This window comes from Leptodactylus fuscus, chromosome 5 (genome assembly GCF_031893055.1).
Source record: "Leptodactylus fuscus isolate aLepFus1 chromosome 5, aLepFus1.hap2, whole genome shotgun sequence".
Lineage (NCBI taxonomy): Eukaryota > Metazoa > Chordata > Amphibia > Anura > Leptodactylidae > Leptodactylus > Leptodactylus fuscus.
In genome coordinates this window covers 51,018,798-51,147,604 of record NC_134269.1, presented here as the reverse complement: position 1 = coordinate 51,147,604, position 128,807 = coordinate 51,018,798, and the positions used below count along the sequence as shown (strand labels likewise).

The following is a 128,807-nucleotide window of genomic DNA, read 5'->3' as shown; positions in this document are numbered from 1 at the left end:
AGATATATTTTGTCCCCTTGGGGTCTTTTATATAGTTTTGTTGATCTGATGCGTCTGCAAGAGTGAAAAAAAATTACTGGGCTTGTCTTACTTTTTTTTTTTTTACCAATCCATGGCGGCGCGTTTATTAACCCCTGCCCGCTTGTGGCATTTTTTTTTTTTTTCTGTGCCAAAAGCCATGTTTGGGTTTATTATTTGTTGAACAAATTATTCTTCATAACATGGTATACGCATTACACACACAGTATATACATTACACACGGTATATATATATATTACACACACAGTATATTCATTACACACACGGTATATACATTACACACACAGTATACACATTACACAGATGGTATATACATTACACACACAGTATACACATTACACAGACAGTATATACATTACACACACAGTATACGCATTACACACACAGTATATACATTACACACGGTATATACATTACACACACAGTATACACATTACACAGACGGTATAAGGAAAAATATCTTTGTACCGTGTTAGCCAGTGGATATGAAATATAAAAACATTTTTTTTGAGGAGTCTTCAGTAGTTGATACCTTTTTTAATAGCTAAAACACAATATCTTAAGACATGCACATTTATTCAGGTGTATTAGATGCATTTATTGAGTGTTAGATGCACAACTGATGGAAAGCAGAACATGCAAATAAACAGTAAAAAAAAACAAAAACGTATATATCAGTTCACAGGAAAGTTCTCTGGGTTTATGGTTCCTTTGATCAGTCACGCGGTGTCTAGTTGTTGTAAAACGACATGAAACCCTGTGACTGGTTTAACCCCCTTTGGAGTGTGCCAAAGGTCATAATAAGTTTATATTCCCATATCCTTCTATGTTTTCTGCTTTTGAAATTTCCTCTTAGAACCAGGATCTTCATGTCATTGATGATATTATGATTTTGATTGCAGAAGTGTTTTGGCACAGGGAGGTCAATTCTCTGCTCTGTAATCGTGTGACAGTGCGAATTCATCCTCATCCTAAGTGACTGTCCTGTCTCTCCCACATACAGGCCCCCAGGACACTTGGTACATATTATTAAATACACCACATTAGGTGTGCTGCAGGTGAAGGTACCTGGGATCGTGTAGTCCTGATCTGAGTTGGTGATTTTTGTTTTATCTGTGGTCAGTATGTGTGGGCAGGTTTTGCACTTTTTCTGTCCGCACGGAAATGTTCCTGTGTTAGTTGGAGGTGACAGTGAGCTGCTAATAACCATATTCCTGAGGTTTGGTGGCTGTCTATAGCACAGGAGAGGATCTGGAAACATGGTTTTTAGACGTTGGTCTTTTTGCAGTAGTGGATGTTATTGCGTGTGATTCCTCTCATCATCTCCAAGTGTGGGTTATATGTGACAACCAGGGGCACCCAATTGTTTTCCTGTTTGATATTGTATTTTAATAAATCCAATCTTGGTGTTCTCGTGGCCCTGTTAATTTGGTTATCAACTGTTCTTGGACGGTAACCCTGCCTCAAGAATGTATTCTGGAGGTCACCCAGGTGTTTGTCCAAATCTACAGGGTTTGAACATATGCGATGGTATCTGATGGCCTGGCTGTAGACAATGGAGTTCTTTATGTGTTTGGGATGAAAGCTATCGCATCTCAGGTAAGTTGGGCGGTCAATTGGTTTCTGATACAGCGATGTCTCAATTTTGTTGTTCTGTATCTTGATATGGGAATATAAACTCATGATGACCTTTGGCACACTCCAGAGGGGGTTAAACCAGTCATTTTACAACAACTAGACTGATCAAAGAAACCATAAACTCAGTGAACTTTCCTGTGAACTGATATATATGTTTTTTTAAACTATTTGCATGGACTGCTTTCCATTAGTTGTGCATCTAACACTCTAGTCCTGTATAAATGTGTTTGCCTTCAGATATTGTGTTATACCAGCCTGATGAAGGGACCTTTTTAGTAGTCCTGAAAGCTCGCAATATGTCATCATTTTTAGTTAGCTATTAAAAAAGGTATCAACTACACGGTACATATTACACAGACGTGACTGCAGCCAAAAGCTGATGTCACCCAGTCCTGGTGTTTCACATACTACAGACAGCCCCGACCCGGAACGCAACTAACGGACATCATGTGACTGAGGCCGAAACCTGATGTCACTCAGTCCTGGCGTTTTACATACCACAGACAGCCCCGACCGCAACTAACAGACATCACGTGGCTGCGGCCGGACATTCTATATCTTACACACTTCATCGTCATGGCCCAGTGTGAACAAGCTCTAGGACACAGCTGCGGGTCAGATGAATCCCTCCCAGGGTGCAGTTTCCAGAATGGGGTCACATTTCTGGATTTATACTGCACTGCCCGATAACCATTAGCTGATTGCCGCTCCTTCCCTTCTGCGCCTGCCGTGTATCCGTACATCACATTACACCCACAAATGGGGCAGTCAGTGTGAAGGATCCCCTAACTTGTGTGGTGTGGATCTGCGTTGCAAGTAGAAGATGTGAAATTTTGAAAATTGCTAATTTTGTGAAACTTTATTCAATTTGACTTTCAAAAAAAAAAAATTTAACAAAGGAAATTTACCCCCAACATAAAGCACAATGAAGGGGGGGGGGGGGGGGGGAATTTATTCAGCCTGGATTCTGTAAAGGCCCCAACTGGTGCGGGGTGCACCAGAATAGGCATCACCTCCGGCCTGAACCAGCCTAGATTTCCTGTATAACTCGGGGCAGTTTTCTGCTGTGATTTATAGTATTTTTGGGGGGCAGAGTTGCTACCCCCACCCTCGTCTTTGTCTCCGCCAACTTAATAAAAATTAGAAATGGAGCACAGAAGAGTGATGTAGAGGATCTTTGGTGTAACAACGAGCTGTAAGTTAGAGATTATGCCACAACTATTTCTATCTACACCACATAACTGTCATAGACGGAATAGTAAATCCCCGCAATGTGACAAGATCTGGATGGGTCATTGCATATAAACATATCACTGCATCAAGCAACCTGGTAAATGAAGGGGTTAAATGGTCGCCCTGAGCTGACAAAATGGCTACTCTTGTGAAATTGGAGCTTGTGCTGAGATCAGCACCTTTTCTTCATTAAAAGTTTATTGAAATTTTTACAATTTTTACAAAACAAGGGAGGGGGGGAGGGAGAGAGACCATAAAGGCATATGGAAATATCAATTGAAAGCACAGCGTGGAGAGAAAAAAGAGGGGTAGAGGGGGGGATATATGGGGAGTGGACAAGAAACAAGTAAATGCTCTGAAGCAGCAGAGCTGGCAAACAAAACATCTCAAAAACCTGGGACATTAGAGTGTCAACTGTCAAGTAAAATTAAAGACAAAGTTTACAAACAAAACACATAGGGGGACATCACACAGGGGACACAAAAGAAAAGAGGGTACGGAAGTCAGCGGAGTAGTAGAAGTGATTCCAAAGGAGCCACGTCTGTCGGTGCTTGTCATCAGTCTGGTGGAGCTCCGCTACCAGCGTTTCCATAGTACGTAAGGCAAGAATCAAGAAACGAGCGAGGGGGGGGGGGGGGGTTGTAGACTTCCACAGCCTGGTAATGACCCCGCGCGCCGCCACTAACAGAAACCCGAGGAGTCTACGGGTGGGTTTATGAAACTTCCCGGGGAAATATAGAAAGAAGCAGCAGAGCAGGATCATCTTCCAAATCGATCCCTGTCACTTGTAGAATAACCTGTCTGACCCCAGTCCAGAAGGGACACAAGAGGGGGAAATCCCACCAGATGTGAGCCATCATACCTCGGCCCGAGAGGCATCTCCAGCATCTGTCAGAAGTGGAGGGATAGATGTCATGTAGGAGGGCAGGGACTCTATATCATCTGGAGAGTATTTTGTAACTGGTCTCCTGCTCTCTACACGAAATGGAGAATTTATGGCACGAACCGAAGGCCGATGACCACACCTCCGGAGGGAAGGAGACCCCCAATTCCCTTTCCCAACCAGCTGTGAATGATGGAGGCGAATCCTCAGCCCTGTTCATCAGAAGACCATACAAAAGAGAGACCGTGTGGGAGGGAGGGGAGGTGGAAATACAGAGACAGTTCGAATGGCAGCAAGGGTCTATGAAGGTCTCGAGAAGACCTCAAAGAAGCGTAAAAGTGGGAGAGTTGGGAATATTGCCAGTGATAGGGGAGTGTATCAGGGCAGGATGTTTGGCCCAGAAGCTCAGGGCGGGAGAGGAGCGAGGAGGCCGATGTGACTTGTCTGAAGTGAAAAGTAGGAGAACCCACCTGGTGACACAAAAAGGAGGAGCGCAACGCCGCAGGAAAGTCCGGGTTACCTGAGATAGGAGTCATAAGGCCATCGTTTGTAAAGAGCAGGCGCATGGCACTATACCTGTGAAATACTCCCATAGTCTGACGCCCTACATAAGGGAGCGGGAATCGTTTGTCATCAGTCCAGAACCTCTCATGGAGCCAGGGAAGGGCGGTGAGAGGAACGGGGATCATTGAGTCCTCAAGGGCAACCCAGAGTTTAATCCGAACCGAATGGTGCCAGTCCAGAATTTCGCATAGCCACCGCCACAAGAAAATATCTCGAGCAGTCCAGGACCGCCAGGCCTCCTTCTCGTTTAGACCGGACCATAGTGGTACAAACAATGCGAGGGGGTTTCGAAGCCCAAACAAATTTTTTGAAAGCTTTATTAACTACTGAGAAGAAACACGAGGGCAGAACCACAACAACAGTCTGAAAGAGATATAATAATCTGGGAAGAATATTCATTTTCAATAGATTGATGCGTCCCAGCCACGAAAGGACCTTGGTGTCCCATCGCTCGAGATCAGACCTCAAAGTGCGTAGGATCGGGAGGAAATTCAGAGCATACGTACCTACGAGGTTTCGAGGAAGTTGCACCCCTAAGTACTTAATGGATTTCGGGGACCATGTAAATGGGAAAGAAGAGCGCAGGGCACCAAGGGTCGACGGCGGCAGCGAGACATCCAGGGCAGTGCTCTTCATCAGGTTAATCTTATAGATACTAATAAAGCTATAGGCATTTATCTCCTTGAGTATAGACGCGAGCGAAGTGAGTGGGCTAATAACAAAGAGGAGAACGTCATTTGCGAAAGTAGACACTTTCAATTGTCGGTCACGGATCAGCAAGCCCCGGATATCCAGATTGTTTCTAATAGCAACTAGGAGGTGCTCCATCACTAGAGCATATAGAAGGGGGGAAAGTGGGCAACCCTGTCTAGTGAGATCAGCACCTTTTACATGGGGGTTCTGTAGTGTATAAAAATTCCTGCCGCAGAGGAGCGCCCCCAGCTGGGCAGTCTATAGGGGAACTTGTGGATGATAAAGGAGGTCAAATATCGCCTATCACTAACCGCAGCGAGAGAAAAGTGAATGTTACAATACAATACCAATCAACTTATTGACAGTGAGATCTTTGGTCGCAGGAGTCGCAATCACATTTGCTGTATCCACCGCCCCTCTACAAAGACCCCTTTCCCTTTAATAATGCCGCCCTATAGCTGTGAACATACTGTGTTTGGCCGTGCAACAGGCTTTTCATGTTGAGGAAATCGCCATATACCTTTATAGACTCTGCCTCCTGTGACCCCTGTACAGATATGACGGTCACTAACAGTACGGCTGTCGCAATTAACCCTCTATTACATTACTTTTACAATGGCGCACTATATAAATATCATAAATCGCCATAGCGCCTATGGGCTGCACTATTTGCCGCCGCTACCTCTGTACCTCCCAGCACGTGATCGGCATAACCGCGATATGATGGAGACGATAGAGAAAACCTTTAATAATGTATAAAAGGAAACGTACAAGATTGTAAAAAAGAAAATTGTGTAGACTTTTATTGCAGTTTTATTTTTTTTTGTGTCGCACGGTTTTGGCACTCACGACCACCTCTGTCTCCGTCTCCTGGTGACGCGGCGGACACGGCACATCGGACAGTGCGGGTTGCTCCGGATCCAGGTAGTGATGCAGGGCCGGTAGTACGTGTGCGAATACGGCAGCAGGGTCAGTGTCTCTCCAGTGACATAGTCCTCCATGTAAATCACACAGGACTGCACATCCTCAGCACCAGTGAAGATTTGCGTTGGCAAAAGGTCAGGATGTCTCACTGTCCGGCCTCACTCACGTCTTGAGGCTGGGGTAGCTGGCACTGGGTCGAGAACCGGATGGCTGGGACCAGGCATTGCTTCCTCCGGCCTCTCAGACATGTGAGTAGAAGGGCTTGACGGCTGCTGGGCAGGAAGCGGCTCGGTGGGATCTAGTGTAGGAGGTTCTGGCAGGGTCTCTGGCTGCTGGGCAGGAAGCGGCTCAGTGGGACCTGGTGTGGGGGGTCCTGGCACGGTCTTTGGACGCTCTGAGGAATGGCGCAATGGCAACCTGCTCCTATCTGCTCTTGACTGCGGCGGGGTGGATCACATCATCTCCAGTGGGAGACGTCATCATGGTCAGCAGCATCAAGGGCCCATGTTCTATTAGACCTCCGTCCAGCAGAGTCTAGAAATAAAACAGAGAGGATTAGTGAGATGTAACCGCCATAGATAGAGCGCCCCCCATCCCACAGAAGACTGATCTCTTACCAGACGGGGTCATCCACGAGCTCTGATCCATCATGAGTCTCAGTAGTTCACGATGGCTCATGGTAAGGGTAGGGGGAACGGGAATAAAAACAATAAAATGGGTGAGCGAGGGGCATTGAACCAAGGAGAGGGGGGGAAGGACTCCTACAGGAACCACAAAAAGTTTTGGCAAAAGCCTCCACTCAAAATGGCCCTAAGGTCCCCAGGAAAGGTGGAGGCCAAAGTCCCCACCCGAGAAATACCAAACACACTAGTTCACCCTTAAGCAAGAGCTTCCACCTAAAGTAGCAAGGAAACCAACACAAGCTTCAGCACAAGCTTCCACCTGTAATGGGAACCAGAAATGGCACCAATTGGAGCACAACGCGGCATTATATAGGGCACTGGGAGGTCATAATTACATGACTTCACCACAAACTGGCAAGGCCATGTCACAATCGGTACGGGGAGACATATAATAGGTGGCCCCCCTCCGGCTACTTGCATAACTGCAGAGAACATAGTTGTTATATATGGTGATGGTCATGAGACGCATCGAGCATGTGCTATGTCGTCCTTACTTGTTGTAAAGCTCACATTGAACGCCAGCGTGGTACTGTAATAAAATGATACAGTTGTAACAAGTCAGTACCTGAAATTTCTTTTCTCCTAAATATTCCATGATCAACTGACAGCAGTATTGTTTAGAAACCACAGCAACTTGGCCATGAAATGACTGACTATGTACAACGTAAAGATCAGGCTGACCAAGTACCCAGGTACATAGTGCATAGAAGTTCACAACCCTCTGCTGACTCGACTACAGAGCTCCAAACCTCTGGCATTAACATTTGCACAAAAAACTGTCATTTTATGGGCTACCATGGCCGAGCATCTGCATGCAAAACTTACATGACCTAGCACAATGCCTCTGGACTCTGGAAATATGTTCTATGGAGTGACACATCACACTTTTCTATGTGGCAGTCTGATGGCAGCACCGCACCTCCCATGAGGCGACCTGAAGTGACCGCTTCAGGCAGCGCTATGTCAGGGCCCCAGTGAGGGCGGCATTTTTGCTGACCTAAGTCAGTCCAGAACAAGCTGTCCTGGACTGGCTTAGGGTCACCGTCACTGAGCAGTGGATTGGGGAGGCTGCTGGAGAAGCACTGCTCCAGCGGCCGCCCCTCACGCTCAGGCAGAGAGCAGGTCCTCTCGCTGCCTGCTCTCTACCTGCTAAAGACGCTTGCTCCGCTCGTCCCCGCCCCCTCCGCTCGTCCCCGCCCCCTCCGCTCATCCCCGCCCCTTCCGCTCATCCCCGCCCCCTCCGCTCCGCCCCCTATTCCAGGGGGGGGCGGCTTTCTGACGTCCGCCTCAGGCTGTAGAAACCCATGGTTCACCCCTGTCTGATGGACAAATCTGCAGTTAGTGACTGACGAGAACATCATTGCCTGACTGCTTTGTGCCAACGCTAAAGTTTAGAGGAGGGGGATAATACCTTCCCAGAAGAATGGAAGCTGTGTGATCTGTAAAGGGGAACTTACTCCATGTTATGGCTAAAGCTCGTATAGGTGCCTATACTTCTTTCCATATAGTGTAGGTTGTTATATGTGAAATAAAAGCTACGTTTTATGATACATGGATGGCAGATCGTTCGTGCTGGACCTTGCTACTTTTCATTCATTTGTTCCTGTCTCTGCCGGGAGAGATCTCCGAGCACCGATCGCATTGCATCCATTAACCCACGTTATACCAGCAACGGGATCAAGGGAGTGGATTTGTACTTAACCTTTTGTAACCTTTTTACTACAAATTTTGGCTGTTGCATTTATTTTTTGTTAGGGACATATAGTGTAGATTGTAAACTCTTGCGAATAAGACTCTCACTCCTGTTTTTTTGTTTTTAGTCAATGATTGATGTATTCCTCTGTAAAGTCTAATATTGTCTGTACATTTACCCTCTGCTTTGTACAGTACAATATATTAGTCATTATTATGGATAATTCCCCCTGTGATGATGAGAGACCCCCAGATAGGTATTAGGTTTCTGTTCAGGGGTCCCCGATGGAAATCCATGTGCAAATGTGAACCGGCCTGATTTATTAAGAGGCTGTAGTCAGGGCCTTTATTAGGATTGGTTTAGCACAGCCAGACTTAAAGGGATTCTACCATTAAAACTTTTTTTTGTGGATAAGATGTGGGAACAGCCTTTAGAAAGGTTATTCGTCTCTTACCTTTAAACGTGGTCTCCGCCGCGCCATTCCTCAGAAAAAACGTTTTTTACCGGTATGCAAATCAGTTATCTCGCAGCAATGGGGGCGGGCCCCAGCACTCAAACAGCAATGAGGGCGTCCCCACCGCTGCCAGAGAAGTGTCTCCAAGCGCCGCCTCATGTCCAAGGTCTTCTTCCGACGCAGGCTCGTAACTTAGCAGAGCAGAGCAGACTGCGCAGGCGCACAGGCCACGGGAAAATGGCCACTAACAATACTGTGCAAACGGACATTTTCCCGTGTCGTGTGCGCCTGCGCAGTCTGCTCTGCTAGAAGTTATGAGCCTGCGCCGGAAGACATTGAAGATGACGCAGCGGACGAAGAAGGAGGACACTTCTCTGGCAGCGGTGGGGACGCCCCCATCGCTGCGGGAGAACTCATTTTCATTCAAGAGACGAATAGCCTTTCTAAAGGCTATTCTGACGTCTTATCCACAAAAAAAAAAAAAAGTTTTAATGGTAGAATCCCTTTAATAAATCCCACTCATCTATTACGTATATGGTCGGTTTATGGTGACTAATGTTAGACCTCCTTTAAAAACTCATCAGCCATTAAAAATAATTCTGAGAAGGAACCGCAGGCGTTCATATGAAACTATCGCTTCCCCATTCTACTTTTCTGCATGAATCCCAAGCAATGACGGAAGGTGCTGCGCTTCCCTCTTTGAGCAGCAGGGGTCGCTTGTGCCCTCCACTGTACACTGACATGACGTGTTTCCGTGGTCAATCTGTCTGTCTGCGGGCTCCTCCCATTGGCTGCTGCTGCTGCTGCTGATAGCAGGGACTGGAGGTAACCCAGGCAGTACATACACCCCCTGAATGCAGAAGGGGAGCGAGTGACAGCCGCTCTATACAACTGCTGGGAGCACTCTGTGAAGACAAGGCAAAACATGCCCAAAAGGAAGCCCGGACCCATCCAGCTCAACCCCACCCCCGATGGGACCACAGTGAACGGGACCCCGTCAGCAGAGTAAGTGACGCCTGTGGCTATCATGGGGAACCTTCCCAGTGGCTAGAGATGAGGCAGCACACACTGGCCACGCATTGTCCTGTTGCATTTCCAGTGCTGAGACTTTTGCTGTGGTGCAGACACTTGATGCACAGAGCTCAGTCCCCATGTCACCCGGCTCTATCTGCAGGGCAGTGCCCCACTGGCACCTGGTGCTGTGCTATATACTTCCTTATTTGTGGCACTATATGGTTATCTATACATCTGTATACACCAAAGCTCTGGGCACTGGAGTGTATTCTGCTAATACATATATAGCATACACCTGCTGATAATGTGTATATATAAATATAAGGGGCTCCAAAGATGTCATTGGAGGAATAATAATGGAAAAGCAATACTTTTTTCATGCAATGACGAAGAACATAGTTGAGATAGAAGTGCATCATCAGTAATGCCCCTTCTGTACATGCTGTGCCCACTACTACAAAAACATGTTCCCATGTATCGGTTGTGTCCGCTGGCTGATTTAAGCCTGAGCTGGACACAACTGATGACATTCTTGAGTGATGGTCTGGCACCCAAAGTCGGACAGAAAAACCACGCTTGTTTTTCAGTCCTGTGCAAGAAGACATCTGTCATCACAGCTTGACGCCCTGGATATCAATGTGATCAGTTCTGGGATCCGTTTCCCTTGGACATGTCAGTGCTATCAGAATAATAAAGGATGACTGGATGTATGGGAACGAGACCATATTGAGGGGAGTAGTGCCAAAAAAATTTTTTCAACTGGCTGGTATTTTGTTGCAGTTTACTTTAATAAGAATTTTAAAGAGACCTCTTTTTCAAGGAGTCTTGAGATTTTATGTGCATTGCAACATGGAACTTCTCCCATTCCATGCATGGGTGCAGTGTTGTACTTCTGGATTTCGTCAGCTATAACCAGAAAAAGAACAAAATCCGAAACTCATTAGGGAAATAAATGCAGCCCTAAGGTCATGTAAAGTTTGTGCCGTGCCCGTGGTGCCTGGTATAACGGGTGCTCCCTTCTGTCTGGGTGTGTCTGGCTGGGAAGGTGTGGAGTGAGCAAGCCCCAGGACATGACAAGAATGTGCAGATTTCTCCTCCTCTTGCAGTGAGTCTCAGCTACAGGTTTGTAAGTGTCCAGACATGCTGGGCCGGGACCCTCCATCATTGCAGTCAGGTCTGTAAAGATGATGAGGTCAATTCTTTCTCTATAGGAGCCAGCAGGCAGTGCGTTTTGCTTGTCATACTAGCACAAATCTTGAGTCTGAAATGAATCTGTGAGGGGGTTGAGGGTTGGTATCCTGCCCAGTTACAGCAAGAATCCTTGCAATGTGGCATTCCAGTAGAGTGATCAGGTCAGGTTACGCCTGTCCACCTTGCCGGCAATTCTTGCACTTACAGTACAATAGGTAAGCACTTTGGGGCTATGTGCTGGAAATGACATATATGCTGGTACCAGATGCAGAAAGTTTCTGAGCCATTAGGAGACTCCTACATAAGCTCAGTAGTTTCTTCATATTATGAAGATGTGCCTACATTAATGTTCTGTACTTTCCCCTTGTGCCACCAAAACAGCTCTGACCTGTCCAGCCCTCTGAAGGTTTCCTGTGATATCTGACATTAGCTGTAGATGCAAAACTTGCTGATATATATCAGTATCTGATGTGTCCCTACCCTCAAAACAGACCAGAATAGTGCATGCTTTAGATCGGAGTTACGGTAAATAATGGAAGTGTCATTACTTGACAATGTGTCCCTGTTTATTTCCATCAGCCTGTAAACAGACGTCAGATACCATCATATGAGCAAGTCCTTACATTTAGTCAGGCAGCCCCCACACATATAGTGGTAATAACTTACTGATGCAGGTAAAGTTTTCCTTTGCCAGGTACAGAATTGAAGTGGACCTTCCAGCACCCCGACCAAAGAGGGTAGTTGGAGATGGTGGCGCCCTGGAGAATCAATGTATATTGGTAAACTATGTATCTTGCTATTTTAGCTGTGTTTGAATGGGTTGGCCCAAGTTCTAATATTATCTAACCACGGGATAGTGGGGTCCAAGCAGTGGGACAACCACGGATCATGAGAACAAGTGTCCTCTATTTCCCTGTCTGACTGGGGTGGCCAGCTGTGTAAGTGCAGTGTTGCTGCATTCATTTACTATGGAATTACTAGAGATGGGCACGCACAGTCCCTGGCTATCTCTGACAGTCCCATAGACAGTGAAAGAAGCAGCAGTGCACATGCTTGGCCTGCCACTCCTTTCGAATGGGGGACTGGGATTCCTATCTTTGTGATCTGTTGGACCCCAACTATCCAGTGTATGAGAGATACCATTACAACTTGACTTGTCTCTTACCAGTCAGTTGCTATTCAGCCTGATATACAAGAAACTGCAATATACTATGTGTTAAAGGAGTTTTCCAGGATTTAGATATTAATGACTTATCCTTGGGATCAGGTGATATCACCAACCTTGGTGCCAGATGTAGTTCACCTCCAATTGAAGTAAAAGAGACTATTTGGTGTGTAGAACACTACCCTGTCCCTATATTAACTTTAGTACGATTTATGCGGCAGCTTATAGTTCTGGCAGTCCCTTCTTTCAACTTACTGCCCCAGGCAGAACATTTTTGCAAGTATGCATACCCTTCAAAGATTTAGCAACAAGTTCTATTGAGTTGACCCCCTACTACTTCCACGTCTCATTAGACCCTATGTATAAAAAATGCATAGAGGGAAATATGTTGTTGCCCATGGAAATCAATCTGCCGGAACAATGAAACATGGATTCCGTATGGTTGCAGTGCAATACCTCTTAGGCCTTCTTTATACTTGTGGCCTAGCCACTGTAGCTACTCAGTAGGGGTCCTGCACTTTCCATACAGATCAGATGATCCTGGCGCCACAAGATAGCGTGATTGACTGAGGTGGAAATGGCTCCACTCCTATTTAAGTAATAGAAGCAGAGCCGCAGTACCCCAGCACCACCAATATACAGAATCTGTAGCTCTGGCCCTAATGCTTGACTAGGAACAGAGCTGCTTATGTCTCCATGCATCACCGTAGACCCGGTGCAGGTTAGGGTTGATGGACTCCCCACCAGACCGTTACTGATGGTCTATTCTACTCAGTGGTAAAGGTATTGGTGGTGATACCTTACCAGTTACACAACGATCACCCTAGGTATATGTCATCAATCTTTAAAGTATACCTCCAATTATGAAATAATGTTCCATAACCAAATAGAACATAATAATCTAAATAACTGTGTAATATATATTAGGGAAGTTTTATGTCCTTCTTCACCTATAGGGCTGCTATCCTCTTCCTTATCTTCACTCAGTCTTTTTGCTTACATAGAGTCCCTACCCATATTGAGCTCACACACACAATTCTGTAGAGAATGGAGGATAATTGATTTGTTGCCTCAGCCCCGGTTCACATCAGTGTTCAGGTTTCCGTTCGGGGAGTCTATCTGGGGGCCCCGTGAGCAGAAATCTATACGCATAGAAAAGTGGTTACCTAAGAAACCACACGAACCCCATAGACTATAATGAGGTCCGTATGGTTTACTGCTGCTTGCAGTACTTTTCTCTCCACATGTTTCGGGCAGGAATCGAACGGTGACCACACGGACCCCATTAGTCTATGGGGTCCGTGTGTTTTCCCAGGTAACTGCTTTTCTATGCGTATAGGTTTCCGTTCAGGGGGTCCTCAAACGGAAAACCGAATGCAGATGTGAACCAGGCCTCATTCTATGCAGTGCTAGTCACCTTGAAGACATAGCAGTGTCAGAAGCAGAGTGTAGCAGCTACAACTCTTAGGGTACATTCACACGGGGGAATCCACGGCAGACTCTATCCAGAACTGACCTCACATTGTTGAAAGCAGAAATCGCAGCAGGACACTGAAAAAAATAATGGTCATGCTTGATCTTGCCACAGATTTTGTGGGCTCGTGACTCTATTCTGATTAGGCCCATTCATGTGGCTCTGGGCTGTGAATTGGCATCCCATCATGGCTAGCCCGTGACTCAATTTGGGGGCCCAAAATGAATTCCTCTTCTTTTTCCACCGTGTGAACTTGCCCAGAGTGTGCCTTTTCCAGCAGCCTCCCCTATCTATAGACTAATGTTTTTTTGTTTTTTTTTTAAAAAGGCTTGATAAATGGAGAAGGAAATCTATGTCTTAATGCGAGTCCATTGTCTCCCCAATGCATATTTAACTGTCCCCACCGTATTACAGAGCATATTATTACATATATTAAAGTGATAAACAACATACCTCTGTTATGTATGTCACGTTTGAAGATTTTGAAAAAACTACTTTGAAGTCTTGCCACTATGACCCCTACCATCTTTTGTCTGTATCAACCATTGCAGTGGGACTTAATCCACCCTAACACCCATCAGCAGGAGCAGCGCTCCCAGGGCTGAAGCTCCACCCCCAGTGCACCAACCACCTCCTTTGCATAATACTTCAAAGTTCTTATTCTCAAAATGACATACATAACAAAGGTCTGATGTTTCTTACTGTAATGTGCCCTGTCATGTGGTGGTGACAATTGAATATACTTGCGGTAAGTCGTAGATAAATAAGATATATTGCAAAGTTTCTTATATTTACCTGTACTATTCATTTATGAAAAGTTGTTTTGGAACAGCAGGTATGCATTAAAGGAATTGTCTGGTTTGTCATTTTTTTAAGACATGTCACGGTATAGGTAAATAACAAACAATCTGTTCAATAAAAGATTGAAGATATGTTACAATATTTTTATAGGACAGCGCCTCCCTAAGGCATGTGATGGAACATTACAGTTTTCTTACTCATGGGTTAAAATTAGGGGTGCACACTGATACAGTGTGAGTCCATAGCAGCCTTTGGCAATCCATATGACCATGGGCATCAGCCATTAAGCAAAGTATTTAAGTAGTTACTCCATTTTAATGTAGCGTTTTACTGGAATGTTATAAGTTGTTGGCCAAAAGCAATTTGCTAAAAAAGAGTAACCCTGCTGAGACGTCCTTCCATCATGTGCATACATGTCATTCACTGAGGACCGGTTTGTATCTCTTTCTTCCATACCCGGCACCTGCGTCTTCATCTTGCCCTCCTCTTTGTGGGTCCCCCTGGATGCTGCAGCTGAGACATTTAATTATTGTTATGAAGATATCTCTGTCTATTCCTCCGAGCCCCTGGGCTAATGTTTGTACAGCAGATTTAGCTACAAAAAAATCTGAAGTTGCTTACTTAAAGGGATTCTACCATTAAAAAACTTTTTTTTTCTAGGTAACACGTCGGAATAGCTTTCAGAAAGGCTATTCATCTCCTACCTTTGGAAGTGATCTCCGCCGCACCGTTCGTTCGAAATACCGGTTTGTACCGGTATGCTAATTAGTTCTCTCACAGCGATGGGGGCGTCCCGCAGCGCAGGAGATGCGATGGGGGCGTCCCCATTGCTGCTCGAAAACCGACTCCAGCGCCGCCTCTATCTTCTTCTTCCTCCCCTTCCTTCTTCGGCTTGACATCGGATGCCTGCGCAGTACGCTCTGTTCAGCGAACTTCGCCGAACGTACTGCGCATGCCCGCGGCCATAGTGCCGACACCGCAAGTTCCCCGAACAGAGCGTACTGCGCAGGCAACCGACGTCAAGCCGAAGAAGGAAGGGGAGGATGCAGAAGAAGACAGAGGCGACGCTGGAGTCGGCTTTTGAGCAGCAATGGGGACGCCCCCATCGCATCTCCTGCACTGGGGGACGCCACCATCGCTGCGAGAGAACTAATTAGCATACCGGTACAAACCGGTATTTCGAACGAACGGCGCGGCGGAGATCACTTCCAAAGGTAGGAGACGAATAGCCTTTCTAAAGGCTATTCCGACGTGTTACCTAGAAAAAAGTTTTTTAATGGTAGAATCCTTTTAAACGACATGTCCGTGTATATAACCATGACCAAAATCTACATCCACCTCCCGATGTGACTAAAATCAAAGCCGAAGCAACGTTGCTTCCTAAATAAATATTCCTAAATAATTAATAATAATGATGATGATAATAAAAAAAAATGGTCATGTGATACGGTTTATGGTCATGTATTGGACATACAGGTGCACAGTTTGTTACAAGTCAGATGTCTGATTATTGTAATGTGGCCAAAACCCATAACCGTTATTGCATTGTATAGCAATGTAAAGGTTCAAAGCTCCTGCAGATCCATGGCATTTCTGGCAACCACCAAAACCCACCTGCTGCATGTATGTGAATCACAGCTGTGTGCTGTCCGTATACTCCATGGACAGAACACAGTCCCATTTGTTTCATTAGGTATTCAGGTATTCTGCTTTTTATCAATCGACCTGCACTACTGATACTACAAATAAGTAGCTGCAGCAGTTGCGTGTCTTTGATCTGACGTCTCGTCCCGCCAGGTAAACACAGCCCAGCCAGTGGAACGGGAGCAGCAACAACAGATGAGTAAGTCTTATGGACACGGCCGTACCATTTTTCATGTCTCTTCGTCTGTGAAAAACGGTCATGTCTGTCCATTCAAGTGCATGGTTGCCACTTATTCACATGACGGTGAGTAAGGCTACATTCACACAACCATGGTGCAAAACGGCCTTGAAAAATGTAAATGTAAAGTGGCTGTTTTCACGGATCACTCATACGTGTGCGAAGGGATCTAGAATAATGAACCATCAAAATATCAGTGATGTGAATAGCTTCCATTCACAGACATTGAGATGTCTGTCACATGGCCGATTACAGTGTGTGTGAATATAAGGTAATGTCACATGGCCATTATAAAACCCATGAATTTCGATGGGTTCACTCACATGGCACATGACATTTTGACAGACAAAAATAGAACATGTCAGTTTCTTTTTCTTGTAATGGTCAAGAAAAATGAACCGGTAACCAAAGAGACATGAGAATAGACACATTAGATTCAATAAAATGGATTTTGCAAAAGCAACCATCACATGACCGTTCTTCATTGCTCTGTGAAGAAGAGGACAAGCTTTGCTATACAGGGGCCACACGGTGGCTCAGTGGTTAGCACTGGAGTCCTGGTGTTCAAATCCCGCCAAGGGCAAAAACCATCTGCAAGGAGTTTGTATGTTCTCCCCGTGTTTGCTTGGATTTCCATCCCATATTCCAAAGACATAATGATAGGGGTAAAAAATGTACATTATGAGCTCTCTATGGGGCTCACAATCTACATTAAAGAAAAAAAAAAGCTTTGCTATACTTAACATACAGCTTTTGGCCTGGGCCACACATGGCATAACCTGCTGCATTTTACAGTCCATGCAAAGTGGATGGGATTCTAGTGAATCCCATCCACGTATTGCAGAAAAATATGTGCTGCAGAAAACCTGCGATTTTTTTCCAAACCGGTGCATTTTTGGAAATTGCAGCATGTCCATCATGCCTACAAAAACGCTGGTAGTTTTCCAATAGGTATAATGGAAGCAGAAGGTCCATGGAGGAAATCTGTGACGATAACTGCGGGAAAGACTGCAATGCATTTGCGCCATGTTTTTTCTGCAGCATTTTTTCTCTGCAGACCACTACGTGGGGCCTTAGCCTTTATGTTTAGTTCTTAAGGACTTATTCACATGGGGCAAGAGGGGGCCGTTTTTGGCGCTGAATCCACGTCAGAATCCGCCCCCTCCGGATAGAGGTCTATGTAGCCGCTATGTTGCCGCTCACGGAAAAAAGAAGCGACCTGCCCTTTCTTCAGGTGGATTCCGCGGCTGATTCAGCCCCGGCGTCCGCCTTGTGGCAGCACCCTCCGGTCTGGGCCCATTCATTTGGGCCTATTCCGGAGCGGGAAGTCGCGACAGTCGTGGCAGGTGCATTTTGGCCCTATTCTGACGCGGCTTCCCCTGTCAAAATCAGGACCAAAATACGCTTAACCGTGCCCCATGTGAACTAGTCCTAAAGTTTCCCAGATGAAGGTAGTTGGGGAAAAGGGAAAACTACAGAATTTGCTTCTCCAAAAGAAAAATGTTGCAATTTTTTCATTTAAACCTACGTTATCTTCAATCTATTAACCCGGCACATGTCACAAACCCGTGGTGCAATAGTCTGGTAGAGAGCAAGGCTTTCATTGCTGTACATATCTGGACAATCTGACAGGTAAATTATACATAAAAGCAATTGAATGTATGTTTCGATCCATGCAAGTAGAAAGTGGGGGAGGTGTGTTTGACTTAGGGGGGGGCCGTAGTGTAAGGATGTACTTGTTATTTATGTTGCTTAGCAACAGAGACATTGGAAACAAGCCGAATCCTTATAAATACTACTCTTCAAATGTCTCTCCACCTACAGAAACTATTAACACTCCCATGTCTATAGACAAGAGCAAGGATCTCTTCAATTGTGTTTACAAGCAGAAATCCTGCAATATTTTATTTAAGTGCAAACAATGGCTTCATGTCACCCCATCGCACAATGAAAACTGGGAACACAATAAGATTTTGCTTCTTATTTCTTCAAGGTGAATGCACAGCAAGAGTTAATAGGTGTGTATACAGATTGACAAGATGAAACTACCCACGCTGTGCCCACATCACCCACACAAGCTAATGTAATGGGAACGTGAGCAAAAAAGGAAACGTGGCAAAACATTGAACTGTAGTTTAGGATTAGATTGAGTGAAAGGGTTAACCCAGTAGAGATGCTCTGCAAATAACTGGGTACAGCCAGGGAAACTCTGTACAAGATCATGGCATCTGGTAATCCCCTGGACATTCCTTTGACGGATTGTCAGCGGCACATGGGGACAGAAGCAATGCACAGTCCATATTATCGGGACACATACACACTAGGGGCAGTAAATTAGTAGTCACTAGGGGGCTACTCGTCTGTCTTTTTCCCTGTTTTTACCTCCATGAAACACTGATTTTACTGGAGACTTCAGGAGTAAGGATGTGTCCACACAGATCTATGATGCAGATTTTCCACAGTGGATTTGTGTGCAGAAAATATTCTGCAAAGTGGATGAGAATTTAATAAATCTCACGCAAGTGCGGTGCGAAATATCTGCAGTAAATTGACCTGTGATGAAGATCTGCAGCATGTCAATTAATGCTGCGGATTTTGACGCTGTGAAATGCTATAAATTCTGCAGATTATGTGCAGCATTTGTAGTGTGAAAAATCTTTTAGTCTCATGTGATTTAACATTAAGAGTAAATCCACAAAGGATGAGAAAAATCCACAATTAATCTACGACAAAACCTTCGTAAGTCACGTGGATTTGTCATGGATTTTACTGTGATTTGTTGCAGCTTGCAAAGTGAATAGTGCAAGTGGTGAAATCTGCTGTGAAACGCTGCAGTTTAAAGTGAATATTGAGATTACCTGGTATTTTACTTTCCTTGAGTCTGAAGACAGCACAGGCGGGATATGTGCTGTCGTAGGACAAAACGGACCTGACATGCCACAGATTTAGAATGCACTTAAAGTCCATTTTTGTCCCAATTCTGCAAAAAAATTCTTTTTAGTAATATTTGGATAAGATTTTGCAAAATCTCACTCTGCTGCTAATGTAAATATTGCAGATTTTTCCACCAACAGTTTTAGGCCGAGGCCCCAGGGGACGGAAACGACGTTGTACAGTAAATGCAAAGTGGGTGAGATTCATGCAAATCCTATGCCCACGTTGCATAAACGCAGCATTTTTTTTTTTCAGCTAAAGCCAGGAACGGATTGAGCAGAAGGGAGAAGAATAAGAACTTCCTATATATTTCACTTATTTCTTTAGTAGCCATTCTTGGCTTTGACCAAAAACTACTGCCAAATCTGCCATAAAAAACACAACATCCAGCCTTAGCTTTCAAATGTTTATAATGAGTAGTAGATTAAATTTAACCGGTGAATTATTCTGTATGGTAAAAACTGTTTTGTAGCCCCCCCCCCCCCTCCCCTCCCCATAATAAAGTCAATGCATTAATAAAAATAATGCACTTACGGTAATATGTACTGCATTGATTTTTCAGTTGCAGCAATTTCTTGCACAAATCTTGCTCATGTGAATGTACCCTTGCTGTGCAGTGGATACAAGTCAGCCAATAGCTGGATACCATCCAGTTCTTCTTGTAAAGTGCTGACTCTATTCCAGCAACATAAGGGCTCATTAGTTTGGTCAGGAGACGACACCGGCCTGGGATGTCATTTTCTGCGTGTAGTTAACATGTCTGATAAGGATCCAGTCATTAATTACGGGGCTATTTATGGTCTTGCAGGCTGTTGTGGAATAGCTTTATATTATGCCATTATCTTTATTACTATTGGTTATTCATTACTTTATTCTGACTGTCCTCTTTGTAAGATGCTGCTGCAATAATCACATTTTTTCTGTTAAAGGGGTTCTCCAAATCCCTGTTAGATAGAAGGGTCCCTTGACAATATACAGATCACAAAGAATCGCCTTGATAGGACTAGCTGTTACCTGTGGGGAATCCTGGTAGTAATTGTTCAGTTTTCCTGCAACACCACCACAGGGGAAAGGAAGCATTACACAGTGCTCATTCCTAGGATGTCTGTGTTATGCAGGATTGGATAGGTCCTCCAGAGTCAATGACACTCTTTCTCCAATCTTGCCAAGGGGTAAGGATCCTGAACCCTGTATGTTTACCTAGAATTCATTAATATGGTATATGAAACTGGGTCTTCTAGTTGCTTGAAGGATCCTTTTGATACTTGAAACCTGGTAGCACCCAACAGTGTTCACATGGACTGCATCAAAACAATGACCATTTAATTTCAGAGTCATATACTGTTCTTCTGTAATGTACCCAATACCACCATTACGAACACTGCACACAATCTGACAGGCCTGCCAGCACTTAAATTGTTGTTGTCAAGTCAATACTGCACAATGGCCATCCATTTACATAGACTTCAATGTAAAAAAAAAAAAAAGTCCAAATAAATGTTAGTCTATTTGGAAGCATACAAGTCTGGTATATTACCGTGATGGCGAACCTATGGCATGCGTGCCAGAGGTGGCACTCAGAGCCCTCACTGTAGGTACCCATCCGTGGAACAGATTATACTGTGTGGGGCCAGTTTGCAGCAGATTACACTGTGTGTGGGCCACTGTGGAGCAAATGTATACTGTGTATCGACCACTGTGGAGCAGATTATACTGTGTGGGGTCCTCTTTGCTAATTTTATTACATAGTATCTGTTTTATAACAGACAAGTGATATTATTACAGACCGTCCGTAACCGTATACAATTGTGGATCCGCACATTATTAAAGAGGACCTTTCACCACTTTTGGGCACAGGCAGTGTTATATACTGCTGGAAAGCTGACAGTGCGCTGAATTCAGCGCACTGTCGGCTTTCCCGATCTGTGCCCGGTGTAAAGAGCTTACGGTGCCGGTACCGTAGTGCTCTATGGTCAGAAGGGCGTTTCTGACCATTAGCCAGGAACGTCCTTCTGCCTCGCGGCGCCAATCGCGCTGTACTGTGGAGCGGGGAGGAACGCCCCCTCCCTCTGCTCACAGCGCTCGTCCATAGACGAGCATTATCAGGAGCGGGAGGGGGGAGTTCCTCCCCGCTCCACAGCACAGCGCGATTGGCGCCGCGAGGCAGAAGGACGTTCCTGGCTAATGGTCAGAAACGCCCTTCTGACCATAGAGCACTACGGTACCGGCACCGTAAGCTCTTTACACCGGGCACAGATCGGGAAAGCCGACAGTGCGCTGAATTCAGCGCACTGTCAGCTTTCCAGCAGTATATAACACTGCATGTGCCCAAAAGTGTTGAAACGTCCTCTTTAAGGTTAAATTGCCGTGTTGGCACTTTGTGAGAAATTAGTGGGTTTTAGGTTGCAATTTGGGCACTTGGTCTCTAAAAGGTTCGCCATCACTGGTATATTATGTTTTTGTGTCCCTTAAGAAAAAAAATAAAAATTGAAAATATTTATTTATTTTTTCACATTGATGTAAACATTTGCATCTGTTTTGCATCTATTTTTTGCATCTGTCAAAAGGATGTGCTAATGATTATAAGAACTTGATGTGAATAGAGGCTTATACTGTTAGGCCGGTTATAAGACCCTTGTTGCTTCCATGTCAGCTGTACAGGGAAAGATAAAGCACTGTCCCCCAATATGATAACCCTGCAGCGGAGTACCCAGACCTCAGCTTCTTGTTGTTTCTAACAGCAACTAATCTAGGTTATAGGGGGTGCAGAGGTAGCAATTGCCACTGAGCCCTGGAGCCTTAGGGGGCCCAAAGACCTCTACAGCATAAGAACACAACAGTATTATAGATAGCACATGGTGAGTGGGGGCCCATTGTATAGTTTGTATTGGGGTCTAGGAGTTTCAAGTTATGCAAAGTCTGTGCCTGAATATAGATCTGGACAACACAACTCTTGACGTTGAGAGATATTAATAAAAAAAATTGCAGATAGAATATAACTGCTGACAACCTCTCCGGAGTGATGGATATGGACATATTTGTGCGGTGGTAATAAATTACAATTTACCTTGTGACGCCCATTTTGTCTGTATTTTCTTTACCCTTGCATGTATTGTACTCCTAATGTGCACTCCAGTCTATTTCTAGAATGATATATGCCTTCACTCCTTATAGGTGTACTGTTCTATCAGTATTACACCCTGGTTAGTGTTTATAAGGAATGGCTTTTCCCCTCTGTAGTAGTACAGTATGTGATTTATGTGCTTTAAAGAGTCCCATATATCTACATTTTATCGATGCTCATCTCTAAACTAAAGTGATTTTCTAAAAAATTTTGCTTACCCCATACATAGCTAGTCTGCATCTAAATTTAAAAGTTACTATTTCCGGTTTTCTGTAGTGACTTGACTGCATAATACTATATTACTTGTATAATAATTATATTAGCTCTTCTAAGCTCCCCCTGCTGGTGCCTGCATGCATTGAAAATATTACCTATAATATGTATGTGCAGGGGGGGTAAAAATACCTGTATCAGAAAAATAGAATTCAGACCACTGTAAAGATATATATATATATATATATATATATATATATATATATATATATATATTGTGTATATCTCATTGAAATGAATCCGTAAAGACTTTTTGACCAATTTAGGCCTTATTTGGTTAGGCCGGATTATATGGACCATATTATAGCGGCAAATCTACTAACCCAAACTAGCAGCGCCATAAATCCCTTATGATATTACTACTGAGGTTATGAGACTTGGAGGAATTTGTGTCCATAGTACTATCTGTATAATATGGCCACATTTTGGCTAACTAGCCCTTAAAGAGGACCTTTCACCACTTTTGGGCACATGCAGTGTTATATACTGCCAGAAAGCCGACAGTGCGCTGATTTAAGCGCACTGTCGGCTTTCCCGATCTGTGCCCAGTGTAAAGAGCTTACGGTGCCGGTACCGTAGTGCTCTATGGTCAGAAGGGCGTTTTTGACCATTAGCCAGAGACGTCCTTCTGCCTCGCGGCGCCAATTGCGCTGTGCTGTGGAGCAGGGAGGAACTCCCCCCCTCCCGCTCCTGATAATACTCGTCTATGGACGAGCTGTGTGAGCAGAGGGAGGGGGTGTTCCTCCCCGCTCCACAGCACAGCGCGATTGGCGCCGCGAGACAGATGGCCGTCTCTGGCTAATGGTCAGAAATGCCCTTCTGACCATAGAGCACTACGGTACCGGCACCGTAAGCTCTTTACACTGGGCACAGATCGGGAAAGCCGACAGTGCGCTGAAATCAGCGCACTGTCGGCTTTCTGGCAGTATATAACACTGCATGTGCCCAAAAGTGGTGAAAGGTCCTCTTTAAATTAAAATGAATGCATTAAATGCTGGATGTTAAAGGGATTTCCATTACATAATGTGATAGCATATGCTAGCAATATGAGTTTGAATACCCCTTTAACTAAAAAGCTGTTGTGTAGTTTGGACATCCACTTCTCTTAGGAGCCTGATAACAGCTGATTGAGGTAGGTCTTGCTGTTGCGGCCATTTGTGCTTTGAGGTAGATTTTTCTTTTTTTTCCTTTAGTTAGAACAAGTGTGTCAACCATGTAGGCCCTCTCCTCGGTACTAAAGCTTCATGATTTTGTAGGCCATAGGCCTGTAGGAGGCTTAAGTGTGGATACTTATCCACTCCCCAGCATCTTCCACTTTCTTTACCTGCTTTGGGAGCTTTGCTGTGATGTATGTGGGCCTGGAGTAGAGAAAGAACGCACCTGGGAGCAAGGAGGTAAGTACTGGCTGGGGGTACATTTAAAGAGGACCTTTCACCTCCCGGGGCACATGCGGTTTTATATACGGCTTTCACGTTCTGCGCCCCTGGTGAAAAGCTATCGGTGCCAGTACTGTAGCTCTTCACTGTCAGAAGGGCGTTTCTGACAGTCAGTCAGGAACACCCTTCACAGTAGCGTCTATTGCGCTGTACTGAGAGAGCGGTGAGGAACGCCCCCCTCCCCTCCTGATAGTACTTGTCATCGCTGGGCGGTAAGCAACACCCCCTCTCAGAGTACTGTACTGTGAGGAATGGTGTTCCTGATTGACTGTCAGAAACTCCCTTCTGACAGTGAAGAGCTGCGGTACTGGCACCGATAGCTCTTCACGGGGGGCATAGAATGGGAACGCCGATAGTGCGCTGAATTCAGATTTCTAGCAGTGTATTACACTGCATGTGCCCCAGGAGGTGAAAGGTCCTCTTTAAGCTATATGGGGTCACTGGTGGGGGACATTAAACTGTATTGGGCCAATGCTAGGGTTATTTAACAACTAATTGGTATATAATTTTCAAGGCCTTTCAACTGCAATTTTTTTCTTAGCTTGGCGCATTTGCCCAGCAAGTTTGAGACCCCTGGGTTAGAGAATACATACGAATACATACAGTTAGGGCCAGAAATATTTGGACAGTGACACAATTTTCGCGAGTTGGGCTCTGCATGCCACCACATTGGTTTTGAAATGAAACCTCTACAACAGAATTCAAGTGCAGATTGTAACGTTTAATTTGAAGGGTTGAACAAAAATATCTGATAGAAAATGTAGGAATTGTACACATTTCTTTATAAACACTCCACATTTTAGGAGCTCAAAAGTAATTGGACAAATAAACATAACCCAAACAAAATTTTTTTTTTTTCAATATTTTGTTGCGAATCCTTTGGAGGCAATCACTGCCTTAAGTCTGGAACCCATGGACATCACCAAACGCTGGGTTTCCTCCTTCTTAATGCTTTGCCAGGCCTTTACAGCCGCAGCCTTCAGGTCTTGCTTGTTTGTGGGTCTTTCCGCCTTAAGTCTGGATTTGAGCAAGTGAAATGCATGCTCAATTGGGTTAAGATCTGGTGATTGACTTGGCCATTGCAGAATGTTCCACTTTTTTGCACTCATGAACTCCTGGGTAGCTTTGGCTGTATGCTTGGGGTCATTGTCCATCTGTACTATGAAGCGCCGTCCGATCAACTTGGCAGCATTTGGCTGAATCTGGGCTGAAAGTATACCCCGGTACACTTCAGAATTCATCCAGCTACTCTTGTCTGCTGTTATGTCATCAATAAACACAAGTGACCCAGTGCCATTGAAAGCCATGCATGCCCATGCCATCACGTTGCCTCCACCATGTTTTACAGAGGATGTGGTGTGCCTTGGATCATGTGCCGTTCCCTTTCTTCTCCAAACTTTTTTCTTCCCATCATTCTGGTACAGGTTGATCTTTGTCTCATCTGTCCATAGAATACTTTTCCAGAACTGAGCTGGCTTCTTGAGGTGTTTTTCAGCAAATTTAACTCTGGCCTGTCTATTTTTGGAATTGATGAATGGTTTGCATCTAGATGTGAACCCTTTGTATTTACTTTCATGGAGTCTTCTCTTTACTGTTGACTTAGAGACAGATACACCTACTTCACTGAGAGTGTTCTGGACTTCAGTTGATGTTGTGAACGGGTTCTTCTTGATCAAAGAAAGTATGCGGCGATCATCCACCACTGTTGTCATCCGTGGACGCCCAGGCCTTTTTGAGTTCCCAAGCTCACCAGTCAATTCCTTTTTTCTTAGAATGTACCCGACTGTTGACTTTGCTACTCCAAGCATGTCTGCTATCTCTCTGATGGATTTTTTTCTTTTTTTTCAGCCTCAGGATGTTCTGCTTCACCTCAATTGAGAGTTCCTTTGAGCGCATGTTGTCTGGTCACAGCAACAGCTTCCAAATGCAAAACCACACACCTGGAATCAACCCCAGACCTTTTAACTACTTCATTGATTACAGGTTTACGAGGGAGACGCCTTCAGAGTTAATTGTAGCCCTTAGAGTCCATTGTCCAATTACTTTTGGTCCCTTGAAAAAGAGGAGGCTATGCATTACAGAGCTATGATTCCTAAACCCTTTCTCCGATTTGGATGTGGAAACTCTCATATTGCAGCTGGGAGTGTGCACTTTCAGCCCATATTATATATATAATTGTATTTCTGAACATGTTTTAGTAAACAGCTAAAATAACAAAACTTGTGTCACTGTCCAAATATTTCTGGCCCTAACTGTACACAGTATAGAAGTATAGAACATCATTATATAATTTTGAGTGATTAGATATTGTAGTACTGATAGGGTTTCCATACTGTAGCTTCTATGGATGGTCCACTGTTGATACATCTCAGCTTCCTGCATGTAGACCATAGTCACGCACTTCCAGAATTTTTCAAGACTCTGTAAAGATCACTTCCACTTTTTGCTGTTACCAATAGGTACATACAGTTCATTTCTCAATGTTTGGTTTGTTTGTTTTTCTTTGTTTTTTCTTAGGACAAACCTCGAGGCCCTTCAAAAGAAGTTAGAGGAGCTAGAACTGGATGAACAGCAGAGGAAGCGCCTGGAAGCTTTCCTCACCCAGAAGCAAAAAGTCGGAGAACTGAAGGATGATGACTTTGAAAAAGTTTCCGAGCTTGGGGCTGGAAATGGTGGTGTGGTCTTTAAAGTTTCACACAAACCATCCAGTCTGATCATGGCTAGAAAGGTGAGCCATTCCATTGTCATTCTCTTGAAGAGTCAGCAAATGTAATATACATACCGGTACGTAATAAAAAAATCTTAGAAATGTAAGCTGTTATGAATCCAAGTATGAATGGTTCCATTTCAGTTTGGGGTGATCTCAACAGATATGTTTGACAGATGCTATGCCATAAATGCAATCTGGTAACCATAAAAGGATTCCTTCAGGGTTATTTAGGGGAAGACACAATGTTCATTTGGCTACACCAATGTAAAACATTGGTTTTCTCAAATCAGGTTATTTCTTCTTACAGTTGATCCATCTGGAGATTAAGCCAGCAATCCGAAACCAGATTATACGAGAGCTACAAGTCCTGCATGAGTGTAACTCGCCATACATTGTGGGCTTCTATGGGGCATTCTACAGTGATGGAGAGATCAGCATCTGCATGGAGCATATGGTGAGTTCATGGATGACATACAAGAACACAGGCGTAAAATAATTGCAAAATAGTTAACCTAGTTATGAGTAAAAAAAATGTTTAAAAAAAAAAAAAAATTCTAGTTGATATTAAGTTAACATTGACAAATTGCTGATAACCTGAAAGCGGGCAGACCTACTGCAGTAAACATGTACAGCCACATGCTCAGCCTTCAGTGACTGCATGAATTTAAAGGCAATACTTCAATGTCATTGGCAAATTCGTACTGTCATTGGCCCCTGTGGGCAGCCAGGTCTTTGACTGCATGCGGTTTCCGGAGTATGTAATGTTAGCCTAAGATCTGATTTATTTATACCTCTATTAAACCAATGTCTGTTTAGACAAGAGCTGCTATCTAAGTCCACCAAGCAAAAGGGAAACCAGGCTTGTGAGAGATAAATAAGTACTAACATTAGGTTGACTGCCACAGACCCACCAGGGGCAACCCATGGGGGATGAGATTTTTACAAACGTCACCCACATACTGTATCTAAAGTCTGTAACACAAAGTGTCCTACGCTGTAGGTTTTAAACCTGAAGCATGTCAATGTAGGTTTGGCCTTCAGCTTTCATCTTATGATGGGGAGCACACTGCTGAATATATACGATGGACTTTCAACAGCGTGTCTGTCCCATGTGGTCTAAGTTTATTGGGTACAATGGGGTATAAGTTACTGTTCTACCTACACCAAAAAAACTAGCGTAGAAGTGGTGCATTTTTGGTGCATGACCCATATTTGTGACAAAGACGTGCAACTTACTTTCTCGCTTTTCTGCCCCGCTCACCACATTTTAAAGGGGCTCTATAATTGGGAAAGTCATTTTAACTAATCACATCCTTGCATAGCCTTTAGAAATGCTATTTCGCACCTACCTTTAGTATGTAAATTGCCTCAGTGGTTTTCGATCCGTTTTTATTCATATGCTAATGAGCTTCAAGCCAGTTGTGACTTCTGGCTACCTTCATAGCTGTCGTTGTTTTAGAATTCTGCAACAAATTAGATTTTTCTTTTTCCTGGCATGTTTAAAAGTAGCAAACTACCAATTTGGATTAAAGGTGTTTTCCAATCCAGTGTGTCAGCATGTTGACTGGAGCAGATCAGATAATATGGAAATGCCTGTACACAATCCACTGATGGTTAGCCGTGTGTTTACAGAGAGAGTGACCGTCCTTCTTTGGCAAATGCTTCAGCTCTGCATGTTTATAATATAACTATGTACGGATTTTCCTTAGTAACAGCTCAGTTAGAGGGTTACTATGGAGAATGTTACAGCCTGTTTTATAATAAAAAAAAGCTATTAGGGTAATAAGGTATATTACAAAAAACGGTCACAAAACACCCCCCCCTCTCCCGACACAATAGGAGTTACATGTTAAATAGCACATCAGGCACCAAAACTAACTGCACTTGTTTGGGAATGGTGGGGGCTAGAGAAAAAATTCCAACTGTGTTGGATTCATTAGAGTGCAACCTATTCATGGATGCTAAGAACTAGAATTGGTGGAGGTGGTGAAAGGTCCTCTTTAAGACATTGGGTTACCTCTGCCTGCCAGATTTACTATTGTTCATGACAGAAAACTGGCAAGAGTTACTACTGAAATCTACACCAGCCCTCGGCTAGCATAGACTTTAATTTTGGCGCATATGACTTTTTAAGATATGCCAGAATTACTAGAGCCTCTTAATAACTCTGGCACTTCTTCCACCAGCGGGGGTGTTGATTTAGATTATTGTAGAAATCTTAACAAATTCTTCCCAATATATTTATCAGGGCGTGGTTCTGATGAGTAATAGTCGCATTGAAATGCCATTTATTGAAGTGCTGTGCTTTTTTCTCTTCCCTCCACCAGGACGGTGGGTCACTGGATCAAGTGCTGAAGAAAGCCGGAAAAATTCCAGAGAAAATCTTGGGAAAAGTCAGCATTGCAGTGAGTATCAATAACCAATCTATGTCTATATGTACATTACACTTTGAATAGATTTGTTGTTCACCTATCTTTGCAGGCCAGTTTTGCTCTGTCTTAAAGGTAACTTCACTAAAAATGTTAACAACCTATTTTTAAAGAGTAAGATTGTTCACATCAATGTTATTTTAGTGCACTTATTTTAGCATATCAGATTGCGTTTTCTGCATCTGTTCTGTAGCTCAATGCACATTTGGTTTAAAATGAAGTGAATGTAAAACATATGGCGGCTTATACAACTCAGTCTGCTAACATACCATGCCATGATGTACCACTGATGGAGGCTGAGCCTAACACTCTTAATATTGATATTGCTATTTTGGTATGAGGTTTAACTGGAATATCTGATCTAAGTCTGTATTCATGTGCTGGAAGCCAGTATGCCGACTACAGTAAGATATTGATCATGATTCAGGATGCTGTACACGTAGTTTGCACTGTTTCCATTATTATATGGGTTGCTAGGGTGGTTTGTTTTAGATGATATTTTGGGGTTATTGTATTGATAGTATTTGGTCCGCACTTTCATCAGAGGGCTCCTTTGGTGAACTATATCCTGTGTCCATGTGATAACACTCCCTCACATAAAACAATTACATGTCTTATAGTCCATGTAGACATATAGACATGTCAGGTTTTTCTGTCCGCTTGAAAAGTCGGACATCTTTACAAGCGGACAGTGAAGGATGGGCACGGAGTGCAATAGAACGCACCCGATCGCCATTTAAATAAATGACAGGTGTCACAGACACAGCTAGTGTCTGCTCCTAATGTCCGTGAGAGATTTTGAGCGGATACTAGGAGCAGACACTACCTGTCGGACACAGACGGTAGTGTGAACGCTCCCTTAGACAGGGTAGAGGGGATATCGTCACTCCATAGGGAGAGAACCACCATTTAGGTGTGTGGAGTCTTATTAAGCCATGAGCGCTTCACTGTGCAAAGGATTGGATTATTTGACTGAGACTCTGTCTTCCTAATTACATCATGGAAGATAGACTTGTACATTCTCAGTCAGCTCCCTCTATTGGCGTGCATACTTGAGGCACTGGCATCCTAATTACATCATAGAAGTCAGATTTGCATATTCTTCCCATGTTCCTTTGCACAGTGGAGCGCTAATGACTTTATAAGACTCTACACACCTAAATGGTGGTCTCTCCCTATGGAGTGACGATATCCTCTCAACCCTGTCAGTATAGTAAGACAGAACTACTGTAGTGTAAGGCAATAAGTATTATGATATCTATCTATCTATCTATCTATCTGTATAGATTTAGTGACATTTTAATGTAGGTCTTAAGGCACTTCTCATAATTGGTTAAATACACTTGAAACTAGACGGAGAAGACCATAGAGACTTTAGGATTAATGCTATATACCATGATATTGTGTTACCAATCTCACGCTGCCATGTGTTTTTTTTAATAGGTGATAAAAGGATTAACTTACCTGAGAGAGAAGCATAAAATCATGCATCGGGGTAAGGAAGAAACGCACACATTGATGTAACTATACTATACCTTGATAGGGAGGGCAGACTGTGGGGAAAGGTATTACCATGGTCAGCACTCCTGACATGTCTGCCATACATACCTGCATTTCACATAACCATTTTGGAGTGTCTGGTAATATACCTGACAACTGGATGTATCGCTACGTGTTCTGAATGTGGCGAGTCAGGGGTGCACAACCTGTGGCACATGATTCTGTTCTGTGAAGTTTCCATCCACAGAAAAAAAAACATGGCTGTCAAAATATCCAGCAAAGCTGTTCCTGTATAGGTCCACTGGCCTTCCATGATACACTGGGGTAGGCTAACACTCAGTTGTCCGCTTATTCTTTCATTTCCAAGAGGCATAACAGAAAAATAACACAATGAAAAGTGCTGCAGAATTATTGTTTCATGGGGAATGGAAGTATTTACAGAAAGGTATATGCATAGAGACCTTACATGTCCTCTTATCTGGGTTGTCTGGGTCTAGGTATATCAGCACCACATCTGTCCATGGCTTGTGTCTAGTATTGCAGCCTAGCTCCATAGAATTGAATAGGACTGAGCTCCAATAGCACACACAACGTGTGTCATCTCCTTCAAGGGATTATATCATTAGAATACCCTTTTTAACTAAATACATGTAGGAATAGCCTTAAGAAAGCCTTTTCTTCTCTTACCTTTATTATTCTGATCCGTGCCACTGTTCCTGAGAAATATCTTCTTTCTTCCATATGTAAATGAGTTTTCTCGCAGCACTGGGGGCGTTCCCTTTGCATCTTGAAAACTCTCCAGCGACGCCTCTGCCCTTCTTCTCCAAACAGCCTCTTCTCTCGCGCTCCCATCGCATCTTCGTCCAAAAGCGCCGACTGCACATATCCACCGGCCATTTTATGGTTGTGGTCGAACGGGAGAGGTCACAGGAAAATGGCCGACAGACATGCGCAGTCGGCGCTTTTGGACGAAGACACGATGGGAGCGCGAGAGAAGAGGCCGTTTGGAGAAGAAGAGAGATGCGTCGCTGGAGAGTTTTCAAGCTGCACAGGGGACGCCCCCAAACTCATTAAAATATGGAAGAAAGAAGATATTTCTCAGGAATGGCGGACCAGAATAATAAAGGTATGGGAAGAATAGCCTTTCTTAAGTCTATTCCTATGTGTATTTAGTTTAAAAATATGGTATTCTAATGATAGAATTCCATTAAAATAGCAATATTTCCCCTATGGTACTACAGATTTTATACAAATTCTGAGTGTTGCTATTTTTCTGTTTTGTCCCATCTTAAGATTTTTGCTGTCATTTCCAACCAGATCTGAAAGAGACTGTAGATGCTGGAGTAAAGCTCTTTCGTACATATTGTTAGTTCATAGATGGTTTAGCTCCATGCACGTGTAGCAGTCATGATGTGACTTGATGTTTTATTGCAATATAACGTAATTTACCTTATGTCGATTTGAGTACGCACCTCATCTGCTATGGAAAAAAAGAGCAATACTCATGTTGCATCATACAGATTTGTTTCAGAAGAAAATAAAATCAGGATTTTATCCATCAGTAGAAGACAGGCAGCGTTCAGGCGTATCCGTACAGTCATACATCCAGGTTATGAAATGACAGTAGATCAGATTGATCACTGTATACAGCACCTTGAGTGTTTCGCCAAGGACAGCGGGAGGCTGTCAGTAGGAAGTCTGAATCTCCATGTAGCAGTAGAGTTAATCCACAAGTGCTTTAATTGCCCTCCTGGGAGAAGCGTTTAGAGCATCTGTCTCCTAGTAACTGAAACGTATTGTTAGGGGGAAGAATAGTCTGAATACTGGGTTTACATAGAGATTTTGCTGGAGCTGGCAGCCCCCTTACAGCTGTCTGCTCCCTGCCTCCCGACATTAGGTATATTACTGTTCCTCTGCACTTCCTAATTCTTGTCCCGCTCTCTTGTAGACGTGAAGCCATCTAATATTCTCGTGAACTCCAGAGGAGAAATAAAACTCTGTGACTTTGGAGTCAGCGGGCAGCTCATTGACTCCATGGCAAATTCTTTTGTGGGGACAAGATCGTACATGTCTGTGAGTGTCTCAGCACCGAAGGGCTTTCCAATACAGATCTGTCCCATTATGTATGGATTGTGCAGGACGGTTGTACAGCATAGTGTGCATGCCTTGTGTTGGATGTATGTGTTATATCATTTTCTGACTGCCGTGTGGCGTACAAGATGTGTTATCCTTGTATACTGGATCCCATTTGTTCACATTGTGTGTCACACAGCAGATGGAGTATTAGAAATGTCCTCCCACACTGCGATTGTGTGTATGTGTGTGTGTGTAATAACAGCTCTCCGATACACTTGGAGGTGGGGGTGGGTGTATTCCATTTGCATTAGGTCTCTCAGAGACATTTTGATGTATTGCAGAAAACAGATTAACGCTTTGCTGCAAAAGTTCTCCTGTGAGATTTGGCATGGATTGCTTGGAGTATATGTCATATACATCGGGACACATTTAGCAACATTACAAATATTCAGAATATGCTGCTAAATTCCCAATGGGAAAATTCAATAGTGTGTTCTCAAAAGCTGCCATAGCCAAAACCATGCAAAATTGGGTAGTTTTTGCTGTAGTGCACCTGCACTCTTTGCTTTCAACCTTTGCCTTTAGTGGAACTTGCAGCAATAATTGATACCCTGTGGGTGTAAAATGTGCAGCGTAAGTCACTTTGCAATGTAGGTTTTGGAAATTTTGTCAACTATCCTACTTTAGTATGACGACTGTGTCCCGAACCTTCGGCTGCTTTCACACTGTGCAATATCTATGCGCTGGGATACATCAATTGTGCACATAGTCCACCATTCACCTGGCAGAGGCCAAAGTGGTGTCATTGTAACCTGGTAAGTTTCCCAGAACACAACAGCTTCAAGTCTTGTTATCACCACTGTAGGGATCAAATGTTTATTTAAGCCTGCCCAAAAATACTTGGTGTGGGAACATGAAAAGAAGTCATTAATAGTGACCAGATTATAGACGATAAAATTCTGTAGGAGTAGGGTTCTCTGGGGGGGGATTTTTCTTCAAAGGTTCTACCAATCGTAATAATATTGCAAATCAATAACATAGGGCAATAGCTCAGATATCATTAAAGATGACCTTTCATATCCTTGGAGATGGGCGGTATTATATACCGCTAGAAAGCTGACAGTGTGCTGAACTCTGCCTATCAGCTTTGCCAGTTTGTGTCCAGGTGTCAGAGCAATTGGTGCTGTTAGTTTTAGCACCAATAACCCTCCACTGTCAGAGGGCCAGGCCTTATAACCGAGCATCATTGCTGAGCTATGAGGAAAGTGCCCCATGACAGTACAAGGATATGGAAGAGTAGGGTCAGGAGGGGAAGGTGGGCTGTTCTTCAGAGTCTAGCGGAAAAGGTCCCTCAAGGTCGGAAACCAATCTGGTGGGAGGAATGGGGTGAAGCGCGCACAACAAACCAACGGCCAGATCAGTAATCTTCAAAAACTTTAATGGTAATCAAGCACTACGCGTTTTGGGCAGGTAGCCGTTCCTCAGGTGCATAAACAACTGGCTAGTAGCCTCCTAATAGTATGTCCGATACGTTTAAGCCTTACTGATCTGGCCGTTGGTTTGTTGTGTGCGCTTCACCCCATTCCTCCCACCCGATTGGTTTCCGACCTTGAGGGACCTTTTCCATTGTCGTTTGCGCACTTTGGTGACGCAAGGGGAATTAGCTGCTGCCGCCACGGTCACTTAATATGCGCTTTTGATGTTGTGACTTATCACAACTCGGTAAGGTAAGAGGCCATAATTGGTCCTAACCATCACTACTGTGTTTGGATTGCTACACCATATTGGCGCTCGGTGTGTCTATTTATTCTTCAGAGTCTAGCATCATCGCCCTTCTGACAGTAAAGGGATATTGGTGCCAAAACTAAAATCACAGATATCTCTGGCACCTAGCTCTGGACTGAATTCAGCGTTCTGTCCGCTTTCTGGCGGTATATAATACCGCGATTTCCAAGGACATGAAAGGTCAAAACCCGCCTGCCACGACTGTCGCGGTCGCGGCTTCCCCCTTCAGAGTAGGCTCAAATGAATGGGCCGACTCCGGAGGTTGCTGCCGCCAGGCGGACGCTGCGGCTCAACAAGGCGTGGAATCCGCCTGAAGAAAGGTCAAAAAGAACGCTAGCGGTCCCCATAGACCACCATTGTGAGGGGGCAGATTATGAAGTGGATTACTTGCCATAATCCGCCCCCTCTGTGCCCGTGTGAACGGGCCCAAAAACTGATGGCCGTACATTTACATAGTTGTTTACATAGTTGTTTATTGCGAAAAAAAATTGATCCACTTCTGTTCAATTTTTGTATAAGGCCGCAAAAAAGTAGTATACCATATGTTACTGTCTCTGCAATTTGTGTTCTATATGGTAAAAAGTGTCTTCTCTTATTCTAGCCGGAGCGACTACAAGGCACACACTACTCTGTGCAGTCTGACATCTGGAGCATGGGGCTCTCGCTGGTGGAAATGGCTATTGGGCGGTATCCAATTCCACCTCCTGATGCTAAGGAGTTGGAGCTGATTTTTGGCTGTTCTGTTGAAGGAGACTCTGCGTCATCTGAACTGTCTCCCCGTCCTAGACCTCCAGGACGCCCCATTAGCTGTGAGTATTGCTTTTACTTGTCTGGTTCCTCTTGGTTACGCTCATCTGCACAGAACAGATTTTATCTAAATCATTTAATGGATTTGCAATCTTAATTTGCTTCTTCCATTCATTAAGAATATTGGATCTATATATACTGTCTAGTTTTCTTCTGTACTTGTCCCTCCTGCACTGATGTGTATAATAGGAGACCTACTAAGCGGTTATGTACTTTATATAGGTAGCCAGAGACCTATCCTGCATGCAATCTTTCTCTGCACTTCATCCCCAGCACAGACATTAAGCAGTACTTGCCACTGTATCTGATACCTTACAGAAACGACAAGTACGTCACATTCTGGCAGCATTATGTAAGATGTGCACAATGATATTTTTAGTATAGCTGGAAGTTCTCGCTAACAAATCAGCAAGTGTACCATTAAAAAACATGGAGACCTAGTAGAGATATATTTCTTAAACTGCTACCCCCTAAGGAAGGAAAGGGGAGATATTGGATACCTCACGAGATGGTGTGTTACCTATGATGAAAAAAATGCAAGAGATTTTTTATTTTAGAATATGTCCGTATACTTTTTTTGTGCTGCATATGTGTGTCAGCATGTAAATTGGGTTAGGGTTCATGCAAACAACATTCCCATTTTGCATAGACCTGTATGGTGGTATCAGGGCCGCTTGTACAGTCATTCTATGGTTTCATTGGGCCAGTTGCATAACAACATAGTAACAGTGTAATGTTGAATGCTGTAGTGTTGATCCAGAGTTAGGCTTTGCTTTCCAAATACATAAAAAATAACACATTTTTTTGCACTCAAAATGGACTCCTGCTCAGTAGTGTAGCTATAGGAGATGCAGCAGTTGGACCCCTAAACGGCCTTCTGCCACATAAAATATGCCCCTATCTACCTTGTGTCATATTGTAAATACATGTTCTGCTTTAGGCCAAGGACCATCAAGTTATACCTCTGCTTGTGCTACTATATACAATGAGATTATCCTGTATCATGAGTTATAAAGCTATATATTTTGCTTTCCTGCAGCCTATGGTCCAGACAGTCGACCTCCCATGGCCATTTTTGAGTTACTGGATTATATAGTCAATGAGGTAAATGTTCTTTTCTAAATCATTGTATGTGTTGTCTATTATGTATATTATATGCCTCAAAATCTTTCCACAGTTCCAATTATATGGGATTAACCCTGGGTCCAAATGTTTATTTATGTCATAAAAAAAAATCATGGTGGGACAGTTGTCACATTGCACTTACAGACCACACATATTTGCTGTTTATTTATGTTGCACTGTCAACAAATTTTATAACGTTCCTTTGAAGGAATGTAAATCCTCCATGAAGTAGATGAAGGCATACAATATGATAAAGAAAGGTCCTGAGATCAAAGTTAAAAGGGGTGTTCATCTCCTAAACATATTTCCCAAATACCCCCTATCACAATATACTGTACAGCTGCTCATACTGTAACTACTTTTTTTTTTTTTTTTGCCTTATTTCTCTGTATAATGCTATGCCTCATTTTCTTGACTTGTAGCCACCTCCCAAGTTGCCCAGTGGGGTGTTCGGAGCAGAATTCCAGGACTTTGTGAATAAATGGTACGTATTCAGCATGGTCATCATGCAAACAAGCATACACATGATAATAACAGATAATGGATGTCCGGAAGGAGACCTACATAGTCCATACAGCAGTTTTCAGTATCTCGGCTGAAACCCTGTACACATTGGCATGGAGCAAACATTGTCATTACATTTGGGTGCAGAGAATTGCAATGAGACTCTGAATGGTAAAGTAACTGAGGCAACCATCCCGTGCGCAGTATGCATCATGCGTAGTTCCCATTTATTAGAATAGGATGTGTGCACAATACTCGTGTGGTGTCATACGGTTGCCTTGGTAACTACGCCATCGAGCATGCGGTTGTCTATTCATACCTGATGTTAATGGAATACACTCTATACATTTGTCATTCGTATATTTTCTAGAGAAACCAAGGCTGCAGAGAAAAGAAGACTACGTATTGAATGGACTACCAAGTCTCTGCTTATTCCTTACTCTCAGTATACCAGATAGTTACGGCTGCTGGTTAGGCCATTCTAGGCTTTCCTGTGCACACAGAGGTCCCTTCTAAAATCTGTTAATAATAGATAAAATGCGCTTCCTTAGCATGCTATTATTAATCTGTAGCCTAGAGATCTGCTTCCCTGTGGTTGGTCATGGTTCACAAGCTAGAGACTATCAAGAAACTTCATAAGAAACCACAGAACTGTCACTTTTAGAGACTGTTCATCCTGCGTGATCTTCCCTTGGATTCCATGCCTGATCCAGCTGTAGAGCCCGCAGTACTAGACAACCTCTGACGACCCCATTGTTTCTGAAATTAATCAGCTAGCAAACCTGCCTGTTCTGCTTCGGCTTCCCACCGTGGGTTACATAGGCCTGAAATTTAGAGAGGAATCTGTAGCGGAAGAACATCTTAGATTCCTCTACAAATTCCGGCATGTGAACATATCTTTAAAGCAGGGATGGCAAATGAATGTCAGACTGCTCTGATGTGCTTGGCATCTGGGCACAAGTACAGTAGTCTACAAATCGTAGCCAGAAAGTACTGGACAAATCTATGTAAAGAAAAAATATATACATTATTTGCTGTTTCTCACTATTGAAGACTGGACAAATCTGTTAAGTATTTTACCTGTCCCTACCCAATTTTATTTCAAGGGATTGTCCAGCCCCTGAAACGTTTTTGCAGAAAAGCTGAAATTGGTGTACAGTAACAAACTGATTTAGCAAATATTAGTAGGTGCTGCTCCATTGATTCTGGCACAGTTGGAATTTTTTCTCTAGCACCCACCCTTCCTGTGCAATCCATGCAGTTAGTTTTGGTGCCCCATATGCTTCATGGGCCTGACACCGCCCTGTCCTCTGACAGTACAGAGTCCAAGTAGCCTAGGAGACGCCAAAACAGCACTTATTGCTCTGAAATAATAATTCCAATTGCCAAAATCTGTGGTGCAATTGCTGGATTGGAAATGTCCTTTTGAGGCTGTGGTCCCAAGTTGCGGAAAGCTTTTTTGTTGCCGATTTTGTTGTGGTTTTTTTTGGAGCCAAAGCCAGGAGTGGATTGAGTAGAAGTAGAAGTATTTCCTATATATTTCCCATTCCTTTTATAGCCATTCTTGGGGTTGGATCAAAAAAAACACAAAAAGCTGTGTTTCAGCAACGTGGGGCCTTAGCCTAATGTAGGTTTTTTTTTTTGTGAACTCTAGGTAGGGTTTTCTATTTAAGTGAAAACATTTTTACCTATGGTAATATGGTTGGGAATTGTCATTTCACTTTGGCATTTTTGCCACATTTACTGCATTAAAGATCAAGTTCTATTTTAGCTATTTTTTTCCCCATAGTCGTCTTAATGTTATTACTTTGTTTTTCTTGCAGCTTGGTGAAGAATCCAGCAGATAGAGCAGACCTCAAACAGCTTATGGTAATGACTTCCTGTTTTATGAAATGTCAAGATCCTGATCTGTGAATTGCAGAAGCTTTTCTTGGGCGCTCGCCTACATGTCACGGGTTTGGAAACCCATCACTTTTTCCGTCTGTGGTTGATGTAATTCTTCCTTTTCCCTTCAGGTTCACAGCTTCATTAAGACATCAGAGCAAGAAGAGGTGGACTTTGCTGGCTGGCTGTGTTCTACCATGGGCCTAAAACAACCCAGCACCCCCACTCATGCAGCAGGTGTGTGAGGAACATGAGACAAGAAGCTGGTCCAGGCAGAGAGCTACCGCCAACATATCCCGCTTCTGCCACCCTGCAGGGATCTCTGCAGAACGTGCCAAAAATAAACGGTTTATATTCATTCTCTATACCCCTTCATTGAATGAAGGGTGTGGGTCAAGAGTAGATGTATCCCAGTGTCTCCCGTGGGCTTCACCTGCAGTAAGATCCTTGCTTCTATCCCATGATGCTTTGTGGTACACATGATGCTTTCAGTCCATAAACAGGAGAATTTTTTTCTGTCTTTGTTTAGGAGGGGAACGAACTGTCCATTTTAATTTCCTAACAAAGGGTTCAATGGCTCATTCCTATGTGGGACCAATCTCATGCGAGGGCTGTAATATTTATTTTACTGTCTTCTCTCTGTAAGTCATGGCGCTTAAGCAGTCGGAACAGATAAAGATAGAAATGTCTATTTTGTACCAGTTATCTAGATAGATAGATTTCTCTAGAATACCAGATATTTTTCTTCATAAGCACTGCAGAAATTGATCCCATATGAGACTATGTATAAAGCCCACACTGTCAGCCAGTACCCTGAGCTATCTGGAGATCTGAGCCATGCGGGTAGCTGTCCGCAATAAAACCAGCGTCCAAAGCCATAACCCAGAGCCTGCCACCTTTTAGGAATTTGCCTTTTTTTCAGAAATAATTCCTCTCTGCCGGAGCGTTGAACTGGCTACTGCACTTAATCTCTCTTGGTACAAACCACTCACTTTTAATACAATCCGTGATAATATTTGGCATTTCAGATGTTCTTATTGACCGCAGTAATCTATAGCAGTGGAGTCCATTTTATTTTGGGCACATGGATCATTACAGTTGAGCAATGACAAATGTATAGCATTAAATGATAGTACCCCCTGCATGTTGCTCCGGTAGAGGAGGGGATGTGTATCCAGCAGTCGTTCTGCTGCCTCCTGCCTGTGCCTCTTCACCTGCCCTGACTTTTCATATTTATTTTCTATTGAATGTGATGTGATGTGATCGCTCAGAATCCTTTTGCTGTGTCGGGCTTCTTATCCTCATTATTATCCTGTACCGAGTGTATGTAAGCTGCCTCTTACAGCAGACACTCCGATGTGATGAAGGGGAGGCTGATACCAGCACCTGGTTCCATGAGAAGCCTTCAGTCCTTTTAACCTGTACCTCTTGAATACTCAGATGTATTATCTTTGACTATAATAAACCTATGACAAAGACTCTTGTTTGAATAGGACAGAATACTTCATTTGCACATTGTTATAAAATTTAAAGGGGTTGTCCACAACCCATTTATTGATGTCCTATTCCTAGAATAGGTTATCAGTATATGATTGGTGGGTGTCCGACAATGTTTGAAGATTCTGTTGTGCTCATGAGCCCTGCGGCCGCTTCCCTGTACTGATGACATCATGGTCATAAGTTACACGGAGCAATAGCAGTTCTATCCCATTCAAGTGAATGGGGCTGAGCTGCAATACTAAGCATAGCCCCTATGAGATGTATGCCACTATGCTCGGTATTCAGGGGAAAGGCTGCAACATATTTAACCAAATACTGTGGACTCTTAAGGGTCCATTCACACGGAGGAAAATGGTGAGAAATTTGGTGTGGAATTTCAGCGCTGAAAAAAAACTAAACAAAAAACAACCTTCCATTGACTTCAATGGGTTCCTTTTTCTGCTAGCAGAACCCATTGAAGTCAATGGGAGGCCTTTTTTTTTTTTCAGCGCTGAAATTCTACACCAAATTCCTCCGTATGAATGGACTCTAAAGTCAGCTGATCTGTGGGCATTAGATATGGATCATATGACGCCTGGAAAACCCCTTTAAAAACATCTGATCCTGAAGCACTAGAAACCACTCCCCAAAATATATTAAGGGAAATGTATCCAAAATGGTGCAATTACTCATAGCAACCAAACCAATTATGCAGTGATACATTTATGGTTCTGTAGGATATAACTAGGCAGCCATTCATATAGAGGACCGCCTTTGTTGGATGTGGCTGGGAGACCGTCAAGTCCCAGATGCCATGTTTCTTTCTCTAGCTGTTGCAGCCAGAAATGGTATTGAATATTTTATTGGTTCTGCTATAGTATGCGGTCTACTGTAGCAGCCATAGCCCACAGTTCCAAGCACTAACAGCACACTCCTCAACATATCGTGCCAGGGTTTATAGTGTGGGCAACATCACCAGGTACTAAAGGAAGAGCGCAGTTTCTGGCAAGGGGGGAGAGACAGAGGTGCCCACATTACACAGTAGAATCTAGTCATGGTCAAGGAGTTGAGAAAATCACTAGGGCCAGGATGGTGGAATAGATCAGAAAATGGTGGTGTTCTGCGATCTACACAGATTCTGTCTTACTGGTAGTGCCCATCTGGTCAACAGGACTGTCCCTGACAACAGTGACAGTCCTGCCGTTCCACCACCGATTTAACTCTCCATTGCTGCTCTGTATAACATGAATCCCGGCTCATGTACTAAAGGAGGAGAGCGGGCGATGACAGCTGCCATGGAGGGAGAAGGTAAACCACACAGTATAGTAGCACCAGTTTTTTTTTTTTTTTTCAATCCTGTTTATATAAAATACATGCAGAAAGTACATGTGCCAAACGGAAATAAATAAGAGAGTATGTAGCTTGTTTCTTTTATTTTAAGAGACATCACCAAATGGCACACACAAGAACCACCATACACATTTATTTACATAGCACAGCTTATGTCTTGGTGCTGTGTATTTGTACCCGTTTATTGGGCCGCATTATTCACGTTACTTGGATTCACAGCTGCAGAGGCCCTTGGTCCTTTGCTACAAGATTGTGCTTTAAGTAATTTGTAAAAAGACACAAACAAGAGTCATATAGGCAGCCCCTGAGACACCAGGCTTCTAGAGTCATGGCAGCTGACCATGCTCAGCACACACCAATAATCTACTCACAGCAATAAGTAAAGATTCAGTGCAATAGAAGATGCCCTCAATCGTAGCAACTCTGTGAAAGCATCATAGGTTGGTAGAGAATTGTAACAGTCCCCTTCTCTATCTAACGGCTGCACTTACGGGCGGCATTATTCATGCTAAGTCATCTAGTGACAGGTCAGATGTTGCTGTCAGAAGTCTAAGCCTGTAAATTTATGTTCTATACAGCACGGAAAGCTCTTCAGTTTTGAAATTGGCGAGGCTTAATGCTCATGAATCCTACAAATATATTAAGATTTTGTTTGGCCTTCCCCTTTAAGAACCATAACATATGGAACTGGCTGACAATACGAGCTAAAACAATACATGCAAGGTTATTATACTGCAGTTATTAACCCTGTGGATAAGAGAAGGACATGATATCCTCTAATATATGTATATTAGACACCGCCTATTCTGGAATCCTCTTCACTTCTAAGTGTCTGAATCCTCTTCTTCCTCTTCCTCCTCCTCTTCTTCTTCTTGATTGTAATCCATCGTGCCTAGCTGAAGCTCAGTCTGGTTTATCGCAGCTTCATCATCCACATTCATAGAATCCTGTAGATTGGAAGAAAGAAATTAAAAAAAAAAAAACCTGGATAAGAAAGACCATCACATGGACTCCTGCCAGTACACCCCCCACCCCTTAAAAAAAATAAAAAAATTATATATATATATATATTGCAGAAGGGTGTATCCATCTTCCTTAACTATAACCTCCAGCCCCGCTGCAGATTGTGGTGTCCACAGGAATATTCGTCTAGTCACAGCTTCCTGCACTCTCTATATTAGACGTGTAAGCAAACATTAAAACCTCCTGGCAAAAATGTACAACTTTTACATGTCAATGTATCTTAAGGTTAAGGCCCCATGTAGTGTCTTGCAGAAAAAAAGCACTGCGGAAAAAACTGTGGCAGCAATGGTTCTCCCCGTAACGCTTTGGACAGAAAGTTCATTTCTGCAACATGGGGCCTCAGGCTAAAGAAGCTTTCCATGGGTGTATAAATATACTTAAAATGGCTAAACATAGGGGCTTCAACTTGACAAGACGTTTCTGAGCTCTTCTGGATTCCCTGCAGATCCAGTCCTGATGCTGCTCACGTTCCCGCTGTTCTCTGCTTCCAGGATGTCCAAATAAAAGCAAGATATCCTGGAAGATGTCTACTCAGCCAATCCCTGACATAGGATAGTCACCACCATGGCTAGTAATTGGCTAAGCAGGCATCTCAAAGCATTGTCTATGTGGCGGGAGACACCAGGAAGAGGATAGCAGTATGAATTTTCGGCCAATGAAAAAAAAACCCTCAAAAAGGTACATTTAGGTGTAAGAAGTGCTGCAGAAATGTCTGTGGCTGTTCCATTCATCTGAATGGGGTTTGCGGAAATTCAAGGGAAATTTCACTAAATAGTATGGAATCCGTTTTATGAATGATTCTCTATAGTTACACATTATAAATAACATCATACTCTAACATTTCACTTCTATGTAAACTAGCAGGAAAATTTTCTATGGAGAAATCATTTCCAAAACATGACAAGTCTTCCATAAGAGGAGCCAAACAGCTGAGTTTATCTTGCAGGTTATGCACACATCTATCTACTCACCACCTCAGGCTGCACCACATGTGACTGCTGATCCTGCTCTTCTCCGGCACTGATCATGGACTGAAGAGCCAGTTCCTCAACCTGTAATAGAAGACCATGGGGTATTATACTCTGATATACTGATCTGCAATCTAGTTTTCCCATCTATGACACCCCCAGAATGCCCAGTTAACACACCAGCTGAACGAGTCTGAAAGAGTAAGCCATCAGGCAACAGCCATTTTATATTTATTACCAGTTTTGGCAGCAATGAAATAATTGGACCTTGAATGAGACTGCACTGTAACATTACATTTAAAGGGACTATTATAATGCTGACCTTAAGGGTAAGGCCCTATCAGAAGGCCACGGCCAAAAAGCGCTGCAAGGAAAAACCGCGGTTGCAACACATTGCAGAGCTTTACACAAAAAGCCCACAGAGGTTTCATCTGCTTCAATTACACTTACAAGGAAACCGCCAACATTTCCATAGGTATAATGGAAATGCTGCAATTTCCAAAACCGCAATGGTACCGTAGAGCGCAGTGTGTCCACAGCGCATATTTTCACAATGTGTGGATGAAATTCGCTAGAGTCCCATCCACTTTGCAGGGACTGAAAAAAATGCTGTTGTTTTTCCACCATATGGAGTCCCGACCTAAAGGAGATCCAACACCAAGAACCTGTTGGTCACAGCCATGCTGGCGCTTTGTTCCACTCGAATGAATGGGGCTGAGCTGTGTTACATAGCCCAGTCAGTATACAATGTACAACACTGTGCTTGCATGCAGTGAACAGGCCGCAGCACTCCTCTGAATGCCACAAGCTTTTCAAACAGCTGATGGGTGGGGGGTGTTGGGTGTCAGACCTAACAGACAGATTGATAGATTATCAATATGAGATTGATGGAGGTCCAACAGCCAACACCCCATCCAATCATTTGTTAAAGTAGTCCAGGAAAACCACCAATAAAATTTACTCACACAAACAGCATTGAATGTGTCATGGACTTTCTGAGTGTGGCGCACAGCACAATCTATCAGTCCAGAACACCCCTTTAACTACTATGGGCGGTCACTAGCCCTATACAGGACACCATATTGTCACCTCTGACATAAACATAAAAAAGCTGTGCCTCTCCAAAAAAACTAACGTTCACCTTCTTCTGTTTTCAGAGTTGATCCTTGCATACTTTATGAACTTGGGCATCAGATCAGCTTCGAAAATACATATAGGGTTGTCCCATGATCACAACTCATTATTTATCCACAGGATAGTTATCAGCGTCTGATCGCTGACAGATTATATAACAGGACTTCTACCTTGTATAATTTTACAATAGTGATCTAGTTTATGTGGTCTAGGGACCACCTCAGTAGAGACTGCTACCCCTGCACTCCCCATAGCTACATCCCTGGATAACAGACTACAGCGCTTTGTTTGCATCTTCATTTAAGTGAAAGACCCCACTGTCATGTTGGTGGGACCCCGAGCAATCAGACACTTATCCATTCTATGTTGTGGGACAACCCATTTAAAGTGATATTCAAAGTCTCTTTTTTTTTAACTGCTTTATAACAGGGCGCTTTGGGACACTAAGCCCCCAGCCCATAAGGACCTGTGAATGGTTCAGTGTCCCAAATCGCCCTGACAGGTTCCCTGTAATATAACAAACACTATAGTCTCACCTGTCTGCTTGGCTCTACCTTACACATGAGTGTGTCAACTGATCTGCAGCCGAGGCTCCATTATAACAGAACATCACACTGATTGTCTGTGCAAGACACAGGTCACAAACATCAGGACCCAGACCAGAGACTCCCCCAGGACCCCAGACAGGTAAACACATGGAGGGATGTGTTATTAAGCCTTCCTATAAGACATAGAACACCACTCTAATAGTGAGGAGTAAACCATTGATAACAGGCACCCCTTCCCCCACATCATGGTTTCATCCAAGACTGACCACCTGCCCCTTGGCCTCTAACCTTTAACCTATTGAGCTGGTCGTGCAGCGCCGCCTTAATCTTCAGCAGTGTCTCCTCCTCCTTTTTAAGTTCTTGCAAGCGGCTCAGCATCTTGCAGCCAGGTCACCGTCTGGGCCGCCCCATCACCCGGAATCCAGGCAGCTGTACTTACATTACCTGTCACGACTCTGTGCCGCGTCATCATGCTGCGCGGAATTCCCTGACGTCACCAGGAAGCGCCGGGTAAACAGGCGGCCATGTTAACTAAGGCCAGATTGTAAAAGAGCGTAGGTGTTCCCTCCCTCAGATTGTGCTGTGCCTCCTAGTGGTGTCATATTCACTAAAGGCCTATTTCAATACTGAGTGCAGCGCCACCATGTGGTATCAATAGAACAGTGTCATACTGAGTGCTGCGCCACCTTGTGGTATAGATTTGAAAGTAGCACACAAATCTATATCAGCGTTACATTCTACTAGTAAGTGCTGCGCCACCTTGTGGTGGTAGGAGGAAGGCGTCCATGCATTATAGTAGAGTACATTACACTACATTGCATTATAAATCTTGTAGAGTAATGGTCTTCTCAAAGACTGCCAATAGGAAAACTGAAAACCCATCATGCAAAATGTTGTTTGGGTAACTGATGGGTCTTTTGTAGAGGATTCACCTTATGTGCAAACCCACCATTAACCCTGCTGTTCTGTTCGGGTCAATATGACCCAAAATGATTTTTGAGACCCTGCAGATTTTTTTTTTTTATGAGGATTTGAAACTAGTGGTTCCTTGACTTTTCCTCATTTGTGGAGCTCTACATTTATTTTTTTGTTTACTTTTTGCTACACGCTGATTGTTACACGTGTACTGTTCGGGTCAATATGACCCGATAGCATTTTATACTGTTCTACAGGTCTCTGATTATTTCTGACTGCAAAAGTTATGTTTTTTTATGTGTACTTCATCCCCAAATGGTGGTGGTTTTCACTGTTCTTATCAATAAGCAAGTAATTATCTAGTCTGTTTGTGAGAGAGGAGACTGGTTGTCTATCATTCAAAGGGTAAAAGTTTGTGGAATTGCGAAACCGGTCGCCACATATTTAGAGCTACAATGTGTCTTGAAAGGTTTCATGACATTTCGAGAGTACTGTGGTTTGATTCTAAAACAGATAGAATGGAAAGAAGAGCTAAAGATAAACTAGCCTCTATTAGAAATGTTTGGAATCAATGGGTAGAGATTCTACCAAAATTGTATAACAGTGGTGAAAATGTAACGTTGATGAGCAACTGGTGGCACTCCGAGGTAGGTGCCCATTCAGACAATATATACCAAGTAAGCCAGCAAAATATGGCATCAAGATCTGGACACTTTGCGACAGCAAAAGTTCGTATGCTCTAAATGTTCAAGTGTATACAGGAAAAGCCCCTGATGAAAGACCTGAAAAAAATCAGGGTATGCGTGTTGTTCTAGATTCGACTCATGGACTAAAAGGACAAAATGTCACATGTGACAACTTTTTTACATCCTATCAACTAGGCCAGATGTTGAAGAAAAAACAACTTACCATGCTGGGTACTATGAGAAAAAACAAACCTGAACTACCGCAAGGTATCCTTAGCAAGAGAGAGGTGTACAGTTCAACTTTTTATTTTTCTGGAAATACAACTGTTGTTTCTTATGTTCCAAAAACAAACAAACAGGTAATTCTCATGAGCACAATGCACCATGACAATGCCGTAAGTGATGGAGAAGACAGAAAGCCGGACATTATTTTGGATTATAATGCCACAAAGGGAGCAGTTGATACTTTAGACCAAGTAATATCAACATATACATGCAAACGCAAAACCAATCGGTGGCCAATGATTTTATTTTATAACATACTGGATGTTTCTGCATACAATGCATTTGTCTTATGGGGAGAAATCGACCCCGATTGGAACCGGAATAAGCTGCATAAAAGAAGATTATTTCTTGAGGAATTGGGAAAATCCCTGGTGAGGCCATATATTGAGAGCAAAAAAGTGACCCCCAGAAGTGAGGGAGCAGCAGCCATTGTAAAAAGTGTCCAGCATGCTCAAGAAAGAGACTCCACATCCACGGCCTCCACCAGCACAGCTACCAGCCAAAAAAGGAAGAGCTGTAGCTTCTGTCCATCTTCCTGTGACAATAAGACTAATCTGACATGTGCTGGATGTTCAAAATATCTGTGTAAAGGACATGGGTCTTATTATTGTGCTCAATGTAAAAACGCATGAACATGTTCAGGTTTTTCTTTTTTTCTTTCTAAAATGGTTGAAGTTTTTATGATTTTTCATTTGTTGATTTATAAAATTTGTTTTCAAAAAGATAAATTTCATGTTTTAGTAAAAGTAATGTAAAGCTTCATTATTTGTGCAGAATGTCAACAATCGAAGATAATTGCAAAAAGCCCGTGTAACCTTTTTATGAAAAAAAAATAAAAAAAATTAAAAGTTTGAATTTAAATTTTTCTTTTGTTTATGATCAAACATGTTCACATACAGTATTTCAATGAAAAAAGTATTCAGATAAAACAATTAGAGTAGCTAAAAATCAAGAATTAATAGGTCAGGTCATATTGACCCGGGAACAGTACAAGTGTATAGCAAATGCGAACAGAAGAGCAGGGTTAAACTGTCCATCTTCCATAATTCTGTTTAGGGCACTATCATCCCATAATAACCCCTTACCATGTCACATACAGGCTATCCTAGCACGTAATGTGGGTACAGCTGTCAGGGATCAACTCACTCAATCTTGCACTAACCCTTCACTCAGGCTGTAAATTTAGCATATGACGCACCCCAACACAATCCATGTGACCCGGATTCATAATAACCACCACCAATGACTTGACAGGCTCAGTGGAAACTGTACTAACAGGTAATGGGTTCATAGTGCCACAAAAAGTAACCTTAAATTTAACAACTTAATACCCAAAGGGTTCAGGGGTATATCTAGCTATCTATGAAAAGATAGATAATAAATGACACAAAGACCAAATTGTCTTAAAATAATGGGAGAAAACAGAAGGGTCCCAGGAAACTTGGCGCATCTTCTGATGGAATTGGACACACCCAGCTCTGTAGCTGACCTCCACAGACGTGTGTAGTGGTAAAGTATCATAGTCTCTTATGGCTTGTGTTTAACCACCGTTCCCTGGCAGGGTGCCCCCCTACTCTTACTCCCTACGGTGGGAAATCAATGACTCATCTTCATGTGGGCAAGATGGATGGTTTTTCATTGCCTTGTAGCGCTTTGTTTCTACTGGGCTCTGATGTTAACCAAGAGTCAACATACAAGGTAATCCAGCACTTGAAATCCAACGTTAGAGTAGTATTAAACTTCACTTTTATTTTGAAGACGTCATGCTTCCATTACTTTGTACAGGGGTCAAACGAGTAGTCGTTTGACCCCTGTACAAAATTTTTAATGGAAGCATGACGTCTTCAAACTAAAAGTGAAGTTTTAACCCCTTAGCGACCCTTGACGTAACTGTACGTCATGGGTCGCATGGGGATGTATGGAGCGAGCTCACACGCTGAGCTCGCTCCATACACGGCAGATGCCGGCTGTATAATACAGCCAGGACCTGCCACTAACAGCAGCGGTCGGTGCCCGAGCCGATCGCTGCTGTTAACCCTTTACACACTGTGGTCAAACGTGACCGCAGTGTGTAAACGGCGCCGGCGGCATGGGCGCCGCCATGTTTTGCCGATCGCCGCCCTCCTGAACGTCACAAGAGGGCGGTGATCGGTTGCTATGACAGCCGGAAGCCTATTGAAGGCTTCCAGGCTTGTCTCTGCATGAGATCTATTAGACGATGCCAGAGGCCAGAGGCATCGTCTAATAGAAGTGCTGGGATTCTGCTATTCACTGCAGTACTGTAGTATTGCAGTGAATAGTATGAGCGATCAGACTCCCTAGGTTTCAAGGTACCTAAGGGGTCTGATCATAAATGTAACAGAAGAAAAAAAAAAGTTTTTAAAAGTATTAAAAAAATAAAAAAAATATAAAAGTTCAAATCACCCCCCCTTTCCCTAGATTAGCTATAAAAGTAATTAAAGAACATTAAACATAAACATATTAGGTATCCCCGCGCTCCAAAATGCCTGAACTATTAGAATATTAAAACATTTATCCCGTACTGCGAACGGCGTAGCGGCAAAAAAAATAAAAACCACCAAAAAGCGTTTTCTTCAACACTTTGCCTCCTATAAAAAATTGAATAAAAAGTGATCAAAGCATCAGATCTTTCCCCAAATGGTATCAATAGAAACGACATCGTGTCCCGCATAAAAAGACACAACAACCAGCTCCATACATGGAAATATGAAAAAGTTACAGGTGTTAGAACATGATGACAATTTTTTTTTTCTATTTTGCAAAGTTTATCATTTTTTTTTTTTAAAGTATCAAAACATTTCAAATACTATATAAATTTGGTATCACCGCGTTCGTACTGACACGTAGAACACAGGTAACATGTCATTTGTACCAAACAGTGAACGCTGTAAAAATTAAACCCATAAGAAAATGGCGCAAATGCATTTTTTCTCCAATTGCACCTCATTCTGAATTTTTTTCCAGCTTCCCAGTACATTGCACAGCATATTGAATGGTCCCATTACAAAGTACAATTTGTCCCGCAAATAAGCCATCATGTGACTCTGTGAACTGAAAAATGAAAATGTTATGGCTCTTGAAATGTGAGGAGGGAAAAACGAAAATGCGAAACCAAAACATGGCTTGGTCCTTAAGGGGTTAATACTACTCTAACGTTGGATTTCAAGTGCTGGATTACTTTGTATGTTTGCGGTCTACATCGGCTCAGTCGATGGAGTCCATCCATGCACGCTTTTTGAAAATCCAAGCTTCTACACATGGATAACTATCAGGATGCTGGCATCTGACATGTGTTTACTAACTCTTTTCTTGGAAAAACGATGGAATACGTTCATCTTTAGAGCTGAGCATTTTTTCTGTTACTAACAGGCTCCAGACATCACTGCTGGAGCTTGTGGATGGGTCCCAGCAGTCATGTGGGGTGTATTGGTCTAATGATTTCAGCACGCCCCATGTGACCGCTGAGGCCCAATCACAGTCCCCAGCAGTGATGTCAGAGGCATGTGACCTCAGTCGCAGGCAGAGTAGAGCCATATACAGCAAGGATGCCAGAAGAGGAGAGCATAGGTGAGTATAAGTGCTTGTTATTTTCCATCACCTCCCCTGGGCCTCTCATTATCCTGTGTGGGCATCACTGTGAAGCATATTGGTATTATTCAGTATAGTGTGTGGATGATATTTATACTGTGTTGGTCCCAGGCGATGCAGTCAAATTAGAAGAAAGCCTACAGTGCCAATACGTATCACATGACTAGTGTGTCCAGCATTAACATAGGCAAATTCTAGTGCAGGACTACCTTTCAGTGACCCTGCACCTGTTACAAAACTATAACTCCCATCAAGCTTGGACAGGTTGGGCTGATGAGAGCTGTATTATGGCATCAATTGCAAAACCACACAGATTGTGCAATACTGCTGCTCCCACACAAGTGACGCACAACCTGTGGCCCTCCAGCAGCATTCAAGTCCCCCCCATCCCTAGATTCCATGTAACAATTGAACCCAACTACTTTGGGTATCTCAAAATGCTGATACAAGGTTAAAAGAGGCTCTATCATTGGGAAAAGTCATTTTTAGCTAAGCACATACATGCATAGCCTTTAGAAAGGCTATTCCACACATACCTTTTGTATGTAAATCGCCTCAGTTTTTTAATAAGTGGTTTTATTCATATGATAATTAGCCTCCACTGTGCACCCCAAATGTCTCATCAAGCACCCTCTCTGCTATTCTCTATGTGTGATGACATCTCTGCTCTCATACACAGAATGGCAGACTGATAAGACACTTCCGATGCACGGAGAAGCCTACTTAGCATATGAATAAAAACAGACTCGTTAAAAAACTATTGAGGCAATTTACATACAAAAGGTACATGTGAAATAGCCTTTCTAAAGGCTATGCAAGGATGTGCTTAGCTAGAAATGACTTTTCCCAAGAATAGAACCTCTTTAAGCTCCATTTGTTGCAAAACACGAGCTCAAGGAGATATGCAGTCATGTAAGAATTGCAGGTAGAAGAAATGAAAGAGACTTTCTATTAAATATTTATTGAAAATTAAGTTAAGGTGCGTCTTGTCAGCCAGGTGAACAGTGGCCTTGTGTTCTTGTCTTTTCATATGGACTTATCACAAGCTCTGCAGTGGGTTCTTCTTCAGTTCTCTTACTGTAATGTAAGTACATACAAGGTCAGTTTCATCCTGTCAGACACTATAGATATAGGTGAACATTACAGCAGTCAGAACTTCCATTCACGTCACAGTTTCAGAAACACGGACCAATGAAGTGGAAATCATCATATGAGTGCTGAGAGAAACCAACTTTAGCAAAAGAAAAAACCTGGAGTAATAAAAGATGTATCTCCAATACCCTTCTAATTCAGTGCTGAAGCCCTGGCACATTACTACATGCAGTCAGTGGTGCAGCAATGGCATACTATGAAGCGTCACCTGAAGACTCAATAATGGGAGCCTTGATGGAGAAAACTGAGCCACTGACTGAAGAGGTCACATGTTTGCTACTAAGAATATATTAAAGGGGTAGTTTTGCCAGAGACCTGGGATTCTTTGCAGGAGAAATTGCTGCCCTATATGCATTTCACTGACATTCATTCTGGTAGGAGAGTCACTTTTATAAAGTTTATAATAGAACAATATTTCCCCCAATTGAATTCTAGGAACCAGGGACTCTAATAAGACACCCCCAAATCCTTGCCAGATGGCTCTAATTTGCTATATAGATCCATAGAATTAGCCCACACAACTTGTGCCCCAAGAACAAGGATCCCAGATTTGAAATCCCTACTAAAATGTAAGCAGAACCAGTGCCCCTGTTAATATCCTTTAAAGATATGTATTTGAGAAAAAAGTACAACTTACATTGGCGCAAGCAGAGCTTTCTGGATCTCAACTCTTCAGGTCTCTGTTTTTATTTTGGCATGGGAAGTCTGCAAAGAAAGAATTGAACATTAGTAATAGCACAGCTACTGAGATGTTGTGTAGACTGCAGACAGACTGCTGTTACTCAGAACTTCTATAAATATCATGGAGAATCAGAAACACGGACCGTAGAAGCACAGATCATCATGAACAGCTAGATATCTGGGTCATATGTATAATACTGAACATACATGCAGCAAGGAGCTCAACCCAGCAGTACAGCACACATAGCCACAAGATCCTGATACATACTTGTAATCTGCCTTCAGGGTAGCTGAAGCTATAAAGGTCATTGAGAATGAAACTTCAGCAAGTCAGATCTAAGATTTCTTTGCTGCAGTTTTGGCTGCTTTAGTCTTGGTTGCTGCAGGTTTAGCAGCTGCGGCTGTGGTTTTGGCTGCTGCAGCTTTGGCGGCTGATGCCTCCCACTTCTTCTTAATCTGAAATATAAAACACAAGTGTTACAAGACGCTTCTATATTATAAACATGGTAAATCAGAATACTATTTCTATATATGATAGCAGCTACTCTTATCCCATTATTAAACATGTACAATAAGTAGCTTAGAATGGAAAGGTATATAGGGTGTACGGCTGCCCCCGCAAACGTTAAAAACAATGTCAAGCACTCACGTTGTCAGCCTGGCGCAGGATGGCATTGCGTTTTGCAGTCTTCGCATATGGATTGAGTCTCAACATAATTCTCAAGTTCTTCAGTGGGTTCTTCTTGAGTTCTCTGCGCTTCACCTTCTTGCTGCAATGTAAAAGTACATACAAGGTCAGTGTCATCCTTCATACACATACTAGAGACGCTGCTCCTCTAGCTACATTAGAGCAGTCAGAACTTCCTTTCACGTCACTGTTTCAGAAACACGGACCAATGAAGTGGAAATCATCATATAATGATACTACATATACTCTAAGCACTTGCATAACCAACACTTCTCTACTACTTACATTGGAGCACGCAGAGCCTTCTGGATCTCTTGACTCTTGAGGATTCTGCTCAGATCTGTGTTTGTCATTTTGTGCATGAGAAGACTGCAAAGAAAGAATTGAACATTAGTAAGAGCACACTGAGATTTCTATGTCACAGACTGCTGTTACTCAGAACTTCTATAAATATCATGGAAAATCAGAAACACGGACCTTAGAAGCGTAGATCATCATGAACAGCTGGATATCGGGGTCATATGTATAATACTGAACATACATGCAAGTAAGGAACTCAACCCAGTCATAAGCAATACAGCACACATAGCCATAAGATCCTGATACATACTTGTAATCTGCCTTCAGGGTAGCTGCTTTACGCCAGGTGCCATAAAGGGCGTCCAACTTGCGGAATGCACCCTCTGTCCAAATGCAAAAGCGTCCAACGTGACCACCTGGAGCCAACCTCAGAAGGTTCAGTTTGTTTACACTGAGCAGCGTGATTCCTGGAAAGCGAATAATACATTATCCCATTTGAACACAGATTTATGGAGGACGTCGATTCACAGCTAAGGTCAGAACTTCCATAAAATCACAGGTTTCAGAAACACGGACCATTGAAGTGGAAGATCATCATTCCTCAGCTTATATCTAGAAGACTTCTTCATACCTGGGATATTTCTGAAGGCTTTAACAATGCCGTTATCTTCACTGTAGATGACACAGGGTCCTCTCCCGCTTCTTCTTAATCTGAAATATAAAACACAAGTGTTACAAGACGCTTCTATATTATAAACATGGTAAATCAGAATACTATTTCTATATATATTATAGCAGCTACTCTTATCCCATTATTACACATGTATAATAAGTAGCTTAGAATGGAAAGGTATATAGGGTGTACGGCTGCCCCCACAAAAGTTAAAAACAATGTCAAGCACTCACGTTGTCAGCCTGGCGCAGGATGGCATTGCGTTTTGCCGTCTTTGCATATGGATTGAGTCTCAACATAATTCTCAAGTTCTTCAATGGGTTCTTCTTGAGTTCTCTGCGCTTCACCTTCTTGCTGCAATGTAAAAGTACATACAAGGTCAGTGTCATCCTTCATACACATATACTACAGATGCTGCTCCTCTATCTACATTAGAGCAGTCAGAACTTCCTTTCACGTCACTGTTTCAGAAACACGGACCAATGAAGTGGAAATCATCATATAATGATACTACATATACTCTAAGCACTTGCATAACCAACACTTCTCTACTACTTACATTGGAGCACGCAGAGCCTTCTGGATCTCTTGACTCTTGAGGATTCTGCTCAGATCTGTGTTTGTCATTTTGTGCATGAGAAGACTGCAAAGAAAGAATTGATCATTAGTAAGAGCACACTGAGATTTCTATGTCACAGACTGCAGACAGACTGCTGTTACTCAGAACTTCTATAAATATCATGGAAAATCAGAAACACGGACCTTAGAAGCGTAGATCATCATGAACAGCTGGATATCGGGGTCATATGTATAATACTGAACATACATGCAAGTAAGGAACTCAACCCAGTCATAAGCAATACAGCACACATAGCCATAAGATCCTGATACATACTTGTAATCTGCCTTCAGGGTAGCTGAAGCTATAAAGGTCATCGAGAATGAAACGTCAGCAAGTCAGATCTAAGATTTCTTTGCTGCAGTTTTGGCTGCTTTAGTCTTGGTTGCTGCAGGTTTAGCGGCTGCGGTTTTGGCTGCTGCAGCTTTGGCGGCTGATGCCTCCCGCTTCTTCTTCTTAATCTGAAATATAAAACACAAGTGTTACAAGACGCTTCTACATTATAAACATGGTAAATCAGAATACTATTTCTATATATGATAGCAGCTACTCTTATCCCATTATTAAACATGTATAATAAGTAGCTTAGAATGGAAAGGTATAGGGTGTACGGCTGCCCCCGCAAAAGTTAAAAACAATGTCAAGCACTCACGTTGTCAGCCTGGCGCAGGATGGCATTGCGTTTTGCCGTCTTTGCATATGGATTGAGTCTCAACATAATTCTCAAGTTCTTCAGTGGGTTCTTCTTGAGTTCTCTGCGCTTCACCTTCTTGCTGCAATGTAAAGGTACATACAAGGTCAGTGTCATCCTTCATACACTAGAGACACTGCTCCTCTATCTACATTAGAGCAGTCAGAACTTCCTTTCACGTCACTGTTTCAGAAACACGGACCAATGAAGTGGAAATCATCATATAATGATACTACATATACTCTAAGCACTTGCATAACCAACACTTCTCTACTACTTACATTGGAGCACGCAGAGCCTTCTGGATCTCTTGACGATTCTGCTCAGATCTGTGTTTGTCATTTTGTGCATGGGAAGACTGCAAAGAAAGAATTGAACATTAGTAAGAGCACACAGATTTCTATGTCACAGACTACAGAGACTGCTGTTACTCAGAACTTCTATAAATATCATGGAAAATCAGAAACACGGACCTTAGAAGCGTAGATCATCATGAACAGCTGGATATCGGGGTCATATGTATAATACTGAACATACATGCAAGTAAGGAACTCAACCCAGTCATAAGCAGTACAGCACACATAGCCATAAGATCCTGATACATACTTGTAATCTGCCTTCAGGGTAGCTGAAGCTATAAAGGTCATCCGGCTTGCAGAAGGCACTTTTCTGTCCAAAAGCAAGAACATCCAACGTGACCACCTGGAGCCAACCTCAGAAGGTTTAGTTGGTTAAACACAGGAGAGCGATTCCTGAAAAGTGAACAATACATTATCCCACTTGAACACAGATTTATGGATGATGTTGATTTATAGCTAGGTCAGAACTTCCATAAAATCACAGGTTTCAGAAACACGGACCATGAAGTGGAAGATCATCATTCCTGAGCTTATATCTAGAAGACTTCTTCATACCTGGGATATTTCTGAAGGCTTTAGCAATGCCGTTATCTTCTCATTTCATCAGCACGTCTATGTAAGGAAGCATAAACCTGCATAGAAATTGATAACACTTTGTTAAGACAAAACCTCCAAGAATACAACAATCTTATTTCACTCATTTCAAGACTTTAGTAGAAAATTCATTAGAGAGCAAATAACCGAACATTTTACAAAGGGAGAATCTAGCAATACCGTACCATGTACTTAAATAAATTACTATAATGGACACTTCCATACAGTCAGGGTTTACATGGTTTGGACTTCTGTTCCACAACAGTTTCCTCACCTTCTGGATATTGTTCCAGGTCTTCAGTTCCTTCAGCCACAGCAGTCTCTCACTTTTGGAACCTCTAAACCAGCACAATGCCCTTATGCTGGCTGAGGTTAGGAACCCTCATCTGTAATCTGGTTCCTATTAACACCTCGCTGTCATAGTGGAGTCCTGTGAAGGCAAGGAGTTCCAGAAAGGGACATATGGCAGATAAAAATGGGGTACAGAGGAAGTCATGAACCCCCAGGGAAGACTACATTTAAATATAAAAAAAAAAAAAAAAAAAAAAAAAGACACACAGGTAAAGGAATACTACCAACCACAGAGAGGATGCAGCCTCTTTTACTGATTTGTCCAGCATTTCATGAGAGAACAAGGTAACCATCTTGGAATTTTATTAGTAGCTATGCTATAGTCCATCCTTAATCTAGGTCATAACTGTAAGTTACAAGCTCACCACAGCTCAGCTTGCTTTTGTTGTTCTTCTACTGCAAAAATGTACAGCAAAGTACATAGTACTGAATACTTTTTTAATATCTGCTTTAGGCTAGGTACCAAGTAAGCCAAAGTGATCCTAAAGGTCATGTGTCCAAAACATTACTTAGTCGTTCGGTTGTCACTTCGGAGAACTGGCTACTTGAAGAGGGTACCTTCTGCAGTGGGAAACAAACTACACAGTAACCAAACCAAGGTGAGTAGAAATGAACAATCACCAATCAGAATCATAACCTGGGCTGAAGTGGAAACAAAAATAGTCATTCCAAATCCTTTGGCTATAATGAGGGCCTAAATTAAGGCTCACCCCATCAATGTCAAACTCCCAGAAAACACCTTCATGCTCGATCCCTATTAAACAAAATTCAAGATTAGATTTAGTCATGTACAAATAACAGGGAGAAGAAATGAAAACCACAAGCTCTTCGTATTAAACACCATTTATTGAGAATGAAACTTCAGCAAGTCAGATCTAAGATTTCTTTGCTGCAGTTTTGGCTGCTTTAGTCTTGGTTGCTGCAGGTTTAGCGGCTGCCGGTTTAGCGGCTGCAGCAGTTCTGGCTGCTGCGGCTGCGGTTTTGGCTGCTGCAACTTTAGCGGCTGATGCCTCCCGCTTCTCCTTCTTCTTCTTAATCTGAAATATAAAACACAAGTGTTACAAGACGCTTCTATATTATAAACATGGTAAATCAGAATACTATTTCTATATATGATAGCAGCTACTCTTATCCCATTATTAAACATGTATAATAAGTAGCTTAGAATGGAAAGGTATAGGGTGTACGGCTGCCCCCGCAAAAGTTAAAAACAATGTCAAGCACTCACGTTGTCAGCCTGGCGCAGGATGGCATTGCGTTTTGCCGTCTTTGCATATGGATTGAGTCTCAACATAATTCTCAAGTTCTTCAGTGGGTTCTTCTTGAGTTCTCTGCGCTTCACCTTCTTGCTGCAATGTAAAAGTACATACAAGGTCAGTGTCATCCTTCATACACATACTAGAGACGCTGCTCCTCTAGCTACATTAGAGCAGTCAGAACTTCCTTTCACGTCACTGTTTCAGAAACACGGACCAATGAAGTGGAAATCATCATATAATGATACTACATATACTCTAAGCACTTGCATAACCAACACTTCTCTACTACTTACATTGGAGCACGCAGAGCCTTCTGGATCTCTTGACTCTTGAGGATTCTGCTCAGATCTGTGTTTGTCATTTTGTGCATGGGAAGACTGCAAAGAAAGAATTGAACATTTAGTAAGAGCACACTGAGATTTCTATGTCACAGACTGCTGTTACTCAGAACTTCTATAAATATCATGGAAAATCAGAAACACGGACCTTAGAAGCGTAGATCATCATGAACAGCTGGATATCGGGGTCATATGTATAATACTGAACATACATGCAGTAAGGAACTCAACCCAGTCATAAGCAATACAGCACACATAGCCATAAGATCCTGATACATACTTGTAATCTGCCTTCAGGGTAGCTGCTTTACGCCAGGTGCCATAAAGGGCGTCCAACTTGCGGAATGCACCCTCTGTCCAAATGCAAAAGCGTCCAACATGACCACCTGGAGCCAACCTCAGAAGGTTCAGTTTGTTTACACTGAGCAGCGTGATTCCTGGAAAGCGAATAATACATTATCCCATTTGAACACAGATTTATGGAGGACGTCGATTCACAGCTAAGGTCAGAACTTCCAGAAAATCACAGGTTTCAGAAACACGGACCATTGAAGTGGAAGATCATCATTCCTCAGCTTATACCTAGAAGACTTCTTCATACCTGGGATATTTCTGAAGGCTTTAACAATGCCGTTATCTTCACTGTAGATGACACAGGGTCCTCTGCGCTGGATGCGGCGGCGGTTTCTCATTTTACCCTTACCAGCACGCATACGTTGGGAAGCGTAGACCTGGAGAGAAAGGTTTGTGTTAATGATCAAGATAAAAGCCATTATTAAAATGGATTAAGAAATGGCCAACAGACTGCAAGGCAGAATATTAACTTATATAGCATGACCAAATTGAAGTCTTACATGAAAGTTCACTATAACACTTCCATTATTGTGTCAATACTTGATAAATCTGGACATTTGGAGATTAAGAGTTTTCGTGTACAGATTAACCACCGATTTAAGGGGTCTTTCTGAGACTTGTAAACTGCTGATCCGTCCTTAGCACAGGCCCTCACTGTTCGACCCATAGAAGCCTAACTGCTAGGACCCTGCCGATTAGCCGTTTGAAGAAGCCATAGTGTTAGAGGCCATGCTTGATATTGAAGCTCAGTCCCATTAAGAGACTGAGCTGCTGCTGTACCCAAGTGACATCACAGCACAGGAAGAGGCTTCAGCACCCATTGGTGTCATGAGAGCCTCTTCAAACAGCCAACTGGTCAGTGCAGATCCAAAACCAGATATCGAAAGGTCTGGACCTTTGTTCCCTTCACTGACCAGATACCACTGACCTATCCTAGGGATAAATTATTAATATAAAAATCCTGGAAAACCCATTTAAAACAACTTTGCAATATCGGTGTGTTTAACAATAGCCACTGGTTTGCCAGTAAAGCTTTGAATAGACCACAATGATAGAGGACCTTTGTTCCCGTCTCCACACTTCACTCACCTTCTTGATGTCGTTCCAGGCTTTCAGTTTCTTCAGCAACAGTACAGCCTCCTTGGTTTTCTTGTAGCTTTCAACTTTGTCTTCAACAACCAATGGGACCTCTGGGATCTCCTCGATGCGGTGACCTAAATACCAGACGTTTATGTAGTGAAAGGTCTTTTACCGAGCATTGCATAGATAGTTGTTAAATACTTAGGTCTCATACTTGTCTGAAAACAACCACTGAGTGAATGGAAATTCAGATTTTAGCTCTATACCAAACCCTGCCCCAAAAAGCTGCTGTAAAGCAGATTTACTTTGATGTAATTTAAAAAAGTACATATACAAAGTTCTCTCATCATCTTACATTCCACTGAAATTATAGCTTGATAAGAAAATAAATGCAAGCAGCACAATGTAACAACCATATCTGTAAACTCCAGAAACCTAGGCAGCATGGTGGCTCAGTGGTTAGCACTGTTGTCTTGCTGTGGTTTCTAGGTTTGAATTGGACCAAGGGCAACATCTGTAATGCTTGTTTCACATCTGTGTTCGCTATTCCTTGCTTGCCGCACGCTGCCTGCACATATCATGCAGACAGGAAAGTAGAAGGTGAACTACATTCCTGTCCACATGTTCTGTGGGGAGATCTGGCGGCAAGCACACAGACCCCATTATAGTCTATGGGGTCCATGTGCTTTCACTGGCACAGAGTTTGCAGTTGCGTTCGGTATTTCGTTTGGGGGGGGTCCTCATTTGGATTCCCCCAGACGTAATCCAAATGCTGATGTGAACGAAGCCTAAGGAGTTTGTACGAGTTTCCTCAGAGTACTCTGGTCTCCTCTCACTCCAAAGGCCAATAGGAAATTGAGATTGGGAGTCCCATTTGGAACATTGCAAGATGTGCTAGTGTTATACAAATAAATCTTACATTTTTATAATGGATACTGAATTTTGTATTATATGCCTAAAGTTTCAGAAACCCAACTTGGAGGAGGTCAATTCTATACACCAACTTACCTTTGGACATGACAAGAGCAGGGAGAGCTGAAGCAGCCAATGCAGAGCAAACAGCGTATCTCTTCTGAGTTACATTGACTCTACGGTGCCAGCGCCTCCAGGTCTTGGTAGGAGCAAACATACGTCCTCCACGGCACATCTATAGCACGAGTTAAGGAAAACTTCATAACATGCAAACTCTAAAAAATGAAAAGCTTCCTTACAAACAATCTCGCTCAGGTTTTATGTTTTCGTCAGTCATCCACACTTGCATTATGACAGCAGGCAACTGTCGCAGAGGGTGGAGTAAGACGCAAATTACGACATCATTGCAAGCAGCAAGCAAATGAAAAAAGTCAATGGGTAAAAGGATACGTTTCCGAATGCACCCTGACCGGAGCGATGTGTTCCACCCCCACGGACACGGGGAATACGGGCGACAGCCCTGCCAGTTCCCCATGATTCGGCACTGGTCTGGTGCCCTGGAAATAAAGAGAAAATGAGTCAAATGTGTTCATTTTATAAGGCAAGGGACTCTTTAGAATGATCCTCTGCATGCATCAGAACTTCCACTAATATCATTGGTATCAGAAACACGGACCGAAGTGGATCTCATCATGATGAAAGGATTTGTAAAATTTAATAACATGTAGCAAACTGTTATAAAGGCACTGTTCGGCTTCATTCAGACAAGTGTATGCCAGATTTAATACCCAGAGCCCTTCAGTACTAGGGATGGGTGTTACATTACTTCCAGACCACAGTAAGATAGGCCATGGGCCTTGTTCAGACAGCCATAACAGTCAATCTCAACCACAGGTGCAGAGACCCAAACTTAGAGCATCACAGAACTATAGGATACTGCTAGTTAGGGAATTGTGAACATATAATATGCATAATAAAGCTGTCTGAAGGAGGCCTTAGGAGAAGCCATTAAGCTTTACAGTGTTCCATTCTCTCAGATACATACCGGCAAGTTCGCTCACAGCATAGGGCTGCCGGTTGTTCTTGCGCAGGTTGGTGTGGACAAAGTTGACTATATCTGGGCGTATAGGAGCCTTGAACACAGCAGGCATAGTCACATTTTTGCCTGAAGATTCCCCCTTTTCGGAGTACACCGATATCAATGGACGAGCGCAGGCCTGGAGGGGGACATAATAAGCCAGGGTCAGATCAGGTCACCAACACTTATAGACATAATATGACGACATCTATTTATGCTCAGACTCGAGTGTCGTCAGTCCGTGATACCAGCTTAATGACAGCAGGCAACCGTCACTGGATACCAGGTAAGACGCAAATTACACCATCATAGCATAAAAAGCCAAAATGATAAATCATAAGAACATGAAGACTTTAGTCAGGACTTGACGTTTTCTGCTGTTATAGGAACAGAAAAGCTGAAATCCCAATTAGATGATTCATCATATGACAAATAGATCCCTATGGAGCCACAGACTTAAGTGAATCAGTTACTTGGCCTAATAAAAACGGTCTTGCCATCAAAGATTTTCAACCTAAACAAGCCCCCCCCCAAAAAAAAAAAAACAAAAAAAAAACAAACATTTTATAACCCACAAGAACATCCCATGATCACTAGAATAGAAATACATAACCTAACCAGAGAGGAAGTGCACATGGGTGACCACCACTCCAATCACTAATGTGGGACCGATTGAGCCTGCCAAGCAAACACAAGTACACTACTGCCCTAGTAATATTGGGAAATTAGGTCCCCCATTCAAAGATCCGTGCTGACCTCAATAGTCAGAGCTATCCCCTATGGCACAGAGAGCTGATAATGATTAAGATAAAATAATAATCCAACCATGAGGCAAACCCTATAGACCTCTCCATGTGTATACGGAAAGCTACATTCCCATTCTGGAGCTTTTATATCTAGCACAATACAGACAGTAGTGCAAGATCGGCTCTGCTACATAGGAAGGCTCATAACAGAGTCACAAGGCCGCAACTAGAGGTTCAATACAATGGGGAAGCTTTTATGATCACACAATGTGTACAGAGGCATTATAATACCGCAGCATATAAGTAATAGGGAGAGATCACTAAATAGATCTGATCACATAAGGCATCGTTCACACTTGTGCAACGGTATCGCACCGTACTATATAGGTGGCTGGGCAATCACATAAGGCATCGTTCACACTTGTAGCATACACCCATACACTATACGTAGCGGGGCCATCGCATGGGGAGAAGGCGAGTGCGCCCTCAGTCAGTGGCCGCCGCCATGTGCCCGCACTACAGGCTATGACTGGGAGTATGGAGCCCGGCCTCCCCACACGCGGCAGTAACGTGGCCCGGCCTAGGCCGTACACCCCCGGGGACCCGCGCACACACGCCGGGGGACAGACTACACATTACACGGCTCCTTATCTCCATATTTTTGAGATGACCGACATAGAACAAGCCCCCCAACCCAATCTCACCATGCTGACCGCCGGCTCCTGCTGCTGCTCGATGGCGGCCACAGAGAGAAAAGGGAGGAGACTCAGCACCGCGTAGCTATATCCCCCCGCCGGGAAGAGGAGTGGCGACCGAGCGCATCACAGGCCGGACCTATGTCATATAATACAGCCAGAGACTAAAATACTGACACGGCAAATACAATAAACGCCCCAATACTGCATCAGAACCCAGAAAATAACGATTCAGTGTGAACAGTGCTAATAATCCAGTCACGTCTGCCGGGACTATTTTACATCGCGGAAGGAGCCTTACATTACAGTGTGTGTTAGTGATGACGTGAGAGAGGTACCTGTAAAGATGAAATAAAACAGTAATTTCACTGTCTGTCTCTGGTTTACACCATGTCAGGAGGACGGTGACCGAATATTGTCTTGTTTTGTGGTATTTTATCACTTTTTGCCTGTGCAGGTCGGGGTTGTACTTCCGGGGGCGATGACCCCTATGACAGCCGATGCCCGCGCAGTTTGGTTTGGGGCTGGAACAAGATAATGTGGAAGCAAAGACATCAAGCAGCAGAGGAGCTGCAGAGACTTCTCCTCAGGTTGTGGGCTGCTGGGACTTGTAGTTCTGCCATGGCATTGCTTTACTGTACTGTCTTGCTGTGTAATACTGCTTGCCTTGCTGGAGCTTGTAGTCCTACTGCTGTAATGAGTTGTGATGCTGATAGACAGCCTCTTCTCATTGGCTCAGTCCCATTCAAGGGAATAGGATGGGGCTGCTCCTGCATGATGTATGATGCTAATCTCCTACTAACCCTATTGTAGAGCCTCATTGTATACATAAGGGACATCTAACTAGGTTGTAGTAATACAGAAGTATAAATGACACTGTATATAGTAAGTGATATAAATGTATACATGTATAAGATTCCTGCTATATATCTGATATCATTCTGAGCACTAATCTCGTGTATCCGCTGTGAAGGGAGTAGGTGGAATATTAATTGCCTACTTACAGCCCGTCTATAAGGAACAAATACATGAGATTACTCTAGATTGAATGATCGTTCTGCATCTGCTGAGTTGTCTTTGTAGCTGACAATTAGGGTTGAGGGATCGGGAACGATCAAATCCCGATCGGCGATCAAGCAAATTTCATGATCGGCTGGAAAATGATCGTAAATCGGATTTTTAAAACGATCCTGAAATCTCAAGATCGGCTCAACCTTACTGACAATCTCACAATATTCTACTTTTTACAGCATTCACGAGCAGGTCAAGAACGGTGAGCCCGGCCCGTTTCCTTATAAGGTTTGTGATGTAAATAAAGCTATGCTATTCAATTTTAGAATTTACATTTGGGGAATTCATTATTTCATGTAAATTTTTTGGCATAAAATAGTTCTGAATTAGTAACTTGTGACTTTTTACGCCATTTGCGGCAGCCTTAACACTATACGCAAATGGGATGGGGCCATCACCTGCACCACATTCATCATCATCATCATCATCTTCATTTCCACCACTTTTGTGAATGATTGTTGGGGAAACCTTTTGTACTTTTTTTTTTGCCTTGTAAAGTTCTCTAGCTGTGGCCTGTTGTGGGGTGTTTTTCCAAAAATAGTGCCATTCTCAGCATCATAGACAGTACAGTAGTATATAGCAAGAGGGAAACGCATACAAGCACATAGCAGATATTAGGAGTCATAGCAACTAAAAAAGAAGGAAGCCGAGATACCTCTGACAAAGAATTGGATGGATTGTGTAAGATAACATATCAGTAGGTCATTAAAGGGGTTGTCCCCACACCGATCAGCTGCACAGGGCCGCTTCCTACACTTGTACTGCACAGAAACTGGGCTAGAAGCAAATAGCTCTTGTCCCTATATAATAGCCAGATGTTAGTAATGGAGCTCATCTACCATTGAAGCCAATAGGAGCTGAGCTGCAGTACTGGCATGCGGCCACTAGAGAACTGCTTCTGGTCCTATGTTGTGTATAGTTCTGGCATCAGAAGCAGGTTGCTGCGGAGTCACCTGTCCAGCCTGTCAGCCCCCCACCAGTCAGATTTTTATGGCCTTAACTAAAGATAGGCCATAAAAACTTAAATCCTGGTTAACCCTTTTAATATAAGATTGGTGGGGGTTCAGCTGATATTTGCACAGTGTGCTGAGCTGGAAGCAGATGGCTCTGTACACTGTCTAGTGGCCATGCTGCACCATAGCAGTCCAGCTCCCATGTGCAGATATCGGCATTTATATCCTGTGATATTGATGACCTTTCTTAAGTATAGAACATCAACATCTGATCTTAGACATACACGTCACATAGCTGTCAGTCAAACCCTATTCCTTCTATTGTCTTCATACAAATACATACTTATTTGGTTGAACATTCTTGTATTCTGAATGTGGAGTGATCTGCTGGACACCTCTGGTTGTGAGTTTTCTTTGCTAAGAACAAAATGGGGTATGCTGAAATCCAACGACCTGACACTTCTTCTCCTCAAATTCTGCTCTTGGGATAAAGTCATAATACCTCCACAAACAAAGAGTTGGCAGGTCCTGCAAAAAAACTTTGGCTTTTAAAAATATTAATGTGATGTGCACAGACAGCTTGAGAACTGAATGAATGATATAAACTTGCTTTGCATTTTTACCCATCCCACAAGGATGAACTACAGGTACACATGGTCAGTCCCGGCCAGTGCCAGCCGTTGGAGAATTTTTGGAGCGGGAACGGAATGGCTTTTGTGGTGGAAAGGAAGGTAGGCTTAATATTAACATTCTTTAGACCCTGTTCACATGTCGTTTTTTGTTTATATTTGGCGTGTATGGAAATTTCTCTACATATATAAAGGATATACGTTACACATAAGGGTTTTTGTGTGTACGTTTTTCCCATGAGGGCCTATGTATGATGGATACCACACTTTTTTGGTATTCCTTATGCACCTCTGATAGGCATACACATTCCTAGGGAAATCTCTGTCATTTACCTTATGTACCTGTTATACACTATAGTACATGTTAAGATGCATTATAATTTTTCTTATATTTTTCTGCAAAGCCTGTGTAGTAAACCAATCTCTGAATCCAGTGCCTATAGATGAGCCCTGGAGCGTTATTATTCACATTGTGTAATGAGGGTACAATACCTTGTTCACCATATTAGAACATATACATTACAAACTGTGAGTGAGACAGACAGCCTTCTATGATGACCAGATTCTGAATTTTGCAACCTTATTACTTTTTGTGATAGTTTCAATGCTTACTACCCCTGGGTTCTATTCCTGATGAACTGAAAGTTTCTGAGTTGATTCAGACCCTCCGATAACCTGTCCAGAGACACCCCCCCCCCCCATTACAATTTTCTCCACCTCCTTGTTTATCTACTATGTTCAGGTGTAGTTACCAGTATTGCGGGGGTTAGCTTTAGGGAGTAGATGGAGTGACTTAAAGGGATTCAATCATTTAAATGCAATTTTTTTTCTCCCTAACACGTAGGAATAGCCTTAAGAAAGGCTATTCATCTCCTACCTTTAGATGTCTTCTCTGCGCCGCACGGTATGCAAATGAGTTCTCTTACACAGTAAGCTAGCAGAAAAAGGAACCCATTGAGGTCAATGGGAGGCTTTTTTTTCAGCACTGAATCCGAAGCGGATTCCACACCAAATTCAGCGTCATTTTCCTCCGTGTGAATGCACCCTTAAAGCACTTTAAGCATGCAGCCAGACTGCAACATGACCAAAGACAGCCATGTTTCTCTGCAACATTGTAAGTAATGCAGATAAATGGGGTCAGTCGCTAAAAGGCAACCCCGTTATCTTATATTATTTGAAACGCTACAAGAAAACCTGGCGATCGTAGCTGTGCAGCAGGTGTTAGGCTTCTGTCCTACCCATCTAGTTTGTGTTCTTGATAAATGACGCCAATACTTTATTTTGATGTCAACAGGCAGTGACGCAGACCTGATATTGGTCTGCCAGAACCCTGGAGCTCGGGGAGGGGGGTAAACAAGGTGAAAATTGCAAAGCTTAGAACCCATTGCTTACATAAATATGACAAACAAATTTCTTGTCTTCCAGAAATTAGAGGAGGAAAGCATGGAAGAATCTAAGTCTAGCGATAGCCACTTATTTAATCTTTCTGAAGAACAACCCTGCGCACCGCTGCCTGTCTCAACTATGCAAGCCAGGTACCTATTGTCAGTTTCCACTTTTGGGGATTAGGCTGCGGCCTCAGGAGCTGTTTGAACTGTCTACATCATTCTTATATTAAAGTGGGTGTCTCACTGTGCTGTTAAAATCTGTAGCAAATTATAATAGTGGCTAAGATTTTTAGAAATCTCGTTCATATGATGCATGTTCACCCCTACCTGCACCAGTGATGGATGGATGGATGGATCTATTGGTTAGAAGGGCTAATAAGTAGATGGACATTGGTATCCTTGTAAATGGTAGTAATAAGTCATCTATATGGTAAACATTTAAAACTAAGTTACTGTAGGTTCACACAACCATACTCTTATCCAGAGCCCCTTCTTTTGGGTGTTTGTCTGCATTTATTCCTCTGTAAAAAACAACAAAAAAACTTCCATCATGTTTTTTTAACTTTTGGCTGCCAGAAGCTGCTGCTGGACAGGGAGGGCATGCAGCACGACTCATATTTAAAGGGATTCTATCGTTGGTATCAGTGGTTTTGAGATAAAGACATGCCTGGATAGCCTTTAAAAAGGCTATTCTACTACTACCTTCTTTTTGTCAATTCTCCCCACCGTTCCATTGTAATCCTGGTTAATGACTTTATGTAAATGAGCCGATCTAGCATTCCCTAGGGCCTCCGAGCACCCCCACGTCATACCTTTTTTCACGCCCCTCCATTTCTTTTGCTCCTCCTGCTCTCTGGATGTTGTTCTGGCTAGATCGCGCTGCTGCATGTGAATTCTCGGGCATGCGCAGTTCCGCTCCATTCAGAGCTGTACTGTACATGTAGCTCACTATAGAACTCCGCTTACTGCTCAGTATGCTCGAAAAAAAGAAGGTAGTAGAATAGCCTTTTTAAAGGATATCCTGTAATGTCTTTATCTTAAAACCACTAACACCAATGATAGAATCCCTTTAAGTAATAGGAACAGAGCCGCAATTCCCTGTAACCACCACTATAGAGTGGACATTCCAGACTACGAAATGGTGCCAATTTGCATTAAATGTGTTTCCCTTCAAGACATGTATTCCCTATAGACAGGATAGAGGTAAATGACTGGCCAGTGGGATCTCTGGCAATCACAAGAATAGGGATGCACAAGTGCCCTTGACTACAAATACATTCACAATTGAGGGACTGCTAGACATAGCCATTTTGGAAGACTCAAAGAAGTGAAAGGAGCGCTGTTCGAACATTTGCACAAGCATTCCATTCCCCCAGATACCTCTGAGAACTTGTGGCCTTCGTTCTCTTGATCACTGGTGGTCCCAGTGATAGGACATTTGTTGCCTGTGCTGCAGAAAGCATCTTTAGTAGGAAATAAATAATTCTCATATAAAAGCCATGCCTGTCCACGTGTACATTCAGTCCAGTTTGTCAGCAGTGTATACAGTTGGAAGAACAGCAGATATAGTATACCCGTATTCTAATGGATTAATCTTTGTTTTTTTTCTCTAGGCAACTTCTTTCAAGCTACACTTTGACGCAGAATCCTAACATGACACAGTTTAGGAATGGAAAACCAGTGGAGGTTCTTCCCCAGTTGTGGGTGCGATGTGACAGCACAGACGCAGAAAATACCTGTTGGCTTGGAGCTGAGCCTATCAAAACTATCAGGAATGAGATCACAGGGATGAGCCTCCATATGGTAACCTGTGCAGGTCAGTGCAATAGTTACTGCTGGACAAGTTCTTTGGTCATCTTGTGTAAAATCTGTGCTGATTACTGACTCCTATTTTTTCAGCATCTTGTGTCAGTCTCTGTCTCCCGTTGAATACAATGGGAGGCAAAATCTGCTTATATCAGCACCAAATTCCATCCTGACTTTGAGGCAAAATCCGCCTCAAAATCAGCACCGAATTAGTGTGTGAACTCCTACTAAGGAGGAGAAAGGGACATGGTTGATCTCCAGAGGCACTCGTAGATTTTTTTTTTTTTTAATATAATTCTCAGTTATATTTGCAGCATAACAGAAATAAGGACAAAGGGAAAAGAAATTGCTGGGACATTACTGATTTTTTTTTTTTTTTTTTTCCTGTTTGGTTCTTTCTAAGAAACTAGAGACAAGTCTACCAGGATATGTGCAGTACAGATTTTTCCAATGCAGATTTGTTGTATCTTAGGGATACTAGTTTACCTTTAACCCTGTGGTTGAAAGTCGCCTGCGCTAAACTGTACCTTTAATGTTTGTCCTAGGCAAAAGCCCCACATTGCAAAAATGTATTGTTTTTGCTGCTACAGAAACACTGGAAAAAATTGCAGCGTTTTATAGTATCTGCAAAGTGAATGAGATTCTGGCTAATCCCAACCACACATGACAGAAAAAAAAATCTGATGCGGAAAACCTGTGTGGGGTTTTTTTGTTTTTTTTTGCAGCATGTCAGTTATACCTGCTAAAGCACTTAAAAATCTGCTGAGAAAAACTCAGCAAAACGTAATGAAAAATATTGAAAAATAAAAGCTCAATGTTTTTTATATATATATATATATATATATATATATATATATATATATATATATATATCTTTGTTTCACTATGCGGGGCCTTAGGCTGAGTTCACATGGAGTTTTTTGGACAGGAATTTGGTTAGGAATCCACCTCAAAATCAGCCTCCAAATATAGTGTGAACTCAGCCTAAGGGTAAGCTCACATGGGAATTTTTGGTCAGGATTTTGAGGCCGTATCCGCCTCAAAATTCTGACCAAAATGAAGGCTCCCTTTGAAATCAATGGGAGCCGCTCAGGTCATTTTTTCAGTGAGCCAGTTTTTTCCGGCCCCCAGAAGAAGTGAGGTTCCCCTTCTTCATGCCGTTTCGCCTCGCGATTCGGCCTGAAGACACTCCCTCCTCCGGACTAGGCCCATTTATTGGGCCTAATCTGGAGCAGAGTGCGTGACTGGATGCTGGTGCATGCATCGGCTTTGTCGTGGCTACCCAGTTTTTGGTCCGGAACCTGAGGCGGCCTCTGACTCAGGTTCCGGACCAAAAAACCCCGTCTGAACTCACCCTTAAAATGGTTTTCCGAGACTTCAATTGAAGATTCATGGGAGTCCAACACTCAAGACACCTGAGGATCAGCTCGCCGTGATACCCACTTCTGTTTCTTAGGCCACGTGGTGTCTCGTTCATCAGTCATATCTGTGCTTGGTAAGTGTAGTGTAGTGCTTGCCTTGTTGTCAGCACCCCTAGCAATCTGTAATTAATAACCTAACCTAAAAATAGGTCATCAGTTATGTAGCCTGGAAAACTCCCTCAAAGGGGTCATCCATCTTCCATAGGATAGGACATCAATTTTAGGGTCCGTTTACACTGAGTTGTTTGGCGAGAAAAAAAATTTGCTTCAGGAATTAGGAAATGTTTTTTTTCCTCCAGCACATTGTATAGACTTTGAGAAAACCGCTAGCAGTTTTTCAATATTGTTTTTGTCAATTCCACGTGGATTTTCCGCCTCCCGTTGACTGCGTTGGTTTTTGCAGGAGGAATCCGCCTGAAGGAAGCTTCCCTCCCCCCCCCAATAACAGAAAAAAAGCGCTAGCGGAAAAAAAAAAAGCTAGCAGAACCCATAGAACTCTATGGGGAGGCTTTTTTTTCATGTGGATTGTGACACGGATTCAGCGCCAAAATCCTCGCCAAAAAACTCAGTGTGAATGGACCCTTAGAACTGCATTGCTCGCTCATTGTTCTTTCAATAGCAGTGTTTGTGAGCTGCTGTGATTTAAAGCATGGCAAGTGAACACTGCAGCTCGCGACATCACAGGGAAACCACTGACCTAACTTTATGTCTTATCCTAGAGACAGGACATACATTTTAAATTCTGGATAAGCCCTTTAAGGTGCAAATTTGGTTATCATCTGCACCAATGATCCTGTGTACCAAAGACTGATTGGTAGGTGATGCTTTACCTTGATGTCCACTATAAAACTGGACTGGAGAAGGTAGGTTTTGATGAGGGTGTCCAGCATCCAGCAGATCCCCCTAGTTATAGTGCTGTTGGCTACAGTCCCATTCTGATCAGATAGTGTTTTCATTGTAGGTCCAACTTCTGACAAATCCTCTTTTCCGACTCTTGAAGCACTGAAGAAATCCCACAAAGAAAGACATCATTCTTCTGCAGTAAGTTTGTGAATTGGCTACTTTAGTTTATTGGGTAATGGAAATAATGGGTATTCGATCCATACAGCTTCACTGTCTGTGACAAGCACACAGAAGCAATATAGCCTATATATATATATATATATATATATATATATATATATATATATATATATATATATATATATATATATATATGACACTAATCTTCACCCACCAGCACAGAGAGAACCTACAAAGCAGAAAACTGCTACACAATTCAGAATACAAGATATAGTGGCCAGAAATAGTGCTATTGCAATAATATCTGGCTATTCTAGTCATAGTAAGGTAGGTTTTTTTGTTTGTTTGTTTTTAACCCAAATTTCCTTTTTAATCACCAATACTAGATTCAAACAAGAGGATTTGCTCGATATGATTTATTTAGCGCCAACACCATAGAGAACTCCATTATAGAATCACAAACCAACGTCACTGTAGACTTCATATGGAATGGAGTGGATCGGATCCTTCAGACGCCACCTCTGACTTCTGCGTCAACACTGGTATGTCTTGCATATCTTTTTTTTTTTTTTTGTCAAACTATTTAGAAACCTGTTCATTATTTGGTTATTTGCATTGTTGCTTGTTCTAGATTTTTGTTTTCATTTATTTTTCATATTTTTCTAGAATATCAGGGTGGAGTCTGGAGATCTTAGAAGTCCTGTGTACCCTGTATATAAAGAGCTGGATTTCCTTCTGGTAAGAGAATCTTTAATGGTTTATTAGGTATATATATGGTTTATAAGGTGTATTATAATACATGGCAAAAGGGACAAATGTTATGGCCCTGATCCTTGTAGTTGACAGGATGGGTAACATACATCATAAGTCTAATACATAAACTTAACAATTAAATCTCTACAGGAAATGTCATGTTATAATGTTCCCCTCAGTAAGAAGTCCTTCTCCTCATGCCCCAGTTTAAACTGGGGGAAAATACGAAGGGGAGGGGGGACATTAAACAATGGGGTAGTTGGAGGGGGACAAATTAATGGCAGCTGGAGTGAACATTAAACTGGGGGCAACTAGACAAGGAGATTAAACTGGGGTAGCTGGAGGGTGACATTAAACTGGGGACAAGTAGAAGCGGACATGTTGTCCACAGTTTAATGTCCCTTTCCAATTGTCCCCAGCTTAATGTATCCATCCACTGATCCTTATTTTTTAATGTTCTTCTTCAACTGTCTCTAGTTTAATGTCCCTCTTAATCTCCCCTAGTTAATGTCCCCACCCCCTCCATTTTCCACCAGTTTAATAACCCCCCTTCATCTGCTACCAGTTTAATGGTCCCCCTTCATCTGCTACCAGTTTAATGGTCCCCCCTCCATCTGCCCACAGTTTCATGCCCTCCGTATGTCTGCCCACAGTTTCATGTCCCCCCCTTCATCTGCCCCCAGTTTCATATCATATTTAGTACACCCTGTACCCCACATCTCTGCCCCTCTCACACAGTACAAAAGAACTTAATTCACACTGTTACTAACTTACAGTCTTTACTATTAATGACAGGTTTTGGCTGAAGGCTTGAAAACCGGAGTAACAGAATGGCCAGAAACTTTGGAAACCAAATCAGCCGTCGAGCTTGTTCAGGAGCTCCTAAATGGTGAGTGTATATGACTGTAGAAATAATTTTTGTATTAGCATTTCCCATCCATATATGTACCTGAGTTGTTATGGTTTCTGATCTACTTGTGGGGATTGGCCAGTATGTAACCATAGAGGTCCTGTATATTCAGTATGGGATATTCCTCACTGACTGACCAGGAGGGGGCAGTCCACTAAACCAGTCTTCTCTTTAGGAAATTAGTTTGCTATCATGTCTGTCATGTGCAACATTTTGCTAATCCAGAGTTGCTTAAAAGCAGCATTCTGATGTCATGATTTTCCATACGTCACGGAAAATTCCCCAATGTCACTCTGATAGGTGGACAGAGTCTCAATCCCTGCCATATCCTCCGTGAAACCATTCCATGTACCTTTTAAGGTGCATGTACTACAAGATGAAAACCATTGACCTTAACACCAGAGAGGTGTATAATGTATTCGCCACCCGTTTCATTTTTTGTATGAGCCATGTTGTATACAAGCTTAACATGAGGGTTAGTAACCTCTGAGCTATTTGGAACACAAGGTTACAAAACAAAGCCTGTACTTCCTACGTAACACCATCAAATTCATTGTTTTACCCTTTTGCTTAAAATCCTGAATTTTTCGATTTCCCAAAAATAATCTGTACCGTGTTCGTGTTGTAATTTTTGACACAATACAATAAACTTTTTTTTTTTTTTCATCCCAGAGCTAAAGAGTAAGCTAGACGGAGTTAATAATTCAGCTCCTAAAAAGGAAGCAGAGGTGAGTTCACTTGATGCGAATGATTTACGGAATTGCTCCGATTCTCTTCCTCCAGCACCGAGAAGGTGTATATGCGTTCTGACAAGGTCAATATAAAGCTATTTCTCTCCTGGCTGCACATTGTAGGTAATACTCAGGAGTAATATTGCAATTATTAAACATGGCAATTACACTGAGTGATGCACATTGCGACTGCACAATTCAGCTGCGTAGCCTGAGGGTGCATAAAATAAAAAGGAAACCTAAATAAAAATTGATAGAAAGCCGCGAACAACAAGCGGGCCTGAGGGGAAATAGTTTCATGTCGAGGTCTATTGCTTGTAGACTGCTGAGGATTTACTCCTGAGGCTTGAAGGGTATCCAAACAGCCTCGATAAAATGATTTCCCAGTCATTCTGCTCCGCTCATGTATTATGTATACCGCAGTCTCGCTGCACACATGATGGATGTGGACACTTAATTTCTTTCAGCCATTCTTCATATGTACGGCTCTTAAACAGGTGACTAAGCCATTTAAGTGCTGAGTGGGGCCCGTTAACTCTTGCAGTGCTGCACCTATTGCAGTAGACATATTAAAGAGTATAACTATGGGTATTTACACATTATTGTCACGCTCTGCTGTCATTCATATCCTGTCTGGAGCCCGAGGGTATGTTCCACATCTTAATTAATTAATCATACAATGGATGAATTGCTTACATTCTTATGTCTGAGCAAATATTCTGCCTGGGTAGGCATTTTTTCTTTTCTTTTTTTTTTTCCCTTTTTTTTTTTTGTCTTAAAATTAGTAAGATGTAGCCAGACTGGCAACAAGGGGAGACAGTTTGATTGAATAGTAACCAGCCGAGCGATGATCAATCACGCACGTTTCTTTGTATCGCCTGCATTGTGTGTCTCTGATGTGGAGCGGCATGTGAATGACTTCAGCTTGTGAGGCTGACGCTACTCATTATTCATTTCCAGAAAGTAAAGAGCGATACCGCGGCAGTGGACAGCTCCATCCAGTCTTTTATCACTGAACGGGGAGACTTGGACTTTGCTGAGATGTTGTGGTGTAAAATGAGAAAAAGTAGGTGATGTTGATGTATTAGTGTTGTTTTTCCATGTTACCTGTTTAGACTGTGCTGTATACCTTGTCAATGTTCTATGTTATGGTTCTGAAAAAAATTGGTTGGTTTAAAGGGAGTCTGTCATGAGAATGTAGCATGTTAACCCAGTTCTGCAGATAAATAGGTTAGGGTCACCATTCTCCTTGTGAATAGGAACCTCCATGGGCACGGTATCGCCACTTGGCTATTAGAGCCTAATTTGTATTAGCACTAAAAGGGCGTATACCTTTGCAATGGCCGGACAGATTAAGACAAACAAAACCCCAAAATGCTCAGGGTGACGGTGCTTATCAGATGATATATGTCATTGAACTATTCAGATGTGGTGACGTGTCCTCTTTAAGTTCTACATATCTGGCACCACTTGCATCACTCACACATTATCAGACCATCTTCTGAATGGATCCCATCAAAATTGTGAAAATTTGTTGACAAAAATACCTATGCCCAATTCTAGGCTCTATTAGTGTTTGTTTGCGTAAGTCGTTGTGGACACCCGAAATCTGCAGCAATGCGCTGTAAGACCACACACAGATCTTGTCCTCATTGTCAGAAACAACTCCCTTAAAGGGGGTTTTCCAGACTAAAAAATATTGATCTATCATAAGGGTAATCACTGTAGGATTGGTGAAGTTCTGAGACCCAGCAGCTCCCACCGGATAGTTGCCAAAAAGTGATATACAGAGAAGTGGAGCAGGAAGCAGATAGCTTTGTTCTTTGTGTAGTGGTCAGATCAGGTACTGTAGGTCATCTATTCATTTGAATGGGAGCCAAGCTGCATTATCTCAGTTCAGCCACTACATACAGAACAGAGCTGTCTTCTTCCTGCTCCATTATCTAGGTATCAGCTTCTGAGAACAGCTGACTGGTGGGGGTGCCGGTTGTAAGACCCTCACTGATCTGTTATTGAGACCTATTCTTAGGATAGGTGGTCAATATTTATAGTCTGAAAAATCATTTTAACTTTTATACCCAACTCCAAGATTATTTTGAAACCTGTTTATTTCCAAGTATCTTTTGCAAACATATAGTGTGTGCCAACAAAACGGTAATGCTAAACCGGCCAAGTCCGGCTTTCTGCAGAATCCACATCCAAAATTCAAATACAATACATTACATTGTCTCTTTCTACTTCCAATGGGAATTGCTGTAATAGAAAGCCCTTAGTACATTCTCTCTTTGCAATGGAGAACCTTTTTAAAACAAAGTTTTCTGTATCCTACTTCCACCTGCACTGCACCTATACAAAAGCAGGAATGGCGTATAGATTGCCCAAAATACCCTTGTTACCATCAAGTGCCTATACATGGGAAGCAGTGGGGGATGAGATTTGGTGTAAAAATGTGGTTCTCACCTTTATTAAATCAGGGCTCACAATGGAGCTGAGCATTAACATAATGTTAATATGGCAATATACATAAAAGATTATAAAATGGTGGCTGTCTCCTGTCCAAGTATCAACATGGATGCCACCTGTGTGAAACCATTCGTGGACCCGAATACATAACCGTGGTCATGTGCATGTACTTCAGTGCCAGTTATCTCAAGCTTATGCCCATTCACCAATAGATCAGCATCCAATACCTAACATGCCATCTCCAAATTAACAAACTATGTGAGACGTGGTATACATGGAGTTGTGTACACTCTTTTCAGAGACTGTTTTAACCCTTTATGTTTTGTTGAATACAGGCGTGTCGTCTTATCAAGATGTTGCAAACTGTTTCTCGCTTGTCATACAATCACTAAGACATGGTGAAGTGCACCCCTGGGTAAGATCCCCATTTTCAACAGTCTGAAAACAGTAAGACCTCATTCACTTGACAGAGTGTGCCGGCCGAGGCTTTTCTGATGGGAGGGATGGGAGACACTGATACTCTATTTTGTTCCAATCATTATAAAGTAAGACCCATCCTTTCTGTGACATCGGAACAAAACCCCCACAGCAGTCAGTAGGGGACAGAAGGTACTCTGAGGTCATATGAGTGCATTCCACTATAAGATTGGCCTCTCTCAGCCTGCATACTCGGCCGTGTGTGTAAGACCTTACATAAAACTCATACTAGTCATGTAGGTCTTTTAGTCACATCTCAGATCAATGTCACTACATGGAAAGATTTTCATAATGTGAGCTCATAAACACTAGGCAGAAGTATTTCTCTGGCATTTATCGTGGTTTTATGTTCATCATCTAAGGATGTCGTACACTTTTAATAGCTCCCTATACACATGACTCCCACCATAATGCTTGCTTAGTTTAAAGAGATCCTATCATTAAAACGACATTTTTTTTCTCCCAAACACGTAGGAATAGCCTTAAGAAAGGTTATTCTTTTCCTACCTTTAGATGTCTTCTCAGCACCATCATTCAGTAGAAATCCCGATTTTCTTCGGTATGCAAATGAGTTCTCTTGCAGCACTGGGGGCGTCCCTAATGCTGGGAGAGAACTCTCCAGAAACGTCTCTATCTTCTTCTGGAAGGGCCTCTCCCCTGTCCGGCGCTGGCTTCAAACTTTTAGGCATCTCTCCGCGTCTTCTTCCGGCGCTGGGGGTCAAACTTTTACACATGCGTAGTCGGCTCTGCCATCGGGCAGAGCCAACTGCACATGCCCGCCTGGAGTAAGCGGCCATTTTCTTGTGGCCGCTTACACAGTAAGCTGGGGTAAGCAGCCACAAGAAAATGGCTGCGTGCATGTGCAGTCGGCTCTGCCCTATGGCAGAGCCGACTGCGCATGTGTAAAAGTTTGACCCCCAGAAGAAGACGCGGAGAGAGGCCGTTCCAGAAGAAGATGGAGGCGGCACTGGAGAGTTCTCTCGCAGCATTGGGGACGCCCCCAGTGCTGTTTGAGCGCTGAGGCCCATCCCCAGTGCTGCGAGAGAACTCATTTGAATTCCGAAGAAAAATGTGATTTCTACCAAACAGCGGAGCGGAGAAGACATCTAAAGGTAGAAGAAGAATAGCCTTTCCTAAGGCTATTCCTTTGTGTTAGTCAAAACAAAACATTTTAATGATATGATCCCTTTAAACATGCAATTTTTGTTAGTAGGGGGTCAGCTCTGTAAAAACCTATAGCTTATTTTCCATAGAATCAAAAAGATTACAAGTTGAAATTTAACATGTCCATCCTTTATTTTCTTTATCTATTGGGGGAGAGTCCGGAGGGCCCTATACACATTAGGTAGTCGGCTGATCTGACTCAGCTGACACTTCTCTTATGTGAATGGCGCCTATAATAATAATATAATAATAATGGTATCTCAGACCTGGCCCATTCTTGGATCTCCTCATACCCCACCGACCGCACATTCAGCGTCTCCCACACGCACACCACCTCCTCACCACGCCCAATCTCTGTAGGTGTCCACACGTTCAGAATCAGCCAGCGTATCCTCCGTGTGAAGGGGCCCTAAGTGTGTTTGGCAGTTAAACATGCATGTGTTATGGGTTGATAGAGAGCTATGTAATGTATATGGCTGACTTACAGAGCTCATTGCAGGATACATTCAGTGTATTTAGTTCACTTCTGAAGGCAGATACAATTTTTAAGCATTTGTCTTGCGTAACTTTTTGTGACTCTCGAACAAAAGTTAAGGATCTTTTTTTTTTTTTTTTTTTGCGTCTGCAGCAATTGACGACTGTGAGATGATGATGAGAATAGTTTATTTCATTGTTATACAGTATGAGTGAGCCGGCCTGTTGTCACTGAATAATTGTCTGCCTATTCTAGATCCATCGTGGGAGCAGCAGCACACTGAGCAAGCTAATTCAGCAGTCCTACCACGGAAACATGCAGAGCATCTCCCTTTCAGGCCTCACTCCCATCCGCATGCTGCTAGAGATTGGTCTGGAGAAGATGAAAAAAGATTATATCAACTGCTTTATAGGTACACGGCAACTGAGATCTCCTACTGTGACATTATTCACACAAAATACAGCCGTCATGTTGAAAATTTAATGTAGGCTGCTTTACATATTTTTATTATTTCTTTTCGAGACTATAATCACTGTAAGTTATGTTCCGTCTGTGTGGCGGGAGAGAAATTGTAGCTGGCATGATTTATTCTGTGTATCATTGGAAGTAATCTCAACTCAGATCAGTCACTTGAAATCACATTTTAACCTTATTCACACTTGCAGTAAGATTGCTGACACTATTCTGAATACAAATACTAAGAAAAATTATTTATATAGTGCCAACATATCCTGCAGACTTTTACATCAGAATTGGGGTTGCGTTGTAAAGAGCCAACTCATTTGCTTGATATGCCACCAACGTCTGATCTGCCACTCTTATTTTAGGATGGGTGACTGTCACAGCCATTTGTGTTATATTGTAGCCATTAGGTACTTGGTGATCTGTGGGGCCCCTGTTGATAGAGTTTTCCATGATCAGTAGTTATCACTAGAGATGAGCGAGTACTATTCGAAACTCCCGTTACGAATAGCACGCACCCATAGGAATGAATGGGCGCAGCTGGCACACAGGGGGTTAAGCCAATTCCATTCATTCTTATGGGTGCGTGCTATTCGAAACGGCCGTTTTGAATATTACTCGCTCATCTCTAGTTATCACCTCTTTATGCGGGAGAAAACCTGAGTACCCAGGGGAAACCTACACAAATACAGGAAGAACATACAAACTTCTTGCAGATGATGTCCTTGGCGGGATTCAAACCTAGGACTACAGTACTAACCACTGAGCCACGGTGCGGTGCATTTTATGAGGACTTTAAAGACACGTCAGCTATCCTGACAGGTCTTTTGTGGTATATATGTGCATTCTCCATTACAATTCTGGAGCATATTTTCTTGTAACTCTGCAATGTACCTCTGTTGTTCCTCCTAGAAATTAACCCCTTCCCGACGGCAGAGTGCCTGGCTGTATTATGCTGTATATGCTGTATTATAGAGCAAAGACCCAGTGCTAATGCCGATGCTCAGCATCCATCAAAAACGAAAATCAAAAAATGCCTCTGGCAGGAAAGGGTTAAAAAATAAATCAAATTAAAGGCTCGGTGTCCCTAAAGTCTGAGCATCCAGTCAGTGCCAGACTGTGTAAGGACACACACCGCTATGACAAGGAGGATAACACCCTGTTTTTTACTGTTTAGTTATAAATTTGGAGAAAAGCTGTTCCAGAATTATTTCCTAGGGAATCCATGTATTGGTCAGGAGAGGTGAAGTGTTAGCTGTAATAAAATGCTGGGTATTGAATGTTTTGTGCATACAGTTATCAGCAGGTTAGCAATTCCTTTATTTCACTGTTCTTGAGTTGTACCTGGTATTACAATTCAGCATCTTCACTAGACTTTTTCTTCCTTCCCTTCCCATAGCAGACACTTACTGTATGTCACTCTGATATATGATAGGAGTGTTGCGGTGAAACCTGACAACTATCTAATATCTATAGACATCTTTTATTAGGCTAATTTGTTAGTCATGTGTACACTGTCGCCATAATCCATAGAATCAGTTAGCCTACATATACCGTATTTACAACGCAGCACCACATTACGACTCCAGAAAAGTAACTAAGATTGTAGTAAACATGGAGGGCTTTTTAAGCCTTTACACAAATGAGAAGCTTAAAGGGGGTTATCCTTCTTCCTCAGCACTGCAGACTCCTCACCGTTACCTTGTACAGCATTTGCTTGGCTTTATTTTATTTTCTGCTCCTTGTATCACTATTATTTTCATGAAATGAATCTGTGGACAACATTTCCCAGGATTCATCTAATAAACCACTCCCACAATCAAGGTCACATGTTGCTGTGATGTTTCATTTGCTGGCTGCACTGCTCACAGGGAGCTGTAGTGAGCTTGCAAATGAAAAGCCACCGCTGAAGTTAATGACCTGAAAATAAATCGGACAACCAGGACCGCATTTAATTGTTAAATTTGTCTGAGTATTTGGTATTGATGCATCCTGTTATTTGATCCATATTTATAATAACTGGTTAACCCCTTTAGTTTTAAAGACACTAACACAAGTTTTTTATATCAGGTCGAGAACTTGCAACATTCAATTACCTGGTAAGTTTCCTAAATAATAAGACCTCATTTCTGTTTATCATGCAAGTTTTTATGAGTCTTGCTATTTTCCTACAATATAATGACTTTAACCATTTATTAATTTCCTCAATAGTGGGGTAGTACTTCTAGATTTTGGCTTTAACTCTATAATCTGTGTGACTACATTTAGACTAGTGTAAGACTGGATGAATGCGTATAGCAACCAATCAAATCACTGCTTTCATATGATAAGTGGCCATTTGCTATCCATAGATGTTGTTAAGACAACAGCTAGTCCTCCTGCCTTTTTCGTATACATGCATCCTCGGTTCAAACAAAATTACATATGTTCTAGACTCCTCTGATGGAGACTTTTTGCCCTTGAGAACAGAGAATTGGGCATGTTGAAATCCAGCACTTATTTCATGTGCAGTGTAATCCTTTTCTATTGTCCTCAGGATTACTTCATCAGCACATCAGTGGATCTCCAAGAACAGGTCCACCGTGTCAGGAAGCTGCATCATATGCTGGAGGTGGTTGTAAACTGCAATGCCTTCCTGAACCTGGAGCACGAGAACCTCTTCCCACTTACACAGTGAGTCGGTACTAGAAGAATACTCCAACACATAATGCAGAAATGTATCAGCTTCAGGATTCTGCCATCAGATCTACTAAAATACAACATGTCTACATAATGGCAAAAAAGAAGCCTTGCTCTAGGCAGGCTGACTTGTATACCGTGTGATCGGCATAGTTTTACATTGCTTTCCTGTCTTGATAGCAAAATTTCTAGTTTCTGCTGAAGAATCATTCTCTTTCTGGTCAGGTCTTGTTTAAAGTACTACAAAGAGAACCCATGGAATGAGCAACACGTGTTCCAGCTCCAAATCCGGCCCAGTGTCATCGGCAACTTCTACCAGAAGTAAGTTCAGACATACAGGTCTTAGCTGAAGTATAATTATTTATATATATATATAAAGACGAGCAGGTTTTTTTTAATTTTGTTTTTGCCTGAAGTTAAGGCTGTATTTTGTTTTGCTCATTTCGTGCCTGAAGTCAAGGTTCATTTATTTGCCTGGGGTGTTTTTTGTAAATAAACCAGTTTGCTGCATTTTGTTCCTGTCATGACTGTTTGGGTCCGCGCCACTGCTTCTACCGAGCTAACTTCCCCAATATATATGTATATGTGTAGAGATATATATATATATATATATATATATATATATATATATATTTCATGCTGACTTGACCCACCCCCACATTAAATGGATGACTATTCATTTGAATATCTAGTATGTAATGCTACATTGACTGACATTATTAAACTCCTTAGAAAAAAATAAAAAAAATGAAATGGTTGATTCAGTATTCATTGTTTTCTTACAGCTCTCACCCACAGACTTGGAGAGTAGAGATTCTCAGTGGACACGGGCAGAAAGAAGTGAAAACTATGTGGCAGTTAAGCGCCAAGCCTCCTGTAGACCATGTCTCATTTGATATCCCAGGTATTGAACCCAATCTGAGGTATAACCCATATTCATCCATGAGTTCAAATTGTTACTTGACTGAAAATAAGTAAATATGTCAGAAATCCCGGACAAGAGAGATTGGAAAAACGGACACCCAGTGCACCCTATTATCATGAATGAGTTTGTTTGTGACTGTCGTTACACTGACTATTTTTCCGTTCTTCTGGTTATTCAAGAGACCAGAAGACAGGATTATCCCAATGCAGATGTGAATGTAGCCAAAGAGGTCAGAACACAGCCTTGCATCATGAACTGTTTGCTGAACCTTTACATATGTATGACCTGTTTGAAAATGACTTGGTGAACAGACATTGGTATAAACATGACATGGTATAAAATTCCCCATAAATGTGAGAACCTAATGCTTCATACCTCTGGATTGGGAAGGTCTACAAGAAATCATTTCCCCCTCTTGTTGTTTTGTGATACCGCCAAAATAACAATCACTCTTGACAGTCTGAACTAATTCCCATATTAATGTAGACTGGTGGATCAGCAAAAAATTATTTTTCCTGTAACTTTTCTTCGCCTCTTGACACAGACAAGTTTTGTTTTTGCCTTACAGGCAATAACCAGGAATAGACAGTCCTAAGAATGTGTCGCTGACAATCTAGCATGTTGTATGTTCTATAATGTGCTGTATTATCCTGCTTCTAAATGAGAGCACTAGAAAGCAGATCCTCATCAACTTCCTGTGTCTTGTCAAGGCCAACAACATAGTCTCTTACCCACCAACCCCCAAAAAACTAAAAATTAGTGAGACAGCCTGCAGAGGGGATAAATGCAGAAAACGAGTCCTGCACCTCAATAGTGATTTGTTTTAAAGGAGATTATTTCCACCTGTATATACTTTGAAATGCTTTTTCTTGATACCATGTCTTTTTTTGTCGTTGTGCTAGATATCCAGATTGACATGACGATAAGTGGAGAAAGTGAAGAGATTTCTTATTATCAAGCACAGATCAGTTGCAGTCAAGTCCACTTCCAGTGAACATGACCAGTCGGGTAGTACCACACAAATACTATTGGCATATCAGACGTGAATGTTGTCCTTTGTCCCACTAACAGGAATGGCCTCCAAATATGGCCTCTGTTTGATGCCGCTTGAGTGTACTGTATGCGTGTTCTTTGCTTTCCTGTCCTTGGTCCTGCCAGAAAGCAATAATACTTTGCTTGTCCATTTCTCTTTTATGTGTGCGGTTGCAATATGGACATATGAGGTAGAAGCTTACAAGGTTATACCACATACCACCCACTGGTTTCTTGTTCAGCTGTAAATTTATTACCACAACTTGCAAAAATAAAATCTTTCCACATTTTCTGTATGGACTCCACAAGCAGCATGGTCCATAGTCCTTATCCAAAGTCATTAAAGCAAAGTCTACAAAATCATAAAGATCAGTCAAATGGATTGCACACAAAACATCCAGCATTGTTACCCCTGCTCTCCAAAGTTTTGCTGTAAACCTTTTTGGTCTTGCAATCTCCTCCAGAATGTACAGGTCAGTTGAAAGTCGTCTTTAACACCTATGAAATGCAGTCTTCTTTCCTTTATTGTCCAAACACTTGGTGACTTGGAAAGACGCTGTCATCGGGTATAGGATTGTGATCTAATTCCTTCCTGTGGGAACTTTGTGCATATCATACTTTAAGGCCCTGTTCACAACCCTTTAGTGAGGATAAGGAAAGCTTGCAGTATACATCCTAAGCATAGCCACAGGAATTCCTTCACCCATGAGTGTCAGGAGGCCTACAGAGCCATTATACATGGACAATAAAAATGATACCATACAGTATACCCCCCCCCCCCCAAATCACTTTGGGACCCAATTGGCGATTGTATGTTTGCATGTATAGTGGTTTGCATTGCAGTCTTCTCTCAGAGGTATATATTTGGAGCCTTTCCCGATGTACTTGATAAGCTGAAGATCATAGTAAGATGTGAACAGGACTGTAAGCTTGATAAACTGTAGAAAAGCCCATTTCAGTATAAAAATCACTAGCGATCAAGTGTGTATACTCACAGCCCTCCTACACACACCATGTAGGAGGTACGTTTGTCACAGCATGCCCTTTCTTTAGCAGAGATCCAGAAGAGGAGGTCTTCAAGTGAAAGTCCTTGTCCTGGGCGGAGTTGACGGCACCTGTCAGGCGGTGGTTTTTACCTTGGCCCTTCTTTGTCCTAGCTCTTTCCACGCAGGAGGATCATGAGGAGCACAGCGCTGATGAGAATGCACAGTGTACAGACTGTCGGCACCACAATCTCTGTCACCATCTCCATGTGGCTGGTTAGTGGGTCTAGGATGAGAAAAACTCACCATGTGAACATTTCAATGTTCAGTGTTTACAGCACACTATATTGGATGGCCTAGCCTTGCACATTTTCTAGTTCATTATCCAATGGCTTCATGAGATACAAAGAAGTTTCTCCAAAAGACCACCCCCTTATCTACACCAGATCTCTCATGACAGATTTTCAATTCTACCATATATTACGCACACAGGCTTTGAGAAGATCACTTCCGCACTTTTAGTGCAATTTGAGATAGTCACTGTATATCTGACTACTGTGTGAATTACATGCAAAAGAACCTGAAAATTTAGCGTCATGTCTGTCCCATACTAATATCCCAATTTGACAGGACCTATACATGTTTTAGGGCCCAGTTTATGTTATTTGTGGCAATCAAAGATAGCGAATTCTCCCATCAGCATGCTTGTACTGAGTCTGAATGGCAATTCTATGGACACCTCTGGTGCCAAGTATCTCATGGCAAGGGTCTAGAAGGGGATTTTAACACGACTGCTGTAACCCCATATGTGATTCCAGCCTGGTCACTTATTTCCCACCTCAGGTGTCTGGTTAGAGGCTGGTGGTCCTCATACATGTATCTAAGATCTATGGGCATGTATACAGTGTTATCTAAGCTTTCTATACAATTTCAATCACCGTTACTAGACACATGAGAATGACTTCATGCAAACCACTGATTTTGTTGGATTTGCCTTAAGAAAGTGCATGCATAATATAAGAATTTTCAGTAAGGCCATATCCCCCATATTGGTTTCTGAAAGCATCTTACCATAAATTAGCCGCAGTAAATTTGCAGCCGCAATCCTCTGTTCCTCTGATTTTTCAAGAAGAAAACAGACAAAAGTGGAGTGAGCACGTAAATCTGAAGACATGAAATCTTGCACGATCCCACTCTGTTACCGCTCCATGACACAGTTTTGGTGTAGCTAGCGCAAATTAACCATCTACAGTGCTTTTCTGCTGTGGAGTCACATGGGTTATAGCTCGGAGCAACACATATAGTCAAAAAGTAGTATTAAAGGGATTGTCACTTTTTTTTTTTCTCTTTTTCACCTCCCCACTAATATTTGATTGGTGGGGAAGTGACATCCAGGCCCCTATACTGATCAGCCAGAACTACTGACAGAGGCAGTTAGGTGCTAATACAGTATATGGAGCCTGAAGGAGGCCATGCTATCACAGCTCAGCTCTCATTCCAGTTCACTGTATAGTACCAGGCGTGCCAGCAGTCCTAAAGAGCTGATCAATGTGGAGCTGCGTGCTGGACCCCCACTGATCAGATATTGATGGTGAATCTTAACAAGTGGCCATCAAAAGATAAAACTGCAATTTTATATATAGATTACTCCAACTTAATCAACCTATGAAAGAAAATGCTATACAATCAGCTGCAGGCCCCCATGTTACCTTCATCCTTACAAAGGATATTCACATATACATGTTTATTGTCTTTTAAATACTCTTTATGTATATTTGTTTTCCTCATTTCTATGTCCATTGTACTATGTTTATATTTTCCTGATGTTTTTATAGCCTAAGAATTCAGAGATAATTGTGAAATATTAATAAAGACTGAAAAAAAGAATGTGATTGTACAGACCTTTAATATAAACTTAAAAGGGATATGCCGAGAGAGGGAAAGACGCTTACCAGCAGATTCCCTGCACTGGATAACCTTCACTTACTAATATATCTGCTGGTCCCCCCAGACCAGATGATCTCTACAGAGTGCCAGACGGGGGAAAGGGGTGTCTGTAGACGTCTGTACACACGGCCTCCCCTGCAGCTGCTCCTGCTGTATACGTTGTCACCAAGTCCACCCTAGCCCTACTACAGAGCAGTAGAGTAGAGTAGAGCGGAGTGGCTCAAGTGACCAAGAGGCAGAGGAACAAGAGTAATGGCCTCCCCTCTCTGTGCTCTGCAAAAGTCATTTCTGAGGCTTCAGGGAACCTGCTTATATATTAGTAATGAAGCTTATCCAGTGTAGGAAATACACTGGTAGGATTTATTTTTAGCTGCACAACCCTTTTAAACGTCACCTCAAGGGCTTTATTATTTTCCCCTGAAACCTTTTGAAAGGGTCATGGTTGAGATGGGAATAGACAGTCTAGCGGTCAGTGCTATTCTGTATTCATATCACCCACAAAAGCATATGTGAGCTATGGAAACCAAATGGCACAGCAAACTGCATTGTTTCCATAAGTCAGGAGCTCCAGAATCACCATGGCTCATTTTGCTATTTTAGTTTCCCCATGCAATTCAATGGAAACCCTCAGCTGTTTCCATAATTCCTAGCCACCACATCTAGACAGGACAAGGCCTAGAGGGCCCATTGTTGAGGGTGAGAAAGGTGTGGGTCCACGTCATAAGAGTCTAAGATGGTAATACCCCTTTGCCCATCTGTATGGGCATTCAAAGCCTCATAGATGGTGCAAACGCCTGGTAATCCCCTTCATAGTCAAGTCATACTTGTGAGGGTCCAGGAAGCTGTACTCTGAGGATCTGTCAGTGTGAAACATTGGCTGTTGGACCCTGTGGTTGGCAGATGCCACTGTTCAGTATCCATGTAACATAGCATAAATGAAAGAGTGATGTGAACAGAGCCTAACTCTAATAGCAACTACTATTTACTACTACAGATTTACTACTATGACGACAGATTAGTGGCACCGCACACCTACAGACACACACAGCTCACATCTAGTTACCTGCAGCGAGGAGTTGGTTGGTGGTAGAACACGTCTCGGTAGATATACGGTGCCAGTTTTCCACCTGACAAAATCAAGTGTCAGTAATGTTAATTACATGATCCATCTTCATTGCAAGGGTAAGGGGAGAGCTGGGGGCACGGGTGGAGGAAAAGGGGAGGGCCCGAGGTGCAGCAGCGGGGCCGTGGGGTCCCAGCCCACGACGCTGTGGGAGGTGGCCGCAAGGAAAGGGCCGTGGAGGCCCACGGGCCGCGCTGCAGGTGGATCGTGCAAGGGTGAGGGGACAGCGGACGAAGTCGCGGGTTATAGCTAGTGTAAAATATGGGTTACAATATGGTTACAATATTGCGCCCATGGGTTGTTACCTGTTGTTCTCATCTGTAAACTGAACATTATAGGCCATTTATTTTAGCTAAACTATAGTAAGAGAAACACTCACCTCTCTAAAATTAGGAAACCCATTGGCCCTAATGATCTTTTTGTAGAACTGTACAGACGCCTTTGGGTAACGTGGTTTGTTCTTGTTCTTGAATTCCACATAGTAAAGTCCAAATCTCTCTGAGAAGCCTTCATCCCACTCAAATTTATCAAGTAGTGACCAAGCTGTATACCCCTGGATGTGGACCCCGTCCTTAATAGCTGACACAGAGAAAAGCATCTTAAGTCACAGTGAAATAGAGATGAGAAGTTACTCCCCTTCCACCAGACACTTTACATGGTTAGCTATGGTGTAGCTATAGACTCTCTGCAGTACTTGGACACTTGTCTCTTGACATTTATCTTACTTCAGAGATGTAAATTTTGCTTATGCCACTTTTATGGTGTAGAAATCTCAAGTTATGAAACGTTATATTTGCACTAAAATTTGTGTCCTATCACATTGTTTGACACATATATTATATACTCTATAAATAATACATTCCTTATGCTGCACAAGTCTACACCTGCCCATAGCAGTCATAGATTTCAACCTTTGTCACCATGACTGACACATTGTAGTCCAAGAAGTTTTGTATTAGATGAATTTTCTAGGCTGAAGATCTAGATGATCCATCTTAATAGATCATCTATATTAGATCAGTGGGGATCCAACATCTTGCACACCAATGCATCAGCGTTCTGAGCAGCTATTACACAGAGACTGCAGTAAGAAGCAGACAGCTCAGTTCTCTGTGTAGTTACCAGACCAAGGTACTGCAGATCAGCTCTCATTCAGCCACTTCACAGTGAGCAGAGCTGTCTGCTTCCTGCTCTATTCTCTGCTTATCAGCTGCCGACAACAGCCAGATGTCAACCTCCCACTGCGTCATCAATATTTTTAGCCTGGAAAACCCTATAAGACTCCTCAATTGGGACGTGTATTGAATTTTTCCGCAATAATTTGGTTATTCAGTATGTTGTATTTATGTGACAGTCTCATTTTTCATTATTAATACAATATCAGGTTGGTTTCTCCTAATTCTAAAATTGGGTGAAATATAGGAAAGCTAAATTTAATTTGTACAATTTCTTGGCATAGTTGACTCACCTTTCAGCATCTCATTGATGTAACCCTTGAGGTACTGTATTCTCCATTCATCACACAGCTGGGCACACTGCATCTTCTCTGACACTCCGTTCTCTGTTACCAGCACCAGTGGGTTTCCATACTGTGTCTAGTGGAAAAATGATACAATAAAAGGCTTTGAATTCAACATCTACAAAATGTGATGTACTAGATTATTAAATGTTTCAGAATAATGACCAAAATACACGAGTCACGTCCAATTTATTGGTCGCATGTGGAGTTCCAAAAGTAACGCTGTGGGCACAATTTCATACCCACCAGAATGGGCCCACGTACGTTAGGTATCTAGGATGGAGCTGTAGCTTTGTTGTGTGCATGGGACCTTAGGCAGGTGTTCATTTATAACATATTTTGATGTCTTTTAGATACAGAAATGAATACAAGAGAGTTAGATAATACTTTCAGGTTTCCATCTTCTGCCTGAGAAACTGGACAGGAGACGGAAGACCAGGGCGCAGATGTGAACCCGCCCTTAAGGTGTGCTCTGCATCTCATTGTTTTTAATGGGAGGCAGAGATCGGAGCAGGACATGGAGTCTGCATCAGAAAATTGTCTGCCTCAAATTCCCTTCATTTTCAGCTCTATTATCAGACGGAGGAATTTTGTCAGGCAGAAACAAATCTGTTTCAAGAATTTGAAGTGGATTTTGGATTCTGAAAATCTTCAAAATCTGTCTTCCATTCATTTCTATGGGAGTTCCGTGCAGAATATGCTTAAACAATGAGCAGAATAGAGTTTTTTTCACCTAATTATTTTCCACAGGATAAGGGTCTACTATTGCTGTTGGTCTAACCGCTAGGACCCGAAAATAGGTCTTTTGTGTAAATAGAGTGGTAGTGCTCATGTGTGACCACTGCTCTATTCACTTCTATGGGACTTGAGAGAGAAAGCCAAATTCCTCACTCTGGCATACAGGGCCCTCTGGTCTTGTGAATGTTGGGTCACCCAGCACTTGAACTCCCATAGGGTATCATTCTGATGGGTTACATTATAAGTATGTTAAAAAAAAAAATAGTTTCATGACTGCTGCATTAGGAATCTCAGATCATAATACATTTATACATTACCTTCACAAAATTTAGCAGTCTCCGGAAGCCCCATGGGACAGAATACAGCCATTTTGACTCTGGCTCAGGCCACTTGGGGTCCACCAGCTCTGTTAAGTCTCGGTCTGTGAAATAACTCGGCCCCTGTGTGGATGGGAAGTTTCTGCTTGTGATATATCTGGTGGTAAAGTGACCTACCCCAAGAAAGTCACTTGTACCTTTAATAAAAGCCTTCTCCTGAGAGGTAAAGCTCGGAAGTCTTGACATCCCCAGGCCCTGCTGTGCGCTCTTCTGACCTGGATGTAGGACACATGTGAAAGTGGGAGCAAAGCTAAAATAATACCTTATAGAAACATTCCCAATTGACCTTATAGATCATAGGACTTTCTCCGTCTTCTGCCTCCCACCCTTTGGTGTTACTTACCTATATATTCTTTCATGATCTGTGGGTAGTCTCCATTGTAAAGAGGATTTGCAAACCAACCAAAATTAAACTGCACAAATCTTTCTGCAGCTTCAATGTCCTTCTGACTGGAGATATCCACTGGTTCCCCCCACTCTGTAGTCAGCGAGATCCCTACCATTCCTGCAGAAGAGCGATTGTACAGATGTTATAGACTGCTGAATACAATGGACTGACCGTATCAAGCTATATCTACATTTATCATATCACAGATATTAGATTTGGTTTGTAAAATTCTACATTTAGATAATGGGGTTGTCCAACTCCTTTAAAATGCTGTTTAAATACAGCAATGTGATCTACAAGAGCAGTATATAAAATCCTCAATAGTCTAATGGCTGCTGTAATACAGGTTTAATATTTAGACCCAGAAGCTTTATGTTACACCTCTGGTCATCTACTGGTACTTATGGGGACAGTCCTAAATGTATGACTGTGCATGGACAGCTGTCCTTCACCGATAGGTGCGGACCCATGACTAGATAGCTAGATCAGAGCATAAAAAAGAACAAAGATATGAATGACAAGTTATACCCAATATTCTCCCCCAAGGTGACAGGTTGTCTTATCTAGACAGTCCAACAGTCTTGGGAACGGGGTGACGCTAATATAAACACTGCCTAAGGCTAAGGTTCTGTGTAGCAGGCCGCAGCCAAAAAGCGCAACAGGAAAAACTGCAGCAGAAATGCATCGGAAAGTCTGCAAAGTTTTCCTCTGTGGACTTTCTGCTTGTGCGGGAAACCGCCGTTTTTTTTGTAGGTGTAATTGACATGCTACGATTTACAAAAACGCAACGGTTTTGGAAATCACAGCATTTCCACTGTGGATGTGTATCTGCAATGTGTGGATAGAATTCACTAGTATAAATTGTCCGTACCTTTCTGCCTGCTGCGCCAATGTTTGTTATAACTGTGCCATACTTTTGCATGTGCCTGCAATAAATAGAGACATGATTTTTAAGAGAATAAAAGCATATTCCATATTTCCTATTATGCAATATGTACATATATATAACTCTCTATCCTCATGGAATTACATAGAAGATGTTTCATTTTTGCGGCTGTGATTTTTCTATATAGTTGCCGTGTTTTTGTATATATTCACTGTGAGATGTACCCACTTTGCTCCAATACAGAAAAGTACAATACTTTGATATTTGGACCTTGGCAATCCTTGTGGCCACAGGCATGCTGAGACGCTGTGATCTTGGTGCTCTCTCAATATATACATATATACACCTACTTATATAATGAAGCATTATACAAGGTCAGTCTCCGTCACTAACCTTAATGAGGTGGTGGGCCGCCTTATATACTCCAGTCCCTCTTAACTTCAGGCCTGGTGCATGTTCTCCGGTCTCATAGCCTTCAACAGCGATCGACTACAGATAAGGAAACACTTTCTATGAAACAAACCCCTTACTTAGAGTGGGCTATATGATATTGTCTGAACTAAAGTTTATTACTGAGTGATGGTAAGAAGATAGCTGTGCATGTTTTGGCAAAAGCAGTATAAGCAGGACATATTCTTATGCTCGGATCTTTAGGCTCCGTTCCCATGGAGTAACGTGCTGCTCATTCTGACACGTAAACACGTGTCAGAGTGAGCGCTGTAGAACAGAATCCCATTGACTTCAATGGGTGCCGTCTTACGAGCGCTACACATTGAAATCAATGGGAGGCTATTTAACCCATTGATTTCAATGTGTAGCGCGCATAAGACAGCACCCATTGAAGTCAATGGGATTCTGTTTTACAGCGCTCACTCTGACACATGTTTACGTGTCAGAATGAGCAGCACGTTACTCCGTGGGAACGGAGCCTTATAGAGAGATATTACTCACCCAGGGATTGCTGAATGTGATCCAGTATTTCACTCGGTCACCAAATTTGTCAAAGCACAGGTTAGCAAAGTCATTAAAGTAAGTGATCATAGTGATGTTCTGCCAGCCACCAAACTTTTCCTGCAGGGTCTAAGAGATCACATACAAAATATTACACATCACAACAGCCATTACTATTTCTAGATATATGTGGACTTTGCATGTCTTGCCCTTACTCTTGCCCTTATTTTTGTAGCTGCTTAACATGAATGTGCAACCAGGCAATGACCTACAGTATGTTTTAAACCAAATGTTTGTGTTAAATATATTATTAAGGGCGCTTTCACACCTGCGCTCGTTGTCCACTTTGTGCAATCCGGACGGTTTCCAACTTCCACCCCCCGAAACCGGACAGGAAACGGAAACCCGGTGGTCAGCTTTCAAGCCCATTCACTTAAATGGGTTTGCAAAGGTGATCGCTCGTGTGCGTCTTCTGCCTGTCTGCAGGGAAACCGTTTTTTTTTTGTTTTTTTTTAGCCGGACATGCAGAACTTTGTGTCCGGTTAAAAAAAAATGGTTTCCCTGCAGACAGGCAAAAGAAACACACAGGCGGTCACCTTTGCAAAACTGGCTGCCAGGTTTCCGTCTCCTGTCCGGTTTCGCAGAAGACAGAGACCGTCCATATTGGCTAAATTGGAGAGCGGCGCAGATGTGAACCCGCCCTAAAAATGTTATCTGTGATTTTCTGGTAAGATGTCCAGCAAAATGAGGTTGTTGTGCCTGTTCTACCCCCAAATCTAGTACTAGAGACTTACCTGCGGCAGGTCCCAGTGGTATAAGGTGACTATGGGGTTGATCTTGCTTTCAAGCAGAGCATTGATTAAATCATTGTAGTATTTTATTCCCTTCTCATTAACACTTTCAGCTGTGGAAACAAATGTGATACATTAACTACACATAATCTGCTAAACTCAACATTTCTGCTAGTTGCTCAGGTCTGGCGGGGGTGCCACTGTCAGAGCAGAGAGATGGGGTTGGTGGAAGATCCTCTTTAAGGTTATAACACCCCCTGCTCCTGCTCAGCCTATTTAGGTCAGTGAATATATATGTATTCTGTGATTACAAATGGCAAGTTTCTCCTGTTTGGGAATTCTGTCATATAGTTATGGTCTTACTTGCCAGACTTCCTTTGTCCATTTCACTTGGCTTCACTACAGAGCAACCACATCTAAGCTGGCCAATGATACTTTCAGTCATTCTCGGTCATTGACCTAGTTTTAGTAACCGAAAATAACCTACCAGACCACTTTTACTGCATTGAAAATAAGTTAACGTTAGCTGGGTTCACACCAGCGCTTGCACTACGTTCGGGGATTCAGTTCCCCTTGCTGCATGAAAAATTGGGCAGAAGCCACACGGACCCCATTATAGTCTATAGGGTCCGCAGGCTTCCTAAGGTACCGTAACCGCTTTTTTTTTATGCGGATTAGGTTTCAGAAACCCATGCGCAGATGTGAATCCGGCCTAAGAGTAACAGATTTGTTAGCAATTTGTAATAAATGGATGTTGAAAGTTTTGGATTATCTTAAGTCCAAAATTTTTGGGAAAATGAGGCCAAATTCTATTTGTGACATGTACAATAATCATCCATTTTTCCTGCAGCACAAGTTGTGGTTAATATAGTAATGCATGCCATCTTTTTATGTTTACTGATGGGTTAGGGAGCGTTCACACTACCGTCGGTGTCCGACATGTAGTGTCCGCTCCTAGTGTCCGCTCAAAATCTGTCACGGACACTAGGAGCGGACACTAGATGTGTCCGTGACACCTGTCATTCAAATGAATGGGCATCGGGTGCGTTCTTTTGCACTCCGTGCCCGTCCTTCCCTGTCCGCAAGAGAAGATGTCCGACTTCTCAAGCGGACAGAGGAACCCTGCATGCAGGGCTTTTCTGTCCGCTTGAGAAGTCGGACATCTTCTCTTGCGGACAGGAAAGGACGGGCACGGAGTGCAAAAGAACGCACCCGATGCCCATTCATTTGAATGACAGGTGTCACGGACACATCTAGTGTCCGCTCCTAGTGTCCGTGACAGATTTTGAGCGGACACTACGTCGGACACCGACGGTAGTGTGAACGCCCCCTAATATTTGATAATAAGAGTAATAATTTCACAATATAGAATCTCCCATAATACAGAATTGGACTAATTGAACTCTCACCTTTGATGCCTGTAGGAATTAATCGAGGCCAAGAGATAGAAAGACGGTAATGGGAAACTTTCAGTTCCTTCAGCAAATCTATGTCCTCCTGCAATACAATATATGTACAATATATATAACGTACAATATAGACCAATTGAAGATATGGAATGCTGCAATTCTGACGTGAATAACCAATCTCCAGCTCTGCATGTTGTTATCCATCTTTTCTCAGTTTCATTGATGTCCTTGGCCTTGAAAGAGTTGTATAGCATGACAAAAACGGGTCTGCTTTTTTTTATTATTATTATTATTTTATTTTTTTTCCAGAAGCCGTAGACCTGTCCATAAGCTGTATCTGGTACTGTAGCTCAGTGAATGTGTTGCAATACTACCCCCAACCTGTGAACAGATGTGGCAGTATATTGGGAAGGAAGAAGCCATGCTATTCCAATTCTGTATAGGCCATTGTATTATCCACAAATAGAAAACTGCTCCAGCTATGGCAATGCTTTGATATATCTAGTGAAGCCTGCCGTCTATAATATTAGGGGTTGTTAACCATTTAATGTCGCCCTCCTCTACTGAACTGGCAATAGGTAAAAGCAATATAAAGAGTTCTCACCTTGACTTTGTAATATCCATCACATGAGTTGTCTGCAGTCTGGTTCATAAATGTTTTACCCTTCTTATGTGTGAATGCATCCCAAATGCTTTGTCCTTTTCCATCCTTGTCCCAGGCACCTTCAGTTTGGTACGCAGAGCTGCCCACTCCCCATGTGAATGCTTAAAAGAAGAGATATATTATAGTCACATGGCTGCCAATCCAAGTAGAAGATATCTGTCTATAAACTTACTGGGAGGGAAAGTGCCATAATAAAAGGATCCTCGTTCAGTCTGTGTCCAATGAAATTCATCCTCAGCCCAGCTACATGTTGCCAGGAAGAGCAGCTGAGTCGCGCAAATGACTTGAATCTTCATTCTGTGACAGAGGTGATGATATCTCACAGTATATTTTTGCAGCAGATTATTTAGTTATTCCTTTTCTGTAACATTAAAGAACAGTTTAGGTAAATCACAAAATTACTTGTTTTTATTTTTCTTAAAATGTTTTCATCTCTAAATGCCTCATAGCTCACCGCTGGAGGAAAACATCGTCTTCCTCCAAACAGGAATGGCTTTTGAGGATATGTGATGTCCACACCAGGCTGCATCTGCTATAAGGCAAGATGAACATCTCACCTCAGGCAGCAGATCAGAGTTCCTCAGGGGATGGTGACGACAGACAGGTTGGGTACAGACAGTGAATGCCAAGCTGTACTCCTGTCTGCCCAAAGCTACGGCCTGCACATCTTTCCTGATGCCCCCTGCCTCCCTCTCCGTGTTATTGGTGCCTTCAGGAACTGTACAATTATAATGTACTTACAGAACAGTGATGAGGTGTAGGGGACTTGTTCTGGCATACAAGATGTGTGCATCTTCTATTCTGATCCCAGCTCCCAGTGGTACCAAAGAGTAGGAGTCGGAGGGCCAGGAGGAGAATAGAAGATGCACACAGCCTGCATGTCACGGCAGTTCCTGTCCACTATGTTGTATGACTGCTCTGTAAGTAAAATAAAATTATACAGTTCAACACAGCAGACAGTACGTGGGGCATTATCGTAGTATTCACACCCCCCCCCACAACCCCCCCCACACACACACACACACACACACACACACACACACACACACACACACACACAAGTAATAGCATGGCAGATAACCTGTGGCCCATGCATGGAACACCTGAAACTTCTAGGTCCTAGAGGAGCCAGTTCAGCTCTGTAGTACAGATTAGTAGGCTGCATTCTTCCTATAACTGGGTCTAATGTTTCAGCCCCAGTTACAGCCCGCCCAAAAAAGTAATGTTAAAGGGATTCTACCATTAAAAAACTTTTTTTTCTAGGTAACACGTCGGAATAGACTTTAGAAAGGCTATTCGTCTCCTACCTTTGGAAGTGATCTCCGCCGCGCCATTCGTTCGAAATACCGGTTTGTACCGGTATGCTAATTAGTTCTCTCGCAGCGATGGGGGCGTCCCCATTGCTGCTCGAAAACCAACTCCAGCGCCGCCTCTGTCTTCTTCTGCTTCCCCCCCTTCCTTCTTCGGCTTGACGTTGGACGCCTGCGCAGTACGCTTTGTTTGGCGAAGTTCGCCAAACGTACTGCGCATGCGTGAAATTGCGGTGTCTGCACTATGGCCACGGGCATACGCAGTACGTTCGGCGAACTTCGCCGAACAAAGCGTACTGCGCAGGCGTCCGACGTCAAGCCGAAGAAGGAGGGGGCAGATTCAGAAGAAGACAGAGGCGGCGCTGGAGTCAGTTTTCGAGCAGCAATGGGGACGCCCCCATCGCATCACCTGCGCTGGGGCCCGCCCCCATCGCTGCGAGGGAACTAATTAGCATACCGGTACAAACCGGTATTTCGAACGAACGGCGCGGCGGAGATCACTTCCAAAGGTAGGAGACGAATAGCCTTTCTAAAGGCTATTCCGACGTGTTATGTACCTAGAAAAAAAAGTTTTTTAATGGTAGAATCCCTTTAAAGCATCCTCCAAAAGTCTATTATGACCTTTAGTCGGCCCTTGGCCTTTGATTATGTGAATGCGTTTCGCTTTGTTTGGGGTCGTGGGTATCTGCCCCTCCGCTCCCGTTTCTACGTCTCAGTTTTTGGATTTTATATTGAAAATATCTTTAACAAAAATTACAGTTGAAAAGACAAAACAAAAGAACAAACATGCAAATATAAAAATAACATAAAAATAAATCTCTATGTGCCACAAAATGACGTAAAAAGTATTTTAATAACCTGAACAAAAATAATGTTATAGCCCTCAAATCCACATGTACAAAACAAAAATGGGCCTGATCCTGAACTAGGAAAATTGTCCTGATCCTGAAGTGGTAAAATAGATATAGGAACGTGCTTACCTTATTGCCGTCCATGAGATTACCAAGACTATAATACGCTTTCCACCTGAGCTCCTGCTGATAATATATGCAGCCTAAAATACAGATGTCAGAATTTTTAATCCCCCACAGGTTTAATGGAAATGGAATAATTCATCTTTTTAGTTAGAATTACCAAAAACTAATCTCTTAAATAGAGATGAGCGAACGGCGTTTGATCAAATTGGTATTCAATCAGTGGCGTAACTAGGAATGGCGAACTTTTGACATGGAGCCCCCCCTTCCTGACCGACACCGAAGACCTTGACCGACTGACCCTCTCCCCCCCACTGCATTCCTGCGCGCTCTATTATGCCCCATAGTGGCCCCAGTACACAGTATTATCCCCATAGTGGCACCTGCACACAGTATTATGCCCCATAATGAACACCCATAAACAATTATTATACTCTGGGGTCTTTTCAGACCCCAGGGTATAATAATCGGAGACCCAGGGGGATACAAACATAAAAAAAAAAAAATGTTACTTACCTGTCTCCGCTGCAGTCTTTGGTGGTGTCGTCCATCTTCAATGACGTACGGACGTCACATGAAACGTCCTCCCTCCACCCCCAGTTTCATGTCCTCCCTCCATCTGCCCCTATTTTCATACACCCCCTCATCTCTACCCCCATTTTCATATCCTCCCCTCTATCTCTGCCCCCAGTATAATGTTCCCCTTCCATCTCTGCCCCTAGGTTACGGTTGCTCCTCAATTGCTCCACACCACACATACATACACACTCACACATAGACACACACTCTCCATCCTGCATCTCACATCCCCCTCCCCTTCAGTAGCTAGCAGCACATCTCTCCATCTCTTCCAGGACTGAACGGGCTATAAAGACACGCCCACCTAGTCACTTGACTGCTGACGTCATACACAGGTCCTTCAGCAGTACAAGCTTATCGCAGTTACAACATTGAATCTGTTATATAAGAGCGGGGGAAAGTTTTTTAATACCGTAAGTAAAACACCACACGGACATAGCAGGACATGCAGGGAGCTGCGACAGAAAAAAGTATAACATATAGGGACAGATGTATAAATGCGGGACATGCAGGGAGCTATGCCGCTACCAGCTGGAGTAACTCCAGCCGGTAACGGCCTGTTAAGAAAAAGAACCCCGCAGGGGTAGCGGCTGTCGCCGGGCCCCTGATGTCCCAAGCCCTGTGGCAGCCGCTACCCCGGTAGTTACGCCACTCTATTGAATCGAATATCAGGCTGCTTGAGATATTTGATTCCAATCGAATACCACACGGCAAACACACTAAAAATTTGTATCCCCTCCCACCTTCTCTGGTGCTTTTTTTGCACCAATAACTGTGCAGGGGAGGTGGGACAGGAACTACGACAACATAGGCATCAAAAAAAAATTGGAAAAAGTAATTGGCTGGCTAAATCGGGTGATCTCCAATTTATACGAATGGTGGCTTTCAGATTCGGTTCATACGAGACTGTGAACTATGTGACTGTGAGACAGGAATAAATGTACTGGCAGGGTTAGCTAGGAAAAAGACCCCTGAGTAAAATAATAGTTCATGGGTGTGCAACTGTGGGGCATAATAGAGCATGAAGGGGCCACTGTGGCCCCTGTAACCTCTATTATGCCCCACAGCGTCCTCCCTGCAGCCTCTATTATGCCCCACAGTTGCCCGTAAAGATGGTGCCGCACTGAGTGGCTGCCTCGATACAGAGCTCCAAGCTGAGAGCAACCTTTATCTTCCTTTTTCACTCTTTTTGTCTGTATCTTCAAGAATCCTCTAATCAAGCAAACTAGCACTATGAATTAGCAGCTATAAATCGAATGGAAGACCCTGTGGAGTATTTTTTTTTCCTTTTGTTTCTATTGTTAAGCTTGGACAAGACTCAAGACCTGACTCAGCTGGAGTTTTCCTGTTTGCACATGTGCCTGTTACCATCCCCCCAGGAGCTAAGGACACCATGCGGCATAGAGGAGAAACCTACATGGAAGTGTGGACTTCTTTCAAGGAGATGATTTTTGGCGTCTCTTACTGATGTGTGAGGATGCTACAGCTGACTGGTATTTTTTTCTTTTACTGTGGACACGTGGGACTCTGTTACAGCCTGGGAACCTACCATCACCCACTTACCCATGTGTTTATGGAAGCTTGGCAAGAGAGCAGCACCCTGTCTACCTGGATGGCTTCAGACTTCTTTGGGCAGTAGAACACAGTGGTAAGAAGAAAGGAGGAGGAGGGCTGGTGATGAAGGACATTTGGGGCATTTTCTGTGGTTAATGGACAATAGTGCTGATGCAAGATACCGAACTATAAGCTGTGAGCAGGAGATCTCACTACGTACCAAAGAACTACCACATGTTATCATGATAGCTGACTATGTCTCCCACCTCTGCAAAAAAAACGTTTCTGCCTGTTATATCTACATGCTGTGACCCCCCCTCCTCATGTCCTCCAACCACATTCGGCTGTATTATTAACATCACTTCGCACAGAGAACTAAATGATCCTGCAGTGTGTCTGTGTTTCTTTCCTTTTAGTTGCTATTACTCCTAGTATTTCTCTATCTGCCATGCGCTTGTATGTGTTTTTCTCTCTTGTTATATACGACTGTACCATCTATGAAACTGTATCACTGAAATCTCCCCATTGTGGGACTATTAAAGGAATATCTTATCTTATTGTGCCACTGTGGGGCATAATATAGGCTGCAGGGGCTGCTGTGAGATGTGGTCATGGTGGTCCAAAGGGAAGAGACGGGAAATGAGGTGAGACGTCTCCTGTGAGTATTACTACATTGTATTTATTGTAATGTTCCTCCTCCCTTCCCGCTGTCTGAGGCGGATGATCAAAAGATGAATCAATCCCTCAATCCGGGAGGGGGGTGGGGGGCGTCTTTCGATTGTCCGCCTCAGGCAGCAGGGAGGCTAAGTTTACCACTGGGGATCGCTGTCAATCACTAACTAAGGCCGTCCACTTTACACCTAGTAAGCACAGATAGAGAGCAATAAATTATACTAAATCTTTTCCCACAAGACTATATATCAATCTGCTCAGCTCCTCCTGCTCTATAACATGTCCCTGCAGACTGGACTACTTAGTCAACTTGAGTCCTTTATTGTATTTTTATGGACCTGAAATGCCTTTAGAATGAGACTCTGCAGTCAATCTTCAGGTGCACTTTTTATAGGTCTTCAATAGAGATGAGCGAGTACTATTCGAAACTCCAGTTTCGAATAGCACGCACCCATAGGAATGAATGGACGTAGCCGGCACGCAGGGGGTTAAGCAGCCGGCCGCCAGCAAAGTCTGCGTGCCGGCCGCTTACATTCATTCCTATGGGTGCATGCTATTTAAAACGTCCATTTCGAATAGTACTTGCTCATCTCTTCATCCTTTGCTAGGGAAGACCCAAGCTAAAAAACATTCATTTTGCAGAAGTTCTAGAACTGTGCGGTACTCACTGTATTATTACATTATATTGTACAGCGTGATGGATACATGGTAGCAACACAGGTAACCGCCTGAGATCTTCTCGTGTTATTTTTTTTTAACACTGGGCTGGACTTAGTGTTGCCTTTGCCCTATCCCAATTGTATGCTGGGACTGATGAGGCAGATCTGTGAGACCCAGTGTATATATTGTCTATTGTCTTGTTATCTAATAAGTTCATTTTGTACAGTATAGGAAACATTACTTCTATTAGAGGGATATAGAAGGAGGGTCTATAGGAAAATTGAAACACCGTTTAAGACTGAGGCCCCACGGTGCGGAAATGCAGCTTTTTTTTTGTTGCAGATTTTGTTGCGGTTTTTAGAGCCAAAGCCAAGAATGGCTACAAATGGAATTGGAAATATATAGAAAGCTCTTAAACTTCTAACTTCTGTTCAGTCTAGTCCTGGCTTTGGCTCAAAAAACCGCAACAAAATCTGCAACAGAAAAAGCTGCATTTCCGCAATTTGGGCCCCAGCCTAGATCAGCGATTTCTTGGTCTTACCCAGTGCACTCCGCCCTGCAGATCCTAAAGATATGCTCACACTGCATTTATTTCACATTAATTCAACAAAGAAAACGTGTTGGAATCTGCTTGGAAAAGCTCCTCGAAACTGTGCTTGGCGAATCACTGGGGTCCCCACCATCTGGGCCTCAAGGCAGTAGCATGGCTTACCTTTATAATAGATATGATACTGGCGCCTATGCTAGTGGAGCTATGTAATTTAGCTATATAAATATGGCCATGTTATAATATCACTTTCATCATCATAGCTATTCATTTTCTATCCATATGATTCTCTTTCATCTACTTATTTATCTTTCTATGTATTATATATCACAATAACTTGTGGATCTGCTGCTAGACTCCAATAACTTTCAGCCTCAGACGTATGGAGTACAAGTATCATATCTGCACAGCAAAGCAAGTAATGTACCCTAACCTTAGTGTGATCTCCATACAGAAGAGTGTATGGCTGAATTACTCACAATGTGTACGGACACCTATACTGCCTGTTTATTCTATCACAATCATCTAGTGAGTGAAGTAGTTAGTGTCCTTGTATATGATGAGCATTCACTTACCTCCAGTCTTCAGGGATATCTTCATGCAGTCCGTTCCATAAGTCACATCCAATAAATTGCACCAAAAGCAAAGAGTAGCACTTCTGCTCTAACTAGCAAAATCCCATCGAAGCGTCTGGACCCTCAGCTCTAGTGGCAGCAATACCCCAAACAAAACAGAACTATCCAGGCTGGATGAATCAGCTGAAGCCCATAGAATGTAGTGCAGAGGCTGCTGGGAAAGGCGCCTGGCCAGTGCTAATACAGCAGAGGTTTCATATCAGCAGTGTGTGGTCCTATATCCTAGAGGAAGGATTTATGACCCCACAAAATGACATTCCTTTATTTTATATAGTGCACAAGTTAAAAGAGGTTTTCTGAGGGTTAGGGCTAGTTCACACGGGTGCAAAGAGGCTGATTTTGACAGCGGATTCCGTTTTACAAATAGTGGTCTATGTAGACTGCTAGCTTTTTTTTCTGCTAGCAGAAAAAAAGAAGCGACATGACCTTTCTTCAGGGGTTTTCCACCCGAAGAAAGTAATAGAAGTGAATGGGAGGCGAAAAACACACGTTTTTTTCCCGCGCGTTTTTTTCAGACCATTCACTTTGCGGGAGGGGAAAACATCCTGGTGTTTTTTTGAAGCGGTTTTTACAAAAAAACGCTCCAAAAAAAGCTACAAAAAGCGGGGCAAGGTCCAAAAAAAAGCTTCCTAATTAGGAAGCGTTTATTTCCAGTACCAAAATAAGCCACACGTAATTTACATGTGAACTAAGCCTTACATATTGTTGACCTATTCTTAGCCTAGATCATCAATATCTAATCAGTAGGGTTCCAACATCCAGGAAAAAACACAAATCAGCATCTTAAAGTCCCACTTCTGCTTCACAGTCTGGTGAAGTCACTTTCATTGGTCACTTGGCCTGTTTGCAGATCAGTCCTATTTAAGTGAATGGAGATCAACTGCAATACCAAGCATAGCCACCACACAATGTATGGCGCTGTGGTTGGTAGACACTGACAAAGCTGGAAGGTTCACTCAAATACTGCTGTACCTACAAGCAGCTGATCTGTACTGGTCCCAGGTGTTTGAGCCTTCAGTCACTAAGAATAGGTCATCCATATGCAACTCCTACAGTAGAAAGCCCCTTAAGGCCGAGGCCACACATTGCATAAAAGCTGTGTTTCTGTGATACAGATTTTGCTTTGACTTTTTGAGTCAAAGACAGGAGTGGATTTAGCAGAAGAGAGACGTGTAAGTACGTCATATATTTCTTATTCCTTTTTAAATTACACTTAGCTTTCAAAATCCCTGAATGGAAAGTGATCACTGGTGTGAATTCAGCCTTAGTGAATTTTAGAGAATTAATGGAGGTGGTGGTGGTTTCCTCTGTTCAGGATTCTCATGGCCAGAATGGAGAGCCGTTATAAAGAGAATCTCTTGCTCTGGAGGACCTACCCTGTATTACCCTACCAGCATATTGCATTAAATGGGTAGAGTGTAATACCCAATTTCTCCTGTGGAGGTGCTGCAGAGAAACTGAACACTTACTACCAGGTTTCTCCACCTATAACATCTGAATACTAGGGACAATTTGTGAATGACTCATTGTCAAGAAACCCATCAAAAAATTGGAGATGATCAGATCATCCTATATGGAGAACGCCTTTTACAGCCACATTGTTCTGAAAATAACATGTAAGGCTCAGACAAGGTGTAAAACCTATGTGATGTTTCCAGGTTCACACAGAACTTACATGAATACGTTTATAGAAAATATTATATATGACTTTGGCTTACTATATGTGCACGCATCAAATAAGAACAAATCTGTGCTTTATATAGTGGGATTCTTAGTAGTAGAAAGTATCATTCAGTTTCATTACAAGGCTTTCATATTACAATTAAAGCAAAATAATTATTTGGCCACTAGATGGCGCCTATAATACATAGAGATGAGCGAACACTAAAATGTTCGAGGTTCGAAATTCGATTCGAACAGCCGCTCAATGTTCGTGTGTTCGAACGGGTTTCGAACCCCATTATAGTCTATGGGGAACAGATACTCGTTAAGGGGGAAACCCAAATCCGTGTCTGGAGGGTCACCAAGTCCACTATGACACCCCAGGAAATGATGCCAACACCTCTGGAATGACACTGGGACAGCAGGGGAAGCATGTCTGGGGGCATCTAACACACCAAAGACCCTCTATTACCCCAACATCACAGCCTAACAACTACACACTTTACACACTCAATACCACCTCTCTGACAGTAGGAAAACACCTTGAAACATGTGTATTTGGCACTTGCAGTGAGGAGAGCTTGTCACCAGCAGTGAATTTGGCCCTTGTAGTAAGTTGAGGTTGGCACCACATTTGTTTTGAAAATCAGGGTGGATTGAGCCTCTAACCAGCAGAGTTTGGGCAAATTCATGGTGGAGGGAGCCTCTAAAAACCCCAGTTTGGACCAATTCATGGTGGAGGGAGCCTCTAACCAGCCCAGTTTGGGCAAATTCATGGTGGAGGGAGCCTCTAAAAAACCCAGTTTGGACCAATTCATGGTGGAGGGAGCCTCTAACCAGCCCAGTTTGGGCAAATTCATGGTGGAGGGAGCCTCTAACCAGCCCAGTTTGGACCAATTAATGGTGGAGGGAGCCTCTAACCACCCCAGTTTGGACCAATTCATGGTGGAGGGAGCCTCTAAACAGCCCAGTTTGGGCAAATTCATGGTGGAGGGAGCCTCTAAAAAACCCAGTTTGGACCAATTCATGGTGGAGGGAGCCTCTAACCAGCCCAGTTTGGACCAATTAATGGTGGAGGGAGCCTCTAAACAGCCAAGTTTGGACCAATTCATGGTGGAGGGAGCCTCTAAAAACCCCAGTTTGGACCAATTCATGGTGGAGGGAGCCTCTAACCAGCCCAGTTTGGGCAAATTCATGGTGGAGGGAGCCTCTAAACAGCCCAGTTTGGGCAAATTCATGGTGGAGGGAGCCTCTAACCAGCCCAGTTTGGACCAATTAATGGTGGAGGGAGCCTCTAACCAGCCCAGTTTGGACCAATTAATGGTGGAGGGAGCCTCTAACCAGCCCAGTTTGGACCAATTAATGGTGGAGGGAGCCTCTAACCACCCCAGTTTGGACCAATTCATGGTGGAGGGAGCCTCTAACCAGCCCAGTTTGGACCAATTCATGGTGGAGGGAGCCTCTAAAAAACCCAGTTTGGACCAATTCATGGTGGAGGGAGCCTCTAAACAGCCCAGTTTGGGCAAATTCATGGTGGAGGGAGCCTCTAAAAAACCCAGTTTGGACCAATTCATGGTGGAGGGAGCCTCTAACCAGCCCAGTTTGGACCAATTAATGGTGGAGGGAGCCTCTAAACAGCCAAGTTTGGACCAATTCATGGTGGAGGGAGCCTCTAAAAACCCCAGTTTGGACCAATTCATGGTGGAGGGAGCCTCTAACCAGCCCAGTTTGGACCAATTAATGGTGGAGGGAGCCTCTAACCAGCCCAGTTTGGACCAATTAATGGTGGAGGGAGCCTCTAACCACCCCAGTTTGGACCAATTCATGGTGGAGGGAGCCTCTAAACAGCCAAGTTTGGACCAATTCATGGTGAAGGGAGCCTCTAAAAACCCGTTTGGACCAATTCATGGTGGAGGGAGCCTCTAACCAGCCCAGTTTGGGCAAATTCATGGTGGAGGGAGCCTCTAAACAGCCCAGTTTGGGCAAATTCATGGTGGAGGGAGCCTCTAACCAGCCCAGTTTGGACCAATTAATGGTGGAGGGAGCCTCTAACCAGCCCAGTTTGGACCAATTAATGGTGGAGGGAGCCTCTAACCACCCCAGTTTGGACCAATTCATGGTGGAGGGAGCCTCTAAACAGCCAAGTTTGGACCAATTCATGGTGGAGGGAGCCTCTAAAAACCCCAGTTTGGACCAATTCATGGTGGAGGGAGCCTCTAACCAGCCCAGTTTGGACCAATTAATGGTGGAGGGAGCCTCTAAACAGCCAAGTTTTGGGAAATTCATGGTGGAGGGAGCCTCTAACCAGCCCAGTTTGGACCAATTCATGGTGGAGGGAGCCTCTAAACAGCCCAGTTTGGGCAAATTCATGGTGGAGGGAGCCTCTAAAAAACCCAGTTTGGACCAATTCATGGTGGAGGGAGCCTCTAACCAGCCCAGTTTGGACCAATTAATGGTGGAGGGAGCCTCTAACCACCCCAGTTTGGACCAATTCATGGTGGAGGGAGCCTCTAAACAGCCAAGTTTGGACCAATTCATGGTGGAGGGAGCCTCTAAAAACCCCAGTTTGGACCAATTCATGGTGGAGGGAGCCTCTAACCAGCCCAGTTTGGGCAAATTCATGGTGGAGGGAGCCTCTAAACAGCCCAGTTTGGGCAAATTCATGGTGGAGGGAGCCTCTAAAAAACCCAGTTTGGACCAATTCATGGTGGAGGGAGCCTCTAAACAGCCAAGTTTGGACCAATTCATGGTGAAGGGAGCCTCTAAAAACCCGTTTGGACCAATTCATGGTGGAGGGAGCCTCTAATCAGCCCAGTTTGGGCAAATTCATGGTGGAGGGAGCCTTTAAACAGCCCAGTTTGGGCAAATTCATGGTGGAGGGAGCCTCTAACCAGCCCAGTTTGGACCAATTAATGGTGGAGGGAGCCTCTAACCAGCCCAGTTTGGACCAATTAATGGTGGAGGGAGCCTCTAACCACCCCAGTTTGGACCAATTCATGGTGGAGGGAGCCTCTAAACAGTCAAGTTTGGACCAATTCATGGTGGAGGGAGCCTCTAAAAACCCCAGTTTGGACCAATTCATGGTGGAGGGAGCCTCTAACCAGCCCAGTTTGGACCAATTAATGGTGGAGGGAGCCTCTAAACAGCCAAGTTTTGGGAAATTCATGGTGGAGGGAGCCTCTAACCAGCCCAGTTTGGACCAATTCATGGTGGAGGGAGCCTCTAAACAGCCCAGTTTGGGCAAATTCATGGTGGAGGGAGCCTCTAAAAAACCCAGTTTGGACCAATTCATGGTGGAGGGAGCCTCTAACCACCCCAGTTTGGACCAATTCATGGTGGAGGGAGCCTCTAACCAGCCCAGTTTGGACCAATTCATGGTGGAGGGAGCCTCTAAAAAACCCAGTTTGGACCAATTCATGGTGGAGGGAGCCTCTAAACAGCCCAGTTTGGGCAAATTCATGGTGGAGGGAGCCTCTAACCAGCCCAGTTTGGACCAATTAATGGTGGAGGGAGCCTCTAACCAGCCCAGTTTGGACCAATTAATGGTGGAGGGAGCCTCTAACCACCCCAGTTTGGACCAATTCATGGTGGAGGGAGCCTCTAACCAGCCCAGTTTGGACCAATTCATGGTGGAGGGAGCCTCTAAAAAACCCAGTTTGGACCAATTCATGGTGGAGGGAGCCTCTAAACAGCCCAGTTTGGGCAAATTCATGGTGGAGGGAGCCTCTAAACAGCCCAGTTTGGGCAAATTCATGGTGGAGGGAGCCTCTAACCAGCCCAGTTTGGACCAATTAATGGTGGAGGGAGCCTCTAACCAGCCCAGTTTGGACCAATTCATGGTGGAGGGAGCCTCTAAACAGCCCAGTTTGGGCAAATTCATGGTGGAAGGAGCCTCTAACCAGCAGAGTTGTGGGAAAGCAGGGTGGAGGGAGCCTCTAACCAGCAGAGTTGGTGGAAATCAGGGTGGAGGGAGCCTCTAACCAGCAGAGTTGGGGGAAATCATGTTGGAGGGAGCCTAGTATTAGCAGAATTGTGCAACGCTTATGGTGGATGAGTATGAGGATGCGGAGGAATTGGAGAGGTTGAGTACAGACATGGAGTTTCATGTTGGGGTGCTTTACACAGGTGGGCACAAAAATGAAGGCTCTATCCAGTGGTGGTTCATTTTTATCAAAGTGAGCCGGTCGGCACTCTCAGCTGACAGACGGGTGCGCTTGTCAGTGATGATGCCACCGGCTGCACTGAACACCCTCTCAGATAGGACGCTGGCGGCAGGACAGGACAGCACCTCCAAGGCATATAGGGCAAGTTCAAGCCACAGGTCCAACTTCGACACCCAATACGTGTAGGGCGCAGAGGGGTCGGAGAGGACAGGGCTGTGGTCGGAAAGGTATTCCCGCAACATGCGCCTATACTTCTCACGCCTGGTGACACTAGGACCCTCCGTGGCGGCACTTTGGCGAGGGGGTGCCATCAAGGTGTCCCAGACCTTAGACAGTGTGCCCCTCGTTTGTGTGGACCGGTGAGAACTTGGTTGCCTACTGGAGGAACTGCCCTCCCTGCCGCCACTGTCACATGCTGGAAACATCTCCATCATATTCTGCACCAATTGCCTGTGGCAAGCATTGATGCGATTGGCCCTCCCCTCTACCGGAATAAAAGACGAGATGTTGTTTTTATACCGGGGGTCAAGGATAGCAAAGATCCAGTACTGGTTGTCCTCCATGATTTTGACAATACGCTTGTCGGTTGTAAAGCACCCCAACATGAACTCAGCCATGTCTGCCACAGTGTTAGTTGGCATGACTCCTCTGGCCCCACCGGAAAGTTCAATCTCCATTTCCTCCTCATCCTCCATGTCTACCCATCCGCGCTGCAACAATGGGACGATTCGAAGTTGCCCGGAAGCCTCCTGTATCACCATCACATCATCGGACAACTCTTCTTCCTCCTCCTCCTCCTCCTCCTCCTCCATTAAACGCAGTGAAGCGGACAGATGTGTGGACCTACTCTCCAGCTGTGACGGATCGGATGCTATCCCTAACTCCTCTGTGTGATCTGAGTTATCCCTGATGTCAATCAGGGATTCTCTCAGAACACACAAGAGCGGGATTGTAAGGCTCACCATCGCATCCTCAGAGCTCACCCTCCTTGTGGACTCCTCAAAGACCCGTAGGATGTCACAAAGGTCTCTCATCCATGGCCACTCATGGATGTGAAACTGAGGCAGCTGACTTTGTGGCACCCTAGGGTTTTGTAGCTGGTATTCCATCAAAGGTCTCTGCTGCTCAACCACTCTATTCAACATCTGAAACGTTGAGTTCCAGCGTGTGGGGACGTCGCACAAAAGCCGGTGTTGTGGCACATGCAGGCGTTGCTGGAGAGATTTTAAGCTAGCAGCGGCTACTGTCGACTTGCGAAAGTGGGCGCACATGCGCCGCACTTTCACCAGTAGCTCTGGAACATTGGGGTAGCTCTTTAGGAAACGTTGCACCACTAGGTTGAAGACGTGGGCCAGGCATGGAACATGTTGGAGTCCGGCAAGCTCCAGAGCTGCTACCAGGTTCCGGCCGTTATCACAAACGACCATGCCTGGGCCCAGGTGCAGCGGCTCAAACCATATTGCCGTCTCATCGAGGAGGGCATCCCTCACCTCGGAGGCAGTGTGCTGTCTGTCCCCCAAGCTGATCAGCTTCAGCACAGCCTGCTGACGTCTACCAACGCCAGTGCTGCAACGTTTCCAACTCGTAGCTGGGGTCAATCTAACAGCGGAGGAGGAGGCGGTGGCGGAGGAGGAGGCGGTGGCGGAGGAGGAGGCGGTAGAGGAGGAGGAGGAGGGGGGTGTTCTTCTCGTGTCCCTGCCAGGAATGTTAGGCGGGGAGACGAGGTACACCGGGCCAGTTTGGGAAGCAGTCCCAGCCTCAACTACATTCACCCAGTGTGCCGTCAGTGAAATGTAGCGTCCCTGTCCGCATGCACTTGTCCACGCGTCGGTGGTCAAGTGGACCTTTGTGCAAAGCGCGGAACTAAGGGCCCGCCTGATGTTGAGTGACACGTGCTGGTGCAAGGCGGGGACGGCACACCGGGAGAAGTAGTGACGGCTAGGGACGGCATAGCGAGGTGCCGCAGTTGCCATCAGGTCCAGGAAGGCGGGAGTTTCAACAAGCCGGAACGCCAACATCTCCTGGGCCAGCAGTTTAGCGATGTTGGCGTTCAAGGCTTGCGCGTGTGGGTGGTTAGCAGTGTATTTCTGCCGCCGCTCCAATGTCTGAGAGATGGTGGGTTGTTGTAAAGAAACGCCTGATGGTGCCTTTGATGGTGCAGGAGAAGGAGATAAGACAGGACCAGGGGAGGATGAGGTAGAAGTCAACAAAGTGGCGGAGGCAGATGAAGTGGTGTCCTGGCTCGTCCTCTGGAGTGCATCGCCAGCACAGTCAGCAGTGGCAGTGGCAGAGGCAGAGGCAGTGGCAGAGGCAGTGGCAGTGGCGTGAACGGCAGGCGGCCTTTGTCCTGCCGTTGCTGCCTGCCACTGATTCCAGTGCTTGGATTCCAAATGACGGCGCATTGAAGTGGTGGACAGGTTGCTCTTCTCAGAGCCCCTAATCAATTTCGAGAGGCAAATTGTGCAGACAACACTATATCTGTCCTCGGCGCATTCCTTGAAAAAACTCCACACCTTCGAGAAACGTGCCCTCGAGGTGGGAGTTTTTCGGGGCTGGGTACGAACTGGAACATCTTGGGAGATTCCGGGTGTGGCCTGGCTTCGCCTAAGCTGCTGACCTCTGCCTCTGCCTCTAGCTACCCTTTTTGGTGCTGCACCTGCCTCAACATCCACACTACTTTCCCCGCTTGACATCCCCCCTGTCCAGGTCGGGTCAGTGTCCTCATCATCCACCACTTCCTCTTCCAACTCCTGTCTCATCTCCTCCTCCCGCACAATGCGCCGGTCAACTGGATGCCCTGACGGCAACTGCGTCACATCATCGTCGATGAGGGTGGGTTGCTGGTCATCCACCACCAAATCGAACGGAGATGGAGGAGACTCTAGTGTTTGAGCATCTGGACACAGATGCTCCTCTGTTAGGTTCGTGGAATCGTGACGTGGAGAGGCAGGTTGAGGGACAATGAAAGGAGCGGAGAACAGCTCTGGGGAGCAGGGACAGTTTGGGTTATTGTTCTGTAAAGCTTCGGAATTTTGGGAGGAAGGAAGACAAGACTGTTGGGTAATAGGAGGAGAGGAGGCAGAGTCTGACTGGCTGCTGGACAATGTGCTGTAAGCGTTCTCTGACAGCCATTGCAAGACCTGTTCCTGGTTCTCGGGCCTACTAAGGTTTGTACCCTGCAGTTTAGTTAATGTGGCAAGCAACCCTGGCACTGTGGAGTGGCGCAATGCTTGCTGCCCCACAGGAGTAGGCACGGGACGCCCTGTGGCTTCACTGCTACCTTGCTCCCCAGAACCATTCCCCCGACCTCGCCCACGGCCTCGTCCACGTCCCTTTCCGGGAGCCTTGCGCATTTTGAATTCCTAGTTAGAAATTGGCACTGTATACCAGTAGTAAAAATTGTGGGTGCACGTAACCCCAATATATTCTTTGAATTCCCAGTCAGACACTGGCACTATATGGCAGTAGCAAGAAATGAGGGTATTTGTATTCCCAATATACTCTTTGAATTCCCAGTCAGACAATGGCACTGTATACCAGTAGTAAAAATTGTGGGTGCACGTAACCCCAATATATTCTTTGAATTACCAGTCAGAAACTGGCACTATATGGCAGTAGCAAGAAATGAGGGTATTTATAACCCCAATATATTCTTTGAATTCCCAGTCAGACAATGGCACTGTATACCAGTAGTAAAAATTGTGGGTGCACGTAACCCCAATATATTCTTTGAATTCCCAGTCAGAAACTGGCACTATATGGCAGTAGCAAGAAATGAGGGTATTTGTATTCCCAATATACTCTTTGAATTCCCAGTCAGACAATGGCACTGTATACCAGTAGTAAAAATTGTGGGTGCACGTAACCCCAATATATTCTTTGAATTACCAGTCAGAAACTGGCACTATATGGCAGTAGCAAGAAATGAGGGTATTTATAACCCCAATATATTCTTTGAATTCCCAGTCAGACAATGGCACTGTATACCAGTAGTAAAAATTGTGGGTGCACGTAACCCCAATATATTCTTTGAATTCCCAGTCAGAAACTGGCACTATATGGCAGTAGCAAGAAATGAGGGTATTTATAACCCCAATATATTCTTTGAATTCCCAGTCAGACAATGGCACTGTATACCAGTAGTAAAAATTGTGGGTGCACGTAACCCCAATATATTCTTTGAATTCCCAGTCAGAAACTGGCACTATATGGCAGTAGCAAGAAATGAGGGTATTTGTATTCCCAATATACTCTTTGAATTCCCAGTCAGACAATGGCACTGTATACCAGTAGTAAAAATTGTGGGTGCACGTAACCCCAATATATTCTTTGAATTACCAGTCAGAAACTGGCACTATATGGCAGTAGCAAGAAATGAGGGTATTTATAACCCCAATATATTCTTTGAATTCCCAGTCAGACAATGGCACTGTATACCAGTAGTAAAAATTGTGGGTGCACGTAACCCCAATATATTCTTTGAATTCCCAGTCAGAAACTGGCACTATATGGCAGTAGCAAGAAATGAGGGTATTTGTATTCCCAATATACTCTTTGAATTCCCAGTCAGACAATGGCACTGTATACCAGTAGTAAAAATTGTGGGTGCACGTAACCCCAATATATTCTTTGAATTACCAGTCAGAAACTGGCACTATATGGCAGTAGCAAGAAATGAGGGTATTTATAACCCCAATATATTCTTTGAATTCCCAGTCAGACAATGGCACTGTATACCAGTAGTAAAAATTGTGGGTGCACGTAACCCCAATATATTCCTTGAATTACCAGTCAGAAACTGGCACTATATGGCAGTAGCAAGAAATGAGGGTATTTGTATTCCCAATATACTCTTTGAATTCCCAGTCAGACAATGGCACTGTATACCAGTAGTAAAAATTGTGGGTGCACGTAACCCCAATATATTCTTTGAATTCCCAGTCAGAAACTGGCACTATATGGCAGTAGCAAGAAATGAGGGTATTTGTATTCCCAATATACTCTTTGAATTCCCAGTCAGACAATGGCACTGTATACCAGTAGTAAAAATTGTGGGTGCACGTAACCCCAATATATTCTTTGAATTACCAGTCAGAAACTGGCACTATATGGCAGTAGCAAGAAATGAGGGTATTTATAACCCCAATATATTCTTTGAATTCCCAGTCAGACAATGGCACTGTATACCAGTAGTAAAAATTGTGGGTGCACGTAACCCCAATATATTCTTTGAATTCCCAGTCAGAAACTGGCACTATATGGCAGTAGCAAGAAATGAGGGTATTTGTATTCCCAATATACTCTTTGAATTCCCAGTCAAACAATGGCACTGTATACCAGTAGTAAAAATTGTGGGTGCACGTAACCCCAATATATTCTTTGAATTACCAGTCAGAAACTGGCACTATATGGCAGTAGCAAGAAATGAGGGTATTTATAACCCCAATATATTCTTTGAATTCCCAGTCAGACAATGGCACTGTATACCAGTAGTAAAAATTGTGGGTGCACGTAACCCCAATATATTCTTTGAATTACCAGTCAGAAACTGGCACTATATGGCAGTAGCAAGAAATGAGGGTATTTGTATTCCCAATATACTCTTTGAATTCCCAGTCAGACAATGGCACTGTATACCAGTAGTAAAAATTGTGGGTGCACGTAACCCCAATATATTCTTTGAATTACCAGTCAGAAACTGGCACTATATGGCAGTAGCAAGAAATGAGGGTATTTATAACCCCAATATATTCTTTGAATTCCCAGTCAGACAATGGCACTGTATACCAGTAGTAAAAATTGTGGGTGCACGTAACCCCAATATATTCTTTGAATTCCCAGTCAGAAACTGGCACTATATGGCAGTAGCAAGAAATGAGGGTATTTGTATTCCCAATATACTCTTTGAATTCCCAGTCAGACAATGGCACTGTATACCAGTAGTAAAAATTGTGGGTGCACGTAACCCCAATATATTCTTTGAATTACCAGTCAGAAACTGGCACTATATGGCAGTAGCAAGAAATGAGGGTATTTATAACCCCAATATATTCTTTGAATTCCCAGTCAGACAATGGCACTGTATACCAGTAGTAAAAATTGTGGGTGCACGTAACCCCAATATATTCTTTGAATTCCCAGTCAGAAACTGGCACTATATGGCAGTAGCAAGAAATGAGGGTATTTGTATTCCCAATATACTCTTTGAATTCCCAGTCAGACAATGGCACTGTATACCAGTAGTAAAAATTGTGGGTGCACGTAACCCCAATATATTCTTTGAATTACCAGTCAGAAACTGGCACTATATGGCAGTAGCAAGAAATGAGGGTATTTATAACCCCAATATATTCTTTGAATTCCCAGTCAGACAATGGCACTGTATACCAGTAGTAAAAATTGTGGGTGCACGTAACCCCAATATATTCTTTGAATTACCAGTCAGAAACTGGCACTATATGGCAGTAGCAAGAAATGAGGGTATTTATAACCCCAATATATTCTTTGAATTCCCAGTCAGACAATGGCACTGTATACCAGTAGTAAAAATTGTGGGTGCACGTAACCCCAATATATTCTTTGAATTCCCAGTCAGACACTGGCACTATATGGCAGTAGCAAGAAATGAGGGTATTTGTATTCCCAATATATTCTTTGAATTCCCAGTCAGACAATGGCACTGTATACCAGTAGTAAAAATTGTGGGTGCACGTAACCCCAATATATTCTTTGAATTCCCAGTCAGACACTGGCACTATATGGCAGTAGCAAGAAATGAGGGTATTTGTATTCCCAATATATTCTTTGAATTCCCAGTCAGACAATGGCACTGTATACCAGTAGTAAAAATTGTGGGTGTATATAGCCCCAATTCTATTGCTAGGGGACTTGCAGGGTATTTCTGGGGTGAAGGTGGGGGGGCACACCGTTGGAACGGGTATCGGGGTATATATCGGGTATACGGGAATACACTGACAGTGTATTCCATTCAGGATCCTGGGAAAGCTGGGTTGCGGCGATTGAGCCCGTCAGTGCCACGTTACACTGACAAGCTTCTCCCTGGAATTTAGCTCTTACAAGAGCTGTTGGTTGTCTTCTCCTTCCTATCCTAGCCTGTCCCTGCCTACCCAGAATCTAAGCCCTAGCTAGCTGGACGGAAACCTCCGTCCTCGGTGAATTGCAAGCTCAGAATGACGCGAACCTGGGCGGCGCTGTTCTTTTAAATTAGAGGTCACATGTTTTCGGCAGCCAATGGGTTTTGCCTACTTTTTTCAACGTCACCGGTGTCGTAGTTCCTGTCCCACCTACCCTGCGCTGTTATTGGAGCAAAAAAGGCGCCAGGGAAGGTGGGAGGGGAATCGAGTAATGGCGCACTTTACCACGCGGTGTTCGATTCGATTCGAACATGCCGAACAGCCTAATATCCGATCGAACATGAGTTCGATAGAACACTGTTCGCTCATCTCTAATAATACACTTTGTAGAATCCTCAGATCAAAGAGCTGCAGGGGCCAGGAGGTCACCCAATGCAATGTTCAGACATCTTCTAGCATAAGTGACTACTTGGAAGCAAAAGAGAGAAAAATGTCTTCAGTAAAAGGTGATAAATTCTTATTGTTGCTAATAAGGGAAAAAAAGAGAAAGTTATGTTTAGAAGTGAGCCCTTAAAATCGCACCCTGTCCTGACTGCAAGGAAGTAGTATTTTGGCAGATATAGTGTTCTCTACATGACACCAACTGTACTATAGCTGGGAAGTGCACCAGTCCAGAGGCCAGATTAAAGGTGGTGACTAGTCGGCTAGTCATCATTTGATGTTGCGTCCATAATGTGTAAATAGTGGGCATGACATAGACTGTTATTCACTTTGACCCATTCCTATCTTTCCTATCTTTCTCATTTAGTGTATTATTCACTGGTGATATTTCTTCCCTTTGCATTTGGCACTATGGTTCCTCAGGGCTTGGTCCTAGGTCCCCTTTTCTCTGTACACAGCCTCAATTGGACAAACCATCAGTAGATTTGGCTTTCAGTACCATCTTTATGCTGATGACATCCAGCTACATGTATATACCTCATCCCAAGACATCACCCCTGCTCTACCCCTGAACACCAGTGACTGTCTATCTACTGTCTCTAACATCATGTCTTCTACCCGAAATTGAATCTTTCAAAAACTGAACTTCTTGTGTTCCCTCCAACTGCTAAGCACCCTAACCTTGATATCTCCATTCTGTCTGTGGCCTTACTATTACTGAGGCGGCATGCCCACTGTCTCCGGGTTGTATTTGATTCAGATTTTACCTTTATCCCACATATTCAGATACTTGCACGCTCTTGCCACCTGCACCTCAGGAACATCTCTAGAATTCACCCTTTTCCCACTGTGGAAACATCAAAAGCCTTCATTGTCGCCCTGATTCTCTCTCATCTTCACTATTGCAATTCTCGTCTACTTGGGCTTCATCTTACTAAACTCTCGCCTCTATAATCTGCCCTGAATGCAACCGCCAGACTCATCTTGCTGTCAAACCAGTACACAGACGCTACTTTGTGTCAGTCCATGTATTGGTTGCCCATCCATCACAGAATACAATATAAAATTGGCAAACTCACCCACAAATCCATCCATAGCGTTGCGTCCATCTATATGTCCTCTCTCGTCACTGTCTACCGCCCTAACCGTCCTATCTGTTCTGCCAATGATATTAGACTTTCATCCTTTGTTATCCGAACATCCCACTAGGAGTAGGCCATCTTGGAGAACTGTTTGAGGGGACTAATTATAGTTGCTAAGACAGCCAAGAGCCAGTTGAAGGCTCATAGACTTGTCATGAGTACACTTTTATAACAGTAGACTTCTTTTTTTTTTTTAACTGTAGTGTTTATTAAGAAAATTTTTATTGCAGTAACAGTAATAGAGAAAAAAGAGGGTGAGATAGACAAAACTGTAAAATAAAATGCAAAAAGGTAGGTATATCCAGCAACCAAGGAAAGTCCAGTAGTAAAATAAAACTTAACTTTTATTAATGCATAGTACAGTCCATAAAAAACATTGAGATCGCTATGACTAAGAGTTGAAGTACTCGAAACGCGTCAGCGGTTAGCCATGCGTATGTGAATTCGTTTTTCCATCTGGGTATGTTTTTGTAGGCAATACCTTTTTTTTATCCACACACAGTATCTCAATGTTTTTTTATGGACTGTACTATGCATTAATAAAAGTTAAGTTTTATTTTACTACTGGACTTTCCTTGGTTGCTGGATATACCTACCTTTTTGTATTGTGTCTTTGTCCTCGTCCGGGAGGCTCTATCCGCGCATCAGGAAATCCTACAATATCCTATCAATTTGTTGTTGGCTGTGGACTTCCCCCTTCTTTTTTTGCTTTGTAAAATAAAACCAATGAATCAGCATACATCGAAAAACTGATACAAGAACAAGACAAAGGATACACACATGGGGAAAATACAAGGGGAAGAGAGGAAGGACAATGAGTCAGGGAAGGGGGAGAACAGTTAACCATACACTTCTATAGCACTAGGCAGCCTGTAATACAAGGGCAGGGATTTTGAATACTTTGCAATACAGTAGCAGGATCCCTGCCATCAGATTCTTTAGCCCTGTGGTCTTTACTAACCTTGATCTAAACTTTAGGATCAAAAGGTTTTCTGGACCTGAGCTGCTGCTGTATCATGTAGCTGATGGACATGACATCATTGGCACAAGGAAGAGACCACGGCACTCTTCTTCATACAGCTGATCTGTGGGGGTCCCAGGTTTTGGACCTCTATCAATGACATATTGATGACCTATCCTGACGATACAGCATTCATTTTAAGCCTGTAAAACCCCTTTAAACATGTACAATATATAATATATTTATATAATGCATGTTTTTTTTTCACGGGGAACAATGGAGTCTTCTGAAGACAAACATAATAACTATAGCAAGCTATAGTAATACTATATGTACATACAATGAAGTAGTATGCCCATTACTGCTGAGTGATCACCATTTACTGCTCAGGATCCAAGGAATGGGTACTGCTGCTGCTACTAAAACACGTTATCCAGAAGCTGGCAAGGCAGCCCAGTGGGACCATGAAAACTGTGTGCTTAGTGTTGCAAGGACTGAGCTGAATGGACAGGACGTCTGAGAGCGAGGGGGACACAGGCCACCCTCCCAGACCTTATAATTAAAGCTTTCCTGTCGTAGAGCTCATGTTGTTGGTGGAAACAGACCCAATTAGGGGCCCTTGGAAGCTGGAATAAGAGAAATGCCAATGTCCTGCCATTTGAGAATAGAACTAATGAGTACGGCTCTGCCATACTGACCCATGTTAACTACTTTGAAACACAGGGAACGCCAGATCTTCACCAAATTTCACCAATAATCTCCTTTTCCACTTGTTATCTCATCCTATTAGACTACTTGTAACAGAGTGATGGCAAAACACCATATACAGTGAAACGTCTTCAAAAGATCACCTCTTTGAGAAGATCACCCCTTACCCAGGACAGATTAGTCCACAATTTCTGTGGCGGATGTTTAGTTTCCATATTAGCCATCTTTTTTGAGAAGACCCCACCCTCGAAGACCATTTTTTAAATACAATTTTAGGTGATCATCTCAATGAGTATTCACTGTAGGTAAGGGCGGGTTCTCATTAGCGCCCGATCTCCGCTTTGTGGGTTTCTGTCTTCTGCTGGCAGAAGATGGAAACCCAGCATTCAGTCTCTGCCCGTGAGCATCTTGTGCCTCTCCATGGCGAAACCGTTTTTTTTAACCGGACACAAAGTCCTGCATGTCCGGCTTTGTGTTAAAAAAAAACGGTTTTGCTGCGGAGAGCAGAAGACGCTCATGGGCGTACACTTTGCAAACCCATTCAAATTAATGGGTTTCAAAACTGACTGCTGGTTTCCATCTCCTGTCCTGTTTCTCGGGCAGGAAACAGGAACCTGCAAAGCGGAGATCGGGCACTGGTGTTAACCCACCCTAACTTGAAACAGGTGATCCTCAATGTAAAATCTATAGTACCTAAGAGGATGACTTTGTATACTATCTTCAGGTGAATTTACACGTGGCACATTGTTTGACTGCAAACACATGGATTCCTGCAAGCCCCATTTAGATCAATAGGATAGCTGCTGAAATTTCTAAGGTGTGTGAAAATACCTTTACGTCACACTATATAGGCTCCATATACAATATGAGTATTAAATTGGTTGTCAAATTTGGTGCGTGTACACACAATTTCAGCCACATTTTCCTATGTAGAAAATTCATACAAACATAAGTAAAATAAAGAAACAAAATGGCGCCATACCTTTACCTGAGTGTTCCAATAAGATACAGACTATTGCTATACCAAAATGAAAATTAGTGTGATACAATGTCAGAACCAAGAAACCGAAATAAGAATGTGTGAAAGGAAAACACAAAAATGCAAACCACTATTACATACAGTGACAATGCTATGCCTTGTACAGTCCAGCAGAGGGCACTGTGAATCAAGGATCTATCCAATGCAGTTCAAGCCTATTGAGAAAAGCTGCAGGTAAATGGCTCTAATTAGAGATGAGCGAACACTAAAATGTTCGAGGTTCGAAATTCGATTCGAACAGCCGCTCAATGTTCGTGTGTTCGAACGGGTTTCGAACCCCATTATAGTCTATGGGGAACAGATACTCGTTAAGGGGGAAACCCAAATCCGTGTCTGGAGGGTCACCAAGTCCACTATGACACCCCAGGAAATGATGCCAACACCTCTGGAATGACACTGGGACAGCAGGGGAAGCATGTCTGGGGGCATCTAACACACCAAAGACCCTCTATTACCCCAACATCACAGCCTAACAACTACACACTTTACACACTCAATACCACCTCTCTGACAGTAGGAAAACACCTTGAAACATGTGTATTTGGCACTTGCAGTGAGGAGAGCTTGTCACCAGCAGTGAATTTGGCCCTTGTAGTAAGTTGAGGTTGGCACCAACATTTGTTTTGAAAATCAGGGTGGATTGAGCCTCTAACCAGCAGAGTTTGGGCAAATTCATGGTGGAGGGAGCCTCTAAAAACCCCAGTTTGGACCAATTCATGGTGGAGGGAGCCTCTAACCAGCCCAGTTTGGGCAAATTCATGGTGGAGGGAGCCTCTAAAAAACCCAGTTTGGACCAATTCATGGTGGAGGGAGCCTCTAACCAGCCCAGTTTGGGCAAATTCATGGTGGAGGGAGCCTCTAACCAGCCCAGTTTGGACCAATTAATGGTGGAGGGAGCCTCTAACCAGCCCAGTTTGGACCAATTAATGGTGGAGGGAGCCTCTAACCACCCCAGTTTGGACCAATTCATGGTGGAGGGAGCCTCTAACCAGCCCAGTTTGGGCAAATTCATGGTGGAGGGAGCCTCTAACCAGCCCAGTTTGGACCAATTAATGGTGGAGGGAGCCTCTAACCAGCCCAGTTTGGACCAATTCATGGTGGAGGGAGCCTCTAAACAGCCAAGTTTTGGGAAATTCATGGTGGAGGGAGCCTCTAACCAGCCCAGTTTGGACCAATTCATGGTGGAGGGAGCCTCTAAAAAACCCAGTTTGGACCAATTCATGGTGGAGGGAGCCTCTAAACAGCCCAGTTTGGGCAAATTCATGGTGGAGGGAGCCTCTAACCAGCCCAGTTTGGACCAATTAATGGTGGAGGGAGCCTCTAAACAGCCCAGTTTGGGCAAATTCATGGTGGAGGGAGCCTCTAACCAGCCCAGTTTGGACCAATTCATGGTGGAGGGAGCCTCTAACCAGCCCAGTTTGGGCAAATTCATGGTGGAGGGAGCCTCTAACCAGCCCAGTTTGGACCAATTAATGGTGGAGGGAGCCTCTAACCAGCCCAGTTTGGACCAATTCATGGTGGAGGGAGCCTCTAACCAGCCCAGTTTGGACCAATTAATGGTGGAGGGAGCCTCTAAACAGCCAAGTTTTGGGAAATTCATGGTGGAGGGAGCCTCTAACCAGCCCAGTTTGGACCAATTCATGGTGGAGGGAGCCTCTAAAAAACCCAGTTTGGACCAATTCATGGTGGAGGGAGCCTCTAAACAGCCCAGTTTGGGCAAATTCATGGTGGAGGGAGCCTCTAACCAGCCCAGTTTGGACCAATTAATGGTGGAGGGAGCCTCTAAACAGCCCAGTTTGGGCAAATTCATGGTGGAGGGAGCCTCTAAACAGCCAAGTTTTGGGAAATTCATGGTGGAGGGAGCCTCTAACCAGCCCAGTTTGGACCAATTCATGGTGGAGGGAGCCTCTAAACAGCCCAGTTTGGGCAAATTCATGGTGGAGGGAGCCTCTAAAAAACCCAGTTTGGACCAATTCATGGTGGAGGGAGCCTCTAATTAGCCCAGTTTGGACCAATTAATTGTGGAGGGAGCCTCTAACCAGCCCAGTTTGGACCAATTAATGGTGGAGGGAGCCTCTAACCAGCCCAGTTTGGACCAATTCATGGTGGAGGGAGCCTCTAAAAAACCCAGTTTGGACCAATTCATGGTGGAGGGAGCCTCTAATTAGCCCAGTTTGGACCAATTAATTGTGGAGGGAGCCTCTAACCAGCCCAGTTTGGACCAATTAATGGTGGAGGGAGCCTCTAACCAGCCCAGTTTGGACCAATTCATGGTGGAGGGAGCCTCTAAACAGCCCAGTTTGGGCAAATTCATGGTGGAAGGAGCCTCTAACCAGCAGAGTTGTGGGAAAGCAGGGTGGAGGGAGCCTCTAACCAGCAGAGTTGGTGGAAATCAGGGTGGAGGGAGCCTCTAACCAGCAGAGTTGGGGGAAATCATGTTGGAGGGAGCCTAGTATTAGCAGAATTGTGCAACGCTTATGGTGGATGAGTATGAGGATGCGGAGGAATTGGAGAGGTTGAGTACAGACATGGAGTTTCATGTTGGGGTGCTTTACACAGGTGGGCACAAAAATGACGGCTCTACCCAGTGGTGGTTCATTTTTATCAAAGTGAGCCGGTCGGCACTCTCAGCTGACAGACGGGTGCGCTTGTCAGTGATGATGCCACCGGCTGCACTGAACACCCTCTCAGATAGGACGCTGGCGGCAGGACAGGACAGCACCTCCAAGGCATATAGGGCAAGTTCAAGCCACAGGTCCAACTTCGACACCCAATACGTGTAGGGCGCAGAGGGGTCGGAGAGGACAGGGCTGTGGTCGGAAAGGTATTCCCGCAACATGCGCCTATACTTCTCACGCCTGGTGACACTAGGACCCTCCGTGGCGGCACTTTGGCGAGGGGGTGCCATCAAGGTGTCCCAGACCTTAGACAGTGTGCCCCTCGTTTGTGTGGACCGGTGAGAACTTGGTTGCCTACTGGAGGAACTGCCCTCCCTGCCGCCACTGTCACATGCTGGAAACATCTCCATCATATTCTGCACCAATTGCCTGTGGCAAGCATTGATGCGATTGGCCCTCCCCTCTACCGGAATAAAAGACGAGATGTTGTTTTTATACCGGGGGTCAAGGATAGCAAAGATCCAGTACTGGTTGTCCTCCATGATTTTGACAATACGCTTGTCGGTTGTAAAGCACCCCAACATGAACTCAGCCATGTCTGCCACAGTGTTAGTTGGCATGACTCCTCTGGCCCCACCGGAAAGTTCAATCTCCATTTCCTCCTCATCCTCCATGTCTACCCATCCGCGCTGCAACAATGGGACGATTCGAAGTTGCCCGGAAGCCTCCTGTATCACCATCACATCATCGGACAACTCTTCTTCCTCCTCCTCCTCCTCCTCCTCCTCCTCCATTAAACGCAGTGAAGCGGACAGATGTGTGGACCTACTCTCCAGCTGTGACGGATCGGATGCTATCCCTAACTCCTCTGTGTGATCTGAGTTATCCCTGATGTCAATCAGGGATTCTCTCAGAACACACAAGAGCGGGATTGTAAGGCTCACCATCGCATCCTCAGAGCTCACCCTCCTTGTGGACTCCTCAAAGACCCGTAGGATGTCACAAAGGTCTCTCATCCATGGCCACTCATGGATGTGAAACTGAGGCAGCTGACTTTGTGGCACCCTAGGGTTTTGTAGCTGGTATTCCATCAAAGGTCTCTGCTGCTCAACCACTCTATTCAACATCTGAAACGTTGAGTTCCAGCGTGTGGGGACGTCGCACAAAAGCCGGTGTTGTGGCACATGCAGGCGTTGCTGGAGAGATTTTAAGCTAGCAGCGGCTACTGTCGACTTGCGAAAGTGGGCGCACATGCGCCGCACTTTCACCAGTAGCTCTGGAACATTGGGGTAGCTCTTTAGGAAACGTTGCACCACTAGGTTGAAGACGTGGGCCAGGCATGGAACATGTTGGAGTCCGGCAAGCTCCAGAGCTGCTACCAGGTTCCGGCCGTTATCACAAACGACCATGCCTGGGCCCAGGTGCAGCGGCTCAAACCATATTGCCGTCTCATCGAGGAGGGCATCCCTCACCTCGGAGGCAGTGTGCTGTCTGTCCCCCAAGCTGATCAGCTTCAGCACAGCCTGCTGACGTCTACCAACGCCAGTGCTGCAACGTTTCCAACTCGTAGCTGGGGTCAATCTAACAGCGGAGGAGGAGGCGGTGGCGGAGGAGGAGGCGGTGGCGGAGGAGGAGGCGGTAGAGGAGAAGGAGGAGGGGGGTGTTCTTCTCGTGTCCCTGCCAGGAATGTTAGGCGGGGAGACGAGGTACACCGGGCCAGTTTGGGAAGCAGTCCCAGCCTCAACTACATTCACCCAGTGTGCCGTCAGTGAAATGTAGCGTCCCTGTCCGCATGCACTTGTCCACGCGTCGGTGGTCAAGTGGACCTTTGTGCAAAGCGCGGAACTAAGGGCCCGCCTGATGTTGAGTGACACGTGCTGGTGCAAGGCGGGGACGGCACACCGGGAGAAGTAGTGACGGCTAGGGACGGCATAGCGAGGTGCCGCAGTTGCCATCAGGTCCAGGAAGGCGGGAGTTTCAACAAGCCGGAACGCCAACATCTCCTGGGCCAGCAGTTTAGCGATGTTGGCGTTCAAGGCTTGCGCGTGTGGGTGGTTAGCAGTGTATTTCTGCCGCCGCTCCAATGTCTGAGAGATGGTGGGTTGTTGTAAAGAAACGCCTGATGGTGCCTTTGATGGTGCAGGAGAAGGAGATAAGACAGGACCAGGGGAGGATGAGGTAGAAGTCAACAAAGTGGCGGAGGCAGATGAAGTGGTGTCCTGGCTCGTCCTCTGGAGTGCATCGCCAGCACAGTCAGCAGTGGCAGTGGCAGAGGCAGAGGCAGAGGCAGTGGCAGTGGCGTGAACGGCAGGCGGCCTTTGTCCTGCCGTTGCTGCCTGCCACTGATTCCAGTGCTTGGATTCCAAATGACGGCGCATTGAAGTGGTGGACAGGTTGCTCTTCTCAGAGCCCCTAATCAATTTCGAGAGGCAAATTGTGCAGACAACACTATATCTGTCCTCGGCGCATTCCTTGAAAAAACTCCACACCTTCGAGAAACGTGCCCTCGAGGTGGGAGTTTTTCGGGGCTGGGTACGAACTGGAACATCTTGGGAGATTCCGGGTGTGGCCTGGCTTCGCCTAAGCTGCTGACCTCTGCCTCTGCCTCTAGCTACCCTTTTTGGTGCTGCACCTGCCTCAACATCCACACTACTTTCCCCGCTTGACATCCCCCCTGTCCAGGTCGGGTCAGTGTCCTCATCATCCACCACTTCCTCTTCCAACTCCTGTCTCATCTCCTCCTCCCGCACAATGCGCCAGTCAACTGGATGCCCTGACGGCAACTGCGTCACATCATCGTCGATGAGGGTGGGTTGCTGGTCATCCACCACCAAATCGAACGGAGATGGAGGAGACTCTAGTGTTTGAGCATCTGGACACAGATGCTCCTCTGTTAGGTTCGTGGAATCGTGACGTGGAGAGGCAGGTTGAGGGACAATGAAAGGAGCGGAGAACAGCTCTGGGGAGCAGGGACAGTTTGGGTTATTGTTCTGTAAAGCTTCGGAATTTTGGGAGGAAGGAAGACAAGACTGTTGGGTAATAGGAGGAGAGGAGGCAGAGTCTGACTGGCTGCTGGACAATGTGCTGTAAGCGTTCTCTGACAGCCATTGCAAGACCTGTTCCTGGTTCTCGGGCCTACTAAGGTTTGTACCCTGCAGTTTAGTTAATGTGGCAAGCAACCCTGGCACTGTGGAGTGGCGCAATGCTTGCTGCCCCACAGGAGTAGGCACGGGACGCCCTGTGGCTTCACTGCTACCTTGCTCCCCAGAACCATTCCCCCGACCTCGCCCACGGCCTCGTCCACGTCCCTTTCCGGGAGCCTTGCGCATTTTGAATTCCTAGTTAGAAATTGGCACTGTATACCAGTAGTAAAAATTGTGGGTGCACGTAACCCCAATATATTCTTTGAATTCCCAGTCAGACACTGGCACTATATGGCAGTAGCAAGAAATGAGGGTATTTGTATTCCCAATATATTCTTTGAATTCCCAGTCAGACAATGGCACTGTATACCAGTAGTAAAAATTGTGGGTGCACGTAACCCCAATATATTCTTTGAATTACCAGTCAGAAACTGGCACTATATGGCAGTAGCAAGAAATGAGGGTATTTATAACCCCAATATATTCTTTGAATTCCCAGTCAGACAATGGCACTGTATACCAGTAGTAAAAATTGTGGGTGCACGTAACCCCAATATATTCTTTGAATTCCCAGTCAGACACTGGCACTATATGGCAGTAGCAAGAAATGAGGGTATTTGTATTCCCAATATATTCTTTGAATTCCCAGTCAGACAATGGCACTGTATACCAGTAGTAAAAATTGTGGGTGCACGTAACCCCAATATATTCTTTGAATTACCAGTCAGAAACTGGCACTATATGGCAGTAGCAAGAAATGAGGGTATTTATAACCCCAATATATTCTTTGAATTCCCAGTCAGACAATGGCACTGTATACCAGTAGTAAAAATTGTGGGTGCACGTAACCCCAATATATTCTTTGAATTCCCAGTCAGACACTGGCACTATATGGCAGTAGCAAGAAATGAGGGTATTTGTATTCCCAATATATTCTTTGAATTCCCAGTCAGACAATGGCACTGTATACCAGTAGTAAAAATTGTGGGTGCACGTAACCCCAATATATTCTTTGAATTCCCAGTCAGACACTGGCACTATATGGCAGTAGCAAGAAATGAGGGTATTTGTATTCCCAATATATTCTTTGAATTCCCAGTCAGACAATGGCACTGTATACCAGTAGTAAAAATTGTGGGTGCACGTAACCCCAATATATTCTTTGAATTCCCAGTCAGACACTGGCACTATATGGCAGTAGCAAGAAATGAGGGTATTTGTATTCCCAATATATTCTTTGAATTCCCAGTCAGACAATGGCACTGTATACCAGTAGTAAAAATTGTGGGTGCACGTAACCCCAATATATTCTTTGAATTACCAGTCAGAAACTGGCACTATATGGCAGTAGCAAGAAATGAGGGTATTTGTATTCCCAATATACTCTTTGAATTCCCAGTCAGACAATGGCACTGTATACCAGTAGTAAAAATTGTGGGTGCACGTAACCCCAATATATTCTTTGAATTACCAGTCAGAAACTGGCACTATATGGCAGTAGCAAGAAATGAGGGTATTTATAACCCCAATATATTCTTTGAATTCCCAGTCAGACAATGGCACTGTATACCAGTAGTAAAAATTGTGGGTGCACGTAACCCCAATATATTCTTTGAATTCCCAGTCAGACACTGGCACTATATGGCAGTAGCAAGAAATGAGGGTATTTGTATTCCCAATATATTCTTTGAATTCCCAGTCAGACACTGGCACTATATGGCAGTAGCAAGAAATGAGGGTATTTGTATTCCCAATATATTCTTTGAATTCCCAGTCAGACAATGGCACTGTATACCAGTAGTAAAAATTGTGGGTGCACGTAACCCCAATATATTCTTTGAATTCCCAGTCAGACACTGGCACTATATGGCAGTAGCAAGAAATGAGGGTATTTGTATTCCCAATATATTCTTTGAATTCCCAGTCAGACAATGGCACTGTATACCAGTAGTAAAAATTGTGGGTGCACGTAACCCCAATATATTCTTTGAATTCCCAGTCAGACACTGGCACTATATGGCAGTAGCAAGAAATGAGGGTATTTGTATTCCCAATATATTCTTTGAATTCCCAGTCAGACAATGGCACTGTATACCAGTAGTAAAAATTGTGGGTGCACGTAACCCCAATATATTCTTTGAATTCCCAGTCAGACACTGGCACTATATGGCAGTAGCAAGAAATGAGGGTATTTGTATTCCCAATATATTCTTTGAATTCCCAGTCAGACAATGGCACTGTATACCAGTAGTAAAAATTGTGGGTGCACGTAACCCCAATATATTCTTTGAATTCCCAGTCAGACACTGGCACTATATGGCAGTAGCAAGAAATGAGGGTATTTGTATTCCCAATATATTCTTTGAATTCCCAGTCAGACAATGGCACTGTATACCAGTAGTAAAAATTGTGGGTGCACGTAACCCCAATATATTCTTTGAATTCCCAGTCAGAAACTGGCACTATATGGCAGTAGCAAGAAATGAGGGTATTTGTATTCCCAATATATTCTTTGAATTCCCAGTCAGACAATGGCACTGTATACCAGTAGTAAAAATTGTGGGTGCACGTAACCCCAATATATTCTTTGAATTCCCAGTCAGACACTGGCACTATATGGCAGTAGCAAGAAATGAGGGTATTTGTATTCCCAATATATTCTTTGAATTCCCAGTCAGACAATGGCACTGTATACCAGTAGTAAAAATTGTGGGTGCACGTAACCCCAATATATTCTTTGAATTCCCAGTCAGACACTGGCACTATATGGCAGTAGCAAGAAATGAGGGTATTTGTATTCCCAATATATTCTTTGAATTCCCAGTCAGACAATGGCACTGTATACCAGTAGTAAAAATTGTGGGTGCACGTAACCCCAATATATTCTTTGAATTCCCAGTCAGACACTGGCACTATATGGCAGTAGCAAGAAATGAGGGTATTTGTATTCCCAATATATTCTTTGAATTCCCAGTCAGACAATGGCACTGTATACCAGTAGTAAAAATTGTGGGTGCACGTAACCCCAATATATTCTTTGAATTCCCAGTCAGACACTGGCACTATATGGCAGTAGCAAGAAATGAGGGTATTTGTATTCCCAATATATTCTTTGAATTCCCAGTCAGACAATGGCACTGTATACCAGTAGTAAAAATTGTGGGTGCACGTAACCCCAATATATTCTTTGAATTCCCAGTCAGACACTGGCACTATATGGCAGTAGCAAGAAATGAGGGTATTTGTATTCCCAATATATTCTTTGAATTCCCAGTCAGACA

General features: G+C 43.6%; 6 protein-coding genes and 16 non-coding genes across 26 annotated transcripts; 2 read left to right on the top strand and 20 right to left on the bottom strand.

The window, feature by feature from the left end:
- Positions 1–9,592: 9,592 nt before the first annotated feature.
- On the top strand, positions 9,593–40,421 carry MAP2K1 (mitogen-activated protein kinase kinase 1). The gene is made up of 11 exons (XM_075273177.1): positions 9,593–9,810; positions 26,617–26,827; positions 27,117–27,263; positions 29,137–29,214; positions 30,682–30,733; positions 32,687–32,811; positions 35,201–35,408; positions 36,446–36,510; positions 36,954–37,015; positions 38,859–38,904; positions 39,051–40,421. The coding sequence occupies exons 1-11, from the start codon at positions 9,731–9,733 to the stop codon at positions 39,162–39,164; spliced, it is 1,188 nt and encodes a 395-aa protein (XP_075129278.1). The 5' UTR covers positions 9,593–9,730; the 3' UTR covers positions 39,165–40,421.
- Positions 40,422–41,816: 1,395 nt separating this feature from the next.
- SNAPC5 (small nuclear RNA activating complex polypeptide 5) lies at positions 41,817–45,877 on the bottom strand. Its single transcript, XM_075273104.1, has 3 exons — positions 45,710–45,877; positions 43,743–43,823; positions 41,817–42,695 (listed from the first exon to the last, which is right to left on the bottom strand). The coding sequence occupies exons 1-3, from the start codon at positions 45,797–45,799 to the stop codon at positions 42,573–42,575; spliced, it is 294 nt and encodes a 97-aa protein (XP_075129205.1). The 5' UTR covers positions 45,800–45,877; the 3' UTR covers positions 41,817–42,572.
- A 6,025-nt stretch (positions 45,878–51,902) lies between these two features.
- LOC142204495 (large ribosomal subunit protein uL4B-like) lies at positions 51,903–55,346 on the bottom strand. Its single transcript, XM_075275809.1, has 10 exons — positions 55,306–55,346; positions 54,970–55,053; positions 54,644–54,682; positions 54,369–54,448; positions 54,048–54,204; positions 53,723–53,806; positions 53,399–53,519; positions 53,018–53,205; positions 52,706–52,773; positions 51,903–51,993 (listed from the first exon to the last, which is right to left on the bottom strand). The coding sequence occupies exons 1-8, from the start codon at positions 55,344–55,346 to the stop codon at positions 53,086–53,088; spliced, it is 726 nt and encodes a 241-aa protein (XP_075131910.1). The 3' UTR covers positions 51,903–51,993; positions 52,706–52,773; positions 53,018–53,085.
- Positions 52,062–52,131, bottom strand: LOC142205401 (small nucleolar RNA SNORD18). The gene has a single exon (XR_012716408.1). It is a non-coding gene; the product is annotated as a small nucleolar RNA SNORD18 (small nucleolar RNA).
- Positions 52,847–52,918, bottom strand: LOC142205406 (small nucleolar RNA SNORD18). The gene has a single exon (XR_012716413.1). It is a non-coding gene; the product is annotated as a small nucleolar RNA SNORD18 (small nucleolar RNA).
- Positions 53,600–53,669, bottom strand: LOC142205399 (small nucleolar RNA SNORD18). The gene has a single exon (XR_012716406.1). It is a non-coding gene; the product is annotated as a small nucleolar RNA SNORD18 (small nucleolar RNA).
- Positions 53,869–53,940, bottom strand: LOC142205405 (small nucleolar RNA SNORD18). The gene has a single exon (XR_012716412.1). It is a non-coding gene; the product is annotated as a small nucleolar RNA SNORD18 (small nucleolar RNA).
- LOC142205393 (small nucleolar RNA SNORD18) lies at positions 54,270–54,340 on the bottom strand. The gene has a single exon (XR_012716400.1). It is a non-coding gene; the product is annotated as a small nucleolar RNA SNORD18 (small nucleolar RNA).
- LOC142205398 (small nucleolar RNA SNORD18) lies at positions 54,847–54,916 on the bottom strand. Its single transcript, XR_012716405.1, has one exon. It is a non-coding gene; the product is annotated as a small nucleolar RNA SNORD18 (small nucleolar RNA).
- Positions 55,127–55,198, bottom strand: LOC142205404 (small nucleolar RNA SNORD18). Its single transcript, XR_012716411.1, has one exon. It is a non-coding gene; the product is annotated as a small nucleolar RNA SNORD18 (small nucleolar RNA).
- Positions 55,347–55,358: 12 nt separating the features above from the next.
- On the bottom strand, positions 55,359–63,573 carry RPL4 (ribosomal protein L4). 2 transcript variants are annotated; one of them, XM_075273103.1, is made up of 11 exons: positions 63,496–63,573; positions 62,013–62,184; positions 61,418–61,524; positions 61,064–61,202; positions 60,065–60,189; positions 59,223–59,352; positions 58,902–59,058; positions 58,577–58,660; positions 58,253–58,373; positions 57,978–58,061; positions 55,359–55,436 (listed from the first exon to the last, which is right to left on the bottom strand). In XM_075273103.1, the coding sequence occupies exons 1-11, from the start codon at positions 63,496–63,498 to the stop codon at positions 55,374–55,376; spliced, it is 1,185 nt and encodes a 394-aa protein (XP_075129204.1). In that variant the 5' UTR covers positions 63,499–63,573; the 3' UTR covers positions 55,359–55,373. The 2 variants fall into 2 exon arrangements, with proteins under 2 accessions (XP_075129204.1, XP_075129202.1); XM_075273101.1 differs by lacking the exon at positions 55,359–55,436 and having other exon boundaries at positions 57,852–58,061.
- LOC142205397 (small nucleolar RNA SNORD18) lies at positions 55,879–55,948 on the bottom strand. The gene has a single exon (XR_012716404.1). It is a non-coding gene; the product is annotated as a small nucleolar RNA SNORD18 (small nucleolar RNA).
- Positions 56,148–56,219, bottom strand: LOC142205403 (small nucleolar RNA SNORD18). The gene has a single exon (XR_012716410.1). It is a non-coding gene; the product is annotated as a small nucleolar RNA SNORD18 (small nucleolar RNA).
- On the bottom strand, positions 56,537–56,606 carry LOC142205391 (small nucleolar RNA SNORD18). Its single transcript, XR_012716399.1, has one exon. It is a non-coding gene; the product is annotated as a small nucleolar RNA SNORD18 (small nucleolar RNA).
- LOC142205396 (small nucleolar RNA SNORD18) lies at positions 58,454–58,523 on the bottom strand. The gene has a single exon (XR_012716403.1). It is a non-coding gene; the product is annotated as a small nucleolar RNA SNORD18 (small nucleolar RNA).
- Positions 58,724–58,795, bottom strand: LOC142205402 (small nucleolar RNA SNORD18). Its single transcript, XR_012716409.1, has one exon. It is a non-coding gene; the product is annotated as a small nucleolar RNA SNORD18 (small nucleolar RNA).
- LOC142205394 (small nucleolar RNA SNORD18) lies at positions 59,124–59,194 on the bottom strand. The gene has a single exon (XR_012716401.1). It is a non-coding gene; the product is annotated as a small nucleolar RNA SNORD18 (small nucleolar RNA).
- Positions 61,276–61,376, bottom strand: LOC142205413 (small nucleolar RNA SNORD16). Its single transcript, XR_012716419.1, has one exon. It is a non-coding gene; the product is annotated as a small nucleolar RNA SNORD16 (small nucleolar RNA).
- LOC142205395 (small nucleolar RNA SNORD18) lies at positions 61,599–61,666 on the bottom strand. The gene has a single exon (XR_012716402.1). It is a non-coding gene; the product is annotated as a small nucleolar RNA SNORD18 (small nucleolar RNA).
- LOC142205411 (small nucleolar RNA SNORD16) lies at positions 62,261–62,359 on the bottom strand. The gene has a single exon (XR_012716417.1). It is a non-coding gene; the product is annotated as a small nucleolar RNA SNORD16 (small nucleolar RNA).
- Positions 63,574–63,979: 406 nt separating the features above from the next.
- ZWILCH (zwilch kinetochore protein) lies at positions 63,980–83,850 on the top strand. The gene is made up of 18 exons (XM_075273163.1): positions 63,980–64,076; positions 64,737–64,785; positions 66,146–66,241; positions 67,565–67,674; positions 69,141–69,343; positions 71,716–71,795; positions 72,164–72,319; positions 72,444–72,515; positions 73,326–73,419; positions 74,113–74,168; positions 75,132–75,237; positions 76,970–77,049; positions 79,006–79,162; positions 81,283–81,311; positions 81,749–81,885; positions 82,117–82,212; positions 82,677–82,795; positions 83,719–83,850. The coding sequence occupies exons 1-18, from the start codon at positions 64,024–64,026 to the stop codon at positions 83,808–83,810; spliced, it is 1,785 nt and encodes a 594-aa protein (XP_075129264.1). The 5' UTR covers positions 63,980–64,023; the 3' UTR covers positions 83,811–83,850.
- A 1,140-nt stretch (positions 83,851–84,990) lies between these two features.
- On the bottom strand, positions 84,991–95,719 carry LCTL (lactase like). 4 transcript variants are annotated; one of them, XM_075276165.1, is made up of 13 exons: positions 95,565–95,719; positions 94,961–95,048; positions 93,555–93,664; positions 92,761–92,889; positions 92,203–92,298; positions 91,795–91,849; positions 90,879–91,040; positions 90,476–90,750; positions 89,370–89,496; positions 88,281–88,480; positions 87,842–87,905; positions 85,903–85,947; positions 84,991–85,117 (listed from the first exon to the last, which is right to left on the bottom strand). In XM_075276165.1, exons 1-13 carry the CDS (start codon positions 95,610–95,612, stop codon positions 85,002–85,004), a joined length of 1,515 nt encoding a protein of 504 aa, XP_075132266.1. In that variant the 5' UTR covers positions 95,613–95,719; the 3' UTR covers positions 84,991–85,001. The 4 variants fall into 4 exon arrangements, with proteins under 4 accessions (XP_075132266.1, XP_075132267.1, XP_075132268.1 ...); XM_075276168.1 differs by having other exon boundaries at positions 85,032–85,117; positions 87,832–87,905; XM_075276166.1 differs by lacking the exon at positions 85,903–85,947.
- Positions 95,720–128,807: the final 33,088 nt, after the last annotated feature.

Bases quoted from the DNA above. Each gene is read 5' to 3' on its own strand.
- SNAPC5 (XM_075273104.1), bottom strand. From the start codon at position 45,799: ATGCTGAGCCGCTTGCAAGAACTTAAAAAGGAGGAGGAGACACTGCTG. The intron at 43,824-45,709 runs GTTAGAGGCCAA...CTTCTATTACAG, and splicing joins ACCAGCTCAATAGGTTAAAG to GTTGAGGAACTGGCTCTTCA. The intron at 42,696-43,742 runs GTGAGTAGATAG...TCCAATCTACAG, and splicing joins ATGTGGTGCAGCCTGAGGTG to GATTCTATGAATGTGGATGA.
- LOC142204495 (XM_075275809.1), bottom strand. From the start codon at position 55,346: ATGACCTTTATAGCTTCAGCTACCCTGAAGGCAGATTACAA. The intron at 53,520-53,722 runs GTAAGTAGTAGA...TTTACATTGCAG, and splicing joins AAGGCTCTGCGTGCTCCAAT to CAAGAAGGTGAAGCGCAGAG. The intron at 53,206-53,398 runs GTGAGTGCTTGA...TTTATATTTCAG, and splicing joins TCCTGCGCCAGGCTGACAAC to ATTAAGAAGAAGTGGGAGGC.
- LCTL (XM_075276165.1), bottom strand. From the start codon at position 95,612: ATGAACCAGACTGCAGACAACTCATGTGATGGATATTACAAAGTCAAG. The intron at 91,041-91,794 runs GTACGGACAATT...GCTCTTCTGCAG, and splicing joins TTGGCGCAGCAGGCAGAAAG to GAATGGTAGGGATCTCGCTG. The intron at 87,906-88,280 runs GTGAGTGTTTCT...TGATTTTGTCAG, and splicing joins GGTTTCCTAATTTTAGAGAG to GTGGAAAACTGGCACCGTAT.
- ZWILCH (XM_075273163.1), top strand. From the start codon at position 64,024: ATGTGGAAGCAAAGACATCAAGCAGCAGAGGAGCTGCAGAGACTTCTC. The intron at 64,077-64,736 runs GTTGTGGGCTGC...TACTTTTTACAG, and splicing joins CTGCAGAGACTTCTCCTCAG to CATTCACGAGCAGGTCAAGA. The intron at 81,886-82,116 runs GTGAGTCGGTAC...CTTTCTGGTCAG, and splicing joins AACCTCTTCCCACTTACACA to GTCTTGTTTAAAGTACTACA.
- MAP2K1 (XM_075273177.1), top strand. From the start codon at position 9,731: ATGCCCAAAAGGAAGCCCGGACCCATCCAGCTCAACCCCACCCCCGAT. The intron at 29,215-30,681 runs GTGAGTATCAAT...TTTTTTTAATAG, and splicing joins TGGGAAAAGTCAGCATTGCA to GTGATAAAAGGATTAACTTA. The intron at 37,016-38,858 runs GTACGTATTCAG...TTTTTCTTGCAG, and splicing joins CAGGACTTTGTGAATAAATG to CTTGGTGAAGAATCCAGCAG.
- RPL4 (XM_075273101.1), bottom strand. The intron at 61,203-61,417 runs GTATCCTTTTAC...CTCGTGCTATAG, and splicing joins GTCAGGGTGCATTCGGAAAC to ATGTGCCGTGGAGGACGTAT. The intron at 58,374-58,576 runs GTAAGTAGTAGA...TTTACATTGCAG, and splicing joins AAGGCTCTGCGTGCTCCAAT to CAAGAAGGTGAAGCGCAGAG.